Source organism: Genypterus blacodes, unplaced genomic scaffold (assembly GCF_046128005.1).
Source record: "Genypterus blacodes isolate CSIRO-AG114 ecotype Tasmania unplaced genomic scaffold, CSIRO-AGI_Gbla_v1 ptg000108l_1, whole genome shotgun sequence".
Lineage (NCBI taxonomy): Eukaryota > Metazoa > Chordata > Actinopteri > Ophidiiformes > Ophidiidae > Genypterus > Genypterus blacodes.
In genome coordinates, this window is record NW_027466912.1 from 962501 (window position 1) to 1097500 (window position 135000).

The 135000-nt window shown below is 44.9% G+C and overlaps 6 protein-coding genes across 6 annotated transcripts; 3 read left to right on the forward strand and 3 right to left on the reverse strand.

Annotated features, from left to right (window-relative positions):
- Nucleotides 1-5929: 5929 nt before the first annotated feature.
- Nucleotides 5930-9649, reverse strand: zfp36l2 (zinc finger protein 36, C3H type-like 2). Its single transcript, XM_076160879.1, has 2 exons — nucleotides 9274-9649; nucleotides 5930-9085 (listed from the first exon to the last, which is right to left on the reverse strand). The coding sequence occupies exons 1-2, from the start codon at nucleotides 9361-9363 to the stop codon at nucleotides 7880-7882; spliced, it is 1296 nt and encodes a 431-aa protein (XP_076016994.1). The 5' UTR covers nucleotides 9364-9649; the 3' UTR covers nucleotides 5930-7879.
- Nucleotides 9650-12032: 2383 nt separating this feature from the next.
- thada (THADA armadillo repeat containing) lies at nucleotides 12033-70183 on the reverse strand. The gene is made up of 38 exons (XM_076160878.1): nucleotides 70076-70183; nucleotides 69657-69738; nucleotides 69400-69509; nucleotides 69151-69281; nucleotides 68878-69026; nucleotides 68681-68713; nucleotides 68536-68584; nucleotides 68165-68358; nucleotides 67637-67731; nucleotides 67245-67468; nucleotides 66273-66997; nucleotides 65853-66007; nucleotides 65572-65727; nucleotides 65243-65350; nucleotides 65021-65144; nucleotides 64752-64897; nucleotides 64388-64619; nucleotides 64089-64224; nucleotides 63717-63853; nucleotides 63490-63636; nucleotides 62837-62991; nucleotides 57554-57663; nucleotides 56868-57000; nucleotides 55201-55323; nucleotides 54685-54807; nucleotides 54110-54201; nucleotides 49464-49553; nucleotides 46637-46768; nucleotides 40887-41055; nucleotides 34866-34969; nucleotides 32453-32535; nucleotides 27181-27548; nucleotides 23895-24019; nucleotides 22701-22773; nucleotides 22399-22549; nucleotides 22154-22276; nucleotides 13223-13398; nucleotides 12033-12814 (listed from the first exon to the last, which is right to left on the reverse strand). The coding sequence occupies exons 2-38, from the start codon at nucleotides 69727-69729 to the stop codon at nucleotides 12500-12502; spliced, it is 5769 nt and encodes a 1922-aa protein (XP_076016993.1). The 5' UTR covers nucleotides 69730-69738; nucleotides 70076-70183; the 3' UTR covers nucleotides 12033-12499.
- A 696-nt stretch (nucleotides 70184-70879) lies between these two features.
- Nucleotides 70880-91448, forward strand: plekhh2 (pleckstrin homology domain containing, family H (with MyTH4 domain) member 2). The gene is made up of 30 exons (XM_076160967.1): nucleotides 70880-71038; nucleotides 73504-73632; nucleotides 79915-79977; nucleotides 80096-80245; nucleotides 80342-80425; nucleotides 80505-80586; nucleotides 80834-81028; nucleotides 81112-82010; nucleotides 82366-82441; nucleotides 82534-82628; nucleotides 82711-82870; nucleotides 83148-83284; nucleotides 83442-83555; nucleotides 83760-83846; nucleotides 83962-84120; nucleotides 84275-84355; nucleotides 84452-84631; nucleotides 84880-84988; nucleotides 85098-85210; nucleotides 85372-85551; nucleotides 85982-86079; nucleotides 86695-86872; nucleotides 87454-87609; nucleotides 87692-87789; nucleotides 87953-88094; nucleotides 88306-88442; nucleotides 88721-88850; nucleotides 89033-89119; nucleotides 89352-89501; nucleotides 89651-91448. The coding sequence occupies exons 1-30, from the start codon at nucleotides 71009-71011 to the stop codon at nucleotides 89834-89836; spliced, it is 4485 nt and encodes a 1494-aa protein (XP_076017082.1). The 5' UTR covers nucleotides 70880-71008; the 3' UTR covers nucleotides 89837-91448.
- Nucleotides 91449-92823: 1375 nt separating this feature from the next.
- On the reverse strand, nucleotides 92824-95765 carry epcam (epithelial cell adhesion molecule). The gene is made up of 9 exons (XM_076160964.1): nucleotides 95393-95765; nucleotides 94658-94759; nucleotides 94310-94565; nucleotides 94153-94218; nucleotides 93994-94060; nucleotides 93785-93883; nucleotides 93486-93683; nucleotides 93329-93373; nucleotides 92824-93221 (listed from the first exon to the last, which is right to left on the reverse strand). Exons 1-9 carry the CDS (start codon nucleotides 95451-95453, stop codon nucleotides 93198-93200), a joined length of 918 nt encoding a protein of 305 aa, XP_076017079.1. The 5' UTR covers nucleotides 95454-95765; the 3' UTR covers nucleotides 92824-93197.
- Nucleotides 95766-119050: 23285 nt separating this feature from the next.
- calm2a (calmodulin 2a (phosphorylase kinase, delta)) lies at nucleotides 119051-122844 on the forward strand. Its single transcript, XM_076160924.1, has 6 exons — nucleotides 119051-119190; nucleotides 120123-120153; nucleotides 121523-121666; nucleotides 121758-121864; nucleotides 121946-122081; nucleotides 122177-122844. The coding sequence occupies exons 1-6, from the start codon at nucleotides 119188-119190 to the stop codon at nucleotides 122203-122205; spliced, it is 450 nt and encodes a 149-aa protein (XP_076017039.1). The 5' UTR covers nucleotides 119051-119187; the 3' UTR covers nucleotides 122206-122844.
- Nucleotides 122845-124407: 1563 nt separating this feature from the next.
- On the forward strand, nucleotides 124408-128401 carry stpg4 (sperm-tail PG-rich repeat containing 4). Its single transcript, XM_076160966.1, has 7 exons — nucleotides 124408-124482; nucleotides 124625-124681; nucleotides 124823-125077; nucleotides 125228-125292; nucleotides 125570-125615; nucleotides 127924-128028; nucleotides 128196-128401. Exons 1-7 carry the CDS (start codon nucleotides 124453-124455, stop codon nucleotides 128304-128306), a joined length of 669 nt encoding a protein of 222 aa, XP_076017081.1. The 5' UTR covers nucleotides 124408-124452; the 3' UTR covers nucleotides 128307-128401.
- The last annotated feature ends 6599 nt before the right edge of the window (nucleotides 128402-135000 follow it).

The following is a 135000-nucleotide window of genomic DNA, read 5'->3' on the forward strand; positions in this document are numbered from 1 at the left end:
TTTGCATAGAGGCACCAGTCAAACAGTGAGTCATATTTAATTAGATCAATGGTGGTGACTGGAATTATGGATCGTTAGGGATAGAAATAAATTCCCTGTAACAATCTCTGACAGATATGAACGGCCATTATGTTCCCTGATAGATGATCCATACAGTGTAAACACAGTATGGATATATGGTCCAGCGTGTTCGTGGTCTCCCTGTAGCTGCACAACAATCCCAGCCCTGGCCTTGAGCCTGGCTAATCATGGAGTGGCCGGGCTCATTCACAAAGCCGGGCTCTACCCGTCCCACACAGCCACTCACTCAGCATAGTTATGCTATTTGTACAGTATAAACATTTTGGATGATTATATGTAATTACCCAGTGAAGCACGGGTGCATGGACATTCGCACCGACTCGCAAGCACACACGGATGGATGGACATACCTGCACACACTGACCTCAGGGATTCTCTTCCCGGCTGGAAAGTGTTTACTGAGTAATAAGGCAAATGAAAGAAGTCAGGGACACGATCGCTGCCAACAGCCTCTGCAAATAAACACCTCCATTAAAGGTTTTCAACTCACTTATTGCCATACTCCATAATCTCTCTCTCTCTCTCCCTCTCTACCTCTCTCACTCTCTCTCTCTCAAACCACAGCGGTGACCATGAAGTTTCATTCATCGCGACTCGACTCTCCTGTGTGGCTCTCTTTGTCTTTAACGCCATCGCTTCCAAAAAGTGCAAGTAGGCCAAACGCTCACCATCCCAACGCACACGCCCAGCATTCACTCCTGGCACTCTCGCCTCACAGATCCTTCCTTATCGCCCTCCAAGGCTGCCAGGCTGCCAATCACATGTTACGGGACCACGCCCGGGCTAAGTAAAGCCCCCTTACTGAACTGGATAGGACATGTCAAATTTTACAGCTGCTTCTCTCAGGCCTGAAACTTTTACGCCTGCCCTCCCTCTCTTCTTCACCCTGTGTGAGTTTCAAACAACCATCATGTCGCTCTCCAAAAGCTACACGGGTTTAGAGTGACACATGAATATTGCCGTTAAAGCATGAAGAAACTAATGAATCATTTCATCAATAAAGCCACGTGGCAAAACTGCTACACCTGAATGCACCACTGGTATGAAGGTGGTGGCTGTTGGCCTGGCACCATTTCAACTGTATAACAGAACACGGTATTCATCCTACCACTTCCTTACTCTATGAGATATGTATATGTACTCTCTACATAGTGGCAGCAAAGACTGCATCACATAAACAGACAGACATGATGTCTTTTCACCATTTAATTTTAATACATTTATTTTTATTTATTTATTTTTATGTATTAATGTATTTTTAATTTATATATTTTATTTTATTTTATTTTATTTTATTTTATTTTATTTTATTTTATTTTATTTTATTTTAGCAGACATTCAAATTCAGCTTGTGTTCACTTTTTTTTTTTTTTTTTTACAATTTTGAAAGCTTGCAATAATTCTTAGTCTTAGTGTATACGGAAGTGCCAAAGGTTAAAGGTTACTGAGCTGTATTTTATTCCTTCCCTGGCTCCCCTGGGTCCTTACCTGAACTCTGACCTTGGCTTCACAGCCCTGAGTGCATTTCTCACCTATAGGTTGAGGTCTTTAATCTTGTAATGGCAATTTATTGTGGTCTTTCCAGTAGATTAAAGGAGCGACACAAATATTTTGACCCCTTAAATAAGGCAGCCAGAGACGGATCAGGTCAGGTCAGAATGTGTCTGTGCTTCATTAACTTACACCACAGCGAAGCTTCCACTCACGCACTCAGCATCCCACTTAAACCAGAGTACACGAGTCTGGAAAGCTCCTTATAGAGAGCCGCTAGCCTAAAAACAGCCCGGGCCCTTGATGGTATTTACACCCTCTGCATTATTTACATTCTGAGAGGAGTAAAGAAAAAATGTTTTATGAGAATATTCCACCCGCAAAGACGTGATGTCAGAGCCACAGCTTCATATGCAGGGTGGGGCGAGGTGAACAAACACTTCGCCCATCTCTCTCTCTCTCTCTCTCTCTCTGTCTCTCTCTCTGTCATTTGCAGGGGTCACAGAGGGTAAGCAGGGGTACAACCGCAATGCTGCTGCTCGCCGACAGTTGCTGTTGATTCATAGTTCAGGTCGCAGCTCAGAGCAGGAGGCCTGAACAAGAGCCAAGGGCCACTGTTAGTAAACTGTGGAGAGACCGAGGGAAGTACCTCATCCGACACACACACACACACACACACACACTGCACGGTTTACCCTGCGTCAGGGACTGAGAGAAGCATCTCATCTGCGCTGCATGTATACACACACACACATTGAGGAGTGGCAAGCATCGGCGGTAAACACTCAGCCCTCTCACAAGACGCTCTGTAAATATTTACAGCTCGGCAGACGGCGAAGGAAGAGGAACATGGCGGACCAGGCAGCGGGTCAAACGTGACCCGCTTCAACCAAAACCCTCTTCCTCTGTCCCTCCGGCACCCTTCACGGGCTGACAGTCACTGCATTTCAGAATCCACCCACCAAACAGCATTTCCTTATTCAGCATCTCCGCGCCATGGCTTACGTTGGCTTACAACCGTGGCAGCCGGGGGGTCTGCTGAGCTGAGCGTGTGCCCAAAGGTTGAGTCCATGTTTTGAGCTGTGGATTATACGATACAGTATGCAGAGGTAAACAGGAAAGTGGGTTAACTCCTGGCAGCGCTCATCTTGACGTAAATGGTTTTGAATGCATCCCAGTACGTTTTCTTTTCAATTGACTATCAAAGGAGTTTTAATACTTTGCTGTGACACTGAAAAGATGCATTCGAAGTTTGTTTGTGCATCATGTTCGGCAAATATTTTGACGTTTCAGGAGTCGAACAGCGACGCATTAAGGACTCCGTCTACTCCACGCGTCAGATTCAGTTCGTTAGCAATGAGGAGTAGCACTGTTCCACATGTGAGAACAACCAGCTGTGCAAAATCAGGGAAAGTGATCCTTATGACGACACAAGATTACTTCCTGCGTGTGACTAAAAACATGAATGCGCAATTAGAGAGCCACTCCCAGAGGTCGCACAGGGATTTAATTTACCATTTCATTCATTCCAAGAGTGCCTTTTGTAGCCTTTAAGTGCATTAGGGTTTGTTTTCAGGGTGCAGCACTGACAGGAAGTAACCTCAGTGTTAGAAAGGTCAGCTTCCCTGACTTTGAACACCTTTACACAGTTGTTTCCACATGCTGAATAGTGATCCCCAAGGCCATTAAGCTGAGTTTGATGTTTAAAAATGGTGAAATGTCCCTTTAAGCCACTGAACATAACATTAAATCTTACTTTTATTGAATCGTAGACACAAATGCTATCAGTGTGGCATGCTAGCAGTATTGAAAAACAAGAACTTTGAGGGAAAAATATGATCAAATGAGAAACTAAGGCTCTTGTGTGAGTAAAAAAAGTAAAGGTTTGTGACAGAATAATGATTAATAAGCTTCAGTCTACTCTCTGTTTGACAAACCACCGGTCATCTAGCATCCAAACTAAATACTAAAGTATGCAGCATTACTACTTGACCCCAGGTCGGCTGTTGCCACGCCAAAACAATACCAGGACGAGCCAGGCTTCCCAGTGCAGCGCGGTTGAACACAAATAGTAACTTCTAGAAGCCGTCAGCCGCCACTACAGAGGAGAGAGGAAACTGAAGGAAGAGGAAAAACAGCAGGACAGAGAAGAGGTGGAAATGGGTGGCGGCCAGGAACTGGGGCTCTTCCTGCCCTAATCACAAGTCAGAGTATTTCCTTTCATTGTAGGAGCTCCAGACCCATTAACTAACAAGAACCCTGAACACACACACACACACACACACACACACACACACACACACACACACACACACACACACACACACACACACATACGCATACAGAAATGAACACACACATCCTTACATTAAAAAACAAATCTTTCATAGACATAACAGGTGGAATTTTATACAATATTGTATCTGGATTTATTGATAGACAAGTCAAACACTCCCATAATCTCTCTCTCTCCCACACACACACACACACACACACAGACACAGGTACATACAGTAGATCCTTCTTGGCAGGGCTCGGGTGCATTGTGCAGTTCTTTGGCTCTGCTGTGATAAACACTTCATTATGAAATCCTGAGGACACGGTAAATATTTGCCGGCTTCTTATCAAGCCGTCTTATCTAGGTGCGAACTCGACGCACCGCATGGCTCCTTGGACTTTTATTTTCTTAATGCCTTTGCTGCTGCTGATAACTCACACAGAATAGCACCCTTGGAAACCTGTAAACGGCTCTTTGAGAGGGAAAACAAGCAGCAGAGGTTCAGAGCTGCACCGCTGAGCTCGTCAGCCCAGGGTGGATTGCGATATTGGGTGGGTTGGGGTTCAGAAGGATTGAGGATTGGAACACAGCAGCTGATTCTACCATTCTGTGACTTTTCTGACCTTCTCAACTGTCCCACTGTCCCCTCTACCCCTATGTACAATCACTCTGGCCTTAGACCGGCTGCTTTCCAGTCTTGCCATTGACTTGACCTGACTAGATGATGTCACAATCACTCACCCAAGCCTGCTGAAGCAAAATGTAGGCCAACACATTTATTTGTTCAAGATGTGACAGATATCAGCCTCTAATCAGGGCAGGGAACTCAGTCATTTTACCCACTGTAGGCTGACTGAATTGCAAATTGTAGCGCTGTCCCTATTTTATTGGTTGAAGTCACTGATAAAGCAGGAATAAATACAGCGACAAAGTTAATCAGTTACGGGATGATGGCTGATGTTTGGTTTACAGTTTGACCATCCATCTAGGCCCTGTCTGACATCAACACACAATAACATCACTCACAATAACACGTTTTGATGGATTACACTGAAAGATTCATTAGTGAAACAGCATATAGGATCATTCAGATGTGATTTAAGCCGCGGGACATTGATTTGTCACGCTGGTGAACAATCAGCCCAGCTGTGAGCTTGTGTAACTCACAGCTCAGTGTTACATGATTCAGTCCCTTCATCTGAACAGGAGTTGAACTGAGGTTTTGCTGAGTGCCAGTGAACATTATGTCAGGCAATAAGGGTCATAATGCAAGACTTATTAAGAGATTAACATTTTATTCTCATGGCAAACATCCAGTCCGATGTACAGCCTCACCCACCTGATTATAAACTGGCTTCCTGTGCCTCTTGTGCACGTCTCTGGACTCCTACACATTTTCCATTTTAAAATTCCAGACCTCCTTTCTCACACGGTACAGACGCATCGCTCATGGCTCTGTGTTTAAGTGCAGAATATTACAGATTATGTAATATCACATGCACATACATAGCCAGGTCTGGCTGTTCCAGTGGTTGCATTGCTTTTCCGAGTTTGGTTATTCTAACCTGTAGCACAGTGTGTCTGAACTTTCCTTGTTTTTCCATTCTTGAATAGAAGATGAGAAGCAAACCTCCCAGTGCTTTGACTAAATGCAGAGGATAGGGGGCCCATGCATGATACACAAGGCCACCCCAGGGCCCTAAGCTAAACAGTGTTAGAGGGCAGCTGGGGCCCTGTTGTGGTCAGCAGCAGTCTTTGGCGGTACCGAGGGCAGAGATGCAAGAGCACACACACATACACACACACACACGCACACTCCTGCCTCCAGGCTTTTTCCACTGCAGGAGGAAGACTATTTGCTGTAACCTCTAATGTGTTTATGTGAGCAACACTAGAAGCAGACCTGTAACACTTCAGGAAGAAGAGAGACAGCTTCAGCTCTTTTTCTTCAACCATTGTTTTCCATCAGTTTGTCTGTTTGGACTTTTAGACGTGACATCTGTTGCACAAGAGTGAATCTTGAATGGAGATGAGATCATGGCGATATTCCAATTTCATAGGAAACCAGAACAATCGGAATCATTTCAAAATGATTTTATTGGGAGAACTACAAAAAATGTACAGTACAAAGTTAACAGTCTCACACTCAATTTGTAGTGAACTGACTCCCCAAAAAATATTACAACTCTCGTTGTCTTTTTGTCCGTTTTTGTTACATTCAAAAAGCTTTACTTCTGATAAAGTAGTCAAAAGTACATAGTGCGCATCCCCTGTACCTACTATGTACAAACCAAATGTGTTCAACCACTTTCCCCTCCAGCAAACTCAAAGACTCAAGACTAGATTCAACCTCAAAAACGAAAAACAAAGCAAAAAAGGTAATAAAAAATAGAAATAAGTGTAGAGGAATGGGGATTTAGAAAGATTACGGTTGTTTTGCCAGAGTGTTTGAGTGGTAACAACCTTCAAAAAAAAGTTATCATTTCAGAATCCAACACTACATTCAGTTCAACTTATGTATAAAAGATGCCATGTAGGAAAAATACTTTATTTGGTTAATCTTAAGGCATGTCAAGATGGTGAACCCCATAGGCACTATATAATAATAATACTGGGGCACAAGGGATTGCTACATTCTTTAGCACGTGGCTGGAATCACAGTGTGACCTCGTGCAAAACGGAAAGAAAACAAAAATACTTTTTGGTTAATTTATTGACTTGGGTTCTTTGTCATTGAAGTCTGATCTAGATAAACAAAACGAAAAAAAAAGAAGTACGTTTTGGACGGTCTGTACAACCACACTGTTTATACATTCTACACAAACAAACTAAACAGGGATCCTCAAAAAATGCCTTCCACAGCACTGACAAACCTCAGGAGCAAAACAGCAATCACGCAAACTTTTTTTTTTAATAAACGTAAACAAAGGAAACAAAATTAATGAAATAAATATCACATACGTTCTTCTTAAATTAAGATTTTTTTTTTTACTCATTTACAATAAAAATAACCGAGTGAAGTTACAAAAAAAAAAAAAGGAGAAAAAACAAAATATATATATTACTGTGAAAAGAACATACACTCCACTTTATGCAGATTAATAATGGCGATCATAATTTAAACATAAAAGAATATAGATCTATTGCTTCATCATACTTGATAAATACAGTATGGACACAAATTACCAATGTAGTCTATACTTTTTCACAAGATAATAAATAAGTTAAATAGTCCATAGCCAGTTATGCACCGCTATGTAAATCACTCAAACAGCTAAAAAAATATATATTCGACCATCAGCAGTGATTTCCCCAAACAAACCCAACTCAAGAGTGCTTTTTTAACCAAGCAACAAACTAGACTAACCAAACTAACCACTGAGTGGCGCTGTGAAAAGACAGAATACAGATCTGGAATGGAAGTTGAAGCTTTCAGAGAGGAGAAGGAGAAAAAAACAAAAACACGCTTTGAAAAAAAAAAAACAACTGTTACTTTTGAGTCAAGGCATATTCTTGGCGGGATGGGAGGAAATCTGAAACCGCTTTACAGTCTCTTCTTCTTGTCAAGTCATGTTACATGTCTAATCCCAGGAAAAGTGTGGCTTGCCTGATCGAGCAAAGAGAAAAAAGGGGGGGGAGGGGGGCTGCCGTGAGCCCTTGGGCAAGGCACTGATGGAATGCCTTCTGTTTTCTATCTACCTTTAATACAGCTACCATATTACATACAAAGAAAAAGAACTTAACTAATGCCAGGTCAAGGACACTTTAGACTGTATGACGCTTGCTTGATCCCTGTAGGGGGAAATTCTCTTCTCTTCTCTTGCCCCCTTCCAGGGAGGTCAAAGCAGGATGAGCAACCCATGGAGAGGGGCTGCAAGATCATCTATGTCTTGCTCAAAGACACTGGGGTAGAGGGAGAAGGAGGGATTGGGGGTTGAACACGGATCCCCTTGCTTGAAAGTCTACCTCACTCTTTATACACTCTCCTTCACCCTTCCATAATCCATTGAAAACAAAAAAAAAACATGTTTAATCATCTGAAATCGACAGCCTGCTGAAGATTGGCAAACGTCTTCCAGCGTCCAGACTCGGGGACTCCGAACCGCTGAGGCTCCCGGAAGAGCTGAGGGACCCGCTCGCATAGCTCTCCCGGTCAGAGAGGGAGTCGGGCGGGCTGGGAGGAGGCTCGAACACCGGCGAGTCGTTGAGGCGGCGCAGCGCCTGCAAGTGGCTCATGTTGTATGAAGGAGGCGAGGGAGGGCACATGCCGCCCTGCATGTTCCCGTAGTAGGCACCGGTAGAGTGGTTGTTGGAGTAGCCGCCGGGGGTGTGCACGACCAGGGGGGCGAGTAAGGCTTTTAAGTCCTGCCCGGGGAATGAGAAGGCACTGTTGATGCACGACACCGAGTTAGGCGACAGGACCTCCTCGTAGAAGCTGGAGACGGAGGTGCAGGAGGAGGTGGGCGGCGGCGGGGTGCGGGACGTGGGGCTGTCGAGCAGCGGGGAATCCAGTCCGTGGTGGGTGGAGAAGCCGGAGAAGCTTAGGCTGTGGTGAAGCTTTGGTCTGATCCGCTGGGAGTAGCCGATCTGCTGCTGCTGCTGCTGTGACGGAGGCAGGACGTCCCTCTGGCCGTAGCCGCACATCTCCCGGGCGGACCTGGGCTCGGTCGCCTGCATGTTAGCGTTGGCGGGAGCGGGTCGTCGCTCGTCGGCGTTGTGGATAAAGTGACACCGGGGGCCGTACGGGCAGAAACCGATGGTGTGGAAAGTACGGCAGGGCTCAGTTTTGTACTTAGGGTGGCGAGACAAGCTCCTCAACTCGTGGTAGCCGTGAGCGAACTGGCATTTCTCTCCGTATTTGCACGACCCGTTCTCCTCGAAGGGCCGGCACAGCTCGGTCTTGTAGCGGGTAGAGTTGATCTGAGAGCCGGGCTTCTGCTGTAGGACGCCCCGGTCACCGTTATCGCTGTAAGCGCGGTCGCGGAACTTGTTCTCCTTATTCATGAGGGCGGTGGTGGTGTTGCTGCTCGGAATGTTCTCCTTTAAACTGTTATAGGAACTCAGGGAGAACTTGTTGCCGTTGTTCATCGCCTCCATGTTGCTGGTTGAGTTTCTGCGGAAAAATCCCGGCGAGAAGGGGCCGCCAGAGCCCGGAGACGTGACCGGAGCCCCGACCGCCTTCTTATCCAGCATGCTGTTGATGTGGAGGGCGTTGATGTTCATGCTTTTATCTTGCTGTTGGGAGAAAAAGGAGACGTTAGTTTCTTTTCGATGCACAAACATGCGACTTGTCAGACCACATGTGCTGCGTTCAAGTGCTAAACTTCCCGGTACAAACACGTCAACAAATCAACAGGTTGGAGAATATTCAGCCTCGCTTTCTCGCTATAGTTAAAGTAAGTAAGTAAAATGTCAAATGTTACCTTGTAAAGCATGTCCATGTCGTAGAAAGCGGACAAGACAGTCGCAGACATCTCGTTTCCCCAAGTTTGTTGCCGCACTCCGTCTTTCATGGAGGACCGACCAGGATCCTTGAATGCGACGAGCGGTAGTTTGTGCCACGACTGGTTTTGGTTGTGAGGGGAAGAAGTTTGGAAAAGTTTCTTTCGGAGTCAAAAAAAAGTTTCTTTCTGCAGGATAATCCAGGAGAAGAAGAAGAAGGGGAAAAAAAGGGGGAAGTAAATTTGTATTGTTGAGTTGTAAGGTGGTTCGTGTTTCCTCCCCTGTAGAAGCGCTGAGCCAGAGTGCTTCGCTGTGCGCTCGCTGGTGTTCGCATGGGTATAAATGCCTGCCGGTGGCCAGGGAGGAGCGAAGCGAAGTCGGAGCAAACTTTCGCAAGGAGCCGCCTCCTCTCCTCCTCTACGAGCAAACTTCCATTCACTGGTTGGCCGCCTATTCTTTAACACCACGCCTTGAAATCCAACCCCGGCGCGCCCCCCTCCTCCCCCCCCATTCTCCACACTGCGCTCAAAAACTTTTTTCTTTTAATCACACAACCAATTTTGTGGAAGTTGGTTTTGGGTCGAAGAAAAAAGAAAGAAAGAAAAAAAAGAATGTAGTACCGTATAATATTTTGATTCATCATGGGAGCACATTTATCATGCATGACCTTTATGCACACATCTACTCTTACTCTTTACAGAAGCAATGTATTATAGGCCAAAGAGCTCATGTGCCTTGCTCATGAGCTCCTTGGCCTATACCTGTTGCTGAGAGAGAGGGTTTTTTGGATACACAGTTCTCGGGGTTTGAACCAGCCACCTACAAGTGACTAGGCCACCCCTTGTGTCCCTAGGTTACCACACTTGGAAGCTGACAAATGTATTTGTAATGGAAGGAAACTCTGCCTCTCTCCCTTTCTCTGTGGATGGGGCGAGACCACAAGTATGAGCGCAGAGGAGTCCAGGCAGAGTGCAGCACAATTTTTAGAATCCACCGGTTGCATAATCAACTTCCACCAGTGCAACAGCAGACTATTCCAGTCAGCTATGCATGGAAAAAACATTTAATTCCATTTGTGTTCACTAACCTACTTTTCCATGCTGCCCAAACTAAACTTCACAACAACACAGTGTTGATCCGAGTTTGTGACTCTGTGAATCCTAATGTGAAATCAAGACAAATACAAAAGAACATTTACTTTGATTGAATCTTTACAAGCCACTCTTCTTCAAATCTGTTAGACTTGTTTTTCTCAATCTGAGCCCAGACTGCAGGAATGTGGTTTCTTTGAGACAACAGAGCAACACTGCCCCCATGAGAGCAAAAACTTTACTGATTTTGCAGACTCGGGTGCCATCTGCTGGCCACAGTCGGTAATGGTTTCAATGACGTTCATGCCAGTTTGGCGAAAAATAAAATGACACTTGGATCCCTGTAAGGAAATGATCTTTTCTCTTTAACCGTCCAGACTGAGGAGAAGGGGACAGTGTCTGAGATAGAACATTAAATATGACAAGGACGTCTGAAGTCAGCGCCGCTTTGGGCAAAACACCGACCCCACTGCTCCCAGTTTAATAACCTTAAAAAGCCAACCAATTGCCAATCACTCCTTTGAGAAGTCAAACAGTGCAAAGTGATTGCAATAAGCTTCCCCATCTCAGCATGATGTAACCCTCCCAGGATGGCAGAATGTTCACTTGAAAATGTCAAACAACTCCGAGTCCTGGTGTAATGTCAAGTTTTAAAAACCACAATGGAAAGATTGCAGAGTTGGCAGTGAAGGACGGGACTCTATATCAGGGCCCCGAAAGAAGAAGGCAGAGATTTTGGTCAGGAGGGTGTAAAAACGTTGTGCAACACATATCATAATAAATTGCCGGTTTCTGTGACACCGACCATCAAGTCTTTTCCATATAGAATCCTAATTGGACGAGCGGTTATACAATTTGATTTTTCTTCCTGTGACATGATTCGATATTCTCTCTCTTGTTGAATGGCTGAAGGGTTGGAGAAGCAGGGGGAAAAATAGCAACAGGCGAAAAACAAGTGACATAAGAGCTTGGAATCTACTACTAACAACCCTAAAATTAGGCTGAGGGCTGCCCCGGGACTATTTGCGCTTTGCAGTTGTGATAAATAGTTTAATGTGAAGGACAGACATGGGACGAGGCTTGTCTCCTGAGAAAATCCCTCGAACGCGTCCTCGTCTGCAGAAACCGCTTTCCCATCACGCGGCTCTTGTTTTTATTGGGGGGGGATGACGAGCTGTTCCAAAACATTACATCAGCTTTACTGTAAGAGGGAACATGGCTACCAGGGAAGGGAGAAGGGTCCAGCTGTACCAGAGGGCAGCATGAAGCCACACACACACACACACACACACATTTACACACGTGTCCACACACAGAGGGACAGAAGCCCATTGTGCTGTCCTCCTAATTATATAACCAGCTAAACTAGAGGGAAGCATAAAACCCTGTCCAAAGGGAAGAATCCTGCAGTAAATGAAATATCACAGGAAAATAACACCTCGTATAAACATACAGTACAAGTCAAGTCGTATACTGAAATACAACTATGGTGACGTGACAGCAAACAAACTTGCTTTCACAACCCCAAGCCGCGGCCATAAAGCTCCTCTTTATGCACAATTGCACCGTGGAAGTTTTTGCTTGAAGCTGACCGCCTTGGTTCGCAAAAAAAAAAAAAAAAAAAATCATATTCCCCTTGAGCGTCTATAAATCAGAACGATCTGTGTACAAGTCTGCTAATTCAACACAAATACTGCTGAAGGTTTCCATGTGACACAACTGATAAGAGCGCTTTATCAAACGTTTAAAGAGACGATTAACTCTGTCTCTGCCTGTAGAAAAATAAAGGATTGGAATGGAAATGTGCAAGAAATCTAGTTTCTCTTTAAATCTTATTTAATACAAAAACAAAGAAAGCATGATCGACACATTTAAAACCACTGTGGATCTTTGAGAGCGCAGCGTCACACGAGGCATGCCAGTCCACAAATCAGATTCTTCCCTTATTCCCTTATAGGATAATATTAAAAAGACTTTCCCACAAAGCTCGTCTGCAGTCTTGTGTGTTTGTTCATTGTTTTAAACGTTTTGCACTTTCATTCACCAACACTGAAGGTGACAGGAAGTGATGCTATCTAAAGGATTTTGCTTCTCACAGTACCGATTCCGAAGGCTTCTACCTCAGCCTCCCCAACACATCCAGAGCCAGACTGGCCCTCTGGTGTCGCAGCATCAGGCGGCCGTGCTCCATCGCGCAGCAGAACTGGGGCAGGCCCGGGAGGCTGTCTAGGGTCCGCCGGGAGCCCAAGGCCTGGGCCTCGGCCAGGGCTGACAGTCTGCGCAGCTGGGCCTCATCCAGATCTCCATCTCCCGGGTCCCGCTTGAGAGTCTGCGTAAGGTGGAGGAGGCGTGTGTGGAGCAGCTTTACCCACTGGACGGGCTCGGCCCACAGATTCAGATCTCCCTTCTCAAACAGGAAGTCCTCGTCCTCCTAGGAGAGAGGAGAGTCGGAGAACATTTTGCAATAAGCAACTTGAGACTTTATTTATCGGGTTGTCTCACTTCCCGGTGTTCTGCAGATGTTTGTCCTTCCCTTGCTGCTCCTCGTCTCCTGCTGTCTGCATTGGACTTCATCAGTAATTTGTTGGAACATACAGGAAATCATCATTGAGACTAACAAAACATCAGTCCACCTCACCTCACCTCACCTCAGTTACTCTGCACTGTGTGTGTGTGTGTGTGTGTGTGTCTGACATTCTCGTTCGATAGCGTAACAATGCTTCTTGTCAGTACGCATCTGCATCAAGGACACTAAGACGTATTTCTGGATTAGTCGTATTCAGCAGCTTGTTATTCTGATCCCATATGACAAACAACACGTTCCATGCCGCGTACTGACCAGACTGGAGGCGTCCTCTAACTGTAGCTCATTGTTTCCTTCTTCCTCTCCCAGCAGCCACTCTATCAGAGCGAGGATGCCTGCTGGTGCCTGACCCCACAGCTCAAACAAGCGGCACAGCAGCTTGACGGCCGAGTCCAGGGCTACCGGAGGACACACAGATACGCCGGCCACATCTGAGGACGACAGAGACCGCAAATGTGTATAAGCGGCACGTTCCTAAAGCGGGCTGTGCATTGAGTTTGACAGTTAAGACCGACAAAACACAGGAAACTGTTTACAAAAACAACCACAGGCATCCTGTAGGAATTACAAGACGACTTGAAAGAAGTGGATACGTGAAAATGAAAGCTGGTGGAACAATAAAAAGAGAAAATAGTTCAAATCAGGCACTTGGGTGTTGTTGGATCTGTGTCATGAATGCTTTTATCACTCCACTGAAGTCACACTCTTACCCAAACCCCACATAGCATAAATGCATGTGATTATGTTTCTTGACCCCGCTTCAATCTGACAACTTGAACGCCAATGGCGAGTCATGACCGATGTCAGCTGAGCAGCAGCTGAAATGATGTCACACTACACTTTGACTGAACCGCAAAGAGCACAAGTGGAACGTTTAATGGAGACCCTGGGGGAAGGCCAGCGATCAGACAAACAAACACTCATAAAAAAAAAATCATATTGGTCTGTGTGTTGTAAATGTATGAATCTGGAGACATTTGATGGGTATTGTGTAAGACTTATTGAGGTTGTGGGCGAGTAAATGTGTCAAGATTCTGCATTTTACACTGATAATAGATTTCACAATGACATACAGATTACTAGTAGATGTGAGGTGAATGTGTTTCATAGTGAACTCAATAAAAGTAGCTTAAGTTGTTATCCTGGTCTTATAAAGGGACTATAAAGGCACACACACACGTCTCCTAGACTTCCCTCTCCTCGCACCTTTGAGGGTTTAGAACAACAGGTGTTGACAGAGAGTGTGTATGGGCTCAAACAGTCCAGGGTGAGGAAACCTGCACCCGAGCTGCTGCTGTCTGAGTCTGGATCGACGTGGACGTTAGACGTTTGAGTGATGCCTGGGTGAGACTGTTCCAGACTCTGTGTGTGTGTGTGTGTGTGTGTGTGTGTGTGTGTGTGTGTGTGTGTGTGTGAGTGTGAGTGTGAGTGTGAGTGCGAGTGTTTCTTCTCTAGTGTCTGTGCTCCTTCCCTTCTCGGAAACAGAACTATAACTCATGTAACCGTCCGCCCCTGAGGCTGCGTATGAGTGTGTGAGTGTGTGTGCCAGAACACTAACAGGCATATACATCTGAGCTGGAATCCTCCACATGGTAATGAATTCTTTAGTAGTTGCTTTACTTGCTGCCTGTAATCTTCTACCAATGAAGCTGTGGATACGGTCCAGTTAAACGGAATGTTCACATGTAAACATATGTGACCGCAAAAACCCATGCTCACTTGTGGAATACGGGGCGTGGAGGAAGTGTGAGTGTGAAGAAACACACTTCAGAGGGAAAGACATGAAGGTATGACTTCAATTACCGACTCCAGTTGTCCATGCAGCAACTATCTGACACAACAACATGCTGTGTTGTTTGTGTGTGTGTGTGTGTGTGTGCCGAGTGTTGTTCTCCCGCCCCGGCCGTCCTCGCTACAGCTGACACCCAGATAACACCACGGACTTCAAAAGGCTTTGAGTGCCGCTAGCCCAAACACGACTACTATAGGAAGAGAGGAGGGGACGGTAAGCAGTATATAGACCCCCATCAGCACACACATAAACCACACACACACACAGACACAGGGTTGGGACCTCAGATTGTTTTTCCCCCTCTTCAGATAGCAGGCGTAAAATCGGAACAGAGCCTGAAGTCTGAGCGGCGTGGGGAAAGCCAGTCTGAACATTAGAGGCGGCTGATTGTGCCGTATTAGAGGCGATTTAACCGTTCGGGAGCTTGAGTGACAAATTCCTTTCTTCAGCGAGAAGCCGCCTCTCTCCGGGACGGCCCTTGCCTCTGATGTCAGTGGGGAAGCGGGCCCTTTTACAGTCCCCACCCCAACAACATTAAGGGGACATAATAGGAAATTTTAGCTGCATTCAATTTATCTACCTTCCCTTTTTTTCTTCTTCCTCTCGGAGGTTTCACACATCACTTAACACGATTTCCCCTCTCAAGCTTTTTGGAGCGCACCACTCTGTTTCTCAAGGGGATTGTCTTTCACGCTGTTATTGGCTGTGTAATATGCGAGTGCGAGTGCGAGTGCTGGCATGAGTTCGCTCCTAAGTGGGCATTGTTTGAGGATGAATGGCCGGGCGGGTGTGTTGCCAGACCGTCTTGTCTTTGCAAATGAAAATATCAACGGTTCGTTGAATAGGGTTGGGTGACACGGGGTGAGGCCGTGTGTGTGTGTGTGTGGGTGTGTGGGTGTGTGGGTGTGTGGGTGTGTGTGTGTGTGTGTGGTGCGCAGTTGGCACACACAGCATCCATTGGCACCATTAGAGTACATTTGAGCTGGGCAGGGCAGGAGTGTGAGAGGGGAAAAAGTTAATTTTGTGCCACTTGTGTCAGACAGTTGTACCATTCTCAGCATCTTTAGCCTTTTGAAAAAAAAAAAAAAAAAGGTCCTTTGGCTGCACCCTGAGGCAAAACTGTTTTTAGAAAGTGCTTTATGTGTAAATCTACTGGAACGGTTACAAACCCTTCACCAGGCATACATCATCGTCTTTCCCGAAGCGTCGTGCACAACGGTATGAGAAGTAGCCCCGGCTTCCAAAGATGATCTCATTCAGAGACCGACCGCAACATCCAAACAGATCCAAATCGAAAGAAATGCCTTTTCACCCTATTCGCATTTTCCCTCAGAGAGTCGAGACAAAGATCCAAGAGTTTGCGACGGGTGAGAGATGTTTCTGCTCTGAAACGGAGGCCAGAATCAGGCGGGAAATGCAGACGGCTAATTCTCCCCATCAATCTGCATTAAGACTCCTGCCTGGAACTGCTTTCAGACCTTTCTGGAAACGGGGAGAGATCTCACTGTGCGCCGTCTCAAACCGTCTCATCACATTTCTCCTCTTTTCACTCCAATCTCTCCGAATGCGTTCAGAGTTACGATTACGTGATGAAGCGGTTTTCAATCAGATAGACAGCAGTGTGTTCATGTTTATCAGACGCGGAGACGAGTTTAATACATGTAAACAGAGACAGAGGACGCAATTATGTCTCAGTTTTAAGGGAATGTTTCGTATCTTATCGATGACGTATTGATTGAATCGTGGACGTGCCAAATCCCGTTCAGAGTCAAACAATACGGCGGGTTTGAACTGTTTGCTCGGCTTTTGAACGTTCCCCTCCTGCACTGTACTGCAGCCACACTGTCTCTGATCAACAGTCATGCCATTAAAGTCACCGAATTAAATTAAGAGCGAGTGAAGAGAGCTTTGCTGTTCACTAAATCCTTTCTTGAGCCTCTGCAGCTGGGGGGGTGTCAGATGTCCCATTGAGCGAAGGAGGGAGGGAGGAAGGAAAAGAGGGTGGGGTGGGGGTGGAGGGGTTTCGGCGGGCTGTCAGGATAGTGAAACGAGAGAATTCCCAAACACTCCTCCCGCCCCTTCCCTGCTCCGCACTCTCCCACTGGCCGGTGTCATCATGTTCACTGTAGTGGGAGCTCGCCCGGCCGTGAGCCCATTCCTCTGCTCAGCCACCCACATCTAAGGGATTTGTGTTAAAAGCCCCCACACCCCCTCAAATGGCCCCGCTTCAACTATACCGATCCCTACCTGGGGGGCTGTAACCTGTGGAACGAACCACCGTACGGGCCCCCGCCACTACACCTGCCACGTCCCACAGTTAAGCCTTTATTCCGTGCGGGCCGGACAAAGGCGGCCTGTCCGAGGGCCGTAAAGATCTTTATGTCCAGGATTTAATCTGCGATTGTGTGAGCGGTGGAGGGTGGAAGGGGAGGGGAGGGGAGGCGTCTGCGTAAGATCAGAGGATTCCGTATCCATAGGGGCTCGGAAAATGTCTGGATTTCTTATGCTAATAAAAAGAAACGCCGGGAGAGACAAACTGAAAACAAGACTGTTTATCTCATTCCGAGAAATGTAGACAACATTCCGATCAAGCGATCTTCACGCAAGACTCAAAAGAAACAGCCATTGTCCCTCAGCCCAGTGGAGAGACGCTAGAGTGGAGCCGGGAGACCAGGAAGCTTAGGTGTGAAATAGAGAGGTGTGTGTGTGTGTGTGTGTGTGTGCATGAGGTGTGAAATAAAAACACACACTTTTACAGCCCTGACTTCCTCCGCTGGTTGACGAGAACCGGGGCAGGGTGGACATCCAAGACCAAACGGGCAACATCAACAGGAAACATTACCATGAAAAGGCTGCCGGCAAAGCGAATCCCGAGGTCAAACCTGGCAGCGGCGACCATTACCATAAAGATAACGGATCAACGCTACAGCAGCAGTCAAGCTCAATGCAGCAGCATTTGTCACGGAGGCCAAACTGGGGCAGGTTTGAGTGGATGACTACAATACTGTACATGAGAATAGGCAGGCACAGCAGGGGGGGAGGGGGGCGGGGAGCAGGCAGAGGCAGAGGCTCCTCTCAGTCTTCATCTGTTACTGCGTGAATCGGGTCTCAATAACACTGGGAAAGGTCTGGAACAAGGACTGCGACTGATACCTGTGGACATTTCACACCTGTGCGTGTATCGGAGAAAGAGTCAAAGAGCGTTTACGAGGTTAATTGCCGATGTTTTAGGCTCTGGGAGATGTTCTGCACAACAAAGCAGTTTTCTGAAGCTGTGTGTATCGTTGGAGCGACTCACTGGGGTTTGACAAAGTGCAGGATTCAAGCAATGTCAGCGAATTTCACATGTCAAGTTGATTTTGTGTCTCCGAGACTGAAAACTGAGAACGTATGGTTTGTTTAACACGTTGTTTGTCCCAATAAGAGCCCAAGTGTGTGTGGAGTTTACGACTTAAACCACAAACAACTAAATAACAATAGTAACAGGAATTATTAAACTTCACATATTTCATCTCTTTCCTCTAATTTTCTACAGATTATGTTCAAAATGAATGCCAATCAACCCGGAAGGGAGATCTTTTCAAATACAAACCCTTCATTCGGCCTTCGGTTGACAATGTGTGCCACACCGCCGACATTCACCCTGGTTTAATGGTTAAGGGAACGCTGTGCTAAAAGGGAACACAGCCTGTTTAATGAGTGTCCTTCAACTCTGTCAGGTCATTAACCTCCATTCAGCTGCATCATCCACTGTAAATGAATCAAAGATGAGGGGGGGGGGGGGGGGGGGGGGGGCGAGGGGGGGAAGGGCACGTGAATGACATGTTTGTGTCCACAGTAAGTTAAGGTAAGTAGGTTACTCCGGGACAGTTGATGGTGCACTGACCAAGGCCTGGAAAATGTGTGCGTGTCAGCATAGTTTTTGTGAGGTCGCTGCTAAACATCTGAGGAGAGAAGAAGGGAAGCTGAGGTGACACTTTGCTCTTCATCTTCATCCAGAGCGGTGGCTGAAACGGATTCCGGAATGAAACGTTCCATTTGTACGAAAAGGGCAAAATGGTTTTGGCAGGGTCGGCCGTTTGGTGATGTTAGCAAAGACATTTTGTGTGCACTTGTACATGTTGCCACCTTTAAATGTGCAGTTTCCGGGATGCGCAACTTCATCTTCTCCCGGATTACTGCGTGACTCCATCCCGCCTCGCCACTTTGTGCCTCTAATCACGTTTTCTAAATCAATGCTCCCTTAATACACTGTTGTCCGACCCAAATCCCTGGGTGCTCTACGTATATAACGTGATCCCCCTGTTCCTGCTCCTATGGCACAATACTGGAGGTCCGGCTAGGGAACGTGGAGTTTGATTTCAGACCCAATTAGTCTGGAGTTATTTGGGTGGTGGCGACGCTGGGGGATGGAGTTACATTAGATTTTGCTCTTCCCATCCAGGACAATGGTGCCACTGTGGTTCACAACTCTGGGAAGAAGGACAGAACTAATGCAGCCCCTGTGTGATCGGGATTCATCATCAATACTCAAACATAACATTACAGGGCTCAGGTGCTGAACATTAACTTCATCTTGGTGTTGATTATTGTATTGTTTGCTCTCTTATGTTGGTTTTTACAGCAGATTTCAAACTCGCCTCACCTTTTTACGACGTAACTTTTTCTTTCATTTATAAATAAAGGTGTTGCATTTGTGTGTGTGTGTGTGTGTGTGTGTGTGTGTGTGTGTGTGTGTGTGTCGCCCTCTCCGTTCCCACATATCTGCCTCTCCTCCATATCAAAGGCCAGGAGTCGTCGCCTCCATCTGAAGCAGCTAACACCTCAGATACTTGACTTTGCGATGGCAGGTCATAAAACACACACGCGTCACACTTCTGGCAGACTCAGTGGCTGGCCCGAACGGGAGAGGAGAGATACACGAACGCACACACACACACACACACACACACACACACTCAAGAGATCTGCACGCGCAACACACACTAAGGTTGTTTTTTCCACTGGCACAATGTTGCCCCCTTACAGCCTTGGAGTGGAACGTTAAACGTCTATTTCCATGACATCTTCACAGCAGGAGGTGACTGTGCTGACCTGTGATGTAATGCATTGAGCAAATGTCACAAATAAACTAATTTGGGAACAACTGAGAGGCTTCTACTGTGAAGAATATTTGATTAATCTAAAGGACCAACTAACACTTTCTTGATTGATAAGCTGGGTTATTCTGCGTGTTTTGGCAGCTTTAAGAGGCAAATTGGACAGGAAGAGAAGAAGGAGAGAGCTCAAGCCTCAATCGTGAAATGGCCTTCGTCTGCTGAGCACAATGGATCCAACATCAAGGCTGAAAATGTTTGTATCCAATCACAATTACTGAAGAACGAGATACGTGAGCACAAAGACAACGGCAGTGCAACATTGTAACTGTGTGCAAAATGCAACAACAGTAACAGAAGAGGGAGATTTCAGGATGTTTCAATGTGGAAAATTCAGGATCACACAGGTCATAGGTTCAAACTCTGCACTCTGCACATTCAGACAGGCTTAAAGATAGATTTGGTATTTACAATTGATTTTGTCCGGGCCGGCTTTCTCTTGATGCTCTGAAAGCCAACATGCAAACACTGAGCTGGGAGGAAAAGTCCGGATTGGGAGCCGCTGTAGTCAAGAAGCAACACCTTATAAGGAAGGCCCGGGCATAAAAGTGAAAGCCTTCACATTTTCCCAGTTGAAGGGTTTTGTCTCGGTCAGGCTGTTTTGTTTTTTTTCCAGCCGTTTTTCATTTACTTGAGGAATCCAGGTTATCTGCTACATATCACTTTCGTTTACAATATTACCAATTTACTGCCTCTTCTTCATCTCTCTGCGTTATTCATTACATTCTTCGTACGGTGCGTAACACCCGTTAAGCCGCACGAAGGGATCCAAAGCAATTTTCACGAGGATCCTGGAGGTTGTGGGAGCTTTTTTTTCGGCGGCTTGGCACAGAAGTGACGAGTCGCACAAAAGAATGGAGACAAACACACAGTCATTTCCCGCAGTGGAGACGTGTGTCCAGGAGGAAATGTAAGCTGACTAACGGTAAGTAGCAGAGTCGCTAACTGTCACGTACACACACACACGTACACACACACAAGGTTAAATCTCGCAATGAGCAAGCGCAGCAGTAAATGGATGGACAGAAGGGGAAACCCCAGCCACCCTGCTTCACACACTCTCACACACACACTCTCACACACACACACACACACACACAGTCTGTAATTATGCCTATTGTATTTTCTTCCTGCTGTGGAGAGAGCGTCTCCATCTTAGTCATGCTGCTGTTGCTCTATCTGATGTTCATCTTATCTCCTCATCTGAACTTCTCTGGCCGTATGTAGGCGTACGTCTAAACATATGGAATGCACCCAAGAATGCGCACACACACACACACACACACACACACAATTAGCATTTAAAAAGACTTCACTTCTCATGAATATTAAAATAGAGTTTCAGGCCTCTGGTTCTTTTTGTTCGCCCTGGGCTTATATGAACAGGAAATGAAACGTGAGCCTCCTTTACCAAAACAGCGGCGCGCCAATCTTAAGACTTCAACGACAATCAAGTTTGAGTCGTGAGCTGAGCGGCCCCCCCTCCCCCCCCCCTATCAGTGCCCCTCCATCCATGAATGGCACCAACGAACGTGGCTGGAGACCTTAGAGGAGATGTTATGCTATCTTGTGTTATGTTATGAGATGGTATCAGGGGCGACAGACACAATAAGGGTGGCTCCTGCAGGAGTGCTGGAAAAATACAGGAAGTGGGCGCTGCGAGGACAGGAAGTTGTACTCTAGTTTTTGTGAGGGGCCATGTGAAAGATTGCAGATGTGAGCCCTCAAGTAATAAGTGTGTGTGTGTGAGAGGGAGAGAGCCAGAACTGTAAAGGTGTTTCAGGGGTTATTTGTGGGAGGGGGGGGAACTATTTTTGTATTTATGAGTAAAAGCTCTCATAAAATCCTGAAATACTAAGAACATCAAACATTCTGACAACAATGACGCATAACTGCACATACACACAGACACACACACACTTACAGCTCAACTGCCAGACTAGAATTAGCACCCTTCATTCCAGGAACGCTCCCCTAGCCCACTGGCACGAAATGACATCATCGATCCTCTATAACTTCAACATGTGTTTGTGTGGTGATGTTTGCTACGTATGTGTGTGGGAGTCTGTTTACAGGTGTGAATGTGTGTGATTCAAATATACTTTAGGTGTGGGCATGTGTGTGCATGAGCTATCAGACGCTCTTTATTGATGTAAAGTGATGTAAATATTGTTTACGTATTATGTCAGAAGCTGTTGGAAGTGTTGACGCAAACACTTTGTCATCTTGAGTGTGTACCTGTACTGAGCATCTGTGGAGGCACGTTAGAGGTGAAATCAGACGCCGAATCGCGGACTTCCTGGTCCTCGTCTTGTAGTAGCGTGACCAGACATCTCCACAAAGACACTGTGGTGGTCAGACCTGTATGTAAACAGAAGCAGAGGTCCTTTATTGTTTCTTCAGCAGCTCCCGTGTCTCAGCTGTCCAACGCAGGAGCTGGGGGGCAGGATTTGACAACTTCGGTGTCTTTCATTCACACTCACCTAACGGCAGGGCCGGGTTGGTGAGGACAGTGGCTGTGCAGCTCACCAGCACCTTGGCGGCCATCAGCTTCACCTCCGCCGGCTGCTCCTCGCCGCAGCACGAGCACACTAGCGCTCCCCACTGAGCTAAGCAAGGAACTGCAGCGACACCCTGGAGAGGGAGGTGTGACCAGGAAATGAACAATCGCACAGGAAAATTAAAACAATAACACAAAGCTCACAACATTTTATGGGTTTATTGTTTGAACGCCACATGAGAGATGATTGAAGCCTATTATGATATTTGAAGTTAAGGTTTTTACCTTGGGGTCAGACTGAACCAGTTGACCCAGGAGTTGAGAGAGGAGGGTCAGAGCAGCACAATGTAGCTCCACACTGAAACACACAACGGCCTTAACATTAACAACACCTTAATCGTAAATAGATCTATTTTTCCAGGATGCTGTCAGGGTGTGAAAATGACAAACGGTAGCTCTGTGAAACCATTACGAGCGCGCGCGACACCTCGACGCCCCTTCGCGTTCGACCCGCGCATCACTCAACTGTATTGACTTACGGAAACCACAAAAGAAGTGTGCGGGTACTCGCCATTACATTACGTCGCACAATAGCCCCGAATGCCATTCAATCGCATGCGGGACAAGGGCCGGCCGGCAACCCAATCCGGTTCTTCCCCGGGCTCTAATCATAACCCTGGGGCGGCTCAAAAGGGAAAGCAGATCCCCGGGCCCAGAGATTGTGGTCACGGCCGAAGCTTTACTGGTCCAAAAAGCCTTTGTAATCCAATCCGTATTCATGCCTGTATTCTCTTGTTAGGGTGAGAAAAGTACAGGAGAGGCCTGTCAAAGGTGTGTGTGTGTGCGCCTGTCGAGGGATGTCAAAAGACACACACACATACACATACACACACAGAGGTACGTGCAAAATCAGTTTGTCGTTCTCACCACTGTGCAGCTCCATTAAGCACAAAGAAACACAGCAGTTGTTTGGGGCGGAAACAGGTGTGTGTCATCTTATATAAGACTTAAGTTCTAAATGTTACACAGTACCTAGTAGCTTCTTGGAATTACTTAAACACGGCAAGCACCCCTACGCAACCAGCTACAATACGCATCCCCCCGCCCCACCTGCACCCACAGACCCTCAGCCGTAGAGAGAAAAGGCGGGCGGTTGCACAGCGGTTGTCCAGGTGCAGGGTGAAGGTGCAGCCAGTGAACCAACATGTCCCCTCCTCCATGGACTGTGGCTCTGAATGCAGCACTGAGAAGCGGCCTGCCACAGCAGCGTCAACGCCGTTTCACAACACCAAATGAAGGGGGGAAAGGGAAACAGAGGAGCAGGGGTGTGCGGTTACATCTCAGCCTGTAGTACATTCACCTCTGCTCCATCCATCACAGTCGGGTTGGGATTGCTTAGGAAGTCATGAGAGATTTTTGCTATATTCTAGTATATTCTTGAACTCCCACATGTGTTTGTATGCATCTGTGTTCTCTGACCTGTGAACAGAGTTCTCCGCCAAAGTGAGGAGATGGCGGAGGACTTCCTCTTGGGACAAAACCAGAACGCCGTCTTTCCACTGAAGCTCGCCGCCGGAGCTCAACACACACAACACCTGGAGGACCTGGGAGCGGGGAGGAGAGGGGAGGAGAGGAGGAGAGGGAGTGAGAGAAACAGAAGGGGATAAAGGAGAAAGGTGAGTGAAGTGCAACATCAGAGGGACGCGTCTCTTCCTCACCTCCATTTCGCTCTCACTCTCACACACGCACTCACACACTCAAAGTGGCTGGTGAGGAAAGTTGCTCAGGCTCGTCCATCAACACAGCTTTGGTGTCCTCTCTGCTGTGCGGCTGGCAGGTTGCCCTGGGGGTATTTTTACCGTGCCAGTCAGTCCTCCCTACACACACACACACACCCTAACCACCGACACACAGCTGCCTCCATCTCTCTCTCTCGTACACACTCTCACACCGGTACGTCGATGTCTACGGATGGATGCGCATCGGTCGAAGAGACTTGCTTAATCACAGCAACGTTGTTCCTGTCAGTCATCGCTCTCATTCCATCAAGTAGCATCGTTTCCTTAGTGATGGGTGGAAGCAAAACACAGGTAAGACGAGATCGGAAACGACTGGAAAGGAATCCGATTTAGAGAGAAGTAGCGGAGAGAACGTGACGTGTATTGAAAAGTTAAGTGTAAATGTATTTAAGACAAATTTCATCTCAACACAATGGATGATAACGTAAAGGGCGGCTTAGTTCCACCTAACCACATTCATCCAGAGTCCACAGCTCTGTGTTCTTCACCATTTCTATTCACTTAATTTTCTCCTTCCTTCACCCCTGACTGCCCCCCTCCTCCTCCTCCTCCCTCCTCCTCCCTTTCCTCTCTTTTTGATGCTGTTTTCTTTGCCCGGTCACTCCTCCGTAGCAGCAGGGAGGGAAGGATACGGCCGACTGGCACTAAGGAGGAAAGGCCTTGTTTTCCACCAACACGAGACCCCCGTTCAAACACACAGACCCCCGCGCCCGGGAAAGACATGTTGACATTCCTTCTGCATATCTCAATGATTATTATTTCTTTTCAAGGTCTCAACCTGTTATTAGAGCTTGAAAATAAAGCCGGCTCTATGGGATCTGTGTGGGCGGAGGAGCGGGGCGAGAGTGCACATGCAGTGTCTGGTGTGTAAACATCTGGGTGTGACGGTGGATTTGTGTATGTGAGCGGGGGGGAAAAGCCAGTAAGTCAAGTCAATCTCCTACCAGTGCTATAATAGAACATGGGATCGATCTGTGTTTACGTCAAACTATTACGGAATTTTAAGTCATTCCTTGAGTAATCATGTGTATTAGCGAGCCGCTGAAGCTACAGAGTTCCCAATTTTCCTCCCAAAGTCCGGACTACAAGATGATAACACACAGCTGCAGTCGGATGTGTAATGTGAACGGGTGCAGCAGTTCTTTTCACACATCTGGGAGGTTGTGGACAGATGTTTTGCGCACAAGATTACATAAAGTGATTTATTTCATTTGGCCATTGTCGCCAAGTGTCCTTAATATGGCAAATGCATTTCTTGGCTGACTTTTCTCCCTCTCTTGCAATTTCCAGTAGGTTTTTATGAGGAATTGTCGCTCCTATTCTATAGATTTATCCATCGGTAACACCAGAATACTTTTTAATCGTCCTGCGCTTATCCACTGTTCATCTGCCTCCTGTCTGTCTGTCAGCCAGGTATTCAAATGGAAGCTGTAGCTCCAGCTGGCCGGACCGTTACTGCCGTTTCTGACTTTTACAACCCTGCTTTTTAATGAGCTCCCATCTTGCACACACTCGCCTGTGCACACACACATACTCAAATATACACGGTCACATGAAAACATGCCAACTCAGGCATAGACGGGCAGACTTTCTGAAGTGTAAAATGCAAATAAACAGGCGCCCACCCTGCATGGACACACACACACACACACACACACTTAACAAATATAAAACTCAAAGTTAGTCGACACAGCATGTGCTGCCACGCTGTTCATTCCAAATTCTTTCTGTCTTCCAACCTTCAGCTTCATGCTGTTGCTGCTTTGCATACGGACGTCAAAAATGGTAATGAAGCCAATCCTTAAAATACCTTGCAAGGTGAAAGAAAACTTCTTCTCACTGGAAATGGATCGTTCTCTTTATGCCATGTTTGTTAGAGGTGGGGTCTGGATTATTCTCAGAAAAGTTTCATTAGGTTTCTTTCAAGACTAAGAACAATACTCAACAGTATCTATTCAGACAGTCCACTTGTCAGAGTGTATATATCAGTGATAGTTCTGACCGTTCAGGCCTCCATCTTTCTGGTCGTTGTCCTGGTTGAGCAGTTTAATGCAGCAGATTCTTTCCACACATGTATATTAAATCAAGACTGATGATGAGGAGATTGTTTCCTACAGACTTTGAAAGCATCATTATCAAGCAGAATAGCAGACCATGACAGCGTCCTTGGCCTACCGCTGCTCCTGCTACTCTCCCAGAATGCCTCAGTGGAGTCCAGGGTGAGCTATGGCAACTGGCCTGTTGGATGTTGCCGTGTCCTTGGCACAGGGGAGGTTCCACTCTACGGGGCCGGCACTTTAAACATTAACGGCTGGGCAGTAAAGCGGCGCTTTTCGAAGAATGCACATCCAAACAGACGTACATATAAAACACACACACGTGTGCGTACACGCAAATGTGGAAACACATTTTGTACAGCCAGTCCCGTCAGGTCTGGAGGAGTGTTAATGACCGGAGTAACGCGGCAGAGCAGAGAAGCTCTGCTCCTTGGCTGTCCTCGCATTATGAACGCACAGAAATATGACCTCCTGTCCCCAAACAGGAAATAGACCTGACTTTTACCTTCAAAAACTTGCTAGAGTGGAAACTCTTGTGTGTGTAGAAGTGTGTGAAAGACTGGACGAGTAAGCAAGGCCCTGCCAAAGAGCTTGGCATGTCCCCCTGCAGCTGATTAGCCTCTCACGCAACCCTCTGCAAGATGGATTTTGGCTTTGAATCAACATGCAGCAATTGTCACTGTGGTTCAGTGTGACTGTGAAGAAGAGGACAAACACATTCATCTGAGGAAGGTTCTTCACTGTGTGATGAGAGGACAGGGAGATTATGGCATGTACAATATGTATCGTGACTCGGATGGTAGAGCAAATGGCATCGGTCACAGTTTGGTCTGTCGATACACTCGCACACAGACACAACAAACAGATGCACCTCCTCTAATGTCTGTGTGTAGGCGTGTGTGGTCCCACCTTGGCCAGACACTGGGGGTGCGTCTCATGCAGAGCCAGGCTGGTCAGGTTGGACAGGGTGGTCTCGTGGAGCCTCGTCCAGTCTTCCTCTTCCTCATCCCCGAGCCTCCTCAGGATCCCCTCCAGTGCCAGCTCCCTCACCTCATACTGCGGGCACTGCAGCAGACACGTCAGGAGCTGGGTTGTGAGCTGCGGGCCCCTCCAGAGCTCCGGGGCCTCCACAGCAGCACTCAGGGCCACCCGGGCCAGGCTGAGCAGGTACTGGGTGCTGCCGGGCCCCAGTGAGGTGGACGAGTTCGTGGACAGGACCAGCTCAGAGGCCATGAGGACGTCCAGCGCCTCCTTACGAAGCTCACCAACTTCAGAATCTGACAAACAACATGAAATTTGATTTTAGATTTAGAATGAGGTCACCACACTATAATCCTGTGTCCACTGCCACGTCTTTTAAAGGTTAGAAGAAACAATAACAAGCTGAATGACAAAATAAGGACGATTCTGCATTATGTGGATAATTAAAGTTTACCTTTGGCTTAACTGTGTGTTGTTTTTAGAAGTATTTAACCAAACCAAAAAGACATTTGACTCTATAATGATTAACCCAGTGACAAGCTTTACTCAAGCCTTCAAATAGATCCAATCATTGTTTTCTTAAAGTGAAACAAACCCACACACATGGTCCCTTTGAGAGGCCAACAGATGCGAACAACAACAGTCCAGACTGAAGAAGCCTGTGGACTGCTTCTTTCTATTTTCACTTTTATAGGAAAGGCTGCGTCAGTGTCTGTTTGGAAATGCCCACGGCTCTGCCAAGCCAGCCACCTGTGAATTTATGCTCTGGGACGCGGGGGCGCACCCGTACGAGCACTCGCCCAGGGAACGGGAACGCGCGCACGCACACACGCACACACGCACACACAAACACATGCTTCCTCTGAAATATAAGCATAATCCAGAGGCAGGGGAGCTATAATGTAACCCGATGCCATTCTAAAGCTGTGCTCCTCCCTACAGTATTGCTCCAAGACTCCACACAAACCCTGCTTTGACAGCCAACTCAATTAGTTTAACATACACGCGCACACACACACAGACACACACACACACACACACAAAGCTTATGAAACCAAGTGCAACTCAATCTGGTCCTGCAGCGCCACTCAAAACAGGGCCTGACAAAAGAGCGGGAAATGCAGCATTCCTCCGCAGATGGGCCAGGTTACCTTGGAGACAGGCCAGGTTACTATGGAACCTGATCCTCAAAGGGGGGTTCCGGGGGCCACATAAGCACACCCTAATGGTTATAATGGTGGTGGGGGCACAGTAATGACACTGATGATGAAGGGAGAAGAGGAGACGCGGACGAGGACAAGGACGAGCGGAGGAGAATTTGAGTGTGTCAAAGAGAAAACTGCTGTCCGTCATGGTGGAATTGAGAGGAGCATGGAAAAGGAGTGTTTTGTGTGTTTGTGTGTGTGTCAATGTACGGTGTGTGTGTGTGTGTGTGTGTGTGTGTGTGTGTGTGTGTGTGTGTGTGTGTGTGTGTGTGTGTGTGTGTGTGTGTGTGCGCGCGTGGGTGTGTGCATCGACTGACAACAAAAAGACTTCTCTTTCAAAAAATCTCAATAAAAGAAAGAAAGAACTGAGAAAGTGGGTGAAGAAACACGGCGAGAAAGAGGAAAAACATCATTAGTCAGGGATGCAGAGTTGTTTTTATGATGGCATTCATTAAAATAGAGTCTGCGCAGGAGGGGAGAACAGTCGTTCCTTTAGGAAATGAAAGGCATTCCTGGGAGGGAGTCATGCTGGGTTTCACTTGTCATTTCAATTAGTTTTTTTGACGTGTAATCATAAATAGCAGATGCGGTGGCCTTCGATTCAACACTGTGCCTCTTATGTACAAAAACAAGCTGTAGAGATGCTTTGAGACGCCTTCAAACCCCTCCAGACCTGTGTGTGTTAATACATGCTGGTGTTAATGGAGACTTGTAACGAACTGTGGCGTCTGGTTGCAATATTAAGAGGGTTATTATTAGTGGATCACTGGGATCTAAACACAAAAAGAAATCAGGCTAAAATCCATTTCAGCCGCTCTTCCGCTGGATTCTATTCCTGCGAAGGTTCCGCAGAGACACAGAGTCAATACTGTATGTGCACCGGCATCTAGAGAAGAATAATCCCCATCTACACCTATTCAAACACACGCTTATTACTATTCTGTCATTATTGGCATGTGCGTGTAGCTGCCCCGTACTGAAGAAAAGCAAAGCCTTCGAGAACCAGACGTTCCAATCAACTGTGTGTGCGAGCGAGCGAGCGAGCGGGCGAGCGAGGGGATACACGTGCTGTACCAACAATACAGTACAAATATTTTAACGAAATGTAATCCGCGACATCTGTTTTAAATAAACCCTGGCTGCCTGACAGTTGGTGGTTCGGGTCAAGGCGGGCACAGAGGGTGGGCATACTGGCACCGAGGGGTCAATCGCCATCCAAACCAAACGGTAAAAGGTCCAACTCCGGTCCCACACCGCCGCCATTTCCTGCATTTGAAGGACACGGGTAGAGAAAGTTGGAGATGCTCTGCCGTGTACCTGAATGGACTCGCCTTCCGACTCGGCTCACCACAGAAAACCTGCGCTGGATGTGTTGGCGTGTGTGTTTACGTCTGCGTTTGCCAGCAACTCGCTCTCTAATGGGACTACCTGCATCCGAGTGCGACCGTAGCTCACTCGAAAGTTGGCGGTAAAGGCGCTTTGCTGTGTCAGGCGAAGGACGGGCAACACACACACACTCTCTGCATGCAACCACACAGCTGGGTTTTACATCAACTTCCACAATCATTACCCAAACTGTGAAAAACAAACCCCAGACGCGACGTGTGTGTGTGTGTGTGTGTGTGTGTGTGTGCCTGTGTGTGTGTCTGACATTGTAGCAAATGTGAGACCTGACCTCTTTCCCATGATGATGGAGCTTTACAATTTGCTGGGGCCCCTCCCTCTAATTACCTTCAAAGTGTGTGTGCATGTGTGTGTGTTTGGGTTGCTAGTTGTTTTTTAAGTGTCTGCTACAAAGAACAACAAATTGAAAGCTGACCTTGTTCCCCTACTACGTTCATTAGATGTGTTGTTTGTCTTGCTTGCTGTCTTGCTAAGGGTAGAAGGCTTTAGTCCTTAAAGAGAACAGAAACACTTGAGCTACGCTTGTTTACGACTAATATACGAGCCCTGAATGATTGATGTTTTACCGTGAGGATGTGCCTTCACACTGATGGAAACTGGGTGAACGTGCGTTTGATTCCCTCGTCTGCGTCTCTCTGCATTCTTTTGCTTCTCCCTCACTTCTAACTTCAAACTTTTTGGCTGTTTTACTGGCGTGGCAGGAGAGCAGAGAGAAGTCTGGTGGAGGTAGAGATGAAGCAATGAACGAGGGAGGGGGTGGGGGGGGTGGAGGAGGGGGTGGGGGTTTATGAGTCTGTGTGGATCAAAAGGGCTGCACCACAGAAATGCGCACACACACAGAGCTGAGAGGAACTGGCCAGTAAAGGCAACGTTTCTACTTAGTGCGCAGTGGCCATTTAAAAAGGAGGAGAAAAAAAAGAAAAGCAATATTGAGGGGGATTGTTCACCTCCTTTACTCCGGGTGCCCAGCAGTCTTAAGACCCTGCTGGCTTCCTTTGGACTCCCACCCAACCTGTGCATTTTAACTCGTGGTCTGATTTGTCTGAAGCTGAAATCGCACGGCAGGAGAGGGGGAGAGGAAAGGAGGCTGAGGAAGAGGAGGAAAGAGCAATACACACAGGCACGGACCGAACGCGGGACTCAGAAAGCCCATATGGGGAATAAGCAGGGGGAGGGGGGGAGAGAGAGAGAGATGTTATCGCAGAGAGACAGATTTAGAAACGATGATACAAATAGACAAGAGTTATGAAGTGTGTGAGCTGGGAAGAGACGGTGCTTAGTTTGTTATGTAAGGGGGCGAAGTCGGGTCGGACCGGGCTGAGTCCTGAATCTACAGGCTTGTTGTGAGAAATTCCCGGTATTTCCACTGTCAAGGAGAACATGTGTTCAGCACATGGCCATCCAAAAACACAAATGCCCCACAGCCCCCTCCCCTCCCCTCCCCTGCTCCCTGTACAACACTCCCCCTTAAACTGGGTCATAGGCACAATCCCACCATCTGTCAGAGATCACTCGCCTTTGGTTTCAACATTCCTGCAGTGTGGAGACCCCACCGGCCTGCGCACATGTGCCCACAAGCTCACGTCGAGATACACACAGTACAGATACACACACACACACACACACACACACACACACACACACACACACACACACACACACACACACACACACACACACACACACACACACACACACACACACACACACACACACAGAAGCACAGGGCTTGTCTGAACTATCCAAGACATGAAGCCCACTTCTGTCAACAGTCGGTCTAAATGGAGCGCGGTGGGGACGGGCTCGCTAACAAAATACTCAAAGTCAAATGCACGGCAAACGCAGGAGCACAGCTGATGCCTGGTGAGCCGATCGATTCACACGGCAACTGGTGAACAGGGGTTTTGGAGGGAAATCCGCCGGAAGAACAAGAGAAGAACAACATTTAAAAGAAAGTTTGAGACAATAGAAAAAATTCAACTTAACTAAACTCCTCAAAACATTAAACCCACCGATTCTGAATTTAATAGTCTATTAAGGTAAAAAAGAAAATGTTGATGTCGATGATGTTAGGCTGCATGTTTTTGAACTTTCAGGGAGGTTATTCCATAGTTTACACACACAATGTATACTGTTTGTTTGTGAACATCGCATTCCATCCACTCTGAGTATTTTTGCTTTAAAAATAGAAACACTAACACTAAAATCTCACATTCAGTAATTGATACATCAACAGTTTAACAGTGAACCTGTGTGGTTCTGTTCAGGCTGTGAGATCCACTCCCCCCCCCCCCGCCCTTTCAATAACATGAGACGGACGTGCAAATACTTTTCCTCCATCCAGCTCTGTGTGGTCCTCATGTCATCCAGGGAAGCGTTCTGCTGAGCATGCATGTCCTTTTGCCCCGACGGGCTACGTGCACGATCTTGCACGCCATCCAGTAAAAAACCGCAATATTCAATGACCTCAGAATTGTGAAGGTTTGAGCAAATATTGCTACATGTTCGGGGGATCACAGTCGTGGGAACGTTCTCCGACAGTGCTGTGATCGTCGTGACTAATATAAGCGACTTGTTCTCGCTCTACTCACCATCAAGAAGACTGATTTTAGGTCCGCACAGGCAGACCAGCACATCCAGGAAGGCCCCTCTGGTCACCACACAGCTATTCTGTCTGAGAAAAGTAAGAAAGCTTCAATTAGGATCGTCGCAGTTTGAGTTTGCTGGAGTAAAACAAATTGTGTGCTCAGCTTTTCCACATTTCCGAATTACAAAGTCAACACCATAACACAGTAAATAAGTTAAAAGCGGTAAAAGTATAATATTCCAAAATGTTCGCTCCGCTGTATCATCGACAGTGGTTTACTTTCACAGCTGTGTTCCATTATCCACCGCCATCTTTACGATCTTGTTGGTGCGTCTGACTTTGACACTGTGCACGGCTGGCCCCGATCCACATTGCGTAGACATCAGACTCAAAATGTGGGTCTGACCGACACAGGAGATGTGGTCTGGCTCATCACGGTGCTACACAAGACAAGACGGATTAGGGGAGCATCCAGACGTTCGAGCTGGTGCTTGCGGTCGTGACTGGATGGCGGATGAGACGATCGGGTAACTAAAGCTTGTCATGTGTCCTGGGAGTCGTGTAAGTGTAGGCGGCCTGAAACAAAACTGTTACTGTTTGGACTTGGCCGACAGCTCTGCAGGATAGCGATGTGTGTTCGTCTGTGTTTTGATTTGTGGTGAACTCGTCAATAGCCAAGATAGTGGGACGGTCACATGAGACGGCCTCAGGTTCACTATTATGGATTAAGTAAAGAAAGAGAGAAAGACTGGGAACACAACTTCTGAATCCACAATAAACTACTTGTTTGCCAAAGTGAACAACAGTGTACACTTCGTTTACAAATGTCCAGCCCTCCAGTACTAACATGTATTTATTGATTTATGTTTATTATGTTCATTTGTATGCAATGTTCTTAGAAACCGTAATCTGCTGGAAAGATCTGTTGAACTGGCAGTAGAATCAAACGCTGTATGACAAATGAGTCTGTCATCTTTGTGGTGGTGTTGGCTGGGTTGGGGGTGGCCCAATTTCAAAGGCTGCTCTGGGCCCCCAAATGCTGGAGCTGGCCCTGCATAACTTACAAATACGCTCTGTTGCCATTTCTCTCCGATTTATTAAACGTATCACATGTTCCCTACTAAGGACAACCATGTAGAATCAAACATACCTAAGTGCGAGTGTTTGCCAGTGTGTGTTTATGTGTGCGAGTAAAGCAGCCTGTGTGGGCAATGGGAAGTGTGTGTGTGTGTGTGTTCAGTTTACATGTGTGCTCAAACAAGGGTATGACCACAGTGCTGTGAGAGCCCACAAGCAAGTGTGTGAGAACAAGGGGGACAGTGTGTTACCTTGACGTCAGTTTTTCATCACTCAGTTATTAATAACACACGCACACCGGCACAAATCCTTTACACACTTCACACACACACACACACACACACACTACGCATAATGGAGCATGGGAAGAGGAGTGGGGCGAGTGTATTTGGATTAAGTGAGAACAGATTTGGATGTGGACGTCTTCTGTCAAGTGGGCAGTATATGTGCTTTCAAGTGTGAATGTGTGTGAATATGAGGTAACGTTGTAAAATAAACCTCGAAAAGTTCAATCCTCAGTTCGCAATCCAAACAATACACCAGAGATGTCCTAATAAATTGGTAATGACCTGCGGTTTCACGTCGAGCCAAAGACAACAGTGATCTCCACCAGCATGTGCAGACGTTGTGAAAGCGCGGACACACTCTGGGAGACGGGAAAAGTCAACAATGAACACAAAACAGAAATGCTGCGAGGCCAAAACGCAGCGCTGACTCACAATAGACCGAAACAATGCATTCCATCGTTTTGAGACAGTGGCTACTTCAAATTAGATGTGTCTAAGGAGGAAGAAAAGGCTTCTTATCCCAGAAAAGCAGATAGTGATCCTGTGACCTTTGTCGTCCTTAGATCTGGGCAGCGGGCTCGTCGGTGCCGGATGATCAAACGGGCAGAAGGTGGGCACGCTCCGGTAAGCAAGAATTCACCTCGTCATCTTAATAAAGGCTCATCAGTGTAACCAAGCAGAGCTAGCGGGACTAGCGTTTGCTAACCTAACGACCCCGGCGTTATCTGCTTTAGGCCGCGGACCCATGGCTGACCCGACGTAGGCAGGAGGAGCCGGAGGAGTAATCTCTGCCCCATCTCGGGGGCCTCCATCATGCGCGAGGGGGGCCGGGGATAGAGGGGGAAGGTGGACGGTGGGAGGTCCGGGGATGGGACGGCAGGCGGTCCCTTTGAAATGAAAGCCTGGGCAGGACATGAAGCGGACACGGACAGGGAGGGGACGGACGATGAGACAAGGAGCTATTCTTCTGGTGAGGGAGGTAGAGGAGAGGAGGGCTGCTTATCTCTCCTGCTGTGTGTGTGTGTATGTGTGGGTGTGTGTGTCTAGGATTACCGAGAGGCGAGCCACATGCACTGATGGAGAGCACTGCTGATACCACATCCTGGTGGCAGGGGTCTGTGTGAGTCAGTCTGGTAGGACCGCAGAAGAAACAGCACCTGTATATACAGACAGACAGACAGAGAGACGACACAAACACTAATTAAGTTCAAAATGGATTAATATAGTAGAGGAGTTTATTGAGTTTACACATTTCCTAAATCAAAGGACAGACATAGAGACCACTGGACAGATACGTCCACTTTTCCCTAAATAAAGAAGAGAAAAATCCATCTGATTGAGCGTACACAGGAAGTGTTTCCGGATTTGGAGATCAAATCATTCTTTTCATCGCAGCTGATGTGAAAATGTGTTGCTGAGCCAGTGTGTAGCAGGTGGACTGGTGGTTGGGAGTGTTCAGAGGCCAGGGACACAGGCTGGCTGGCTGGGGTGTGTATTCTGGGCCTTGGTAAGTATACTCTTTAAGCCCGGGCCATGGCCACAGACCAGTAGGAAGCCATTCATTATACTGTACAGGGAAGGCAACGTGGGGAAAAACCAGGCCGACCACGTAGCACCAAGCCTGGCCACCGAGTCCTGGCCTGCCCCTTCCCTTCTCCTGCAGCCTCCACGCCCAGGCGACGCCCACTGTCTCACACACAAACAGCTTCCACACCCCTGACTATTTCTTCTTCTCTCTGTCTTTCTCCGGCAGCTTTTCCATCAACAGTGGGGCAGGGATGGAGACGATTCCCTGAACACAAATGTTAAACAGTGGTTCTAATCTCTTAAACTTGGCGATGTAGAACAAATGAACACAATGCCGTAGTCGGGGCAATGTCATCGTGTAAAGCCAGCCTGGTTCCTAAGCAACCAGCAGCATCATGAGAATTTACTTGAGGAAAAATATGGGGAACTATAATTTAGTGGCTCATTTAAAACACTATGGCTCGTCAATGGACCACTGATAAATTGGGAAGTTTGCGAGGGAACAATAATATACGGGAGTAGAGGCAGAAAGGAGTGTGTAACTTTGCATCTGCTGACCATAGAGGCCATAGAAACCAAGTTTGTCGTTAAGTCGCGTTTCCCTAAGTGAGCATCCAGTTCCAAAACACAGGCCCAGTATTGGTTTGGTTTCAGTCTGCTGGAGGAGTCATTACCTCTCCTCTCCTCTCCTTCCCTCTGCACTTCCCCGTTACACCTCACAGTCCCCGGGTTGGGAAGTCCCTGCTCTGGAGGCTCAACCGGCTCAATCCAGCCCCGGCGTGGCGGAAACCGGAATATTTATAGAAAACGCTGCTTCTATGTTCCTACTTCCAAGGAACTACACCCCGTGTGGGAGGAGATGCTGGGATTGGACCAAAGCTCAAATGAATGGGAGACGATAAGACAGCAGCACGGAGTCCTCGTCATAAAAAATGGCTTTATACGACCCGTTTGCCTCAGTATCTAAATTTGAATTTTTTATGATCAGATCTTCTGCACCGTGCCCTGATTTGCTACAACTGACACTAGAAGAGAACTGAACCCCTGAACTACTATGTAATCAGGATGCCTGCAGTGTAATCAAAAGTAAAAATTTCCCAAGAAGCCAAGTTTCAATTTGACAAGTTGGGAAATTCAAATAAAACCCAGAATCTGAGACCAAATTGAAACTGAACCAGCACAGACCTGATATCTTAAGACATTTAAAAGTGAAATGAATATAGGCCTTGAACTTGGCCGATATTATTTAGGAGGTACGTTAGACAGTTCATCTTCTAAACCAAAGCAAAATATTCCAAATACTATATCAATCAGACCGTATCAGCACATTTAAACCCCTTGAAGAACTTCAGCAATTCAACTTCATGGAACAAAGGTCTTGTGGCTGTGGCAGCGCTGCGAAATACGGAAGAAAATAAAATGTTTTCTATTGAGGCACTTGCCTGGCTGTGTGTGTGTCTGTGTGTGTGTGTGTGTACGTCTGTGTGCGCATCGTCTGTGTTGCAACAAGCCTCAATCATCTTTTGGGCTCGGTAAAAATAGTGGTGGTGTATGTGAGGTCCCGGCAGACTCTGTTATCAGCCTGCTCTGCCGCCCCGCCCACTGCCACAACCACAGCGCTGTGCACTGCGCAGACACACACACACACACACACACACACACACACATACAGACACATACACACAATACAACTACAAGTCCAATTAATGTGCATGGCAATTCATAGCTCAGTCCAGTAAAACGCACGCACAAAGACATGGAGGTTAGGAACACTGGCCTCTTGAAAGAATCGACCAATTAGGCTAAAAGGGATCCCAATAAAGAAGCTCTAAATATAAAAAGGAACAAACAAAATCACTCCATATAGATGTTCTCTTCTCTTCTCTCTTGCACACGTGCAAAGCACACGTACACAACAACACAAACTCCTTCACATATGCAGTGTTCCATAGTGTGTCATCTGGGTAGAACGCCTGCAGAAATGATTTGAATTATGTCCATACCATAGAGGGTATACATATATATGTGTATATTGTTTTGTTTGTGTGTGTGCGTGTGTGTATGTAGTAGTGTGACATGCTGTACAATACACACAGAGTATTACATTCCCCAATTTCAAGGTCCTTAACCAGCGATCCATAATTCCCTGGGGCTTCACGGAACTACAAAATTCACAGAATTTACGATCACTTTCACAGATTGCCCCTTACTCAAGTGTCAAACCTCTCCATCGGATGAAATATTTATATTTATCACTGTAGCATGTGTATTGATTGGCCAGCACCATTTCACAACCGCCCACTGTTATTACCAGACCTCATCGACCACATCGGCGGCAGGATCGCTACTTGATCCCTTTGATTTCTTCGCATCGAACGTTCCTCCACTCGCACGCACAAAGTGGAGGACCAGAATGAAATGAGATCAGTGCTCACGTTATAACATTACAAAAATATTATGGTGGCTCCCTCAGAGTTATGTCAGAAGAGAAGGTGCATGACATCAAACTGCTGCGAGGCTAGTTGCTCAGGTAGCTAAACTAAAGCACAAACCTGCTCAAAGAGACAGACTGATGCCTCAGGATTCCCCCTGAGATGGATACATCCCACATGAAGTTAGGACTAGAGGACTGGACTGGACTTTGAGGCCCACACATTCCTCTGTTGGTACAACTCGGATTTTTTTCCCAGAAAAAGTCCAGGCAAACCACCAGGCCAAAGACAGCAGATGGAAGAGCAGACCAACAAAGGTTTATTGGAACATGGAAGGAAAGACCCCAGGCATTTACAAAATCAACGCCCAGCGAAGAAGAAAAAAGAGACAAAGATCATCTGGACTCCTCCTCCAGCCTCTCTGTCCCATTTAGCCTCGCACTTGTGGGCATACACAAAAGGATTACATCCGTCAAGTCGGCCCTCCTCTTTGACACCGCAGGCCACAGCTTCAGTAACGCTGGCCTGTGCCAGGCATCGTGGGGCAGTGCTGTTCCTGGCGTGTGTCGGGAGAGGAGCCCGGTGTCAGGTTGGGTTAGTGCCACTCTGTCCAACGGGCTTGTTAAGATCGCTTCAGAGTTTTGTCAGTAAAGTGTTTGTTAAGTGTGAGCGTGGATAAAACGATCACTGTTTCTAACTTCCACGACAGTCTTTACTGTTAACAAAAAGGGAGAGTCTTTGATGATCTAAACAACAACAGAACAGAACAGAAACCTTGTTGGTATCCGCAATGACCTAAACCGACTGCAAGAGCATAAACATTATCATTTCCAGATCAATAATACTACGTGGATCAAACTGTGCAGAGGGTGGGACATTTTTTGTGTGTTTGGGTTGTCTGACATCTTGCGTGTGTGTGTGTGTGTGTGTGTGTGTGTGTGTGTGTGTGTGTGTGTGTGTGTGTGAGAATCAGCAGGGTGGTACAGCCTGCCTCGGTAGCTGTGATGGTTCCCAGCTCCACACTTAGCCCACTCACAGTTGTTCTTTGGGAATAACAGAGGAAGTCATTTCTCCCTGGAGCAAAAACATCTGCTACCTTTTATACATACACGCACATACACACACACACACACAGTGTTAATGTACATTAGACATTCCCTTTGGCTAAACACAATGTCCTCATCAGCTTTAGCAGGCCTTAAACAGAGCTTCATTGTGTGTTGTCCATACGTACACACACACACATATACTTTATAAGTTGCAAATTACTTTCATAACTCTAAACATCCTAGCTCCTCATCATACACAGGCGCACACATACCACATTCCTCCCTCCCCCTGTGTGTGTGTGTGTGTGTGTGTGTGTGTGTGTGTGTGTGTGTGTGTGTGTGTGTGTGTGATGCCCCATTCCACACGTATACTGCAGACTTCTGTGTGTTTCTACCTGCATATCCATCGCTGTCCTCAGCCAACCCCCTCAGCTAAACACATCTCCCATATCTGCCTCCATCATCTCCATAACGCACCCACCCACCTACACACACACACGACTATCTATAGCCCGGTCACAGATAGGCCTCGTCACTGCAGATAGGCATGGAAAAATAAGGGCCCGTACAGAATACAACTTAAGGGTAAGAGTTAGTGGATAGTGGATTATAGGTCAACGCAGATCTCAAGAAGAGTTTAAAACAGACTTACTGACAATCTATAAATGTTATCTATAAGCACATTTAAAACAAATTAGACAGCTTCTTGGTCAGGTAAAGGTATATAGACTATACAAGTATCGGTCTTGTCCAGGTTGTACCCGTTTTATTGTGAATTATCTGTTCTTTTATTCCAATTCTACCGCCCTTAGTGTGTCCTGTGTTGTGGCTCCTGTCTCTTCCTATAATAGAGCGATCAAGAGTAAAGTATAAGCACACAAACGGAGCGATGCGGAGATTGCCAGAGACGAGACACATTAGGAGAAGAAAATCGAAAAGGGAGGAGAGTGCAAGAGAAGCACGAATGAACTGCGCTAATGAACTGAGATGGAGGTGGATGGAAAAAGAAACAGATGAGGAGGAGACATCTGGCGAAGCTCCGCACGTGGCGGCCATGACAGGAAAGTGAGCTAAAATCCACCCTGCTCCTGAATCTTCTCTAAGCCTTTAAGAGGCCCCGTCTCCCCCTCCTCCTCCTTCCCTATCGTCCTTGCCTCCATCTTGGAGAGGACCTCCCTGCAGCCCAGACTTGCTATCACACCGTAAACTGTAAGCTCTCCATCACGGCGAAAGGGAAAAATCCTAAAGAAATGGGAGTCATCCATTCATGGCGTTGACCCCTCCCACGCTGAACGCTATCAGTGTCGCTCAAAAAGACCTGGGCTACTCCCTCTCCCCTCTCTCCCTCTCCCCTGCGTGTGTTAATATTACCGGCAGATTGTTTGGTTGTGTTTGTCAGAGTGTGATGACAGAACGGAACACTGGTATTTACCGTGCGATAACCACCGTGTCTGGACAGGCTCTGTGTAGAGGCTGAGTGAGCCGGACCAGGATAGAATATACAGTATGCATGTGTGTGTGTGCGTGTGTGTGTGTGTGCGTGCGTGCGTGCGTGTGTGTGTGTGCGCGCTGAGGGTTAGATGTACAAGCTGATCTTATGCTATTTGATTAACTGCAGTATCTTCATATAAATATTTTACTTGACTCAGTTCGGTATTCAAATTTTGACTTTCCAACTAATGTATGAACGCTAAAATGATTCATGACAGTAAACAAATGTGGAGGAAGTTAAATACTTTCTGAAACCTTGTGTATGGTATACTGTGCATGCGAGTGTGTACAGGGAGAGACGCTACACCTGTGACCTCTTATCTGCATGCAAACAAACTCTAACTTATGGAAACCACTTAAGTGTGTGTGTGTGTGTGTGTGTGTGTGTGTGTGTGTGTGTGTGTGTGTGTGTGTGTGTGTGTGTGTGTGTGTGTGTGTGTGTGTGTGCGCCTGTCTCAGCACAACATATTGTTAAAGGTTTCTTCAGCACCAACTATGTACTTACGGCGTGGTGACGTCTGATGTGTCAGAGTGTATGAATGCTCAGTTTGATGTATGTGTGTGTGTGTGCAGACCTGTAATAGAGTCCCGTGGATTTGGTTCTGCTGGGTTTGGGCTCCCGGCTTTGGCGGAAGCTCCTGCAGCAAAGCCCGGACGGTGGATGGGACTTGGGTGACGAGCACAAAGGGGACGAGGGCCCTAGCCGCCATTTCTCTGGTCCGATACACAGCCGAGCGGCCGCATCTGGAAAACACACACAACAGCAACATTAGCGCAATGGAACACTGTATATTTGTGGTTTTGGAGGAAGTAAGGCAAGGTTACAGTTATAGTAAGTGAACTTGTAGGTTCCATTCATTGCAGACTTAACTTCACTAAGATAAAAGTCAAACACCTTCTGAGCTGCACTCCTGGTCATTCACCGAAATAGCCCCACACACACACACACACACACACACACACACACACACACACACACACACACACACACACACACACACACACACACACACACACACACACACACACACACACACACACACACACACACACACACACACACACACACACACACACACACACACACACACACACACACCAGTTCTCTCTGTTAACACCCTAAGGTGGCAAGGACAGAGCTGATGTATTACTTTATTGATGTTGAACTTGTTTGCAATCATGTTTTTGTCTTCAATTACAAGCCGTGTCAAAGCAAAAAAGCTTCTCGCCTCTTCATCAGCCCAGCAGAGGACAAACAGTTAATTATATATTTTGCCCACACAGATATTTCCCGCTCGCAGTGTCCCCTTCTCTCTCTCACATGGTCATTAACAGTATGCGCTGGCAAAGGAGAATATGGCCAGTCACCCTGAGTGCGGGCTAAAATTAACCTTGTTTACAAGCTGATAGTCTTTCCTTCTCCAGTGTCATAACACTGTCACAGCCGACACGAGGGAAGGACATGACCAAGGCTCGGATGAGATGAGAGAGAGAGAGGGGGAGAGAGACAGAGATGGAAAGAGGAAGAGAAAATGTGTCTCACGCTGAGGAGAGCTTTGGAAGTTTCGGCAATCTCAAATATTTACAGTGTTACAATAAACCGCCAGTTCATTATCAATTCCTTTAAATGACAGGCAAATTGACAGAACTCATCGGTTTTGTCCGCAGGTTTTATATTTTGTTAGGAATTTTTTTGGGATACTTGCTTTACTACATGACCTCACATTTTGTCAACATCAGAACGAATTGTATTTCCCCTAAATTGATGGTAACCATGCTTTCAAAGATTAAATAATTATATGCAACAAGAGATCCCGTCATAGTTTTCTGCTTGGTTCTCAATACGTTATAGAATATCTTTTTAAAGTGCTTGTAAAGAAGGACACTTCTATGAACATCTTTCATTTGGCACACCTAATTGGCAGCGGTGGGTTACATTCAACAGACGCCGCTGACTAAAGCGAGTGCCCTTAACACCCTCGTGGCAAAGCTGTCAAGTGATGCAGATTGTGATTGCGATCTTCAAACTGACTGAGTAGGATCACTAAACATCTTCACCGCTTTGTACCGTGTGGGAATTCATTTCCCTGATAACTGCGGCGTGTCATTCAGCCCCCAGTGGCCTCTTGTGTCGTGCAAGCGGAGTCACTTGGCCAATTGCGATGAAACAGAGCCCTCATTAGGTTTGTTAGTTATGTTTTCCTGTTATGAGAAGTCAAAACATGTGCCATGACGACGGCCTATTCAGGGCCACAGCGGGGAATATACGGTATATACCGAGGATTAGAATGAAACTAGTGTGTTGTCCGCCGTTTGCGTGGTCTTAGGTGGAGTTAACGGAGGGCATTTCAGGAGGGCAGAAGCCAAGGAAACAGCTCGGCTCCACTGTGGAAAATTCAGTGGAAGGTTCCAGAGCAACATGAACATCTATCCATCACCTCCACGGTATGCGGAGATGAAACTAAAGCTCGCTTTTTTGGCCTTGGCGTGAGAGGGAGGGGCGATGTGTTTATTCACACACACACACACACACACACACACACACACACACACACACACACACACACACACACACAGCTGTGCATGAGCAGTGTGGAGAGGAAACGGTAAATACAGAATGTTATATTGTGTATGAGAGAGAGGAGAGAAACCTGTTTATACATTTTGCAATCCTCAATGAGTATCAATATGAGTTCAGACCTTAGAGGACCAACCAGTCACCTGTTTAACAAAAGCTTTTCCATCCCCCTTGCATGGGTGCACGCACACGCGCACACACACACACACACACACACAGAGGCTGAGAAAAGCCCATGTATCAAACACAGACAACACTTTGCATTCCTGAGCTCACACACGCCTGCACAACTGTGTGCACAACTGTTTCTTGTGCATCCACACACACACACACACACGTCTCTCATGACCAATTCTATGCGTCGTCTTCTCTTTCCGCCCGCCGCCCCTCCCCCCTGCCCTCTCCATTTGGGGCCCATGTGTTACCTATCTGTGCTAATTTTTCCCATTAAAACTCTTTTGCAAAGGAAATGACAGTTTGGAAGGGTGTAATTTTAGAAACGGCGCTGTCCCCTGCGGGGTCAGGAGGCAGACTTTGACTGGCATGGACAAGGCTCATCTGGGCCTCATTTTGGAGGGCTGCCAGTGCCGTTTCCGCCATGCTGACGGTCGCACGCCGACTTAACAAGCCTGACTCCCAAACGGTCTCTGAGAGAATACTTGCAAGTCTGCAAAGTGGGAGCACAAAGAAATTTCAGGTCAAACTGTTACATTCACACTCCAGATACCTTCACAACAATAAAGTCAGGTAATTATGGCAAATGTAAAGAGTTTGAGTAAGGAAAAAAGAGGATTCTTTCCCTCTGAAGGCTCAGTCTTGTTTACAGGCCTTTTCGTGCTATTCCAAAGAAATGAGATACGAGACAGTGAGAACTGGAGAGGAAAGGAGGGAAGGGAAAAAGGAGAGGGAGTGAAGCCCGGTCCTGACAGCGCCGGACGTAAATCACCATCCCAGCACTCTGAGGCTGTGCCAAGAAGGCCACAAGGAGAAAGAAATAAAGCTGAAAGCAAAAAAAAGAGAGGAAAAAGGGAAAAGAAAGAGCGAGGCAGATAAGAAAGTGTTCACCTGATGGGGAGCTGGAGTGAAGCAGCCGTCCATAAATCTAACAAATATGTCCGTTCATGGCCATCCTCCTCCTCTTTGTCGTCATCATCATCATTTTAATTGCCATTATCTATGCGAGTGTGACGCATGCAGAGGCCAAACGGCGAAAGAATGCGAGGAGTCAGAGAGGGGATGGGGAGATATGAAGATGAAATGGCGTATGGCGTGACGGAGGGATGCAGGGGAGGACAAAGAAGCGGGGATTATCCGCGAAGCTCAGAACCTGTCAATGTAAGAGCGGTTAAGCTGCATCTAAACCATGGAGGTGGAGGGTCAGATATGGAGAGGGGGAATACGAAGAGGAGGGGAGGGAGATGGGGGGGTTGACAGTCATCAACCTCCCCAGACACGTCCACACACGCCTGGGGAAGATGGGTTGGAGGGGTTGGAGAGAAACGAGCCTGGAGCCAAGCGAAGTTAGAGCGGAGCTATATTTAACATCTCCAACATGTGGGCTTCATTTGGGGTGGATGTTTGGACTGCATACCTCCTCTGACAGCAACAGCCAGACAGGCAGACAGACAGGCAGACAGACAGGCAGGCAGGCAGGCAGGCAGGCAGGCAGGCTGTGCTACGAGTCTGCAGAATACACCCCGATAAACAGCTCAGTGAGGACTCTCCGGAAGATTCTCAGTTGGAGAAGTTTGCAAATTAATGATGTTACCCCAAATATTTCAGAAATGATTGTAAAGCAGCTAGAGTTGTGACCTAGAGGAGTCAAAGCAGACAGAGCAGTCACCCTGTCCCTTTTCTATGTACCATTCTTTAAGCAAAATAAAGGAACCATTAGAATATACTTGTGGAAATGACATCTCTAAAATACTCTTGTGTCTAACATCTTGTATTTAATAGATGCTTTGGCCTTTAAAGTCAACAACACCGCAAAACTAACACACAAGAAATCAACTGGGACATGATATGGGGAAATGTCACTCAACAGAGATCTTGTCAGCGTGACCATTGTTGATGGTGTCACTCTTCTACTCCCATTAGAAATAATCAAAACAAAAACATTTCCATGGTGTGAGGCATCTTGCTGATATCGTGTTGTTTGTTAAACAACTTCCTCTCTTCTGCATTAAGGGAAAACGATATGGGGCTTTGCTTTGTGAAGCTTCAAATCATTTGAAGAAAATGGGCAAATGCGGTGAGATATCATAACTGAAAGGCTGCTGGGACAAACGGGGACAACATAAGATCAGGTAAGATAAAGAGCTTTGTTTTTTTTTATAGAATTCTGTTTTTAGTTACGCCTTTTATACAAAACCTCTCCGTTTGTGCTGGAGAAGCTTCCGGAAGATGGCAAATCAACAACATTAAACTGCTGTTATATCAGAGTAAAAACAAAATTGTACCAATCATTGACAACGGCCTTATGTGTTTGTGTGTGTGTGTGTGTTTGAGTGTACGTTCTTCAACTTCTCTGTGTGTGAATCAACCCTGGTCCAACACAGTGAGGACATTTTGACTGCTCTTCCCTGCTTCAAGGCCGGTGCAAGGTTAGACTTAAAGAAGAGGCCACGCAATAGCTCCTCAATACAATGTCTCTTTGTGTATGTGTGTGTTTGTGTGTGTGTTTGAGTGTACGTTCTTCAACTTCTCTGTGTGTGAATCAACCCTGGTCCAACACAGTGAGGACATTTTGACTGCTCTTCCCTGCTTCAAGGCCGGTGCTGGGTTAGACTTAAAGAAGAGGCTACGCAATAGCTCCTCAATACAATGTCTCTTTGTGTATGTGTGTGTGTGTATGTGTGTGTGTGTGTGTGTGTGTGTGTGTGTGTGTGTGTGTGTGTGTGTGTGTGTGTGTGTGTGTTCATGTAGGAGTGTGCTTGTGGTTTCTATTTGCAGGTGCGCCGCATGAACGTGTTCCAATAATATTTATAGATGTGTCCATCTCGGGTATGTCAAAAATGAAGGCTACCACCACATTTTCCCATTCGCCTGTCGTGTTTACTTCCCAGCAAACAGCGGCGATAAAGCCGGTCCGTATCTAATCCGGCGCGGTGACACAGACAAGACGAAACCACAACAGAAGCACAAACGCAGACGAGAGAGCTGAAACAAAACGAAACGGGAGGGGAGAGAGAATCCCGAGGCGTTTCTTCTTGCTTTCCAGCAACTCTGATGTGCGTGTGATGTCAATACAAGCACACAAAAACAACACAACAGACACAACAGGGTTAGATATCGGATGCAAAAACACTGGTGCAAAGAAACAGTCTGACCCAAAATATCAGCGCCCACCACACACACACACACACACACACACACTGCTTCGACTAAAGATTACAGGTGTTTTGACTTGGTGATTGTAACCGTTCTATACTTAGTAGAGGTAAATTTCAGAGAAAGCTTGAGATGTTTGCATTCGCTGTGTGAGCAGGTGTGTGACCCTCGTGTACTTGGTAAAACGTTTCCCAGACTGATCTTTCGTTTCATTTTATTCACCATTTATCTTGGTAAATATATCTGGAGGTGAGCTGGAAAGAGACACATTCTCATCAACAACACAAGATTACAGCCGTTCATTTACTTTAGTAGCAATAAACGTGTCGCTACACTGTGTGTAAGCTGTGTGTGACGAACACAAACGTTTGTTTATTTGCTTGTGTGTGTGTGTGTGTGTGTGTGTGTGGCACTCGCCTGATGATGAAGGGCATGAAAGGGGCCAGTCCCAGCGGTGAAGAGGAGCCATCCATCGGAGAGGGGTAGAGTCGGCTGAGCACGAGCAGCAGCAGGAACAAACTGGGATGCAGCTTCACCTGGCCACTGTCGCTGCACACACACACACAAACACACAAGCAAAATGTCAGCGCAGGTGGTAATACAGGTCGCTTTCCTTTTCCTTTTGGTTCTGCGTTCCATTTTCCCCCATTTCTTCATCAGCTCAGAGAGTTTGGAGAGTTGCTTTATGGGCCGGATGAGGCCAGATGAGCCCGCTGAGGCGCTGCCTAAGATACAAAATCAAAACAAACTTGACGTGTGTGTGTGGTCTAATTAGTCGATAAGGTTAAGAGGGCAAAATAAAATTGTAGTCCCTAAACTCACTTATCAAAGGCAAGTGAAACAAATGTCAACAATTATCTGTGAGAAACGATATGAAACAGTTTTGTATGAGCAGTAAAAGCAGCGTTGTGCGATCAAGAGGCCGACTTCATCATCATTATCAGCATCACTATTAAAGCATTTCTACAGACTTGCATGTAAGTATTTCATTCTCATCACAGCTTCAACAACTGTATACCAGTCTTTGCTCATTTGTCTGTGCATGAGAGTGTGTGTGTGTGTGTGTGTGTGTGTGTGTGTGTGTGTGTGTGTGAGCAGCGGTGTCCCTCCAGGCCTTTCATTAGTCATGAGGATCTCATAAACCAGAGACAGAACAACAGACCCCCTGCGAAAACAAGTTGTGCTTTTCATTACTTCGCCCTGCAACACAGGCAAATACACATACAGTCATGTGCACACACGCTCACACACACACACAAAGACCCGCTGGGACCATATGATCGGCAAGATGGGAAATGTAAGAGCTGCACAATAAGTAAGTGGACTAATGTGTTCAGTGTTGCAGGTCAGTGAAGCACAGCGGGACAGGATGTGATGTCACCACACCGCAAAGAGGTGGGGTGGGGGGTGGGGGGGCGGGGGGTCCTGCTCCTTCTTGGGACACAGCGGGGGGGGGGGGGGGGGGGGGGGGGGGGGGACGGGATGAAGACCAGTCCGTAGCGTTTCACTGGTTTTCTCAAATTCCAAGTTGAGGTGTGTTGTGGTTTTGTTTCCCCTCTCCCTCCACTCCTCCATCATCTTTAGTGCTTTGGTACTTGTTGCGAGGATTATTTTTATTTTACATATTTTAAGAGTTGAAACAGAACACTGACCTTTCGTGTGTTTACTCATTTACAAATCAGTGAAAAAGTGCAAAAAAAAAGTGGAGGGAGACAGGAAAGAAATATGAACTTGTACCTGCTTTAAAGTCGAGCGATTCTTCAGCCTGCCATCTGTCTGTCGGGCCAAATGTCAAATACATTTAACATGTGGAGCGCAAACACATTAATCTACTACTATGTGAATCATTGGAAAAATAATCATAAATACCGAACGAATCTGTGTATCTTTCAGTTACTCTCCCATCTTAGGGAACGCTCTCAGGAGCAACTGGAGTCAGAGTTGTCGACTTAAGCGAGACGGCTGGAGTCAAAGGATCTCCATGGAAAGTTATCGGGTATTTCGGAGTGGAGATGTTCGGGGTGCGCTCAACTCCATGTCTGGGCGGTGGATTCAGATTCTTATAATTGGGCGCGTTCATTCCATGCCTGTGAGGTTTGCCAGGATCGCCGGCTGTTCGGCTTTGAGATTTTCCAATGTCTCCAGTTTACCCCCCCTCTTTCAAACGAGCACCTGCCTGTTATCCTGCCCAAACCATTTCGATAGGAATAACGCACTGATTCAAACGGTAGGCGATGTTAAATGTGCAATATGTTGCCTGGACGATATAAGGACGAAACTATGTTATTTGTTTATCACAAATGAAAAAGTCTAGCCTGAATTTTCCTCCATGAACGAAAATGATCCTGTTTACTCAGCTTGTTTTGTCTTTTATAACATCTTTGTTTGAGCCTCTGACAACATGGCAAATATTCAAAAACAGGAGAAATCAGGAAGGAGGGGGGGGTGCAACTCCTTTTACACAGCCCTGTTTCTCCAGTATTCCCCACAGCCTGGTGCGGTTGGTCTATTTGGGTGGCATATTACACTGATGATGTGGGAAGTCGAGACAGCCGCGATCTGGAACTGTGGGAATTTTTTGCGAAGGTTTTAACAGGGGTCAGAGGGAGTTAGGGGAATTGTGAAATAGCCCGTCTGAAAGTGCATTCAATTAATTGGATCCATATTAAGATTAAGATAAGAGAGCGGCTCGGGAGCTGTTGGGCAACTCGAGTGCTTTTAAAGAAGGGAGTTGGGGCTTAGCTGACAGAGATAAGGCCAACAAAACCTCAGTGGACTCCTCACTCCCCACCCGTAACAGAATCTAAACAGGACATTTAGTTCTGTATATCTTATGGTTCAAGCAAGGGCAGTAAGAATTTTACACGCGAGTCCAGATTATTGCATAAAAGCAATGGAACATGACGCCAATACTCAGATCTCAGGCAGTTGCGACCAGTCTAGTCCGGCCTGAGCCCTGATTCCAGCCCAGACACCCCTACTCTTGGGTAATGAATATGAAATAACAAAGCGCCGACGAGACCGGATAACAGATTTAAAAGGTTTCTCCTCTTCCTCTGCAACAGTTCAGCCTTTTGTAGGAAAGAAGCTTAAGAAAACAAAAACAAGCATGTCTCCTTTTTTGCGGAAACGCCTCGAGAGAATTGCATGGACTGGATCAGGAGCATGTGTGTGTGTGTGTGTGTGTGTGTACGTGTGTGTGTGTGTGTGTGTGTGTGTGTGTGTGTGGACCAAAGAGTGTCACCTTTCTACTGTGGCAGCAGCCTCTTCTAGCTGGCTCAGGAGGAATGGATAGAGGGCTGGAAATCGCGTGAAGAACTCACGGCCCGTCATCCTGAAGGTGGGAGACACAAAAGAGATTATATAAGCACGGCAAGGGCACGGAGTGTGTGCAGAAACTGGAAAACACATACGTACAAACAGCTGGGTCACGGCTGGGTGGCAGAAACAACAGCAATTGTGTTTAATATGACTTCTTCTACACACTACATCAGTTTCAAAGATATTAGATAACTAAATTCACCCTGCAGGGAATGGAGTTTCCTTGCATCCTAGTGTCTTTGAGGTCACAAGGTGTTCACTCTAACAGGTAACATGGTGACACGGATCAAAATCATGTTGTAAATGTGGCTTTAGTTATCTCCTCCTGCATTTCCTCACCTGGCCTACCTCCACTCATACACTGATTAAGACAGATGAAGGGAAAGTGTCATAACAAGACAGGAAGAGGGGCACAAATCATGGAAAGAACGGGTTTCGTACTACAGTCAAATAATGTGCCACTATTTTGAAGCACTCATAAGGAGAACGTCAACTAGACTATATGAAAGAGTCAAGCCACATTTGTGTATATTATGATGTGAGTACATGTCTGCGTGTGTGCATAAACTCCGCGCGCCACAGCCGAGTGTTTTTGCTTACGTCTTGACTCGTTATACACACACACACCCGTCAATAAAATGCCAAGCTTTATTTTTAACCCCGGCGGTCTCGCTTGCTGCAGCCACCATTCAGCCTCAGGGTCAATAAAAAGGTTTTATTTAACTCCGCCCGTCTAAATCGAGTCCGTCCTAAAGGGAAAAGGTCTGATCTGCCGAGCGCATGATCCCAACACTGGAGGGTTCGCATTCCGCTTCTGTAGCCACCACCGTTCATTCTTGACTTACACACACACACTGGACCTGGTTCAAGTTAGCTGCAGGCTGTGACATGGTGGTGAAACGAGCTTGTGTGTGTGTGTGTGTGTGTGTACGTTCCTTGCTCGATTCATGTGTTGTGGAATTTTTATATCTATTATCACATGCATGTCTGGATGCGTGATGCACTCGTGTATTATATAAGAACCTATGCATACCGCACTTCCTATCCTCTTTCTCTCTCTCTCTAATGAGTCTTGAGTTTGACAGGACTCTGCTGCCCGGAGGACAAAGGTCAGAGGTTGTGTTGGAGCAGATTAGACAGGGTAAAAAGGGGTAAAGGTCAGAGGAGGAGAGAGGAGAGAGAGGAGGTGTAAGTGAAGGACTGGTTACGTTTGGAGACTCAGACTCACAGTGAAGAGACGACTGAGAGACATTGAGCAAAGCACCGATCTTGTTCTGCACCTGATCCCATCTTGAGCCGATTGCGCACTCAACATTCTGTTTTTTGCTGCTGTTTATACTCGCACTACTTTTGCTCACAGGCACATCAGCGACGCGGATTTGGAAGGAAACAGAAATATTCTGCAAGTGTAACAGCAGGCAGTGAAAAATGAAGCGTTGACGCGGGCTGGAGATAAGGCCGGAGAGACTGTGGGGCTTTGGTTTGGAATGCAGACCAATCTTCACTCTGTCAACTCTGTTTACATTTTGCAGTTATCACAATGATATTGGAGCAACATCAAGCAGAGCCACGGAGAGGAGAAGCCAAAGTCTGTGCTGGTGGAAGGGACGATCCATAAGGAAACAATATGCCGGAATCCCGCTAAGCTCGTGAAAAGCATCACAAACAGACCGTAGACGGCAACAGGCGGGAGTCTTTCCGAACGCGCAAACATCTGTAACTGCACTGGTTTGTGTGGGAATTGCGTATGCATGCTGTAGCTCCAGTGGACCAAGAGACCCTTACCACATACACAAACCCAGATATTAGAGTGGACAAGCTGTCACAACGCGTTTACCACAGCCAGAGCTCACAACCGTGTAATCACCGTAGTAACGCACACCAGGACGGCGTAAAAAACACAATTGCAGAATTGCACCTTGTATGCTCGTATATCCGGACACACGCACACGCACACGCACACACACACGCACACACACACGCACACACACACACACACACACACACACACACACACACACACACACACACACACACACACACACTCAATGTCCATTCACTTGTTTTCTTCCTCTCTCTACCGGATGGATATAAGAACTCGAAATCATAATCATGCTAAACAAAAGAGCACAAAAGAGATAGCAGAACGATACAGAGACACACAGCAGAAAACAGCTGAGTGAAAACAGAACAGATACAGGCTAAATGGGGGCAGCCTTGGCTTCGGGGTCGAGAGTATTCAAATGTCTTCTTTGTATCAGCCAATAGAAATACAGGAAAAACGGGTTAACCCTTATACAGCGAGGCCCTGTAACACTCTACCTGTCAAACCCAGAGCCTGACAAAGCACACCTGAGCTCAGTATGGACCCCCAATACTAATATAGTATTGCTCATTTGTCGTTTAATACCAGAAGAGAGGTTCCAGTAGTGGCAGGTAAGCTGTCAATCACGATGGATTAACAGAAGGAGGTTAACATCTGTACAAGGTAAAGTACCAGGTCTTAACACTGATATTTTCATACCTTTAAACTGTGTGATGGCTGTGAACGCATCACAGAGGAAGGAAAAACGTTTAATTACTTGCGCAGCTTTCCCAGAATCCGCACTTACTCCTGAATGTTTGGGTGGCAGTTTGAAATTAAGCTTTGATTCTAGATTCGCACCAATTATTTCAACTGGCTAAAAGAAGCAACTGTGGGTCCGACAGACTTCTCTGTTTCTGTTCCAATGACATCATCAGATAATACAGATGGAGTTTGACAGAGAAAAGCTCTGCCTTCCACAACTTCAGGTATTTTCCAGTGAGAATGATTTGTCTAAAACTTGCTGTAGCTTCCAAAGTTCCAAACTCCACTCAACCCACATGTAGGCCAAATAAAGCAAACCATAAAATATACATGTGGAGACGCATATTGACCCAGATCTGCCACTACATTTACATGCACACCACACGCCAATTGTTTGTCTGTACTGCAATTAATAGTATTCACAGCATTTCATAGTTCGCTAAATATACACGACGTGTTACGTAATCGGAGTGTGAGGAAAGTCTGCCCGTTGAGGAAATTCATGCGGAGGCGCGGATGTCTAAATGGCTTCATAAATTCATTCACATCACATAATTTAGGTCTTTAAGCCGAGTAAGCATACTCACATTTCAAACACATGATGATGATGATGTGTAATGCTTAAAAAATGGTTTTATTTCCTTAATCAGTGTGGTGTCAAAAGGTCCATGACAACCTATTAAGGTCCATGACAACCTATTTACTTTCAATATGGAGGCTGCCCTGAGATCAAGGCCCTTCACAATCAGATTACATTTTCCAAAACAGACTTTGGCATAATTTACTGCCGAAGCTGATTGTTCAAAGCAGGACTAACAAATGTTACTTGCCAAGGGAAATAAGTAAATCAGAAAAGTTATATCCCTTGACTGATCCAGCGCAATTAGCATATATCAGATTCATTTAGATTATTTTGTAATCCACCGACTAACACGTACTCCGTTAAAATGATCAGTGGCCATAATGGTTTGGCTTGAGGTCGATCCAATATCATTTGTGTTGATGACATAACGCCCTGTAATGCAGCTGCTGGGGGGGGATAGAGGAAATCACTCAGGTCAATCAGGTCAGTAACGCTTAGTAATGTAATCTCTACACACAAAAAGAACACAGGTACACAAACAGGCATACGTACGCAGACACACACACACACACACACACACACACACACACACACACACACACACAGACAGTGACGTGTTGCCATGGCCACACATCCTTCTCCTTTCTGTTTTTATAGAATCACAAGCTGTCAAGTGTCACCTGTATTAATAGATTTCACACTGAGATAACGTTCATGTCCTTTGTGGAGACTTCTACTTTAATAATCTCTGGTGGTGCATCAGCAGCACAGAGGGGTCAGGCAAAAAAAAAGTATTTGGCTCCAAGGAGACCTCGGTTTCAGCCGGACTGGTGTTACTACAGTGACCCCCAGTGGTGAAAAGCCGTCACTGATTGTAGACACAGTAGTTCCTTTACCTTCAGTTTAATTCATTTTTGGTTTTATGTTTCAATCTTTCTTTCAAGTTATTAGATTGTAAATAAGTGGTAGTGGCTCATGCCTCCCTGAATAATGTCAATAAGCGTGTCTGGATGACCTCAGTTAGTTTGCATTGAAATGGATGGGGGCGATATACAGGATTTAAAGACTGTAAAGAATTGTGCGCGTGTTTTCATAGTGCTGACTGAAGATGTTGCACTACAATGACTGAAGTCGATACGTCTGATACAACATTCTCCAGTTATTTCTTGAGCAATGATTCAATTCTAACCAACCAAACGGGTGATTTCACAAGCTAATTTCCTCTCTGACTAATAGTCGGCCTATTAAAATGGTTGGAAACAAAACCTGCACACTCCTTGGGACCTTATAGCACATAGCTGAGAACCACTGGTCTGGAGAAACTATGTGCAAATGTCAACACGTCACGCTGTGCTTATGCACGAGACGATGACTCTGAAGTGCTAAGACGAGCACTGGAGAGGTAGAAGGGGCAGACCTGTTCTTCTTCGAGTGTTCGTCCTTCCCTTTCTTCACTCCAAATATCCGCGTGATCAATGTGCTGAAGAGAAGAGTGGAGGAGTTCCTCACCTGGGAATGGACAAAAGAGGGAACGTGGCTCATAAAAGTGACATCCTTGCAAATGCATATACTACAGGAAGCAAGGCAGAGAGAAGTGCCTTAACACCCTGCATCACACACACAAACACACACAGCTGCACACTTTCACACCAGGGAGCTCAACTGAAGTCTCCTGCTGTTGATTACTGAGCTTATTTCTTAAAAAGTAGTTTGTTTTCTTATACAAAAAGTTTATTATTGCCTCCAGTGGCGCAGTTGTTCATCAATGTTCTGGCCCATGTTACCTCAGACGTGGGGGCTGAGAAACAAAGAGTTTTAAATCACTCCAATCAGATTTTGCAGATCAGGGGAGCCGAGATCTAGATCTAGATTAAATACCAGAAAACCAATTATGCCTTATAAAAAAAGAACACGTACAAAACAAACACAGACAAAAGTTGTGTAAGGTTTAGAAAGTGAATGTTGATAGAAGAGAAGAAATGTGAGACTCACTGCCCAGACGGGAGAGGTGAAGCCCAGTACAGCAGCCTGCATGCCGTCTGAGACGAAGGGGATTATGTTTTCCCCCAGACGAGTGTCCCTGTACAGCGCCCGCAGGATGTTCAGAGCGTGGACCTGGGGTAAAGTCAACAAATAGCATTTTATTTATCATTTGCATCTCACCAAATTGCTATAAATCAATCAAAATGGCTGGTGCTGTAAACATTATTTCTAAAGCAGGACTCATATTAGCTAAGTTATGAATAGATTCTGTCTTTTCTGTGTCATCAAGGAGTTGATCAATTCTACCCTTGTTGCCTAAAGCCTTCATAAACAATTTAATTGAACTTATATGCAATTTGATTACAGAACAAGCAACATAAAAGTTAAATTGTTTGAGCATATTTAGGTCTAGCACAAACAAGCCCAAGCAAATATCAAAGTTAATTTCAATCTTTGAACAGACAGGCTGCCTCATGTGACACAGACAAGATGGAAGTGATGGAGGCAGATGCTGTGTGTTTGTACCTGAGGCACAGTGGAGCGGTCAGTGTTTCTGTCAGCAGAAGGCATGGCCAGGGCAATCAGCTCTTTCATGGTCATCTTCAACAGACTGCAACTGGAAGACTTTGGCTCAGAGGAGAGAAGAGCCTGGAGAGGAAAATGTATTTGTAACATCATACAAATACTTCTACTGTCCTAAGCTTAAACCAGCACCACATACTTTACAAAGTCACATGTTACATAAACCAAATGCTTTACGATTACATAAGTTTTGTCTGTAACAATAGTTTCATTGAGTGACATCATGTGCGCGAGCTGAGTGGGTGGGGTGTGTGTGACAGCAATTGGCTGCTGTGAGAGAAAGGAGTTATCCTGCTGGGGGAGCTGATGGGAGCCAGCCGTGTGTCTGGCCTGGGTTACGGTTTTGAGTCAGGCCTGGGAGCAATGGACAGATGGAGGACAGAGGCGGACAGGGCGGAGGAGGAGAGAAGGCAGCACAGTCTGACTCCTATGAACTCTTAAGGGGGGAGGTGAGGAGGACTAGTCTGGCGCATGTCTGTCCTATATCGCATGAGCGGCAGCATGAGGCGGGCAAGTCTCTCCGGATCTGACTCTCGTCTTCCTGAAGGAACGCAGCCTGAAGACTTCAACTTCTCCCCAGACTTCCTCCGCTCTCTTGACTCTCACTCCTCCCCATCTCATCCATCTCTCTCTGTATCTCTCTCCTTCATCCCCTCATCGTAAGTCATCCATCCTTCTCCCCTATCTGCGTCATTACTCTCCACGTCCCACATGTCTGCCTTTGCTGTGGCTCCACCAGTACTGTGATCCTCTAATACATAAGATCAGTACAGCCAGAGAACAAAAGTGATCACAGCTAAAATGTGGATAATCCTCATGACTAATCACAGATCAATGTGTCACTGCTGTGCACGTCAATAAACAAGGCTTGGTCAAAGATTTCAGATGTTGCGATACCTGACTGTACACACACACACACTCACACAAAAGGCAATCAAAGCCAGCAGTATTTGGAGAGACTGAGTGATGCTAGTACTGCAGCCCTCTGTCTCACTCAAAACCACAACAATGAGCGCCCACTCGTGAATTACTGCTATGATAAAACGCGAACTCTGTCATGTCTGCTTCTAATATCTGTGGCGCGCTGTAATCAGAGGGAAGTGTACAGAGGCAAGCTGTGGGTGAATAACAGAGTGAGTCAGTCAAGCGTCCGGGTAGCTTGAGGTGTGTGGGACTGGTGACTTCACAGACGGGTCAACCAAAGGACAGTGTGTGTGGGACTGTGCTTCCAGGCATTATGTGTGTCAGTGAGGACAAAACAAAACAGGACTGCTGATCGCACCATTTTTAGGAGTAAACTGTTCACACACTTAAATATTCATTACCAACACATTACATATCATAATCTTAAATTTGACCTTATTTTGATTCAAACACCCTAAACAAAATAGCTGTTCTGCCATCACGTCTCAGCACCTTATCATTTGTTATACAAATGATAATATATACTTTCCCTTTTGATATCAAGCAGCTTCATATTTAGCTTATTATTATTAGAATGACATCATTCTTTAACCATGGTAAGTATCGTATATTCACAGTGGTTCCGTGACACTTTTGTGATGGTTTATGAGCACCTTCAATTAAACCTGTAATCTGAGAACACACACCTGGATGTAAAAGGGGATTCCAGCACTGCGTCGTGTGGCACAGAGTTTGGACGACGGGTCACTGGATTTGACCTCTTCGAGCACTTCAGACAGCCAGCGGGCAGGAAGCTGCTGCAGGGCCTGGCTGCCACTCCTTAAGCGGGCACACACACACGCACCAAACAGAGAGAAGGAAAAGTTGAGGGGAAGACACAACAACACAACATTGTGAAAGAAAGAAAGAGGTTAAGAATGAGGACGAGGGAGTGAGAGTGAGGGAAGAGCGAACTACAAACTAAAGCCAGAGACTGATGTGTGGCATCAAAAGGCTGTGGTTGAACACCCCACAATCAACACCCTATAACCCAGCGCACGGCCCGCATACCATCTACACACTGCACTTTCCAGGCCAGTGCCCCCCTTTACACACAAACCACTAGAATGTCACCCTCATTACACAACACGCTCGCCATCTTCCAAGGGACTGGGTTTTGTACGGGACAAAACAAGTGAGTTTTGTTTAAAACAGCTCGGGCACTGGGCGGCTCAAAGACAACATGGCTGCGGCAGGTTTGCGGTTCATCTTCTACATCCTACCAGCGACAAATACGAGAGAGGGAGAAGTTCTTTCACATCAATGCAAATAAGGGTGAGACATTTCATTTGGCTCAGGTCTCTGTAAACCTTCTGAACACACACACACCTACCTGCACAGCATCTCGGTGAGTCGCACAAAGCCCACATAAGCCAGTTCAAAGGCACCTCGATGGCGAGACTGCAGTAGCTGCTGACGGAAGTACAGGCCAACACCTTCCACCTGTAAGAGAGACAGAGCGACGAATCAATGACAATCACAAAAGGACTACAATTATCTACTTCTATCATTTGAGGTTTCAAGATATAGCTTTACAGTTCAGCCACTTGTTAAGCCATTTTGTTTTGCATTTTATTATATGTTACTGGGAGAAATGAAGTTAGGGGCAGGGAAGCAGATGCAATGATAGCATCGTGGTTATCTTCAGATTCTTAACATAACTTAAGAACCAAGACCGGCAGTTTAGTTTACAGGCGTCTTAAATTCAGTTTCAGTGAAGTGACACTTGTTTTTCTCGTTCAGTCATTTGCAGCACTCTGACTCATGGCGCAGAGACTGAACAGGACACCAGAGAACACACAGTTTTTCCCCCCCGGACTATATACTTGTGTTTGATTTTTTACAAATAGACCACAGTTGAGCCGTGGCAACATTTATTTTCGTTTCAGTTTCTGTCTGACTTTGTATTTAATTACATTGGCGAGAACAAAGCGTAGCGACGACGAGTGGTGACGCATACCTGGGCCTTTATTGAGAGCACATAAATACATTTCTGTGTATATATGCCGATGATCAATTTCTTCAGCAGAGATGTGTGGGCCAGGCTATTAAATGCATCACTTTATTTTCCATTGCCCTCTCATGCTCTGTCATAAACAACATATCCAAGCAAGAACAAACTGTGCCTTTTTTGATTGATCTAAATTCACTTCAATGCTGTTTTAAATGGTACAAAATGGCACATTACAGTTTGTGGGATAATGAGGGATCCACAGTTCCAAGCAGCATTTTGAACTCTGAAACAGGCTTTGTCAACCCACTATGATGTCAAGAAAAAGCTGATTTTGGAAGATCGGCCTCCTGATAAGGACTGGTTCAGTCTCCCAACAAATACAACCGACAGCACAGCAGCTGACTGCAGTTTAAATGGTTCCTCATTGGTCGGGTCGAGTGCATCCGCAACTGATTCAAATTTAGAGCACTTTGTGTATCTGGAAAGCAGAGTGAAACACCAACACTCGCCACGCCGGCTCTTGTTTTAGAGACACCGCTTGGTTTCGGCGAGTGAGCGCAGTGCATGTGGAGCGTGAGAGAGGCATGTCAGTAGCGTGACAAGTGTGTTCAAATAAGGATGCTGAGACATCCACATAATGGCCACTGTCAGTAAAACCATCCAGTTAGTAACAGTGTTAGTAACACTATTCTAACTATACACACACACACACACACACTTGAACACAAAGTGAATGCCGTTTCTGTGGCAGAGAGTAAACTGGTGAGTGTGTTGCAGGTGAGGCGGCAGGGCGAGGCGGACGCAGAGCTGCAGCGGCCTGTCATTAAAGCTGTGGTATCACCGCTGCCACAGAGCCGGCCTGGGCCCCGGCTTAGTCAGGGGTGGCACGGAGGGCACAGGGAGGGGTGGCAGAGCCCGGGCAGAAGAAGAAAAAAAACACACAAACACAGCCCAGGCCCCTGAGGGGATGTGGGGTTAGACACAACATCTTAACAAACACAGACGCAGACCCGCAGATGGACGGGTGCTCCGCCAGTCAATGAAAGCTTCAGCAGTAATCCCTCTCACAGAAGCAAAGCCACAGAGGCCTGCGCTCCATTTCTGATGCAAGTTTACACCAAGACGATATACATGTTTGATGGCACAGAATAAAACACAAAATCAAGTAAGGCAGAATAAAAGATTGTCAATATTATTATGGAATGTTCAGTGACAAAATATGTAAACATAAAAAAAAATTCTGGCCACAAAACTGGTCAATAAACTGAGCTGACCCATCGGCCCTAAAGTGGACGGACTGAGTCGACCACAGTGTCGCCAAGCCCAGTGACTTATCACATTGGTGACCAGAGTGGACTCCTGGTACAGGCCTGACCTCACCGGGTTAAAAATGGCAAAGACAGTCACTGTTAGAGGCCCACGGCTGCCGGGCCCAGACCGCTGCGGTGCTGAGCTGGGCCGAGCCGGGCCGCGGCTTCGCCTATTTAAAGGCACCCTCCCAAAGGTTCCCGTCTGTGTAACTGTTTAAAGGGCCTTGCACACTTCCTGCGCCGGGACTGGGGGGGGGGGGGGGGGGGGGGGGAGGGGAGGGGAGAAGGGGACTTTATTTAGATGTCAACTTCCTGTTTGCAAATGCGCCCGTTTCCCAGAAAAAAACCTCCGTGTGCGGAGAGAGAAGTTTCCCAAGTCTAATTACACGTATGGCTCGTGGGGCCGTGACGGCGACCCAAATAGCCCGCTTCTCCCCTGACGGCCGCGGGTTAGTGCTCTGATAATGTTTGTTGTTGTGGCTGTTCAATCTAATTGCTACAAACTGGAGGGGGCAATTATGAAGGCCTGATTTAGAAATGGTAACAAAGCAATGGAAAGCCACAGAGTTATGTCAGACTGTGTACTCATTATTATATCCTATTATTTCCCTGTATTATTCTTCGATTATCTCTCAAATCTGCCTCTGTGAAATCTACATCTGGACCAGTTATTGTTGACATTGTCTGACTCTGCTGTAGTGATGCTGTGTGTGTTTGTCCAGCCACATATTACAAACACAAAGAGGAGAGAATACTACAAACACACCTCACTTATATACACAATCCAACACTACAACACCGAAGCCGTGGTGGTGACAGGACAAATGACTGGATAAATACATCCCTCGTATTGCGTAATAATAAGCAAAGTGTGGATAAGTTTCTCACTTAGCTACAGAGGCAAAAACAAACGGTCTGTCCACTCGGTGTAACCAGGGCTCCGGTCCATCCAGATCCTGCCATGCTAAATAAACATCAGAGCTGTCGAACTCCAGAGGGCCCGCTACTTCGGTGGTCTGTCACACACGTCGTGCCCTTTGAAGATGTTATAGCTTTTATTCCATCCGTCTTTCTCCATTTCAATTTTGCCTTCTCGCTGCCCCCGTTAATTCATCAGGAATAAGAGAAAAAAGACGGTACCACTCATCACCAATGCCACATGTTAAAGCTGCTGCTGCTGCCTGAAATCATCACCATCATTGTACAACAACAACAGCTGCCGTTACCATGGCGCCACATGGAGACAGTAACATCTGCAAACGCGGCCAGGCCAAAGGAGATGTAACACAGGATGTTGGCCCGGGAGGCTGGGAGGCGTTTCGCTGGAAAAGAGATGCGCTTTGGTCTTGGCCCGTCAATGTCATCGCTGTGGCAGGGCAGAGTGACTTTGTCCTCTCGCTGAACGCCAAGACAGATCCCAACATTTCCAAACACTAGTGGAATCGCCCCATGGAGCGTTAAGGCGAACAGACACACTGTTTGCGTAACGTCTCGCACACACTCGGAATACATGGAACTGATGACAAAGAAACAGAGAGGGTGAATTGGACTTTTCTTCTCGCTCCACGTGGTCCGGTACAACTTTTCTTAACTCACTGCTTATGTAATGGTGCCCTGTTACCATAGAGACACGCAGGGAACAACACAGCATCATTGACCTCACCGTCAATTATCTCTTCATGGCACTGTGGCGGTGACGTCATTAAGAGTGCCGTAGTGATAGTTAAACACACCGAAGAACTGTTGGATAAAATCTATGCTACATGGATCCAAGAAACTCTTTTATAACCCGAAAGGAGTGTAACAGCTGTAAATGTGCATCTCCCAATTTCATACAGAATGTGGTCAAATGGGTTTTATCCGGCTATAAAAGGCACAGTTGACTCTGTAGTATACATTAATACACTTAAGTGAATTGCTGACATCAATGCAATGTCTCATTCAAGTTTTCTCAAAAAAAGAATCTATTTAAAAACACTAGAAGTCATGAAATCCAGTTGTTAATGATGTAAACAAAATGTGCACATATACATAATGTGCTTCCAAATTTGCAGCTGTAAGCACCCTCCGTACACACAACACATAGTGTGATACTTCCTACTTTCACTACAGACACTTCCTCTCCTAGGGGGAGAAATACACGGCCAACAGGCAAACAAAAACACACACAAATGAACACACAGCCATTACCCCCTACACAGACAAACACAGCCTATGTCTGGTACCTTTGTTATTATGGACCGTAACATGCTGAACCACTCAGACAACTATTCCTGCGTGTGTGTGTGTGTGTGTGCGTGCGTGTGTGTGTGTTGTGTTGCCATGCTCAGTGTTTTCCTGCTGGTGGTGGAAGTGATTTGGAAAGAATGCAGTGGAAAAGGAGGGGCGTTGCGGCCGTTAAACCAGCAGGGCTGTGCCTCAAATGAAAGCGCGACGCTAACAAGGGTGGATGCTAATTGAAGAGCCTCCCTGCATGGTGTCACAAACACACACACACACATTCACAACATTCCCCACTACAGTGTGCAGACACACACAGGAGAGTTTTTCACATGGAAGTCACGCTGGGGCAACTATGACCCTGTGTTGTGTGTGTGTGAGAGGACGGCGATGTAGAATTCTACAGCTGTGCCCAGACACTGTGTGAGTTGCGTGTTGCACACTCACTTGCAATGTTCTGTTATGAAAATAAAATACTAGGGGCGGCACAGCTCTGGATGATAGAGTGGTCGTCTAGGGATTGGAGGGTTACTGATTCCATTCAAGGCTCCTCCTAAGTGCTGTTGAGCAAGACACTGAACCTCTTAACTGCTCCTGATGTGCAGGCAGGCTCCTCACGTTGTGTGTCCCTGCCTGTCAGTGTATGAATGGGTGAATGGTAGGTTATTGAAGAGCGCTATATGAGATAAAGGCACTATAGAAGTGCGGTCCATATAATCCCTTCAAACTTTACCGGATCTAAATAAAGACCGCTGGTTTAAATGTCAAATGTGAATGTAAACACCTGATCTTGTTTCCAACACTTGACTGACATCCATCAGGGGGCAGCAAGACTACGGTGCAAATATACCAACTCCACAAGTACATTCTAGTGCCTTGGTCAAGGGCAATGGCAGGAGTAATTAACCTCGCACACATTTTTGACGGTAGGGGGAAACCTCACAGCCTCTTGTTGTATGGCAACAATGCTACCCTTTAAGCCTTTAGACCTAATAAGCTTTTGATTATTGACATTACATATGCAATCAAATAAATGGTGCTAAATTCATCATGTTGGAAATGCAAAACACCAAGTGTCAAGGGATTTAGGACGCGGGTATGCGTGTCTGTCTTTTGCGCATTGAGGTCTCACCTGTTCTTCCGTGATGAGCCCGGGGTGTGTGTCGTCGTTGGTGCAGTGCAGAGGCAGGCTCTGACACAGCTGTCCCAGCAGCATGGACACTTCCTTCATGCTCCGCCAGCAACATACCAGCACCATCTGGGCTGTCACCCTGTAGCCCTCACCGCCTGGAACAAAGACACACACACGTTCAATATCGCAGGAGATTCAAACGTTCAACAATGTAAACAAATAAATGAGTGACTTTATAGATTTGTCTGAAATGCAAAAGAGGTTACTACGCCTGCTTGTATAGCCTTTTTTTCTTGTTTTTGTCTGTTGGTTCAAGTTAAGCCGATCAGTAATAAAGACACTGTATCTCCAGGTGGCAGGCTATGCATTGTGTCTATACATCTCACACAGAATGGACAGTAGGTCAAACACTGCCCCCAACAGGCAGATAAAAGGATTACAACAGAAAATACTTTCTAGAAAACAAATCACTCTTAAATCTTAATCTTATATCTTACTATTGATATTTAAACATCCTCTATCAAAGGGCAGATTGGGATTACATACTCAGTTAATTAAGCAAACTGAAGACATTTTTTACATAAGCTATTAGGATAAATTCACAAATGGAAGCAAGCTCTCTCTAATTAAAATAAATGAAAACTATAGCCAACCTGTGTCTAGTGATGGTGTATGTGTGCTCTGGCCTTGTGTGTGATCTTCCCCCTGGTGTGTGTCCAGCTCCCTGGGGCTAGTGAAGAAGTCATTGGTGTCCCTGGGTTGGATCTCCTGCAGGATTTTCTGTAAACCTGCCGATGTGTCTGTCAAAACAAACACAGGAAACGTGTTATAGTCTAAGTTTTCTCCACGCCATATTTGCACGTGAAACAAGAGAGAATACCCGAGTCAGTATCCATGGGAATGAGTCCTTCTGGAGAGGAGCTCTGGACTACTGGGGAAACCACATCAGACACACTGTAGCACACAGTGATCAGCTCGGACACCAAACTTCTCCACTGCTCAGTCTGGCTTAAACTCCTAAAACACACAGAAATGCATTTATAGCATAAAAGCACCAAAAGTTCTATGGTCATGGCTGAATTCAAAACTCGCAAAGTTGTACTGTAACATGACGTACAGTGCGAACCAATCAGTGAATCTAACTTAAGTCCAAAACCATTCAAGAAAAAAGCAAATAGCAAAGAAAGCTGAACTGCCATTGTCATGTGGCGACATGTGTGTGTGTGTGTGTTGTTGCAGTTCTTGTCCTTACCCAATGTTCAGGCCCTGCAGGACGGCAGTGATGCAGTGGGCTCTGCCATAGAGAGGAAAGGAAGCAGCTGCCTGCAAGAGAGACGACTGGGCCCTCAACACCTCCAACTGCAGACACTGCAGCAGGAACTGAACCACTGAGAACAAAGAAACAATCCATGAATTTAAAACATGATGATTCTCCATATCTTATGCTGTTGTATCTTAGTATACTTCTCCTTGTATCTTAGTCTTTGCATGTTGTCAAATACTGTATGTCACCTATCATGATTTGATTGTACAGTAGCTGCCAGATCTTACCGGTTAGCGTGTTGAGCTCCAGGATGAGGGCTTCAGAAGCCTGGGGTTGTGGTGAGGAGGGAGGCTGGAAAGTGAGGTGCTGCTCCTCGGCACAGTGCAGCAGTGCCAGGCTCAGGTCCGGCAGTCGGAGCAGCAGGTTGAGGAGGTGGGCTGCTGAAACACTGTCGAAAGGCTTGGTGCTGGTGCTGAGGTCCAAAGCAGCTTTAAGGACACAACGCATTCTCTCTGGAATCTAATAAAACAAAGACAAAACAAAGGTGTAATTAACCAAATATTACTCAAATGAGAGCTATTCATTTATTTCTTTTGCTGAAAATAGAAGGCTTATTGTTGCTTAGCCACTAGTCTTGGCCATCATACTAACATGAAGCTCCACAGCAGACGGAGGAAGCTGCTGTAGTAATGTTGAAGCCAGCTGCTTGACTTCCAGGAAGTTGCTGGCAACAGAGTGTAGGACATTCTGAGCGTGGGCAGAGGTTATGACTTCACCAAGGGCAAACACATCAGGTCCTGCGGACAAGAGAGCAAGGGGTGAGGAAAGAAGGGGCATGTTTATATGTATCAACACAACTCACTGCATTATTTTCCCATCATAGGTTCTGTAGTAGCTGTGCATGTGAACAGATGGTGTACCTGTGGTGAAGGTGAACAGATCGCCCACTTGAACCAACAGGTGAAGGGACGTAAGGCACTTGGAGAAGGAAGCTCCAGGAAGCAAAACCTCCAACAGCTTCAGACAGAGACAACATAGGAACTCCTACACACACGCAAAACACATACAGAGTGAAAAATAAATCAAGAACAGAACTGAGTGATCATCCCCTGCTGAACCTCATTAACATCAAGGGTGTGTACCTTATACTTGTCCAGTGTCCGCTGGTCTCTGTCTCTCTGCTCCTGGCGTCTCTCTTGGCTCAGTCTCTTCTGCAGCAGCTGACTGCTATCCTTCACTCTACATAACAACTGCACAGAAATCAACATGCATTATACTTATGTCTGCTATAACTCAATAATGTTCGACTGACACATCTGAATTGGAACAGGGGAGAGCTGAAACGTTACAAATCTATTAGTGTTTTGGATGAACTGATATATAAAATCAAGTATTTCATAAATTCAGCATTCCTGTGTTTGAAACATGGAGGTGTCTCTTAAACAGTGCGACTGCTGAGGGGGCTACTGACCTTCTTCAGTGAGCTGACTGTCTGCTGTCTGACACCGGGTGACTGACTGTTGAGGTTAAACAGCAGGAAGTGGTGGATTAAGTCCATTTCCTGTGAGGTTAGAACCTCAGTGCTGCGGTGGCTCTCGCACACCAAGCCCAGAGCATCCATCCTTACCTAGACAGTAAGATTGATGACACACAAATATAATGGAAATTAAGGAGACATTCCACATAATGAATGATGAATTAGACAAATATAGGCATAGAGTACTTAAAAGTCGAGAATAAAGACAAACTCACTTGATCGTGTTTGTGTACGAGCACTTGTTGAAGCAGGGAGACGGGCACCAGTCCTCCCCACAGACCCTCCTCTGAGCAAGGTAGGACACCCTGGGCCCTGGCCGCACGCAGGCAAGTCATCAGAGCGCCGACAGCACCTCTGCTGCCTGGAGGAGCTGACGAGACAATTCCACATGTTTTTCAAACTTGGATTGCACTGTAAAAGGGTGGTGTGACAATGATGTGGGAAAGAAATGGCAGATATGGAAAAGAAGCCAGCATTGCACCTGAAACCTTTCATACACAGCAACAACAACCGGACTGAATTGAGAAATTAGACAGGATTTAGCAGAATATCTAGGCATCCTGATATGTTAATGTGATCTAGGGGACATCAGTGCATCTGTTTATGTGTAGGCTTAAGTGTATTAGTGCCTTTACCTTGGCTACAGGGCGGTGTGTTCTGCAAAGCCTGCACCATGTGTGACAGACTGGAGGGACTGCAGCGGAGCAGCTTGGGTAGGAAATAGTCCAGGATGTAAGTGGTCTGATCCAATCTGGCTCGACACAGCACCTGTAGCAAGGGGCTCACCCACGTCTGGTGCCAAGGCTGCATCCAGTCCTCTGTGTCGATCTTGCCCCCCGCACTGGCCTCAGCAGCCAGCTGCCCCTTGTGACTGACGAACAGCTTCTCTAAGAGGTCGCTGGCATGAGGAGCCAAGGTCTGGTCACCCATCAAGCCCAGAAGACAGGCGGGCAGCTGGGCCTCTATATCAAGTAGGTACTCTGCCCCATAGAGATCCACAAGACAACTTAAGGAGCCATACTTTCCTTTCATGTGCCACTCCAGCCCCAGCAGACTTTGAGTGAGGTCTGTGATGTAGGGGTCTTTGGTTGGGTCAGAGATGGAGGGGTTGGTGTGCTGATGGAGAAGGAGGAGGTTGTGGAACAGGGTGCGGGTCTGGTGGCGTACCCCATCTAGAGGATGCTCCCAGTGAGAGTAGATGTGCTCTAGGAGGCACTGATGTAGCTCTGATCCTCCACTGAAGCACTGCTGGAGACCAGCAGGACAGGGCTGTGTCTCCCCCTGCAGGCACTCCAAGGCAGCTGCACTCCACAGAGTCAGCACCCGAGCCACCACCATAGCTGTACTGGACTCCTTTATGCTTGAGTCAGACAGACAAACAGAGAGATTTAAACACTTATCTAACTCAGACAACCAATGTTTGCTATGGGCCTAAATAATAAAGAAATCAGAAAATGATTAAAAAAGCTTTGAAGAGCCCTAGAATAACTTTTTAGAAGCTACACATTTTAGTTCAAGACACTCTTTTGAGATCACAACTGCGATCTTCATTTCCTGACAACTTGGCTTACAAAGTCGTGTATTAAATGCTGACTAGGTAGACCTACCTGACATCTAATTCCAGCAGGGTTTTGGGGATCAACAGAAGCAGTTGTTCCCACTGCGGCCCTGGCAGAGCGCTCTTCCAGCTCAACATGGCGAGGGCCCCGTGACACAGATATAGGGAGACACCCGGAGGTCGATCACAGGCTAACAGACCCTCGCAGCCCTGCTTCAGCCAGTGAGGGACCGGATGCAAACCCTGCACTGACCTACACAGCAGACTGCACACCTGCAACACAAAGACATGTGTGTTTAAAAAAGAAGAGTTTAAAGAGAATGAATGAAACAGTCTGCAAAATCCATTTTAGATACAAACTTCAGGAGAAATGCACAGGCAATGAGTTGAGATGTAGAATTTAGTTTAAAACAAAGCTGTGGGTTAATCAGAAGTACTCACCACAGAGGCAACATCACCTCCAGCACCCATCACAGACCTGATTAACAACACCACAGCCATGCCTGCTGTGCTCTGGACTGCCTGGATAAATTCCTCTAGAGACACAAAAGAGAAAGAGAGGAGGAAAGAGGAAGCAGTCTTTGGTATCCATGGTTATCTATATGCTTGAATGGCCATCATCATTTGATTAGATTAAGAAACATGATTCTTTCTGAAACGGACTGTCATCATTGTGCTTTGAGCAAGGCAACTACGCTCTGAATACACTGATGAACTTGGCTTAATATAATAATGAATCAATGATGTTGCTACATTCTATTTTGAGCAAATGTGTGGTTTGGGACTCCCCATGCAACCCTTGGCTCATTAATGTGTCTGATGTGTCTAAATCTGATGAAAGGAGCTGATGATTGGTTTGCCAACACAACATTCTTGGCTTTTTGTAACATCCTTATGAATCTGTGCATCTGTTACGAGTTTGTTTAAGCAGACACATTCAGACGCACAGATTCTACGCCTGTTTCTTACCATCAGTGAGGATGTGTATGTAGCAGCCAAAGAGGCTGCTTAGTGTGTTCTGCAGTGTGCGGTGATCCGGGTCAGCATGCAGCGCAGCACCGACGAGCTCCTGGGATCTCTGTACCACCAGCATGGAGGTCTTCACCGCAGCTAGACAGGAATACATCAGCTGGGCCTGAGCGATGTGACGGCCGACTAGACCACTTTGGCAATAGCAGGGAGGAACACACACCTGGGTCAAAATTCAATTTCTAGGTCTACAAATACAGAAACATCTGTGGTTTTGCAAAGGACACATTTTCACATTATATTACTTGCATGTGCTGTTTTACAAAAAGCACCTTTAAAAAAAACAGGAAACACAACATAAGCCTCTATACCTGTTCTGATGAAGATAGTCACTCAGTGTTTTTTGAAGGAACTGCAACACTGCACACAGAGAGAAGGTCAACAAGGTTAAGGCTTTTCTAAAAGATCAGCAAGAGCTTTTGAGAAAATGTTCAATGATCAAATAAGGACACTAACCTTCTGGCAGCAGCTTGTGAATGCAGCTCTCACCTGGAAACAAAATATCACAAAGCAATTTGTCTTGGAACTACACAACAGAAAAGAAGAGTCGACTCATATTACAAGGAATCAAAAGTCGTGTAAATCCCTGAACTGCACATTGGAACCTAAATGCAAAAGTCTGGGCAGTTATTATTGATCGATCGCACACCCACCGATAGGGAAGCCATCCAGGCAGGCACTGATGGTGTCTATGATGTGCTGATGCTTGTCTGAAGCTGGATTAGACATACAGTCAGACAGGCAGGCAGACAGAGACTCTACTGTTTCCTCCTTTAGCCAGGCAGGCACTGAACCCAAGGCACTGTGAAGGAAGACACAAGGAGGTGTTTACTTTACAAAGAAGCCACGAATAACTGTATGCATACTGTTGGTGAAGAAGTAACACAGTGACCTCATGTCATAGTAACACTCAAATAAGCCTGTACCTGGCAATAGCCCGACGTAGGGGGTTTTTGGCCTGGAGGGAGGTGTAGGTGAGAGCCAGGGTGTGCAGACAGGCTTGCAGAAGAGCTCCACAAGGCTGATTTTCACTCAACGCCTCCAACAGGGACCCCGCCTAATGCCACAAACAAGCATACACATTACTTAACTGGTGCTCACAATGGTGTTGTATTGTGTTCTGATTTATAACACGTTTAAGGTGCTCTGCAGTTCTATTTCTGTCTCGTACTAACCTTCTTAACCAGCTGGATCTGTTGCACTGGTTCTTTGAGCTTTAAACAAGCTTGCAGAGTCTCTGCAACCTCCCTGACTCCATCCAATCCGTCATCCAAAGAGAGGGACGCTGAGCAGAACACAAACACACAGAAAGAGACACAGACACACGTTTACCATATAGTAACACAGTTTGTCACTTTACCATGCACGATTATTTGTATTTACCACAAAATCACAAATGAATTGACTTAGAATTGGCTCAGATATGATTTACCTATAAGCTTGTGCAGTTGTTCCTGGTCCAGCACCACCGCTTCAACTTTGGCCGTCTTCTTCTTTACAACCATGACTCAGTCCTGTATGAAGAGCACCACTTTAAGTCCAGCATACAACAAAATAGGTGGCTTGGTTGTGGCACTTCACACTTTTAGCTATTAGCTGCGAGGTCAGAGTTTCAAATTCCACAAATGTCTGACAGCAAGACTGAGCCTCTCCGTTCATTTATTTACTGGCAATAGCAGATCATCTTCTTTCTCTGTGAACATCACCGCCCACCTGAGACTTCCCTACCTTGGCTAGCTTTAGTCCTGCTAGCTAAGGTAGCATGCCGGCTATCTGACACTGACTACAAACAAACTCATACACAATGACAGACAGAATCAGTTAAGTTCAAACAAATAACGAAACACTCACTAAATGCAGAATGAGTTCAGAAGAGTGGAGCGGAAAATTGTTGTTATATTGTCCACGTCGATTGCACATGTGGGTAGTTTGGACTTCAATGTTAGCAACAAGCGTCAAGCGTACAAAAAAGCGCGTAACTTCCGGTAAATTTATCTTTCAACATAAAATACAATTGAGCTGACACACACACTATAACACAAAATCTACCAATGCCGGCTTAAAACTGTAATTTAATTGTTATTAAGTGTTGTTTCACAATAACTGCTGTTGTACACATCAAGCGGGCTTACTTGTATCCCGTGTCTCTTTTTGATTTGAAGCAAAAATCTTTTACCCGTTAATAATATTTCAGCTAAATTGAAATCAGCCAGGGTTACATGTGATACGTAATTTCCGTCAACTTTGATGGCCCTCCCTCCAGCCACACGAAAAAGCGCTCCTCGTTTCTATTGGTCAGAGGATACGTCAATCATAGAGCAAATCTGTTCTTTTTCTCCCTTAAAATCCTCTTATTCTACGTTGCTATTCAAATGAGCTGTATCGTTGATATGAATCTCAGCGGGCTATTAATCCATGTTGGAACTTATTTTTCCATAACTTAAATGTCTCATGCAATTCACCACACCGAGTCTTAATTCAACCAATCACATAGTGGTATTTTGGGTCCTTCTCAATGAATATTCATGAGATGCCCACTTTTCGCCTATGATCCTTGACGTTTGGATAGACACGCCCGCTGCATACCGAACAAGTTGATTGGACGGATCACAACAGAGTCACGCCCCCGAAATCCATCCCAAGTCCAACTTTTGCCCGAGTGCTGAAATGAAAAACTCTGAGCGCGACAGAAATCCATCATTTTACAAATGAATTCGGATTTTTTTCCAAGGTTTAATTTGAGATATACGGCTGCTGGAGTCGACATGGCGTGAAGTCCCGCGTATGGTTTCCTTGCAACAAACATTCCCAAAGGTAAGTTGAGAAACTAAGATGAAAATTGACGGTTGTCATTAAAAGGTAACGGAAGAGGGATTTGTATCCAAACGAGGCTGTTTTCGTTTTCTTCTTAAACTTTATACGTTTCTCTCCATTTACTGTTATTTAGTATTGTCGCGATGTGAAAATGTCGATTTTATGGAGGATGAATGGCTGTGAAAAAGTTCGAAATTTTCAGTTTTTGTATTCCGTTTTCTAATTAAACGAAACTAGAGCCCCATAAAAGTGTATAGAGTGGTATTTGAGGTGAATTATGAGTATATATGGGATTGTTGTGGTGTCAGAAGTTAACAAAATAAAGTTGAATATGGTCTCTAGATGTGTACAACTGCTTCGTAGACAAATGTTATATGTTATAGCAAGTTATTATAAAACAAAAGATAATTGTTGAGAGCCACAAAAACATACTTTTATACAGTTATCTTCTCATAAATATAAACAGTAAACAATATGGCTTAAATGGCTCTTTGTTTTACTACATCACTGGTACAGCGAGCAGTCAGACACACACTGTGGCATGCTGTCTGTGTACACTGACATTAGTTAACAGGAAGTAAGTGGGAGAAAGAAGGAGACAGGCAGGCAGACAGACAGAGAGACAGGTAGACAGAGGGCCATGGTTTAGGTGTTAAACGGCCTAAAATGTTCTCCACCCACCACTTCGTCATCACTGTGGAGTGATGACGAAGGAATGTAAGTGGACAGGGAATGATTTAGGGGGCAGAAAATGAACCAAATCATATCTAGAATCTAGAAAATGGACTGAAAGTCTCATAGGATTTTATTGAATGGTGCCAAAAATGTACTTACATGGAAGTTCAGGGGGAGTGGAACTTCCACTGAAATGCCACAACAAATACAATGAGGTAACTGAGCATAGAACTGAATACACCAGAGACACCACAAGACCCATAATAATAAATTGATTTTATCACATACAACAGAGCATAAAGTCTTAAACTCTTGCCAAAGTCTAAAGCCAATTAAACTTTGTTGCATAGTTTTAACAAAAAACTGGGTTAAGTCTGTCTGAGCTCTAAGGTCATTGTAAAATGTGATTGTTTTTATAATTAATTGGAGGGATTATGTTTAGATTAGATCAATTATCCAACTGTAGCGCCAATCAAAACCTACAGTGTGTAACTTAAAAACAAAAGTAAAATTTTTCCATGTTAGGATGCCACACATTCTTATTGGTAACTTAATGGAGCAGGTATGAGATCTTATTCTTAACACACAGCTTTGTATAACTGTGCTGTAATATACATGAACTTAATTTCTGAAAGTCACTCATGTTGTTATGTTTTGTGGGGGGACAGCAGTTCTTTTTTTAAAAAACCTTAGTCAGTGTTTACCACAGCAAACAAGCAACAGAAATAAGCCCGCAGAGACTTCTTTATGGCCTTTCCCCACATATGTTTGCAGTCTCATTGTGCAGAGGCCAGGCGGGTAATGAGAGGTTATTACAGTGGAAGAGAAACCCAGACTTTCTACTATCTTCCTCCTCTTCCTCCTCCTCCTCCTTCTCTCCCCCTACCAGATTCCCATCTCTTTCTCTTTCACTCAATCTATCTTTCTCTGTCTACATCTGTTTTCTCTGGAAAGCGTGATGTAAGTCCGTCCCATGTGAATAGCAAGGGTGTCGAGGTGTTTTGGAGCAACAGCCCTGTTTTTCTGTTTGGACAGCACTTAGCGATACGCCCACTGCCCACATTGGTCCAGCTGGGCTCAACTCTGGAATATTTCAGGTGTCAGCTACTGGCAAAACTCCTGCACAACAACAGGCATCTCCTTTCCTGTCACTCCAATAGACAAATATTGCCGCATTATGATGAGAGAGGACTGTATGTAGGTTTGTCAGTCATTTGCCATTTATTTAACATCAGATGTGGTGCAGTCACTGTCATGTAGCTCCGATAAGATGACTATAATTATACTGCGATGGTCCCTGCTGCAAAGTCCCTGTCCTGAACACATTCTCAGATTATTTTCCAATTTTCTTGAGAGTCTCAATTCAGTGATTTCAGTGATTTGAAACTTAATACCAGGAGTTTTTCTGGCATGGCAATGACTAAACAATACCTGCACAAAAATTAAAGGTATTTCAAAGGTAATCAGTCAGTTTGAACTCAAACGTAATATAAGCAACCATCCATCCTGCCCTAGTGTCCTTGAGCAGGACATTGAAAACCCTGCCTTCATTAGTGCTCCTTTCTCACTTATAGTGGAAGAGAAAAGGATTTTATTCTATGTATACCTATGTATCCGTTTAGCTTACTGACCATCTCTCTAACTACAATGGACAAACAAAGTCTTATACTCATTAATCTTAATAGCTGCACACTCACAATATATTTGATCACATTAATAATTCCCAATGCAATGGAACGCACTGAAGAAAGGGTTTCTGATGTGTGTGTGTGTGTGTGTGTGTTCTATAGGGTTTTATGGCAGAAGGAGAGGAGACCATGGGCCAGGAGGACTGGAAGGAGAAGTGTATGGTCCTGGAGGCTCTGCTCATGAAATTCAGAGTGCAGATCATCAAGATACGAGAGCTCACAGCTGACAAGGTGAGCTAAAGCAAAGTTAATCCTGTAAATCAGTGTTATTGTTCATCTGCGACACATTAACTTTGAGCAGCAAATAGTCGCACATTCGCTTCTGGGCCTGGGACACTGCTGGTTTACTCTCTGTCAGCTCACACACATGATTTCAAAGTAGTTCCTGATGAGACAACAGGAATGAGAGTCACTGGTGTATCAAAACAAAACAAGCCTTGTCCGGCTTCCTGTATCACAAAGCAGATTTCCTTTTGCTGTGTCCTCTGCGCTGTTATCAAGCTTCATGCTGCTTCATGTCACAGCGGACAACTTCACTCAATCAGCATCCATTCAAACCGGCGGAGGAGTTTGTGACATCATTTTAGATCAGATGTAGCAGAGAGTGTGAGAAAGGTTACATTCTATTACTTTTCAGACGATACTTGTTAAGTTATTATCAAGCAGAGCAACAACTAAGAGGGATTTAACAAACAACCATAGTGGAATTCTCAAACCAGTAGTTACCAATTTTAGCTGCCTCACTGGATTAAATTGGCAATTAATTAGTAAAACACCAGTTATTTGTCTGAAATGTGATCCCATACCACTTTCCTAGTCTTAACCTGTATCTTATTCCAATCCTAACCTTAAAATGATTGCTGGGTATTACTGCATTTATCCAAATATGTCCTGGTGTTGGATTGTGTAGTTTTCATTTGGATAGTAGAGTAGAGTTGATCGTTCCTGGGAGAATAGCAATACAAAAATAGCAACGCTGCCTTAATGTTTTACTCAAGATGCTGGCAATTGTTTAAAATGACCGAACATTTAGTCTTCACAAGACCAGAAGTAGAGTAAACCAAACTCACACTCAGGCAGAGGTTCCTGGTGTGTCTAGTGGGCACAGAGCCGCTTTTCCCGCCCTGTTGGCCCCGCACTGGACCGGCCCATACTGTTCGGTGGCCTAGATCTGAGGCTGCTCTCCAGGGAGGCTGATTAGAGCTCAAATGTAAACAGCAGCCTGACCACAGGGCTCCACCACGAACTGCATGATGGGATTGACCCAGCTCCAGTCAATTACAGAGTCAGAGTGAGCTCAGCTGGACAGCAAAACAAACTCTGAGAAACTTGGAAGAGAAATTGTCTTTGGTGGGTTTTCTGCAGCACATGTGAAAGAGTTTCTGCATCATATTCTCAGACCGATCCGCCCTTTTGGCCAGGTTGAATTTAAACTACATTTAAAATAGTTTTACAGTCGACAACATACAACTCACTACATAAACTCAGAATAACACACAATGTGCCTCTGTGAAGCCACTGCTAAAGTATGTTGTGTTGAAATTCACCACAGCTTTTACTGTTTACTGTCTGTGTTTAGTTCACAAACCAAACTGCCTTGGGTGCAAAGTATAAACTGAATGAATATCACATAACATTTATTGAAATCACTGTAAAATTCTGTAAGATAATTATATTATAAGATCATTTGGCGTTGGAATACTGCAAATTAATTCTACAATGACCTCAGAACTGAACTGCATTCTATTGTTTTTATTGGAAAGATTTTTTTTTTTTGTTGTTTAATTTGTTCTTTTAATATCAAAGTATGCACACTACCCATGACTCCCTCTTACGGAATTACCATGTAGTTATTTTACTCGTGTAGGGTTGTTGCAGAATGACCCATGACCTTATGCGGGCTGACCTCCTGATGCAGTGAGATCATCGTGTTAACATTCAGACCCCTGCTGATGTTGTTTCTCTGCTCTGTGGCTCCCAGCGCCTCAGTCAGAGCTTGTTGTTTTAAAGCTGTGCGGGGGCACATGTACGTCACAACAAAATCCCCCTAATGTCTCACAGCGGGGACGGGCCTATAAATGGTCAGAGAGACATAATAAGACTGAATGGTGATTCACTCAGTTGTCTAGGCTGGCGTCCATTCATTGAAGCACGGCAACTTGTAGGTTCTGTTGTACTTGCACAGGTATACAGTAATTGCATGAGATGTCCAGGTAATATCATAAGAGTGTGTTGCTGTCTTTTCTTAAGTGTTGGACATAGTGGTGAACACCAGTACGGAAGAATTCTCTGGAAGAAATCAAAAGAATTGACCTCTATCAAGTCAATGGTGAACCCATCTAAAACTGCAACTGCAACTCAACAAAAAGTGTGTGCGGTCAAATAAATCAGTTTCTAAAACATCTTGGAAATGAATTAACTCAAACTTTGGTCGACTTGGCAAATTGCTGAAATCTTAGAAAGCCTTTGGTGGACATAAAAGAGAGAGCCGAGAGAAATGTAAAGAGAGAGAGAGAGGAGGAGGAAAAAATTGAAGCTTTGTGTAAAGATTGACCTGCCCTGGGGAGGAAATTCCCGGGTTAGTTAACTGTTAATGTGTGTGTGTGTGTGTGTGTGTGTGTGTGTGTGTGTGTGTGTGTGTGTGTGTGTGTTGCACAGGAAGTGAGCTTGCAAGCTTAAGCAGTCAGTCAGTCTCTGTGTGTGTGCACATGTTTGCATTCACGCGAAGTCATAATTAATTCCTAAAGCATTTTGACTCACAGATTGTGCTTAGAAGACGGATGTGTCTGTGTGTGTGTGTGTATGTGTGTGTCTGTGTGCAGGTATTTGGGAGTGGCGTTAGATTTGGCAAGAGGCCCCCCAGCTGTAACAGTAGGCCATGCATCTCACGGTGCCGACAAAGAGGCCATGTGTGTTAGATTTTCTCTGTCAGTTTACCGTTTTAACCTGGGATACTCACTGTCTCTCTCTAATCTGTCTGTCTGTCTGCCTAGGGAAAAGTCACCATTCTATATCCTATTAGTAAAGATTTTTATGACATAATTGTATCAACATGGATAATTTTCAACCTTCCGCTCTGGCACAGAAGAGATATTTAGAATTTATCCAGTGAAAAGATGGAGAAAATTCATTTTTAAAGACGAAATATAACAAGGAACATGCACACACATTCACATACACACACTCCCGCTTTCATGCATACCTACACACACACGCACGCTCACACACACACACACACACGCACACACGCACACATAAACCGCAAGGGGTGGAGTGGCATATTCTGGTTTGGCCTTCCACTCTGATTGATTCCACATTTGGAAAGAAACAAAATAGCCTCCCTACGGTGGCAGACAGGGTTTATGCACCATATGGACCAATCATGTAGCAGTTAATCTAGCTATCATTGAGGTATTCTACCTTTTCATGACTCTTAAAACGATGATGTGGTGAGTCCATCATCCTTCCCTGTGTGAACTGAAATCACAGCATAAAAGCATAAAACCCTTATCATGTTTTAGTTACAGTTCTCATTGACATTTGGCTATGAATAAATCTTAACTATAGTGGTTAGGGTGATGCTTGAGAGGATATCCTGTGGAAAATGGATCTAGCTTTAGTGTCTCTGCATCAAAGTAGGATTTTTGTACACAAACCTGCTGTTGAAGCAAAGTAAGAGAGTGAAGCACCGAGGGCCTCAGCAGTTATAGAAAGAGGCTTTGTGAGCTGGCGGCCTGGCTGTGGATGGAGCGGTGATGGGGGAGGGATGGAGTGAGAGAGAGAGAGAGAGTGGGAGAGAAAGAGAGAGAGGGAGGGAGAGAGAGAGGGGGGGAGAGAGCATGGGGAAGTTGGCCACATAGAGTCAGTTGTGGAATTCCAGGAATGGAAGTTGAACTGGAGTTTGCAGCGAATGACTGCAGAGGTAATAGGGCATTTTTCTGAGGTTATGAGGGCAGAGGTCTTTAATTCTAACTCCCAGCCTATTTCCAATATCATCTGTGATTTCTTTCTATGCCTCTAATTCCATTTTAAATAGCATTATGGCGCAACAGCACCCATCAACAGCAAGAAAATTATTATGATCAATGCCACATTTGAACACTTTCTCACTTTTCCACTGTGAACACAAAAAAAATCATAACCGATTAAGAATAATACGTTGGTTTTGTGAGCAAACTGCCACACACCCCACGAGTCCTCACCCTATATAAATTCACACAATGATCAGAACAGATGCGCAGACACGGCATGCACAGTCTCATCCACAGTCTCATCCACAGGAGAATATCATCAGACAGTGTGTGTTTATGGCTTTTTATATATTTTTATATATATATCCAGCGTGTGTGTGTGTGTATGTCGTCTCCAGCTGTAGCCTACAGGATACGTGCCCTGTAATTAACATGCTGCTCTCTGCCAGATGATATATCTTATTGAGAGAGGTACATGTGGTTTGTTGTTTGCGGGTACAGGGTTGGATCTATATAGAGAAGGCACTGAAAGTAAAGGGAGCGTGTGTGTGTGTGTGTTCCTGTCTGTGTGTGTGCTTTTGAGAGATACATTAGTCTTTTTTATATCTGTTTTGATCAGATAAGTAGGTTTTATTGGCAAAACAAATGTGTGTGCTGTGGGTACTTTTAAATTAAATGAAAATTATAAAATCACATCAGAAGTCGAATACAAAAACAAATGAATCATCTGGAAGCTAAAAAGTATTTTGGAATTTTGGATACAACACTATCTTCAGAGATTGAGTTGGAAGTGATCCGGTCCAAATGTGCAAAGGAAAGAGAGAATACACACACAGTCAGCATCATTTTCAGGCCAGCTCTTCCAAAACCCCTTTTAGAATCAGATTCTCCAAATTCTCTTTGAAATGAATGAATCAACCACACAGAAGCCTCGCAGCAAAGTGACTTACAGTGGAAACAGTGAGCGCCTCTTGTTGGGTGTGGCTGCTTTTGGACTGAGCTGGTTCCAGTTCTTCTGGTCCCTGGAACTTCACATGGGCAACAGGGGGAAACCTGGAGCGCCGCCATGCCAGTTTCCATTGGCTAAATTCACACAGCAGCTGAATGCAGTTTTCACTCTTCATAGCAAGGTTGAATTCTGTTCAAATTCACTCTTTGTTGGTTATGAAACACGGCAGCAGTCACACAAACTAATCTCAGTGTTGCACTCTACGTGATTTTTTACGAGCGGGCCCAAGATCAAAACTCAGACTCGTCACCATGCCAACCTTTCATCTGAGCAGAGGACTAATCAAATTAAGTGAAAACACCTGTGTGAGCATGTCGGCCCCTATTGGCCACTACGCTTTGCAATAAAATGTGATGTCATTATCCGAACACCTTATCTGGATATTGACAGTCAACCTTGCATTAATATTGATCCTTGTTTTACTTTTTCATTTATATTATCCCTAAAAATGTATTTCAACAGTCACAGATCTAGATTGCGAAGACTTTACAGTGGTGGTTATACTGTATAATTGCTCCGCAGACATTCCTACATATTTCCCTCCAAAAAGCTGCTGAGGTTTTCAAGAGTTTCCCCTAAAAGACACTGATTTTCCTGCTCTTCCTCGCGCTGTGGAATTTCAGAGGAATGTTGCTCATGAAGTCATCTCTCTCCCATTCCCACAGGGAGTAGCCTCACTGGGTCTATTTCAATTGTTACACCGGTGAACGTGTCGTGGTCTATTTGTGTATGCGTATGTGTGTGTGTGTGTGTGTGTGTGGTTGTGTATACGTGTGCTTTAGTCAACGTGTGACATCTGTGTGACCTGTAGGTGTGACTGTGGTTTTAACACTCTCATACCAGGTTCCAAATGATCTCTCTGATCTTCGTACACAAAGAGCTGCCTGTATCTTTATAGATATGACACCTCATCATCATCAACACCATCATGTAACTGATGATGGCGCAGGTGTTTTATGGAGCTTAAAACAGTTCAGAGGTGTTGTAAATGAACTAATGTAGCCTTTTCTGGCCAACAAAGTCCGTGCTGCATTTTGTATAGTTACTGCCGATATGTGGAACTTGAAATAGTTTAATGAATCAGATTTTTTGCCCATGTTGCACATAATTCAATAATCAGGTATAGTTCCATTATGCACTTTGAATATCTTCACTTTGGAGTCACAAAATATTAAGAATCTGTAAGAGCAGACAGAAAGCATGCAGTGTTATCTGGAGTGGCCTGTTTCATTTCTAGCATGCAGCACTTTCAGTCTTTATTTGGTGCTGTTGTTTCTGGCTTTAGACTGAATTGGATTTCATATTTCACCTCTTGTGGGTACAAAAACATTCAGGATGGAAGAGCTGCAGGGAAACTGCTTTCAGATCCCACAGCCCAGGTGAAGTAATAGGATGTGTCACTGTATATCTCATTTATGGATGGGCATATATCGTATTATTATGAGTTAGAATAGCAAGAAATACACAAATGAGAAGGAATAAGAAGGGAGAAAAACAGGTGATCAAATCAAATCAAATCTCCATCTCTCCTAGATTCAGCAGCTGGAGACACAGGTGATCGATGCAGAAAAACGAGCTTTCACCGCACACCAGCAGGTAAAGACCCAAACAGCAGCACAGTTCACTCAGTGCCGCTTTCTGAGATACACCTGTACAATCCAATACAATCTAACCTGCCATATATTTTTGTCTATGCTCATGCATTTTGGTTTAGGTGCAATGGATGGAGGAGAAGCTGAAGGCACCAGATGGACAATCCGGGGACTCAGAGGTGTGTTTGTTTCAACAGTGCCAGGACCTGCAAAATCTGTTGCAGGAGAAGGAGGAGGTCATTGCTCTGCTGGAGCAGCAAGTGGAGGAGCAGGTAAACACACCATCATACTCAGTCAATTCCATCTCTCTGAATATTCTTTGTTATGTCGTCTAAAGAAACACCTCCCCCTTTGTCTTCATCCTCCAGAAACAGATCCGTATTCAGGATGCTAAAACTGTGGAGGAGAAAGCAGCTAAGATCAAAGAATGGGTGATGATGAAGCTGTCAGAGGTACATGAATTATGACATTAATTATCCATGAAACGGATCTCTTTTGATGAATGTTTTTTGAATCATGATTACTCCTCAGTTTGAGGTGGAGAATGCTGCAATGAGAGAAACCAACAAGCAACAGGACGCTCAGATTGTGGAGCTGCAGAAACAAATAGAAGGTGAAGTCCTTTTGAGGCCTAAATCATGCATGACATCATCATTCATGTACATCTTTGATACAATTTGGTGGAACTGATATTGAAATGTAGATCAAGAGATCAAATTGGGAAACGGGAAATTACTTAGAAATTGTATTATGTTATCATCAAAGCACGCAGACAAAGAGATACATGCAAGCATAAACGTATCCATATGCCCTCTGATACTGTTACAGTGTGGGTAAGTGGGTGTTTGTGTGTGTTCCAGCCTTGGAGCAGAAGACTGGTGCTGCTGGAGGAGGACTTCTGTCCAGGCCAGGGGAGGCTCAGCGTCTCAGCAGTCTGACCTTTGGCTGTTTCCAGGTTAGGGGAAAGAGCCCTCAGGTGCTCACCGGTCCAGCACCCTCACAGAGGACCCTGAGCACACAGCCTGAGGGAGAGACAGAGGGCAGAGAGAACACTGGTAAGACCTTAGGGACACTTAGCTCCAAAGCTATGGGGTTAAACCTTATTGGATATTGATTGTGACTTGTTTTTCTTTAACAGAGAGGAGTAGTAAGCGGACAGCAGCACCCTCGGGGACAGACGCTGATATCCAGACTGGACTTCCGAGCATTTCCCTGGAGGATGACAGTGCATCTGAAAGTATTGGCGAGCACACATGTGGACGTGAGTCTCGTGGTGTCTCCTCTGTGCTCTCCAGTGCTGCATCAGAGGGGGAGGGAGGAGTAGTGTGTGAGGGTGTAGGAGTGGGTGAAGTGTGCACTCTCCAATTCAGCCGCCCCGGCAGCGAGGCCTACCTGACAGCGTCTGATGACAGTAGCTCCCTATTTGATGACGACATGCAGCGTGCAGAGCGCCCTGCATTCAGCCACTTAGGGTTGATCGACGGGCTGCTGGGAGGTGGTAAGGAGGAGGAGGGGACACAAGGGTCCAAGCTGGCAGACTGCACCTCAGAGGAGCTAAACAAACGTTTCCAATCACAGAGTCTTGACTCCTCCTCATCCTCGAGTGAACCTAACACCCCCAGCCCCATCCTCACACTAGCCCTCACCCCTAAACGGCCCAACCCGCCCCAGGACCCCAGGGACAACCCTGCCTCACCCAAACATCCCAGGCTTCGGACCCCAACTGGGTTTGGGTTGACTGTTGCTGTGGCCAAGAAGCACCTGAGCCAGCCGCCAATCAGCACTGAGGCAGCTCATGGAAAAACACGTAACGCCCTCAGCATGTTGCGCCCCCTTCGGCCACAGGAAACTGACCTAGACCAGGAAACGGGCAGGGAAACGCCTCCTCGTTTCCCTCCCAGTTCACAAACTTTACCCACCTTCCCGCCCTTGCCAGCCTTACCTGCTCCAGCTGAAACTGGTGCGGAGCCAGACTGTGACAGCTCTGTACCCGGCAACAAGCCCCCAACTCCCCCTCTGCACAGACTCCCTTCCTGGGTAAGAATGTCCAGTGTGTACTATAATTTGAGACTGGTATGCATGATAAAAGAACAACATCCGTGTTAGTGGACTGAACCGCCTGACGTCAATATACGTAGTTTCTTGACCTTTCTTGACCTTTAACTGATTATTTAACTAATTTCTTTCATGCTTTTCATTCCATACACATCACGTCAGAAATGAATGGCCTAATGTTCCGATTTCTAGCAATCGCAATGCCATCTGCTGCTGAGGTGCCCATCCTCAACAGCATTCACATACTCTTAATATGCTTCCATGATTTTCATAACGTTCCAGCAAACATAAGATTAAAATGTAGTAATTCGGCTGATTAATTGAAGTTTTTCTGCAGGAAAGTCGTATCTATGCGGTGGCCAAATCAGGAATCAGACTGTCTGAGACGTCCTGCTCCGACCCTGCCAGCAAAGGTAATACAGTGGTAAAAGGAGGAAACTGAGAACCACTGGCAGGTTGCAAGTACAGAGGAGTTTAAATGTCTAACTGCACTGTCATGTTCCAGATCTCTCTCTCCAGTCCTCCTACCCTGCCTTTGTGCTTTACACCTCCCTCATCTATAAAAACATGACGACTCCAGTTTACTCCACACTGAAGGGGGTAAGCAGAGCGTATGTGTTTGTGTGTGTTGGTGAATACTGTACAGATTGTGCATTTACCCCTGACCTCACCTTTGTTACAGAAAGCCACTCTTTTGAGTAGCAGTCCATTGTCAGATGAATCGTCCAGCTCCGAGGAGTCTTCAAGCTCAGGAGAGGAAGACGGCTCTTTCTGCAGCTCCCATACCTCCTCCAACTCCCACAAGGACAGCAACCCGGGCAGTCCGCGTTCCCTTAAGAGAGGTACAGCAAACACATAAGTGATCAGTCTGGATTCTCACAACATTAAAAGGGAAATATGTTCTTGCATGTTAGAGCTGATGAATGAGATTATGTTATTTAATTATAAGAGTTAGAGTTAGAGTTTTTTGTTTTATTCTAAAGGTACCAACATTTCCTGACACAATTTTTTGCTATGACATACACACACACACACACACACACACACACACACACACACATCCTGATGCTGAACAAAGCCCATTGTTGTGTAAACCCTTTTTTACCACTTTTTCCCCAGCTGTGTCCATGTCATCCATGACATCAGAGAGCGACTATGCCATTCCTCCCGATGCCTACTCCACTGACACAGAGTGCTCTGAGCCGGAGCAGAAACTCCCCAAGACCTGCTCTTCAGCCAGCGACAACGGCAAGAGTGTAAGGCTGCTCAGTCTCTCAGTCTACACGGATGCACAGATGTGTGAGGAGACATGACTGGTCATACACAGCCAGAGCGTGTGGCCTGACACGTAAATCTCCGAAATTGAAAATCTGTATGAGATCTACACAGAATGACCTGTGTTTTATTTTGAAGGAGCCAATGGAGAAGTCAGGCTACCTATTAAAGATGATAAAGACTTGGAAGAAAACCTGGAAGAGACGTTGGTTTGTCCTTAAAGATGGAGAACTACTTTACTACAAGTCACCTGTGAGTTATAATTCCTAATTTTATATGTAGCTGCTTTTTTTACAGGTTTTTAAAATGTTGCTTTTGAATGATTTTGAATTATGAGCATATTACAAACGTAAATCCAGTAATCAAGCTTTACTCCATAGATGCAGGAGTCTATAAATGTAAGATTATCAGACCTGTTTCCTTGTTTATATTGAATCTTTATCCATTCTGCGGCAGAGCGATGTGATCAGGAGACCTCAGGGTCAGATCGAGGTCAATGCCACCAGCAGCATCACCCGTGGAGATGGGAAACAGGTTCTGCAGGTATTCAACCCTGCTTTGATTTAAGATGTTCAGACCAACATTAGACGTCTGCCATCATTGAAAATAAGATCTTCCCTTTTACCTGCTGCTTTTTTTCCTTTGTGCCTGTGTGTAGATAGTGACAGGGAAGCGGGTTTACCACCTGAAGGCTGACTCTCCCAACCTGCTGGAGGAGTGGCTGAGGGTCCTACAGAGTGTCCTGCGGGTGAAGGCTGCCAGTCCTCTCTTTACTCAGCCAGATATTCGCCCCGGCATGAAGGGACTGCTCATCAAGGTCCCACAGTCACATTATCCTTAGCAGTGTATCTTTAATAACAAACACAAGCTAAGCAAACATCCCCATATCCCCACTTGTGCATATCATACTGTACGTACTCACTACTCATTTCACTACAGTTACTGAATATTGTACTCTCTTTGTATGGTAGGTCAAACATGGCTACTCCAAGAGGGTTTGGTGTGCTCTGATAGGCAAAACACTGTACTACTTCCGCAGCCAAGAAGACAAGGTAAAATTCAACTGCACTGTAATGCTCCCAGTCTTCAAACCAGAGGAAAGAATTTACAGAATGTGTGTGTCTGTGTGTGTGTGTTTCCCTTTTCAGTTCCCACTGGGCCAGATTAAACTGTGGGAGGCCAGAGTGGAGGAGGTGGACAAATCCCACGATTCTGACGAGGACCTGAAGGCGTGTGGGTGGGGCTCACAGGTCGCCCCCTTCACCATCACTATCCATCCACAGGAGCAAGGACCCACCTACCTACTCATTGAATCCCGCCACGAAAAGGTCAGAGGTCAAATTGAGGCAGGAGGCGGACAGTATTAGTGCACGACTTTCCCTCGTGCTGGTTCAGCATTTGTCATATTGTAAAAGTATTATCATGGCAAATAATCCAATATATTGCGAAATCTTTCTGTACAGCCAAACATTGTGATCAGAAATGGATGGGGAAGATCTAAGTTTGATGTTTGTTGGTTCTGTGTTTGTTTTGTCTACCTTTGTGATCACTGATGTTAATATGTGTGACTTTATAGGATGCATGGCTGTATCATCTAGCTGTGGCAGCGGGCACCACAGTGGGTAAAGTGGGTACTGAGTTTGAACAGCTGGTGGGGAAACTTTTCCACCTGGATGGAGATCCGAGTGAGTACCATTGTCATGACAACATCCTCGTGGCTTGAGAGGCAAAAAAACAGTATCTTGTAGTTAGTCTCTCTCTCTCTTTCTCTCTCTCTCTCTCTCTCTCTCTCAGACTCTCAGATTTGGAGACACCCTGTATTGTGTTTCAGCAAGGAGGCTCTGTCATCTCCTCTCACCACTCTACCTTCACAGGCCCTGCAGACAGAGGCTGTTAAACTCTTTAAGGTACAAACACATGCACACCCATACAGTAGATCCATCTGTACAAACATCAGCATCAAAATCAATTATAGTAACATCTCCAACTGCTAGGCTCAGAATTGACCAGTCAAGCCAAGTTCCTAACCTTTTAACCTTTTAACCGGTCAACAATCATCTATCCTCAGACCTGTCAGCTGTTCATCAATGTAGCCATTGATGCCCCGGCCATTGACTACCACGTTTCACTGGCCCAGAGCGCCTTACAGGTGTGTCTGGCTCATCCTGAGCTTCAGAACGAGTTCTTCTGCCAGCTCATCAAGCAGACCCGCAGGAGGCAGCCACATGGTCATCCAGGGCCCTTGCAGGTACATGCTCTCACCACACGGTGGCAGCAGTTGTATTTGCTATTAGTTGGAACGCTGACATTTTGAAGTGGAACTACAGGTCCGTCTGAATCTTCTAGACGTACAGAGTAAATGGGTATAATAACTACTCATTTACTTGACTTAAGCTAAGATATAGGACGTATGTCAACAACTGCAATTAGGAGTCCTTGCTCTCTTTTTAACACCACATCACAGGTTTTACATAAAACAAAAGCACACCACCTGACCATCTGATGCTTAAAGTCCTCATCAAATAAATGAATTCAAATCCTCTCCTGCAGTACAAACACAATACAACAGAGGGCAGACATGCAGCCAACCGCCCAAATCAAAGCTGATTATAGTTTTTGTAGATTGTTCTGTTTGTAATGAGATAGGTAACAATGTGTGTGTGTGGGTCATTCTATAGGGCTGGCAGTTCCTGGCCTTGTGTGTCGGCCTGTTTCTCCCTCAGCATCCATTTCTCTGGCTGCTCCAGGTTCATCTCAAAAGACATGGAGACTCCAGGTGAGGAAGGAAGTACGAGGTGCCCTGAACTTAACTAAAACTTCACAGTCACAATTCAACATGTCAGCTAAAACCACTGCAACAATATAAATCACATCATGTCAGGAACTCTTGTAATCTTGCATTGGGACTACAAATGTATGCAGCTTTTTGTGTAGTCAGCGTTAAAGCATACACATAATAGATTCAAGGATAAGCCTCGATCTATATTCCCCTGAGTTGACTTAAAACTATTTAGAACTCTTTAGTGTTTTCTGGAAAGCCACACTTCGTCAGCGATATGGTTGAGTGACGAAACAGACATTTCATTATCAAAGAAGTGTAGTTATTGCTCCGCACATCATTTGTCTGCGTGTCTTTTTCCCTTTTCCATACACAAATGTAATGCAAATACCTTGAATATTTGAATAGGGTTTGGCTTATATTTCCAGCACTTCCATCAAGGGCTACATGTAGGATGGATGAATTCATTTTAAGCAATGTAGTGAAATGTATAATTTACCCATCCAAGCATAATTCCAATGTCCCAAATCTGACAAAACTATGTGATAGACTTTTGTGATTTAATTCCAATTGTTATGTTGTTAAGTTGTCACTGTATCATGGCGCCCCCAGGACAGAGGTGGGTAAGTACGCCATCTACTGCCAGCGTTCTCTGGAGCGGAAGCAGCAGAAGGGTGAGAGGCAGGCCAGGCCATCCCGTATGGAAATCCTGTCCATCCTACTTAGGAATCCCTACCACCATTCACTTCCCTTCAGCGTCCCCGTTCACTTCCTCAATAACACGTACCAGGTATACCGCCACATCACACACATCTTTAATCTGCCGTGCACATGTTCACTCTCTGCTCAACTGCACCACATAGCAAACACAGCTGCCACAGCCATTGCTGCAGCTGCACTGGTTGCAGGTACGATCACCGTTCTAGCGTGTCGTCAGATTGACCTCAACCCAGAATCACTGTGCGGAACTTTGTCACTCCCTGCATTTATTAATACCATAAATCGGTGGCAAATACTGTAAATGCAGAACAGATACTACAATTGTTTCTTTGTGTGTAAAGAAAGAAAAGGGAAGTGACTGCAAAGGACACAAAACACAAAGTGCCAGTCGATGCTTATACTGTTTATGTCATGTACTGGAAATGTCGATAACTTAACTACTTATAGTTTCACATACATGATCACAGGTGTTTTCCATGGATGCGGCACATGGTTTCCAGGTTAAACTCTTGAAACGAAAGCATAACCTAACGAAAGCATAACTCTAACCAAACACACAAAGATTCTGGCACAAACGTCTCAATACGTTCCCAAACACATGAAGCAGGAATCGACATCGCTCTCCTGAACTCACACAGGTTCTTTCCACAGGTTGTGAGCTTCGATGCGTCGACCACAGTCGATGAGTTCCAGTGTCGCCTCAACCAGGACACCGGCATCAGAAAAACAGGGCAGTCTGGGTTCAGCTTGTTCACTGATGACCCGACTGGACGAGAGCTGGAACACTGCCTGCTAGGAGGCATCAAGGTGGTGCATCTCTTATTCACGATGATCAATCACTGGTTGATTTCAAGTCCTACGCCTTCAACTTCTCTTATACCATCCACAGATTTGTGACATCATCTCCAAATGGGAGCAAGCCTCGAAGGAGCAGCACACTGGCAAGTCTGAGAACACCCGGACCGTTAGACTTACCTACAAGAGCAGGTAGAGGATGGAACCAACTGTTTCCTCACATCTTGTTTTTTACTTTTTGTTCGTGTATTTATGTGTGTGTTGTATTTGTATTCCCCCATCTGGTCTGTCCCTTATCCCCTCCTTCTATTTCTCTTTGTCTATCTTTTTCTCTTGCACCTCGCCACCCCCCCAGGCTGTATTTCTCTCTCCAGGTGAGAGGGGAGTCGGAGAGGGAGAGGTTGCTGCTGGCCTATCAGACCAATGAGGCCATCGTAGTGGGACACTTTCCTGTCAACAAGGAACTGGCTATGGAAATGGCTGCCCTGCTAGCTCAGGTCCAGGCTTCATTTCATCTCAATCTCAGTTCAACTAAGCGATGAATTAATGCATTTGATATATTTTGATGCCTGTAAAAAATAGTAAAAAAAAGAAATTACATTGGTTTCTGCAATTATCAATTCATTATTTAAAAAAGAAAAAAAGAAAATGAAACCAAAGTACACTGGACAGTTTCATTTTGACTGAAGTGCATGTAATACTCATCAGGTAGAGTTTGGGGATTTCGAGCGTCCGTTCTCTGCTCCTGGATCAGCCCAGACCAAGTCTAACCAAACCCTGAAGCAGGTTCTGGAGAGATTCTATCCTAAACATTACCGCAGGACTACATCTGAGGACCAACGCAGGTACTGCAACACGCCAGCAGCTGTACGTCCAATTCCTAGTATGCATGAATTGGCTCATTTCCTCCCAAACAAACAGTAACTCCATCTGTTCATATAGTAATAGTTAAATATGCCAGGAAGGTTTTTATACTGTATATCTAATCGGCTCAAACTCTGTAAAGTGAAGGAATAAACAACAGCAAACTTCACCCAGGTGTCCAATATCTGTCTACAAAGTAACACCGCTGATATACTGAGACAAGCAATTCACATAATGGCCTTTCCCATATCTCGCTCAGACAACTAGTACAACGTCTCTCCGCACGCTGGGCTTCACTCAGGGGGCGAAGTCCGTCTGAGTGTGTAAGGATCTACCTGACCGTGGCCAGGAAGTGGACGTTCTTTGGCGCCAAACTGCTGGAGGCCGAGGTGAGCTGTAATCTCTTAAAGCTGTATGAATCTTATCAGCCCGAGAACAAATGAACGAACAAAGTTTGCTCAGAAATAGAACACGACCTAACATAAACAACAAATACATTCAGTTTGATTCCATCAAAATTTGATCCAAACTGATCATTTCCTCCTTTTCTTGTTTGTCTCTGTGATTTTAGTCCATCACCCCCTCTCCAGAGCAGGGTGTTCGTGTCTGGTTGGCGGTGCATGAAGACGGTATCAGCGTGTTGGAGCACAGTTCTATCGTAAGCATCTGCAATCTGCTTCTCTCTTTGTCTTCTCATTAGTTTGCCCTGTTGACTTGCAAACATTGCAGTTCAATTAAATGAGAAATCACTGGTGTTTAGACACCATGCAACCCTAAGTTAAGAAGCTTGCGTATGCCCAACTGTTTAAATACCTTGGTGTTTGAATTTAAATGTAATGACAATGTTGCTCCATGATACATTACATATAAAGCCATGTGTGTCTCTGCAGAAGCCTCTAGTGTCCCACCCTTACAAGAACCTGATGACGTTTGGAGGCTGCAATCAAGATTTCATGCTTGTGGTGGGACAGAGCATCGGGACCAACGCCACCAAGGACAAACCTACAGAGAAGCACCTGTTTGCTATGGACCCCTCCAAGGTTAGAGGAGGGAGCTACATGATGCTTAATGTCACTAATTATACATTCTGATTTATGAAAACAAGTCAAGGCACTTCAGTCAAACCCGAGTGTCAACAAGGTGAGTATAATTAAATCCCAATTAATACTTTGGTTTGTTTGCTTGACAGATCAGGGAGGTCACCCTGCTCATCTCCAGTTACATCAACAGCGCTCATCAGCAGAAGGCCGCCGCCCACCACCTCTCTGCCCCGGCTCTAATGGTGGCTCAGCCTGTCAGTCTGAAGAGTAAAGAGCTGAGAAGCAAATCCCCACCAGTAACGGGCCGTCCCAGCAAAGCCCCCACGCTCCTGTGAATGAATGAAAACGGCAAAACATGATTTATTTAGATCTCATCGAGCTGCCCTTTTATCTTATTTGACTTTGGAATGTTTATTGCTGCACTAGGCAAGATTTTATAGAAATCCCACCTCTCCGATCAATCTGAGGCCCTGTAAATTCACTTTATTTGTCCGAGGCTAATCTACGTAATGGACATTCCCCTGCTTACTGTTACTGTGTCTTTAACCTGTAAGCTGTTAACCTCCTTCAATGTTACCTAGTGCAGCATTAAGTGTGTTTCTCGCAGAGAAAATGTTCAAGTTCCGAGAGATTTTTAAAAAGGTACAACGATGTTAACAGCTCAGATTTATTTTACGAACTCTAACGACATTTTTTATCTTTCAAGTGTATTTTGTGTGTTGACACCAAAAGAAAAGTCAACATTATTTATTGACAGACTGAGATGGTGTTGTGAAATGACTAATTAATCTTTGCTGTCTGGTACTTTTCCTTTTGTAAAGGTGCAGTTTGAGGATTTGTAGAAGAATGTCGTACGCTTAAGTAAGAACTAATTTAGAGAACATTCAACTTTTAATGCCTTTTCATAGAAACACGTAATATCAGGAAAGAAAATGACGTTTTTATATACCTGCAGAATATAGTAACATCCGAAATTGAAGAACACTGTTAAAGAATCTAAAATATAGCTCTTCTGATATTGATTATTGTGTTTGTAAATGTGATCGATGTGCTGTAAATGAGGCAAGTTGGATCTACTGGCAAAGACTATAAAGGAAAACTTTGTTGCACCCTACTTCTTTAGTAAATGAATAGCCAGGAGAGCTGTGAAACGTTAATCGTGTTGAAATACTTCCTCTCGGTGGGACAATATCCAATATAGCTAGGAGATTCCGCTTTACTGTGTGGTATCAGTTTGTTTCAGGAAGCACAGTGTTTCGATTTGGTTGATGATACTAAGAGGATGTGATCAATGAGGAAAGAAAGGGTTGGTGGAAGTGTGTGCACGTTTTTGAAATGGTTTAAGAGGAAAAGGATGTTCTCTCTGTTCCGAGTGTTGTTTTTTTTACGTAATACAGAATCTGCCAGTGTGATCTGATAGGTTCAGATATTCTTACACAATTACAACAAACATAAACTGGAAAAACAGGAATCATTTTGTCTTCATACTAGGAACGATAAAAGAGTACAACTGTTTTAGTATTACTGTAAATCTACACACAGCAATTGTTTGAAGTAGAGTAAAGCATTATATTTATTTGTCATCTGGAATACTTTTTATTTAAAACATCCTTATAATTATTGTAATTATTGTGCAAGCCTGACGCTTAAATAAACAACCATGGAAAACAAGTTATAGTTTCCTCTGAAGTTATAAATACTCCCTGAGAGAATCTTCTCAGCCATTCAAAACAATAATCCATGCATTATGTGAAACTATCATTAAGATGGGGATTTCACAATCTATCCCACAGAAACTATTACACACACAGAGACCCACACACAAAACCAGTGACACAGTTGTTCCTCGTTTCTCCTCCCCCGTGTCCTCATTGGTGCACATGTGACTGACGTGCTGATACCTGCAATAGGTGCCTGTCAGGAACTCACACACCCTCATTCCAAAAGTCCTCCATAGAATAGGGAGGGGGGGAGGGCGTTATATGACACCCAACCTGTCTGAACTAGTTAGAGACATGCTTTTGTGTGTATCGCCATGGAGAGGAAGGACAGGAGAGGAAGGGCTGGGTGAGGTAAAAGGGAACAAAAACAAACAAAATCGCCCATGTTTGCATTATAAAAATACAATATGTGTATTCATACTGTACATATAGTATATATACATACTATGTTTATACTGAACTTATACATTTCACCATCAATTATTGGTTTACATTTGTGTAGATTTGTAAAGGTGTGTTAAATATTGTTATTAAAGAGTCTGTCCTTTTTTTACCAGGGACTGCCAGCTCCACCACTCAACCATGTTGTGACAGGACAGCCAAAGTTACACTGCTTTGCCCTAAGGTTCCACACATTGCAACACACACGCACCATTCTTTACAGTTGGATTCCAATTCTCAAAAAAAAACATTTTTCTCTAGACCTACTTTTGACAAAGCTGGAGTTTCACCTGATTTCACTGTGCTTGCCGGTGAGTTATGGTTTAGTTGTGAAACAGGTCCCTGCCCAGTCCCTTCAGTATTTGTTGTGAACATACAGCACGATTCATGAGTGCAGTCCTGACAGACAGGTTTGACATGATGCTGCACAGTTTCACAGAGAAAGACAGAAATGACTTGCCGCCTTACTCTACACAAACAGGTGTTGACTTTAGTATCTACATACAGCAACACCGTCTCCGTCATCAGTATCACCAACACATAGTTCAGATTACACACATACACTTGCTGTCTCAGCTGTTTACACATTACATAAACATGACGAGATCTAATTATGCTATTCCTTCTTGATCATCCAAGGTCACAAATTGTTGGCCATTTGTGTATTTGAAAATACTTCCAAATGTTTTAAACGTGACCGATGTAACGCAGGGATCACAGCCGTTTCGAGGGCAAATAAGGTAGCAACACATGCGACACGCGGCTGCCACACCCATTCTGACTCACCTGGGAGGACGAAAGACACCAACACAACAGCCATGTAGACAAGAGGCAGTTTAACCCTCCATTTTCCTCCACATCAAAGCAGCCATCTTATAGCATTTGAAAGGAAGGGACAGCACCCTTTTCAATGGCAAGGATTTCAATAGGAGGTTTTGTGATTTTGACTTTTATAGTTGGGAATCCTGTTAATTTAAATTTGTCACAAGTGAAGAATTGTTTCAGAGCTACCAACATGCAAAATAGGTTCCCATAGAACGCCACCTCACACAACCCCCCTCCCCCAAACTACCTGCAGTACTTTTCCACAGTGGGAAGAGCACCTGGTCCATAAACAGAACAGCCAACAACAACAAACCCAATGTCAAGCAAACACACAGTTAGACATTGAAATCACTTTTATTAAAAACAGTTCAACAATACACACATCAGTAAGAAACTGTACAATCTACGACATGGTATTAAATCAACTCCAAACAAACATTAAAATTCGGCATATGTGGGGCGTGTTTTTTTTTTAAAAAGCCCAGATCTTTATGGCATATAGATGGGGATGATGCTCAGGACTTTACAATTTATAAATAAAATGATTGTTCCAATAGTGCCGACAACACACAAAAAAAAAAAAAAAGTTGATTGTTCCTTTACAATCTGCATCCGTCAAGTAAAATGTAGAAAATGGCACACTCCCACAGTAAATAAGTTCATCCAGATACCAGGCTGACCCCTCTGACTCCCCACGGTGATGAAGGCTTTACATGGCATCCAGCTCTCTGGGCTGAAATTGAAGATAAAGACAGAAAGAGTCAAATACTTTAGAATCCAAAGCAGCCATTTCAACAGAGAGCAATTCATACAATTTGAGAAAATTCCACATTAACTCACCTCTGCCTTGGCATACTGCTGCTGCTGTCTCCTCCTGGCAAAGAACTAAGGACACAAGGAAATAATAATTAGGATTAATGTGTAGAACAAATGCTACTCACACAGCTATGATCATGGTTATCGTGCTAAATGTGTAAGAACAAAGAGAAGCACTCACCAGGATCAGCAGGCCAGCAACCACAGCCAGCACCACCACCACAATGACAGCAATGATTCCACCAGTCAGGGCCTTCATGGTGAATGTTGGGGGCACCTCATCCACATAGTACACCAGGATATTCTCCATCTCCAGCTTCTGGCTGTCCACAACGGGCTCGAATTTGGCCTGCTCGTTGAACAGGGGCAGAATCTTCACCTACAGGAGAAGATGACACAAAAAGGACACGGTTGTGTGAGTGGGACTCTCTTTCGAACCTTCCAACCATAGAATGATGAGTGAAAAATGCTTGGACATACATCTTTCTCCATGTAGTAGGCCAAATGAGTCAGGTCACTCTTGCGCTCTCCCATTGGCTTCTTCACATCCACCACAATCAGGCGGGCATCAGCGTCATACTGCAGAATGGCAGATAGGTTAGTATTCATCCAAAAGGGGTACTTTCTTTTCATGTATTTCTCTAAAATGCAACAATGACAAGTCTTGAATAAGCCACGCCCTCACTCACCTCGATGTCCTTGACCAGGTCCTTGTTAAAGTTTTGATAGCGGGTGTGGATGGCATCTGCAATGGCCCTGCACAAAGGAAAGGGGCAGTCATTATATTAAACAGAAATTCTGACAATGACAAAGGTTTTAGACTGTAAACAGCCTGTAAATATGCTTACTGCTTCAGCTTGCCAACATCCACTGGCTTTGACACTGCTTTGTGTGTCAGCTGCAGCCGAATCCAGCTAGAAAAGGAAACAAGATAGTAAAGATTTAACTGTTGTACACCATTCACCCACACTCTAGCATTGTACTTTAATGAAATAAAACACTTACTAGGTCTCCACATGCTCGCACTTGACGCTTGAGTCACCTTTGTCAGAACGACGAACACCGGCACTGTTGACACACCAGCATTCAGTGCCATTGCACTGCTTGGCCCTGAATTTGCCGTCATTTTCACACTCTGGGTCATAGATGCCGTCGTTGTCAACAAAAGCAGTCTCCACTGGCTTTCCTCCAAGTGTACGGGTGTCCAGACCCTTGGAAGCTCTGTACATCTCAGCCTTCATCAAGTAGCACTTGGGAACCACTAGGGATGGGGAAGAGGCTTGTTAAACTCAAGAACAACACCCCACTACAAAGTGAAGGGTTTCTTAAGTCAAATAAACATCTTGTACTTACATTTTTTGCAGTCCACATTTTGTTTCATATTGGCGCCAATCAGAAGGGTACATTGGCACGGAGGACCTTCACAGGTGCCCCACTTCATAGTGTCACATTTACCTGTACAGAAAACACATAACATGTTACTATTAATGAATGAATTCGATTTCCAAACCAAAAAGCTAAACAAAGCATATACTCCCATCACCAGCCCCTTTAAGTGCGTTTTAAAATGAGGCTTACACAATCACAACCGCATAAATCGTTGAAAACATCAAATTGTTCCTCTTTAATATATTCAGTCATTGTGTTCGCACTGACGACATGGAACTCCCTCATAATATTGGGAAATATTGCTTAAGTACGTTTTGCTGTTAGATAACCATGTCACATTAATAATAAGCTTAATAATGCTCTGTTCAATGTGTTAGATTAAGCTTTGTCTCCTAGCCCTATAAACATAAGAGGGCCAAGTCCAACAGGTGGTGCAGCAGGTTTGCTCACTGCTGGGCGTTGGTTTCAGGTATCATCGAGGTCCCTTGAAAGCGGGACTAAACCCTCCCAACCCCCACTCTGCACCGAAACCCACTGCGTTTACGAGCTGAACTGCTTCTAATCTCACTTTGGACACACACTCCCACTAAATATATAATATACACTTTTAATTAAACAGTTTTAATTAAATTCACCAAAGTTGAACCCCACCCCGCCAAAGGTTAAATCTACAAACCGTGTTTAAATCAAACTACTTACAGCTTTGAGCTGAGGCTCCTACAGCCAGGGTGGCGAGGAGGAGAGCGATCCACATTTTCATGTTCAACGAAGAAATATAAGCCTTAAATGAGGAAATATGCAGGTTTCCCTTGTTGGCTTTGTATCCGTCCGTCGTCTACAAAGCTCAGAGCCGGAGTAAAAGTAGAATGCAGGCGCACAGACTTCCTTTTCTTCCCGCAGGTGTGTCCCGGTCAAACCTGTTTGTTGAGAAACGTAACCACTGCCGTTCACCAGGTAAACAAAGAAGCACTACTAATCACCAAAATTATTAATAGGAAGTAATTTAGTTTATAAAGCGAACTAAATGTTATTCCCGTTTGGTTGTTGCTGCCTAACTGATAGAGAGACGTTTGCTACTAAATTTATAAGATTTCCAGTCTCATGACGTCAGTCTAATTTTAATACGGAAGGCGGAGTTGGAGGTGAACGCACCTTATTTCCGTTGTGTCCATATTTGGTTTCTGTTCTCGCTCTTGCCTTTTTGATTTTATTAAACTTTCAGTCGTTAATGATTGTGTCTTCTCCACGAATGTATATCGTCCCTTTGAGTGAATAATCATAATAAAGTTACTCCAATGTTCAGATATCCTTGAGATCTTGATTATTTCTATAATGTTCTGCCAAGAGTTTGTGATACAAACCTTTTTATTCTTAAAGGTGTACATAAGAATGCTTAATATATACATTTTATTGAATCATATATTTGGACATACATCTACATTCATCAGCTATTAAACTTCATCTACATTAACGCTTGTGGCTTTGCAGGGTTGTAAACTCTTATTTTATATCATACTGTTAAAATGTCTTATGTACAACGTGGTGATACAAATACACCCAAAACAACCAATGTGATGTAAATATGGCAAGCATCTTACAAGACTGAAACCAGAGGTTGTGAAAACAGAACATGTCTCAGGTATGTGAGTCACACATGGCTGGATGACACACCTGAGTCACAGCTTCAGGCCTCGTGATCATCCTCTGTCAGCTAAATATAAAATACACTACTGCACTGGAAGGCAAATCAAATCAAATATATTTCCTTCTTTCTTTCTTTCTTTCTTTCTTTCTTTCTTTCTTTCTTTCTTTCTTTCTTTCTTTCTTTCTTTCTTTCTTTCTTCTTCCTTCCTTTCTTTCTTTCTTTCTTTCTTTCTTTCTTTCTACATTCACAAGATTGTTATCTAGAGCATCAACATGGCGAAAACACTGTTAAGTTCAATTATTGTCAGTTGCTCACTGGCTCAGAGGCAGCATGTCTAATGAATGAGGACCTGACCACAGGAGGATCCAGATGGCATTTCCTGGAAAGGCATTATTTAATCTGTCTCTCTTAGTCTATTTTATTTGATGTCATTTCAAAAGGCCAGGAAGTGAAGACATGGATGGAAAGATCAATAGAAAGCACAAGGTTCTCTGAGTGCCTTTTACTTCAGAATCAGAATAGTTGAATTCTCTTGAACTCTTTTTTTTGTCTCTCATCATCTCTGTGTAGGTCACAATTTGACTTAAATGTCAAGTTTAACAAAGATAAACAGGTATACATACTCATCTTATTAGCTCTTTACACTTTATGACACCTGTCTAGGTTTTCTCATCTATGAATGGAGCAAAGCCGCCCAGTACCTGTGGTGACCGTATTGTTCAAGTAGTTCCTGCGAGGATTGATTACAGTGTCTGTTACTGCGCTGTACACAGGGCTGACTCCATCTTGAGACTGAACGAAAACCCTCCTAGATCTAAATCTAAAATAAAATGTTATGATTGTATTTTGGGATAACGCAGGAACTGATCTAAATGTATTTATTTGTGTAAATCTGATGTATTTTGTCACATACTGTACATAAGGCAGCATAATGAGTAAAAGTCATTAAATCAATCAGTTCATTATTAACTCAGCTGAAATAGTGTAGGTTGTTATAGTAGCTACACATAGGGTATAATGTGTAATATTTGATTGAGCAGTTAATTCTACATCCTTGATACTATCTTAAAAATTCACCTTTTAGCCTCCATGCCCCTTTCTGCCTGGATATGAAGGGGATAAAAGTCTATTTGGTGTCTTTTTTTCTTTTCCACAGTGAGTAGGACAAACACAGGCCTTGGGGGACTGAACCAGGTATTGTGTGAGAGCTGCCACATAACAGAGCAATATGGGCGTTCCCCTTCTCAGAGGTTTAAGATATCAGGGAATTGTTTGGGATGGTGATGATGACCATTGTCCCAGCTCTGGTGGGTGGAGGAAACAAGACAGAGGTGGAGGAGGAAGAGGCTGTGCGATGACAGAGGTTCCAATTCCACGGACAAGACATAGAGGACGGGACACAAGGAAGTAGCAGGTCCAGTGGAGGGGAGTCTGTACTCTCTCACCCCAACAGGGGATAAGAAAATATGCGGTGAGTAAAGATTTGAGTCTTTTGCTGTGTATATTAGAGTTGAAACTTTAAAAATTTAGTTGAAACTTCATTTCCAGTTAACTTTTAAGTTACTTCTAAGTTTTAGCTGAAATATATTCATATCCAGTTGTACTTGCTGTCATTTTGCCACATCATCATTATTTCCTTCCACAATATTGATATATGATGATTATGATTGGATTGTTGAGCTTTTCCTTCAAATCTTTTGGTTTTCTTTCAAAAGTGAGATCTTAGCCAGATTCATTCATTTTACATTTAATTCAATTTATTTTTTATTTTGTTTACCAAGTCAAATTTAATCTATAACCATCTTCATCTTTATAACTGTTCACAAATCTGTGCTATGTTAGTCAGATTACATCCATTGTCCTTTTCCAAGAAGAGATTTAGCTGCAGATTATAAATCAAAAAAAGCCACAAAAACTGAATAAATAATTTCTTAATGTAAATAACAGTTACATATTTAAGAAGATCGAGAGTCCACAAGCTTTAACATTTCCTCGTTTCACATCTTTTTACGGCTACTTGGTGATCATGCAGCTTTCCGATGCATCTCAGTTCCTGTTTCTGTCCCTTAAGGATGATTGATATGATTTACAATAGAAAGTTCTGTATTTATGTAACAGGAGTCTGCCTCATGGTCTTCCTGTCTACCAGTGTACAGCCTTCCCCAGAGACACAGACAACAGCCGGCCATATCCTAAAGGGGAGATTAGCATTTAAATGGTAACCCAAGCGTAACAAACTGGGATTAGTTTAGTCATATTTCCCCTTCACTTCAGTTATTTCCTCGAGCTATTGTCTATCAAATTATTGGAATGACAGATAAACATGCTCTGAGTATGGCATTGTTAACACTAAATTCGCCCATCATTTTATCATGTGTGGGGTCACAGGGGGTTGTAGTCCATTTTAGCAATCATTGGACATGAGGCAGGTTGCCAGTCAATCAGATTGGATATCCACAATTCTCTAAAAGATTTATTTACAGTTCTTCACTTAAATTTGATAGATCCGCATTATTTCAGTTTAAGAGTCCAGATTAATTTATGGAAGAACTGAACAAAATCTTGAAGTGTTGTTATTTAGGAATCTACAATACATTTTCTTTTGCTGTCTCATTCAAATGTTAAAACAAGACACATCATGTTAATTACCTAATAGGAATCTGTTATGTAACATAATAAAGGACCAGGTGACACTAACAGCTCAATGACCTCAGCAGGTGATAATACGTCTCAGTGCGTGCATTTGGCCCATAGTAACAATAGATACCAGACCATTGTTTAGTGGTTTGAAAGTAGGTTAGAAACAGAAAGTAAGAGGGGTAACATATACTCTGTAGAACCTATTTTATCTGCCATCCAGGACAGGAGCAAAGCTGGATGGTACAAAGCTTAAGAGGTTGTTTAGATGTATGTGTTGTTGCTAATGACTTCTGGAGCAAACACACATTTTACCAAATCCACCACATAGATGGTAGATAGATTTGCAAAGATGGAGTCCTGGTACAGTGTTTAAATTGACCTCTCTTTATGAAAAACAAAAGACTTTCCATTTTAAATTCTAACATAATTGTTTTTTTTGCCCCCATAGGTTTCCACTGCTGTGGCTGATAAGTCTATGCACAGTGCTGGAATACTGTTGTGCAGGTGAGTCATGGAATTTAAACACAATCCACATATTCAACACATTTTTATTTTAAGAGCACATATTCAATATGTCTCTTTCCTCTGTCCTTCTCAGGTATTGATCCAGCGATCTGCAGGGCAGAAGGATTTGAGTGCCACGCCGAGGCTGAGTGTCTGAGGAAAAATGGTGTCAGCTGTAAATGTCGCAATGGCTTCTCAGGCGATGGGCTAAATTGCACTGACATTGATGAGTGTACAACAGGCTTGAATGGCTGCCATTTAAAAGCCCGCTGCAACAACACCATGGGCAGCTTCAGCTGTGAATGTATCAGTGGATATTCTGGGGATGGCACCAAATGCGAGGACATTAACGAGTGCAAGACAGACAATGGGGGATGCCACGCCAACGCCCTATGTAGAAACACGGAGGGTTGGCGCAGCTGCAGATGTGGAGTCGGCTTCAATGGCGATGGGTTTCAATGCGTGGATATTAATGAATGCATAAACCGAAATATTTGCCATTGGAATGCCACCTGCACCAACAGTCCTGGAGCCTATGTGTGTGACTGTAATAAAGGCTATAAAGGCAATGGAAACTACCTGTGTCTTGATATAGATGAATGTTCAGAGACTCCTCAAGTGTGTTCTTCCTCACTTGGTTATAAAGGCTGTAAAAATCTGCCTGGCACCTACCAGTGCACCTGCAACAATGGCTTTGAAAGCAATGGGAGAAACTGTGTGGACATTGATGAATGTGCATCCAATATCTGCAATCAGTATGCAACTTGTTCTAACACCCAGGGGTCATACCTGTGCACATGCAAAACAGGTTTAAGAGGAAACGGACTGAGATGTCAGGACATAAATGAATGCAATGAAGAAAATCTATGTGACCAAAATGCAATTTGTAGCAATAGCCTGGGAAGCTACGAGTGCTCTTGTCTGGGAGGTTTTGAAGGAGATGGACAGATATGTTTGGACATTGATGAGTGTCAAACAACCTCCGTCTGTCCCTCCACCACAAACTGCGTTAACGTTGATGGATCATTCTACTGTGACTGTGGCATAGGCTTCTACTTCAATAACTCTGAGTGTAATGACCAGGATGAGTGCGCTGCAGGACAGTGCAGCACCGACGCCACCTGTACCAATTCACCAGGCTCTTTCTCTTGCAAATGTAAAGCTGGGTACAATGGCAACGGCATTACTTGTGTGGATGAGGATGAATGCTTGCTGATCACTCGGTGCCACATTGATGCCAATTGCACTAACGTACCTGGCAACTTCATCTGCACCTGCAAGATGGGCTACTTTGGAGACGGGACCCAGTGCAACGACGTGAATGAGTGTCTTGGGAATAATGGCGGGTGCGGGAATAGGGCAAGATGTGACAACAACCAGGGCTCCTTCACATGCACGTGCGAAAGCGGCTTTAAGATGGTCAATGAAACCATTTGTGACGATGTAGATGAGTGCGAAGAACAGGACAATCTATGTGATGAGAATGAACAGTGCACCAACAACGAAGGTTCATACACGTGCCCCTGCAAGGTCGGTTATTATCGTCCAGCCAGAAACATGGGCTGTGAGGATATGGATGAGTGTAGAGGCGACCCTTGCCATGTCAATGCCACATGCCGCAACACGATTGGGTCCCACACTTGCACCTGTAAGAGAGGTTTCACAGGAAATGGCACCGAATGTGAGGACACAGATGAGTGTTCCCTTGGCTCGTGCCACACACGTGCGCAGTGCACCAATTACATAGGAGGCTTTGCTTGTTCCTGTCAAAAAGGTTTCGAAGGTGATGGCTTCTCTTGCGAGGACAACGATGAGTGCACCATCTCTGAGACCATCTGCCCCATTTTCTCACAGTGTGTCAACTCCCCCGGTGCTTATGTCTGTTCCTGTTTGAACGGCACAGTGGCCTCCAATGACTCCTGCCGCCTACCCAGTATGTTGTGTGACCCACCCTGCGATCAACACGGGCTGTGCCACCCTTCACCCACCGGTTACCAGTGTGTGTGTGACCGGGGATATGCGGGCAATGGAATGATTTGCTCTGACATAGATGAGTGCCAAATCGACAACATTTGCCCAGGAATTGAAACTGGGCAAAACGAGAAGTGTGTGAATTCTCCCGGATCGTTTTCCTGCGTCTGCGAACAGGGCTACACACGGAATGGAACAGAGTGTGTCGGTAAAACGCTGCTCTTCTTTTTCAATAAATGATACTACTTAATTGAATTTGTAGTAATCAATGAACTGTAGCAAGTGTATGAAATATGATGTACCATTATTCTGAGTAAACAGATGACTGATGATAGAAACCCAGATATAAGCTTTTATCCCTCAAATTAAATCTATCCAAATATTACTTATGAAATCAATGTTGATGGCTCTCTGAGTTAGAGTGGTTGTTGTGGGTGACAGTTAATCCATTCTCAGTATCGCTCTTCCTCATTCTAAGTCCAATTCCAACACATTTTACTATGAAATGAGAGGACCAGAGAAATAGAGCTGCTATTTTCTGAGATTTTGACACGTTAGCATATATTTGGCCAACAAATATGGATTAATGAATGTGTTGGTGAACTTTCGCAGGCTTAATTTCTGTCCTGTCTTCCTCCCTGTTGCCCTAACCCACTGTCATCACCTTTCTAGATGTGAATGAATGTGATACAGAGCAACACGAGTGCAGTGACTTTGCCAACTGTGTCAACACCATAGGGAGCCATCTCTGCTCCTGTCTCAGTGGCTTCACAGGAGATGGGAAGAACTGTTCTGGTAAGCATCATCCCCTTATTCTAATCATACTATACTACTTTGTTCGTGTGACCTCATAAGTGGACTCTCTTTTGAGGTTTCATCTGGGGCTGTTCTCCTGACGCTGTCCTGTTTTGGATAAATTGTAGACATTGATGAGTGCCAAGTCCAAAATGGAGGCTGCCATCCGGTAGCCATCTGCATTAACACGCCTGGATCTTACTACTGTACTTGCCCCCCTGGCACAGATGGCACTGGCCTTGACTGCCAGGATGTGAATGAGTGCGAACTGAACTCGACCCAACTACACAACTGCAGTACAGAAGCTTTGTGCCGCAACACAGAAGGGTCCTACCTCTGCCAGTGCCAGGACGGGTACTGGGGAGATGGGTTTGTTTGTGAGGATGTGGATGAATGTCAAATAGCCACACCCTGTAGTAGGAACATGTCTTGTGGCAATACTATCGGTTCGTACACCTGTTCCTGTGTCTTGGGTCTGGTGTATGATCAGGGCACATGTATGAGTGAAAACCACTGCCTGAATGCAAGTCGTGCCTGCCATCCACTTGCTAGGTGCTACTTGGACCTCGGTTCCTTCTACTGCCAGTGTGACAAAGGTTACACGGGCAATGGCACTGAATGCTGGGATGTGGACGAGTGCGACGTATCACCGCTCGATATCTGCCCTGAATTCTCCAATTGCTCAAACACCAACGGATCCTACAGCTGTGACTGCTGGAAAGGTTATCAACATAATGGCACACACTGCCAGGACGTGGATGAGTGTGTCACAGGGAACTTTACATGCCCCGATAATAGTACCTGTGCTAATGTAGAGGGGAGCTACCAATGTCCATGTAACACAGGTTTCTCAGCTAATAGCTCCTTGTGTTTGGATGTGGACGAGTGCTCCCTTGGCCTAATCCGGTGTCCGAATGCCTCTGACTGCCTAAACACACTGGGATCTTTTACCTGTGATTGCTGGGAAGGTTATCAGGGGAACTATACCGGCTGTGAGGATATTGATGAGTGCCTAGTCAACTCCACTTGTCCAGAACATAGCATGTGCATCAACAACAATGGCAGCTATGTGTGTCTTTGTGACAATGGATTTTCCAGGGTACATGATCTGTGTGTGGATATTGATGAATGCAATGAGACTAAGACAGGAGAGCTTTGTATCAATGGGATTTGTAAGAACATTATGAGCTCATATTACTGTGAATGCCTCCAAGGATTCGGGAATAATGGAAGTGTTTGTGTTGATCTGGATGAGTGTTCAGACTCCTTCAACTTCTCAGTGTGTCAGGCAAATTCTACATGCGTCAATATTCACGGGTCCTACCTCTGCCCCTGTGACAATGGATTCATTCTGAATGGTACAGAGTGCCAGGATTTAGATGAGTGTAACACGACAGATATCAGCCCTTGCCCTGAGCATTCCTTGTGCAATAACACAATAGGGTCCTTTCTGTGTCCATGTGAACCCGGGTATGCTCCCACTAGCCAGGGCTGTGAGGATATAGACGAATGCATAGGTAACACCGCCTGCCGCTTGGACCAGGTGTGTACCAACCTGCCCGGAGCATACCACTGCTCATGTCCACCGGGATATCGTGAGGAGGGGCAAGTGTGCGCGGACATCAATGAATGTGAGAATTCATCATGTGACCCCTTGGCACGGTGCTGGAACTTCCCAGGCTCATTTTCGTGTCATTGTCCTCTGGGATATGCTGGAGATGGCAAGAGGTGCAATGACTTGGATGAGTGTGTTGTCCTGACCGAGGCGTGCCACCCTCTCGCTCAGTGCCTTAACACCCCTGGATCATTCGTATGTTTGTGTAGGCCAGGGTTTATTAGTATTGGGCCTCTGTGTGTAGACGTTAATGAGTGTCAACAGGAGAATGGTCAGTGTCACTCTGCTGCCACCTGCTTCAACCACGTAGGAGGATACAAGTGCCTGTGTAAACATGGCTGGAATGCAACCAAAGACAATGGACACGGAGAGGGAGGATGTGTAGATTTCAATGAGTGTGCATTACCCACGGTCTGCTCTGAGCAATCATCCTGCACCAACCTGCAGGGGTCTTTCACATGTTCCTGTCCCCAAACCAACACAGTGTGCAGACAAGAGATCAGAGTTATGAAGGGTACCAGAATTTGTTAATCATATAAGACTAGTACTTTATTGCAAACAGGCGTTTTAGTTCTAAGACTGTCGTTGAGTGAAAGCGAAAAAGATCTAGGGTAGTTTATTTGTCGTCCCACCCTGACAGCTGCGACAAAATCAAAGTCACAGTAATCAGCTTAAACTGAATCACCTGTGTGGGTGTTCCAGAGTTGTGCAGGGAACTTTAATTGGCCAAGAAAAACAGCCTTGGGTATGAGCTGAAAACTATACATAATTACGTATAGAAATGGTGGAATTTCCTCTATCACTTGCAGTGAAACATGGAAACTCACCAAAATGGGACTGATAAGCTTTTCAGTCACCCCCATCCATCTGCCAGACGATGGGGCTATATGCTAATCGTGCTTGACATATAGATACTGTACATCTAATCAGTTTAAATGAAGTCATGCGGTTGTAGCATTAGTGAATATATATTAAACTTTCCTTACTGGTGCCACTGGTTCACCAACTATTTTTTGCCCAATAGAGAGTGACCTGTACCCGTTTGGAGCAGGAGTTGGTGACAAAGGAGTAAAGATGGACACAGAAGATGGAAACTCCCCTTACATCATACCACCAACAGGCTTCCCCTTTATGGGGAAATTATATCACAGGCTTTATGTAAGTTCAGATGCTGATGATGATTTACAATACAGCAGACTACAACAGGGAGATTGAATCAGGGTTTCAGTCTTGAGCACTCAGGAAACTTTGTGATTATGGTTACATATTACAATTACAGTACACACAAGATTACCATGTACAGTCTATAAAATGTGATAATGCGATAATATATGATTGCTGCACAGTATTAATCACAAGCAAATGTGCTGCTTATATGCCACAATGGAGGAAATATTACCATAGACCAATGTGACATTTTAGTACAACAGTTTTTATTTGACTATTTTTATTTGTCTTTTTTTATGTGACTAGTCACGATATGGCTATGACTCATACAATACAGTCAATAATTGATTCAATATTACCAAATTGATCTCTCTCTCTGTCTCTCTGTCTCTCTCTCCATCTCTCAGTTTTCTGATAATGGCCTTGTCCAGTTTCAGCCTGTCACTACAAATCAGCGTTTTTTGTTCCCCAATCCTTTCCCTTCTGGTTTTGTGGGTAAGGAGAATTTAATAATGTTGGCAGTGTTTTGGGATGATGTGGACCTCACCATCGGGGATGGACAGCTTTTCTATCAGGTTAGAGGTCATCAGGGATTGGGTCACAACAAGTTATATTTTATTATTGAAAGGGTTTCATCCTATCTTCATACACTTTTTTTTTAATCTCTCAGGAATACCATGAACTGGATATGTCAGATATCTACTCCCAGGTTGTGTTTAATCGTACAGCAAACGATGTCACAGAGTTTGAGAAGCAGAATGACAGACCTGGTTTTACCCCTGCCTGGATCCTAAAAATCACCTGGGACCGGGTGATGCCTGTCTCTTACCAGAAGGTCAACCACACAGAGGTAAAGAGGGGGAGATTGGGTCACAAATTATCAAGGAATATCTGTTTTTGCGGTGGAAGATGAGTGACAGGGGAACAGTAGCAGCATATGCTAGTGACATGGAGGTGAACATGAGGTAAGGCTCATAGATTTTGAGAGTATGTCCCAGGTCTCCAACAAAATTAGTTAAATGTCCGTAGCAATCATTTTATAACCTGACTTAGCACCAGATGAGTTTACTGCAAAGGAGTACTTTGGATTTGGATATCTCAAATAATATATCTACATAATTATTGCCTGTGAGATACAGTAGTATTCTAAAATAACATTTGGAACATGTCTCAGTGAAATGTATCACACTAGACTGTATGACTTATAAAAGTGGGTTAGTGTAAGGTGGATATGTGTGTTACTGGTTGCTTGCAAGGTTGTCCTACTTTATTTGCCATTGTTATGTGCAATGTGAGCCTCTCTACTGTCAGCTCAGAATGTCAATTTTCAGTCCTTTCTCTTGTTAAGTGTTTTTGAACTTTAGTGCCCCCTAATGGTGGCTCAGGAAAGTATAGTTATGCAGTGTCACTTGTCCTGGTTAATGCCTTCATCCAATTCCCTTTCTGCAATGTGTATTACATCTGGTCCTGTATTTGTAAGTGTTTAATGTAATATCAATGAAATATTAGCAGTTTGAGTTCACATAGTCTTTCACTCTGCTCGATAACTGACTTTGTTCTGATTTTTGTTATCTTTAGACCAACACTTTCCAGTGTATCCTCACCACGGATGGAGAGCGCTCCTTCGCTCTCCTGCGCTACGGGGACATGCGCTGGGGTCCTGGACAGAGGCTCTACCACAATGCACTCATTGGCTACACAGACGGAGGAGAGCACTTCCACAATGAGGCCACTACCCCGCCGGAAAATCTTTTTGGCCCCAAGGGTAGATACAGGCCCCAGCAGGTGAAATGGAATATGAAGAAACTAGGTCAGCTGGTATATCCTTTAACAGGGTCAACAGAGGCAGACTCAGATCCACACATCAAGTGTCAGTCATGGGCAATGAGAGAGCCTGACCCTGAAGAGTGGGCAAAAGAGCTGCCCCCCTGTCCCTGTACCCTCACCCAGGCGGAGGCAGACTTATTGTTCGGGCCAGAGATGCTGCCCAGTGATCATGCTTCCATTGTGCATGAGCTGATAGGTCAGCGTTTGGGGGATGGCAGGGGACACACCCTCCAGCCCATCCTGTCCAACAGGCATGGGTCAGGGAAGAGGTGTGTGTATGATCCTGATGGCCCTCTGCTGGCGGGGTACAGTGAACGCTACCTGTCTGGACACAGCACGCAGCAGCATATTGGTAAAGAATACTTCATGTTGTGCAAAACAGGCCTATAACTAAACACTAATCACAATATTAAACAAAAGCTTTCTCTTTAGATGGGGATCTACTGCCATTCAAGTGGTGTTGTGTTCAAAGTCCCCTGTGCCACCTTTACGTCAAAAAGAGACCCCTGGATCGTTGCCAAGGTTACAGCGCGACCAGTTCTGACCAAAGTAACCCAGCTAAGGCGGCACAGGGTGTCGGTGAGCAGCTACAACTGTAGTCATTGTTGAAATAGAAAAGAAATTGGCAAATACGTTTTTTTGCTCAGATGCCATGTTGTGTCCATGTTGTCCTTGCAGCAATGGTGTACGGCAGCCTTCATTTTGTCACATTCGACGGGACAAAGTATTCCTTCAAGGCCCTGGGAGAGTTTGTGATAGTGCGGCTCTCTTTGGCCACCGGCTCGAATATCTTTACCCTGCAAGGACAGACTGAGAGGCTACAAAGCGACGCACAGACGACCAAAGAAGTCCCGGTGGTGGTGCGCATGGCTGCCTTCCACCAGGGCATTGGCAAGGTCAGGATGTTTGTGCCTATGTGTGTGTGTGTGTGTGTGTGTGTGTGTGAGAGAGAGAGAGAGAGAGAAAGAGAGAGACAGACAGAACGAGAGATTCAGTTTAGACAACCAATAAATGTCCAACATACTGTATTTCTTTGTGATTTCACTACTTAAATTACATTATTGCAAGTGTTAATATTAATGTTTTACTTTCAGGTTGAATGGAGACTTGCAGAGGAAGCAAATGGACTGGAGGTTTTTGTTGATGGTGTTCAGGTTTCAGTCAGTATTGGTAATGATAATCACACACTTCAAACATACAATCAAACAGTTGTGCAAATACAGTATGTAAACATTGATGAGTTCATCACCAATCCCTGCCTCTCACCGCCATTACTTGCTGATGTTTCAGGTGTTGTGTACACGAGTATGGATGGCTTTGCTGTGCGCTGTACCTTGTTGAGTTCCTGCGCCGTGGTGTACGTTGATGGTCTCCATGTGACGGTGTGGCGCGTGAGGGGCGGCAATCAGCTATCAGCCATTGTGGAAGTTCCTCAGAAGTTCCACAACCGTACCGTGGGTCTGCTGGGTCTTTGGAGTGGCAGCCGCTTTGACGATTTCCTCACGTCCGACAACAGGATCCTCACCACCACCGAGCTCAACCCCCCCTCAGAGGAGAGCCTGCATGATTTTGGAATGTCCTGTGGGTGAAGTGCAAGTGCATTCCATTACCTCCCTCAAATCAATTCACCATCATTCATTATTTATTTCAGCTCTTTCTATATCCGTCCTTTACCCTTTCTTCAGTCTTCCTTGCTTCCTTCTGCCCTCATTCCTTCCTTCTTCATCCGATCTGAAATCAGCATACAGTTTTAATCCTATTTTGTGTTTATGTTGTTCTTATTTAAGTACCCTACTATTATTTTGCACGTTTACGTTCATGCAGCACTGTTGAGCAATTGTTCCTCCTCATCCATTGCCATTGTTATATGTGAATCTGTGTGTGTGTGTCCTTAGGGGCAGTCCCAGTCCCAGAGAGCCTGTTGTTCTCTCCACCTCCATCAGCTCCACTGGTTCGTCAATCCACCAAGGACGTGCTGGAAAGAGAGAGTCCTGATAAATTGGCGGAGCTGGGGAGAACCTGCCGAGGCAGCGTGGCGTGTGTTCACGACACTCTAGTGTCCAACAGCTCTGACCTGGGACAGCAAACTGATGAAGCTGAAAAGCAATTAGAGAAACTAACCTTGACCTATGGTAAGATGGCCACACTATTCTGGTACGATATTTTCTTTTGTTAGGTGTGTGATAGTGTTATGATAGAAAGCCCGGACAGTGGATAATTGTATTGGATCAAATTATAATGTTCCTGTTGAATGTATTGTGCATTATAGGAAAAACACCATATGAATGTCACTGCACTCAGCTGAACCAAAACTATTGACAGGCTGTATTTTAGTGATTGACCTTTTAGTTTTTGTCCATCTGATTTAATAATGCCACATATTGCGCCTCAAATCATTTAGAAACACACACAGCAAGATTTTGTATGACAAAGGTATGGGCTTCTTTCCTCTAAGAGCGTCTGTTGTTTGCAGGTCGCATGCCGCCCATTGTGACGGAGCCCACGGTGATCCGCAATAAGGTCGACTCTACTGTCAAAATACAGCTCGTCGCTCAGGATGCCAACAGCGATCCAATCACCTACTCACTCCTCTTTCCCAGGCCTTCGCTGACTTCCCTCCACAGGGGTGAGACACACATAGATACAGTTGTTCCTTTTGCCTCAATCCTTGGTAGCAAAAACTCTCTTTACAATTGAATTACTGCAGTCAGTAGCTGTCTAGACTCTGGTCTTTCATCAGATGGGATAGAAAGCTGAGTCATAAATGCTGCAGAATACACAAAAGAGTGACAAAACGTAAAAAACACATTTGCTTTTGATTTATTATTTTTCTTTGGGCAACTGTAACATTTGCTTTTGAGCTTGCCACATTTTAGAAAGTTAAAAATGAACTTTTTACCTTTTGGATTAAGATGATGGCCTCCTGAAATGGACGCCCCTCAACATTGAACCTGTCCCCATGATGATCAAAGTCAGTGACGCCGACGAAAGCTCCTTGTTCATCCCCGCCCTGCAAGTCTGCAACTGTTTGAATGGAGGAACGTGCCAATATGACAGCATCGCAGAAACCCATGTGCAGGGAAAGTTCCAGGTGCATTTGTTGTTTTGTTTAGATGCTGATGCGTTTACATACCAAAACATTGTAGTAATTCCTGGTGCTTGTGGGAAAGTAAGAAACTCTTTTCGTTGTATTTCCATCTTTCATTTTTTTTCAGGTGGTGGCGTGTCTGTGTCCAAAGGAATTCAGAGGGAAGTTCTGTGAGGACGCTGCAGATGTTTGTCTCGGGCAGCCCTGTTTCCCCGAGGTGGAGTGTCAGAGCGACTCGGGGCCAGACGGGTTCACCTGTGGAGAATGTCCTGATGATATGTTCTACGTGGAAAAAAAGGGATACAAGTGCTTTGATAAAGGTCCAAAGATCGCCTCAGATTGCTGTCGATCAAAATGACAAGTAAAGATTTGATGTTTATGTGCAGGATTTTGACGCTTCTTACCGTGATTGTATTCTTGTTTCTCTTAGATCATTGCATGCCGCCTTTTCCCTTCCCGTGCAATCCCTTGGCGTACTGCAACAGCACCAAAGTCAACTACACTTGCACATGTCATCACGGCTTTTCCGGAGATGGACACAACTGCACAGGTACGGCACACACAGCTTATTGCCGTCAACATGTTCACTCTTTACGATGCTTGAACTTCACAGATGTGGGTCTTTGTTCATATTGCAGATATAGACGAGTGTCAGGAGCTCTCAACTTGTCCCAATGCCAAGTTTCAGTGTGAGAACACGCCGGGTTCTTTCCACTGTTCCTGTAGATACAAGAACGCCAAGGAGTCTGATGGCTGTGGTACGTACACAACCATGCATGTCCACTGTCATTCAGCCAGCAATGCACGAGTCCTACACTTGTACCTGTAGTCAATATTGTTTAACAGTTTTCACGACACATTTACATACCAGAACGATGTTAGTCAGTATGACACCAGTGTGTTTCAGTACAACTCTCAGTAACGTGTGTCTCTACAGGTGAATCTGCCAATCCTCCAGGTAAGATCCCACATGGTTTCTACTGTGGCTTCATTGATGTTTTCATAGCTACCACCTTTCATAGTTACCATGGTGAACATGTCCATATGTGGGAAGAGGAAGCCATTCTACAGTTGTTTTTGCTACGTTGTGTCTGCAGGGTTTAATTTGTTCAACGTCTCCATAGACTGGACGAAAACAATGTCCAGAGAAGAGGGACTCAGACAGGTGTGTGTGTGTGTGTGTGCATGTTATTGTCAAATGAATTGGTACCTCTATGACAGGGACATTGTCATATTAGATATTGCATATAATCAATTATTATTTGTTTTATTGTTTCTCTGCCTTTCTCAGGTGGTGAAAATTCTGTCAACGGGATTCCAGAACAAATTCTACAATGCCAGTGTGAAGGATGGACAGGGTTCTACTCTTAATCAGCAGGACTATCGCATCAATGTTTCCAGTGACACACCTCACTGGTACATCAGAGACTACCTGAACAGCGTCCGCAACCACTTTAACATCAGGGCTGCAGAGGTCGGAGGTAAACATTTTGCGCCTGTCGCCATTTTGATTGATTTTTGTATTTTTGTTGGAAATGAAGGTTTACAGGTTTAATATACCACTGGCAACTCTATACACAATAATTAGACAATGACACAGTTTTCAGTTGTGTAACAGCATTGTGCTCTCTGCTACTCCCTGCTGGACTGAATGAACCTACAGATCTGGATGAGTGTGCGATGGGGGAAGCAGAGTGCATCCACCCTGCAACGTGCACCAACACCTACGGTGGTTACAGGTGTCTTTGCAACGGCACGACCGAAGTGGTAAAAATGCAGTCGTGTGTTTTCGGTGAGGCAAATAGATGAACTTACAAATCACCAAACAATTCCTAAGTTCTAGTTCCAGTAATTAAAGCTGTATTCAGACTCTGACTGTTTCAATGGGAAGAGTTCATTAATATTCTTGTTGTGACATGATTGGTCTAGACAGGGAGAAGGTGAGTGAGGTGAAGCTGGACCTGGTTCTGGGTCTGGTTCTGGGCATCGGCATCCCTCTTCTCCTGCTGCTCCTCCTGGCTGCACTGGCCTGCTTCTGTTGCTGCAACAGGACCATTACTGGAGAGTAGGTGTCAGTAGAAGTGCATGGATTAACATTTACACCAGCCTTACAGACTTACAGACAACTTAAGAACATTTCATGACTATTTCAGCAGGTTACAAGGATTCATGTTTCCTCCACTGACACAGCTCACATACCAACCATGATTGAATGGTATAATAACCGTGCATGTCTGCTTGAACACAACACTACAGTTCCTAGGGTTTTAAGCAGAGTCTTCTCTCGTGCTGTATCACTGTTTTTCTTTTCTTCAACTTAGCTCAGTTGGAGGATGGACTGCCCACTCTCTTACTATATTAAACAAAAAACTCTACCCCCAGTTTATGTCCAAGTTATGAAACTGAACTTGGGTGTCAGTAGATGTAATCTTCAGCACGGACAGTATAGTAATCCAGACTAATGGTGCTACAATTCTGCAGGGTAAGATGGCTGGAACTTCTCAGATATCATTTTGTTAATGTGAATCAATTGCATTGTCCAAAGAATTGAAACATTTAATCATACTCTCACATATAAACATCTTAGATCACTTCAGGATTTTCCGCATAGACTGAAAATCCCCTTCAGCCCTATAAAGTACATCTGCTGTGTCCATGTGCATGTCATTGCGTGTGAACATGCACGGTAGTATTCACGAGTAGAGCATTATCTCGTGCATGTGTCCTTGGGGCCAGTGTGTGTGTGCAGATGTGTGGCATCTGGGCCAGGTGTTTGTGGGCCACAGAGACTCATAATCCCCCTGAGGTCTGCCCTGCTTTTTTTGCTATCTGTAAACTAAACCCTATGGATATAATGGCCTGGATTGGCAGCACTATTGTAGGATTAGGAAGTTAAGATTAGATGGAGTAAGCAAAAGCCAGCAATGAGGCTATGCTGTTGTCTCTGTGCAAAACAGCTGAGGCATACTACTGTACTGTATAGGGTGCAACATTATAATACTTATGTTCCCAGATATGAGATATGATGCATCAGCTGTGGTTTCATTTAATTTCCCCTGTAGTCTCTATTTAACTTCCTACAAAGTAGCTTTAAAGTTAAGTAACACCTTTCCCCACTCTTCTTTAATATCATCACGTATTTACTGTGTATCTGCTTGTTTCATCGCTGTGATTAATGCACACTACACCTTGTTTACATTGATTAGAACACTCTAATCCATACTGTTTGTAATTTCTCAACAATTTCCCTTTAATTCATCCTGACATATTTGCTTACTTGGGATATTGTGGGCCTCTGAATCAAAGTTCTTTAAGTTTTTGTGTCTACACATCATCCTAAATTGTAAACATGATCAAACAAAAGGTTCACAGGGTTGCAAAGGATAAGTATAATCCTCACAGGCACTGGATCAAAAACATTAAAGAATTCTTCATGCTGCCTGCGCCTCGTTATGAGAGAGGAGACATACAGGATATGTGCACAGTGACAAACCCCAATAGTATTCAATCAAAAAACATCTGAACTCCAAACCAGACAACAGCAAGTCTGGAGAAGCATTTTAGATAGTCAGTTGGATGTTCAGTTTTAATAATTGATTCCAGCTTATTTAACATTCAAAATATCTAGGCTAGAGCCCCGATGAATATTCATGACCTGCTGATGATTCCACAACTGCTACCCATCCATAGCATCTCCATAAATTCCTTAAATTATTGCCTGTTTAGTATTATTGAAAGCTGCTAAAGATACAAAAAAAATTACAGAAACGTCTCTCCTGACTTTGATGCATTCTGATGATTAGATATCAGTACAATGCAAGGACAGTATGAAGCCGCATGGATGGTGCTTATTACTGCACGGTCATCACTTGAGAGCGACCTGTGATAAGGACGATGCTGATTGCTGTGTTTCCTGTTGGTTGATTTGTTTAGTTTTGCATTCTGACCGGGTTTGGCCTTTTCTTCCAGGCTGCCACGCACGGTGCCAGAATACATGCAGGAGTACACACCTCCGCCCTTCAACTACACCGACCCAGCCCTGCAGTACATCACCCACAGCAGCCCAAGAATCATAGACACCATCACACCCAAGCAACACCTCAGATAGTACACACTGAAAGTACACACACGTGCACACAGATGGTGAAAACACTTAAAGCATTCATTTTAGCGAATGAATAATTAAACGTGACTGACTTTTAAAGTTAGTTATTTTTAATTGCCTAATGCTGGGCGATGGACCTGCCAAATCAAAGCTGCAAGTTTTTTTTCGCCCGGACCACATTTTGTGCTCCAGAGTCTGACCCAGCAGAAACTCAACAAGCTGTTGGCTTGAGATGTTGATGAAAAGTGAACCACTGCAGAGGTCTTTATGTTCCAGCTGATGCAAGGCCAGCAGCCTGCCTAATAGCAACATTATCATCCTGCAGAATACCTGGCCTTGATCTCACACACTGAATTCAAATCAGTGTGTGTGGGGAAAAAAAGAAAAAGAATTCTGAGTAATTATAGTTTCACCTGTTTGAAAAACAATAAATCTGTCTGATTTATAAGCTGACTGACATACTGTAGTCCAGTTGATCCAGTTTGTGTTCATTGCCCACATGTCAGAATGTCCTCCTTGTTTTTCCTTTTTATTTAGTTAAACTCTAATTTGTTGCACATTGCTGGAAGCTGCTGACGGTTGTGTATCAGGACTCTATCTGTCTGTAAATATGATCATGCCAAAAATATAGTCTTGGCAGGGTTGAAAAGTTGCCACAAATCTGAATCAGGGAGCCAAATTAAGGACACAATATACACTTCATACACATCAACTCAGACAATCAACGCAGGGTTTATCAATAATTTAAATCAAGGTCAACACATTAGTTGATAGATGGTTCCATATATCAAATCATTCCAGCTCTTGCCAGTTACTGGCAATTTCTTATTTGGTCACCAGGTGTCATCACTGAGTCGTCTACACAGGATAGATCAATCACATTGGTTTCTGAGTCTGTTTTATGCAGAAGTGCACACACAGCCACACAGACACACAGACACACACACACACACACACACACACACACACACACACATACACACACACACACTGACAACTAGACACCTGCTCTGCAGCCTTCATCTGGAAGTGGCCGCAGCATGCTGCCCCCCTGCAGAATGAGATCATCTGAGAGGGAATGGAGTGAGCAGCCCTGCAGGTCCCTGCCACTGCAGAGACTAGATCTGGCCTATGCTACAACTCAGGTCAAGGACAGGACGCTGCTAAACACTCCTCCTCTGCGACTTCCTTACTGTGGTTGTACACTCTCACACACAAACACACACACAACTTCCCCTGCATAACCTCTGCAGTGCCTCTTTATCCATCTAGTTTCTGCTTCTATGGGATAGATAGAGAGTAAACCTAGATGAAACCAATACACCAGATAAAGAACTAAGAGGTAAAGTTCTAGAAATACTTCAGTTTTACAGCACTAAGAATCCTGGCACCTGTGATGAGTAAGCCACAGCTGATGGTAAGTGAAAAACAGCAAGTGAGGTTAAAATCACCTTGGAGAAAACGCTTTGTAGTGCCACACTTCTGGAAGGTTCCAAGGAGCACAGCTTCATGTGCCAATGAAGGCTGCAGTGTTTGAACTTCAGTTCCACACTGACTGCAGCAGACAACCTGGAGGCAAGCCAGTGAGGGAAAAGGGGAGGAAGGGAGAGGGACAGAGATAGAAAGAGACAGAGAAATGAAAAGCCAGAGAGCAAAGATCAACAGCAGGGATTTTATTTGACGGTTAGTAAGTGGTTTTGTCCCTCAGATCCCTTCAAATAAAAGGGCTGAAATGCAGGTTTAGAGACAGTTGGATATCTTAGTGCCAGGCTAAACAAATACAAAACGTTAGGGGGATAGAAAACTAAGTGCGTGCTTAACACTATATCCATTTCATCACAGCATGATTGGAGTAGGCAGGGAATAATGGGCCTGACCAAATCCTCTTATCTGATTTGAGGCCATTAATCATTTCTACCTCATGATGTAATTATGGAAAATGAGTCATTTCTCAGGTAGGCCAACGTGCTGATGGGATTGGAGCATGTGCACCTTGCCTGTTGATTGACCTTTTATAGATAATGACCTAACCGCATGGCTATAAAACCATTCACGCTCACTAGGAGTTGACTGCTCTAGGCCGTCAACTTTGACCATTGACTGAGGAAGACCTTTGACCAGCTTCTGCCAAGAAAACATTAATGGCAATAAGGAATTCTCCAAGGGGGCCTGGTCAGATCTTGCTGAAATTGCCTTCGGGTCATAAAAAATACATGCATGCATGAACACAACCCTTCCCCGTCGTATTTACCATCAATATGCAAGTGCACACACAGCGGCACATGCATGCAGGCGGAAGCTCGATAATAATTTCATATGCATCGAAATATTCAAACACAGAACTGAAAGCAGACGGTCTTCGGCACACAAACGCGCTCGGAACACAAACCTCTTTTCACTTATAGTAGCTTCACATCCATGACGCACAAACAACAGCCATTCTCTCCCATGAAAGGTGATCCACTGCTTTGGCATGGAACCAGCAGGTGCATTACAAAGCCTCATCCATTAATAATGGCGTCCACGTCTTTCTGTTACACAGGTAAACATCTCATATTTGTCACCAGCCTTTATTCCTCAAAGTGCGGCAAATTATCCTAGTTTGCAAGCCGCGTTTATCTATTTTCTTAAAAGAGTAAAATAAGGACCAGTCACAGAACATTTAACCGACACACACAAGGTAGCTGTGTCTGCCAAGGGGACAATGTTAACTATCAACACTATCAGCAGGAGGAGGAGTATATGTTCATGTTCAACCTCGACCCTCCTACGCCTATGAGACATTTGACCTCTGTGGCACGGAAATAAAAGCAGGTATTTGATAAATAAATAAATAAAAAAAATTCTGGGCTGGGCAGAAGCAGATAAGGATTCATTATGTGAGGCGGTTATATATTCACAGGGACTGATAAGAGGAGGGGAGTTAAGTATTCTTCTAAGGTGAATGTATGTACAGTATGTGCACAAGCTTACACACACATATGAGATGAACAAAACCCTAGTACTAAGTTAATAGTGATCATCCATAATGCAAATTCACTGACACTGAAACACAAACTATTATCTATTGAGTTGAGCGCAAGTCATGCTTGGCTGCTATCAAAGGGATTGGTTTCATGTTTGATAGAGCATGAAGTCAATTTCTTCTGGGTTTCCAATATGCTCTCTTCATATTAACCTCTAACCTATATATCACCTTTGACCTGGAAGAGTTCCTTTGAGATGTGAGGATCATTGTAGATCACTGAGAGCATCAACCAGCCAAACAGCTGAGGCTTTACACTGGAGGTATTTATGGTTATAAAGAGCGTGTTGAAGGACAAACTGCAATGTCCTGCTGATTCTGTAGCCATTTATGAGCCATTTATGTACACTGAACCATTGTCTCTGATCAGAACTCTTATCAGAGCGATTCGGCACAGGCATTGCGTAAGAACATAAACAGTAAAGTGTGTGAACGCTATAAAGAAATGGGCTTACGCTCTCAAAGATAAGGCCAGATGTAGGTAATTATGTACATTCACATATAGAGTAGGGGCTGACCTGAGATAAACACATACACTCCACACAAACTCATTAGCACATGAACCAGCTTATCTGCTTCTTGTGACAGATTTAGGCCTTTGTGCCGTTTCCCTTGGTGTTACATAATCTGCACAGTGACAAAAAAAAAAAACAGACAGCAGAAAAACAGATTTAAATGAAAGACTCTAATGTGCTCCAGATTAGGTATGTGTGTGTGGGGGGGGGAAAAGCCTGGTGGATTCTGAGGCTGCTCAGCAATTCACATGGCAAAGGCAGCATCACCTCTGCAAAGAACAGAGATGGGAATGGGAAACACTCTGATACCTCATTTCTTCAATCTGTACCTTAGATATTGAGCTTTTCACAACTACATGCTCTCTGCTTATGATATGACCCCATGTCTAATAATAAGAGCGGCAGTGGGAGTTGGGAGGGCTGTTTTGGGACATGTTAAGGAGATTCTAGTACATTCTCTGAATGATTCTTCGAATCCTTCTCCTCTAACCGTCTCTCTACCCTCCTCCACCTCCTCCTCCTCTTCAGCATCTCCCATGGGACGAGGGCAGAGACAGGTGGCCACTGGGAGACAGGGGAGCAGTCAGGCATAAGCAATCAGGCTATCAGATACTCCCATCCACACCAGCAGCGCAATTAAACCTGAGAATCCACAGCCATCTGACAGCAACATGGCTGTAGCCACATATCACACATCTGAGTCTAAGTAAGTAAGTAAGCATGCACACACAAAGTTTCACTCAGCGTTACAAACTAATACAAAACCCTTGGCTGTGACAAGGCACCTCATAAACCAGACTCTTTACAAAGATAAAGGTCACAAAACCATTGGACTCTATAACAACTTGTGTGCTCTTGTAAGGATTAATTTGAAATATGTAAATAAAAAGAACAAGTAATTTATTCAGAAATGAGCATAGAGCAGCACTGGGGAGTGGAGATACTAAAGCAAAGCAAAAGTGGGTCAGTAATATCCCCCGTTCCAAATAATAACCATTTCTCCTTGTAACTAATTGCTTATCAAAATTATCTTCATAGAGCGTCCCTGAAGACGAAGATGCCCATATGTATCAACAGAATGCAACAAGCTTGTCTGCTACGCCTGTGGCAGTGACTGGATGTCTATGGACAGGATGCAGCGGCAGCGCAGACCATGGGAGTGACGCATTGCAGGTACAAACAAACCAATCAGAGCGCGTTATTTCATTCCGCTACGTCTTGTGCCCCATCACGCTGTAGCAGAAAGTATTCATACACTGTTGAATAGATCGTCAACTATACGTTACTTGGTCTGTATTATTTACATTTACGCCTACACAGCAATGATACACGGGTAGGATATGTATCTGTTGTATTTTTGGCGTTGGTAAAAATGTATATGAACGTGTTTTTAATTAATCTCGTAAGTGAAGAGACGGGAAGTCGGCGGAGGGATATGAAAAGAGGCGGAGTCAGAGGAGAGCGGTTAAAGGCGCGTCCAGTTGCTTCTTTCTCAGTATATTCATAGAGAGATCCCTTCCGTCTCAGAGGCTCTATACACCGACGTTGGTTTTTTTTGCGGATTTTGTGGCGAAACAGGCACTGCAACTAAATCGAAATGGTAAGAAAAACAATGATTCATTTCGTTGATGTGTAAAAGACTAAACACGGGTCGCTTCGCACGCAGCGGGGTTTGAATTATTTGTAATAATTGTAAAGGGAAACGTAGCAGGCAAAGCTGAAGCTGTAACCCGGAGCTTACCAACCAAGCTGGTGGGTTATTGGGGGTTTACTACGTAACCTAATTTAAGTAAAAGCTATCGTGTTCAGCCTTTATTCAACTAAAATGTAAGCCAACCGAAATTTTCACAATTTATCGTTTTTTAATATTGCTTTTCGAAGCGAGTTGACAGTGTTCCCAGCTAGCTACATTGACCGGGGGGGACCAAACCCTCCATTATGTTCTCCCCTCCTCTGATTAACGTTGGTATGAAATGGTGCGACTACTTATCTGCTTCCTGGCTTATAACGACGTACGCGGAGTGTTTAACCCGTCCTTATGCTCCGTGTGGACCGCTGAATTACGCTAAAACGTCGGTGTCCGTTTCCTCGTCGCCCGGTAGCTAGCTAACGCTTCATTTCCAGGGCTACCATTTACCGCCAAAAAAATGCGAATCAGTCATTGCAGCAAAAAAAGCGGCCCGGTTGAATCGAAGCAGATCTACTCGAGCATATTCTATGTTGATGTATGCCTCAGATGTATCATTCCTGATTGATTTATTTGTAGGTTTTAGGTCGAAATATTGTAATTTCTCTGCAGTTATCTAGCTACTGCACCGTCATAGCCACTGATTTGTAATCTTCTGGTATAGATCCAGCCATCGGCTTGTTTCGATGGATGTGGAATTTCGGTTAAAGATTCTTCGCTTTGGTGCCATGATTTTTTTAAAACGTACCGTCACTGTTTCACCGGTTATGAGCGAGAATGGCGTTTGATCGTTTCAGATTGTCATGTACACTGCTTAATTGCCTCCATTTCCTTGCTCTCCACAGGCAGATCAGCTGACAGAGGAGCAGATTGCTGGTAAGACAACCGCTGCATTGATCTACTACTGGCAATAAGGATCCGGGCAGCTCGATGCGTTTGGATTTATAATTTTGCCTTTTAAGGCCTTCCAGCATGACCGGCCCACTGGTCATAAAATAGGAATGAATGAAACTGCTGTTGGCTTATGGCACTCAGAGACCAGAAGGACTCCCTCATGGAAAGCTTTTTCGTTTTCCTGGTTGCTATGTAATAAATGATGTAGTGTTGGAAGTGCAGTGTTTGTTGGAGGAGGAGGGGGGGAGGGGGACATCTTTAACATGCTGTTTCCTTTTGCTCTTGGCGTGTTCGCTCAGTATGGAATGCACTGAGATCAACAGAGGAAGTGGCAGTAGTTGAAGAATGGGCGTAGCAGCGTATGGCTCGACCGAAGATGCAGGATTCATGTTCTGCAGATTGGGCAGGAGGATCTCCCCAGAGATTAATTCTGCTCAGCGATTAGTCTAGTTGTGTGTGTAATGTTTCGCCTCAACGTTATGCAGTGGAAGTGGTTTACCCAGTTAGAGCTTCCAGATTTGACAGAAGCTTCCTTCCACTATAATGGTCTTGCGTCTTTTTGCTGGTAATGGCTTTCAGTTGGTAAATATTTAATGGTTTGACTAGGAATGAGATTAAAAATACTTCACAATTCGTTTAAGAGGAATTCTTAGCAGTTTCGAGCCCCTCAATCATCTGTTATAGTGATATCTGGACCTGTAAGGGCCACTGTTGAAGAGATTGCTCTCAGCCACATCTGCACATGATGTCGGCTGTCTTATCATGCACCTCTCCCATAACAGGAAAGGTGTTACTTAATGCGTTTGCTCCTGCAGTGCTGGTGGTGGTTTTCATGCCGACGAGCTGCAGTAACCCCCTGCACGCTGCCCATGGGCCTCATCACACTGGATAAGTGTGCCATCATTTTTCCAATTATCAGCGTACCAAACCTCACAGCCTGCCACATGCTGGTAACACAGCCTGACTCATCTGCTGCCTGGTCTCATGGTCACTGTCCTTGTTTAGGCACAAACCACTGTTGAAACTGAAAACAGGCCGGCTCCATAACCAGTTTGTCACTAGTTTGTAACAGAAACACGTGACGTAATGGCCTTTTGGATCACAAGCCAATTCAGGTTTGGGCTCAATGTGGGAAGTAGACCTGGGGGTAGAACACAGAGATGGGCTGACAGTTTAAGCCTTTTTGCTGAGTTGGTACACGTGAAGGTTAAACCATGTTCTTTGCCTGCAGGCCTCATCTAACAGTTTCCACTTCTGCTTATGCATATGTATCTCTTGTTGGCCTGTATAGCTCTTTGTTCCGCACCGTGACTAATGACATCCAATTGTGTTTTGTTTTTCTCCTGTCCAGAGTTCAAGGAGGCTTTCTCGCTCTTCGACAAGGACGGCGATGGCACCATCACCACCAAAGAGCTGGGCACAGTCATGCGCTCCCTGGGCCAGAACCCCACAGAGGCCGAGCTGCAGGACATGATCAACGAGGTGGACGCCGACGGTGAGGGGCCGGGCTCGCTCTCCACGCCGACATGTCCGCGCTCATGACGCACAGGAAGGAATCTCCTCATCGCTCTCTTTTTGCCTTCCAGGTAACGGAACGATAGACTTCCCAGAGTTCCTCACCATGATGGCCAGGAAGATGAAGGACACAGATAGCGAGGAGGAGATCAGAGAAGCATTCCGTGTCTTTGACAAGGTAACTGTTGTCTTCGCTCCTCCACACACACGTGCGCACATTACGATAGACGACGTGCCGACTAACTGATCCCATTTTCAGGATGGCAACGGATACATCAGTGCTGCTGAGTTGCGCCATGTGATGACAAACCTGGGAGAGAAGCTGACTGATGAGGAGGTGGATGAGATGATCAGAGAAGCAGACATTGATGGAGATGGGCAGGTCAACTATGAAGGTGTGGACTCGTTATACTTTATTTATTTTAAAGAATTAAGCTCTGGTTGTTAACTAGGTCTCAAGTAACGATGTACTTTTCTTCTCTCTCTGCAGAGTTCGTACAAATGATGACGGCGAAGTGAAGGCCTTGTACAGATTTCTTATATAAATAATTTGCCTTTTTTCTTTGTGTAATTTATCTGTAAAATCTTAATAGCCCCCTTCGTCCCTGCCCCCTCTGCTGTCCAAAGGAACTGCATGTAAACTGCATAGGCTCTTGTCCCCATGTCCCTTTCTTTTGCTGTCATGGTGTTTTTGGAGTGACGGAGCGGTCATACAACCAGACGCCCCCGGAGGCCCCTGGGAGCCGGAGAACTTCGAATCTTCCTTCTTGTGTGCTCGGGGCCCCTCCGCGGCATGGCGACATTGGAAACCTTGTCAGCTGGTGTGTGTCACTTGGCAACACTGTTGGCATGGAAACAATGTAGAGGAGTTTAAACTCTGCATGGACTACGGACAAAGTATATATGGAAAATCTCTCAGCATTGCACTACTGCAAAAAAAATGACACGGGTGTATCTCCTAGGTACTCGTACAAACTCTTTTTGTATCTGCTGTTCTGTATACCAGAAAAACAACTAATCTTACCATGCTTTTTAATGTTTTACTCACTACTTTTACTTTTCTTTTTTTCTTTTTTAAATGGCCTCTGGTCATGCCTCAAAAAATCCATTCCAAGTTGTATATTTTTGTTTTCCAATAAAATTTACAATCTACCCGGATTTGAAAATTGTCTTGTTTTCTCAGTTAACAATGGATCCTTGAGTTTGTATATCCTGTAATAATTCCCATTTTGTATTGAGGGCAGGATGCTCCCTTTTTGATAGATCTGTTTTTTTTTTCTTTTGTTGCTTATAATACACATGAAATGTTTACTATTTTAAATATAAAGTAACCCCTGTTATTTCCCCCTCCAAAGCACTGAGGAGCATCAGCCAATGCCTCTTAATGTTCAGATTTAAGCTCAGATCGAATCTGTATTGTCATTGAAATGATAACACTGAGTGGGATCAAAGGCTTCTGTTTTGAAGTGCACACAATGATACTCCACATTAGATTAGCCCTGTTTGGTCCAGCCCCCTTACTGGCTACATAGGCCATGTGTTGTCTGCTACTGTTGGCATGGCACCATTTAGAAGCTGACTGCCTCATGTCTTACTTGGCGTTTACCCCCCCTTACCCCCCAAATCACGAGGTGCAGGTGACTGAGCATACATCAGAAAACATGGTGTAAATAGAGGTGTACCTGTTTTTGTTTCAATTTCTGATTGAGTTTGTTACAGTAGCTTGCAGAGATGCTAAGTTTGTTATTTTGATGAATGACAAAATAAAGCTCTATTGTGGACCTCTGTCCTGCCTCCTGTGAGATTATTGTGCGGTGGCTGTAAACACGATTTACCGTTAGACCAAGAAGTGCTTGGGCGTAATCAAGGTCAGCTGTTCTTGAACTAGATAAAATAAATAACTTTTATAGGCTTATAATGAAAATGAGCACCGCAACCTACAGAGCAAAGAGCTTTCCTCATTTTGAAACCTTATCACAAGACAAAAGCAAATGTCAAGGAGAGTTATGGCCTACATGCATTATGAAAAACAAATATTGGTCATTCTCACTGCATGGATGCTTTGTGTTAATAGATGGCGAGTGTTCACCTGGGCCTGTTTCAAAGAAGAAGTCCTGCACTGGATCTTTATGCAGCAAAGATATCCAGTGTTTCAGTTACACATCCTCAATCAAGCTCACTAGCTCCTTTCATACCCTAAGTGGGCCTGTGTGGCCTCATGCACCACAAGGTCACATGGGATTCCCTTGAAAATCTGTCTAAACAGGAATTCTTGTCTCATTCAATCATATGTTCCACGTATCTTAGCAACAAAGCCATGTCATGTTGCCTTACATCATTCTCTTGCCACGAGCCATGAATGCAAAAGAGATGATAGAACACAGAGAGAGGAGTAAACAAAAGGTGTTGAGAGGAGCAACACAATGATTAAAATAGTGAAGCAATTGGAGTTTTGATCTGTGAATTCTGTATCATATCAAAATTAAATTAGAACAGCTAAAAAAAAAAGTCACCACATTACTCAGACCATGGTAGCGTGCCATCCAACCATTCTACTCTCCTCAGTCAAATCAGTCGGCGGGTCTAAATTTAGCCCCTCACAGGCCAGCTTGTTGAAAAATTGATCGATAGCGGAGTCGCTGCTATAGTAACAGGCTTAGTTTTAGTAGTGGTCAGGTGTCACCGGATCTCAAGTCAACCAAAACAATGAGCGCAGTGCAGCCTGTGCGCCCACGGCAACACAAAGCCACCTCCGAAGTTGGGTACATGTCCAGACGAGGCAATGGAACAGATAAGGTAAGGAACCTATGAACACAATGGTTGATGTGAAGAAACAGAGGAGGTATAGTGCAGAATGATACACGTGGGAGGTGCAACACATTCTCCCTTGTAGAACCAATCTATTGTTTGGTGCACTATATCCTGTTCTTATCTCCAGGCCAATAACAAAGTGGACCTGTGTGGCAGAGGAAGCTGGTGGCTGGGAGCTCTGAAAGTAGGTGTCTGATATACTGTAAGCTCCTAAAGTTTACTTTCTTATTGTGATTCAGCGTCAGCAATGCATTTACAAGAAGATTATCAGACGATCAAATTGCTTCTTGTTGCTGTTTAGCACTTCTTTTCCCTTCTCCTCTAGGATACTCCCATTCCGGGTCACTATCACGTCCGGGATTTCCTTGAGGAAGCTGAGCTGAACCCAGTGAGGAAGACTTATGGGTTCAAAGGGGAAGGACGAAAAGCCCAGACTCTGGGTGTGTGTAAAGGCGACCTGCTGCTGCCTGGGGCTTATGATTACATGGACTTCATCCAAGAGGTCCAGATGCGCCCTTCCACTTACTCTTTTAAAAGCCGCCCATGGTCTGAAACCCTCACTGTGGGGGTTCAGGACAAGGTAGAGTGGCTGCTAGTTTAAAGCTGCAATGAAACACACATCACATCAGATTTCAATCACAATAATCTGCCATACTTCCTTAAATTATAAACTAGGTTCTCTTTATTTCAAACAAAACAAACCCGTCTTTGTTTTCATTCCCTCTGCCAGGATGTCAACATTTCACCGTGTGCGTACGACGTGACGGCCAAACCAGTGGAGAAGATTCCCTGCAAGTAAGTTCCTGACAAGCAGCCTCTCTCTCTCTCTCTCTCTCTCTCGCTTTCTCTCAGATCGGCATCTCCAATCACAGCCGAGCAGACGACGCTTGAATCATCCCCTGATTGCAGTATCCCTCCTCCCGATTTCACCCCTTCTCACGCTCCCTCTCGTCTTCTCCCCAGTACAAAAGACGAAGGGGTCCGGTCACCTACCAGGCTCTTCTTCTTCTCTACCTCCTTCTTTCTGTTTTCTGACAGCTCCTCTCTCTCTCTCCGTCTCCTCTCCCTTTAGGCATGTGATGTTTCGGTCGGCTGTGCAACGGATCAACTTTCCGCCTGTAAGTATCTGGTCACCAAGACAACTTATTAGGACCAGTGTTTCCATTGCCCACAATCAGGGTCCATTACAATGCACTTTCAATAGGTTTTGGTTACAAGCTACCCCTATGACCTCATGTGTTTATCTGGTATTTGCTGTACACAAGCTGGTTATGACATCCATCATTATTATCACGGTATCATTTGCCCTATCTGAGCTCCAGTTATGGCGCTGCACTGGCTGGAGAGTCAGGTTTGGTTCGTATTGCAGGCCTGGCTGTGCCTCAGTGGTGGTAGCTAATGGATATTTGAGCTCTGCTGGCAGCTGCTGAGCGTTGACAGAGAAGGAAAGGCGCTAAGAAATCCCAAGGGTGTTATTACTGCAGAGTTGGGAGCAGTTTTCTGCTTTAGTCGTGTTGCGGCAGCACCGAGACAAGTTTATTGTCAAAGGTTAAGTGGCTAAACAAATCCCGTAGCGAAGTTACTGAAGGCTGGAGATTGTTCGGATGGCAGATGGACAGATTGGGGAAATAGATCAGAGGGGAGGCGACTTAATCGTTTACATCCGGAATGGGGAGGCACTGGAATGGGAAAAAATGTCCAGTTTCTCACAACCCTGAACTAAAAAGACAAAAAAGATTTCAACAAACACAAACAGAAAATTGAAATGAGACAAAGATTGATCATTTTGCTGATTTTATTCTGATTTGACTTAATTTTAAAAACCTGGGGCCGTTGTTTGTCCTAGATTTCCATGTTTGCTCAGAAGGAACACATCCTCTCTAAATTCTTATGAATAAATGTGTTTTGTACCTCTTATTGCTCTAGGAAAATGGAGATTCAAACAAAACTTGCTAACATTTGCTGTTCTAACTCCCAGTATTTCCTATGAGTGGGTTACAGCTGGCTTACTGCTTTATATGTGTCAACTACAGAGCCATAGCTGACCCATATAAAGCATTAAAAGGGCAAGTGTGTCATCTGGCAGGGGGTGGTTGGCTGTAACAAAAGGTCAAAGTTGAAAGGTTTGCAGACAGTGACAGCCTGTGCCAGTAACCCGTGCTACACAGGAGAGCGTGTGTGTGCCAAAGACAGAAAGTAAGCCAGGTGCCTCGACTCAAACACACATGTGCACGCACACTTGGAGGTTCCATCATGGCAGATACAGTACATCCGTAAGAGACTTTCATTCCTCTCCACTAGTTCCTGTGAAATCCACCTGCATTAGCACCTCGGGGAGCACCGAGCAGCACCGCCGTGCCAGCAGGCCTGTTGCCGAGGATCGAGTGAACTGGCAACCGCGATCGAATGGCGTGTAATGGTAGCAGCCATGTCTCCGAGGAACAGAAGAGAGGAAAAGACACCTTCCTGCCCGCCTCTGTCACGGTCGGAGGGAGAGAGAGAAGGCTGAAAATGAAAGGCTGGTCTCGTGCTCAGGGACAGGGAGACGGTTTTATGTCTAAGGAGGAGGACGGAAAGGGGGGTGATGCTATTTCTGCATGGCACGCCGCTGGTGATGACCACTATGTGTGTTAGTGGGTGAGAAGAAAGGAGAAGTGAAAGGCGAGGAAACAGCAGGATGGAGAGAGAGAGACAGAGAGAGAGAGAGATTAACCCTCGAGAGAAAAAAGATCACAAAGACGGAAAATCATTAAAACGAGTCAATTACAAGTCAAAGATACTAAAGCTATGATTATGGGAGCACAGGACCGGGCCTCTGGTATATTGTTAGTGCATCCTTTAAATGACTAGAGTATCAACATGGTTTAACAATAGATTTTCATGAGCTTAGGTCCAAAGGTGAAGAATGAATCTCTCATTTGGATCTAAAAATGTTAGAGGTCATGATGGACAGAGGGTGAACATAATACTGATGGCATGCACGCACATTCAGGGTTTGGAGGAGACTAGGGGAGGGGGGGGGCATCAAAACAGTAGTGGTCCAGAATCAAAGGCGGCTGGACTTTGTCCTGTGTCTTGTGGATATTTTACTGCTCATCTGTCATTTCTCCGGTGAAGCCTCAGACTGGATGAAAGCTCTCGAATGAGGCGAAATGTCTTCAAGTCAAAAACAGAAAGCTCAGCTGCCTGTGACTGAAATGCTAAATGCTAAAGTTACACGGTGGATTTCACTCCGGCGACCCTGTCTAAATCCCCCATCCTATTGCGATGACAGTTATCCAAAGCTACGTGTCTTCATGTGACAAAAATACAACAATCAAATCCTCCCAGCTCTGACCAGAGACGTTTCCTTGGCCTGTGACATACCAAGGTTTGACTACACAGACCAACAATCCGTGAATAATTTTTCCTCTGACCACCTCACAGAAGGAGGGACCGGCTCCGTGTGACTACAATCCACAGAGCAGACCGGCCAAAGCCATCACTTCCTGCTTCAAATCGACCTTACCACGCCTCCACCGTGTGCCCTCAGTGAGTCCTGCATTCCACAGTCTGTACTACGGTCAATACCACAGAATCCCCCTGCAATGCAGCTCGTACCTGATACCGCACAGCTCACTCTTACAGTTTGACGTCTTGTTCAATTATGTATAACTGTGTGTGTGTCTCTGTGTGTGTGTTTGTGTATGTTTCCACAGAATACTCCAGGTCCAGGGGCTTATGAACCATCTTGGAAGTTGGGTCCTTACAGGGACATGGAGAGCACAATAGGCTCGTCCTTCAGCCTCCTCTTCCGCGACATTCCCTAATGTGGAGCCATCATTCCCCATCATTCTTCCCCTTATTCTGATGCCTGGACGATCACACCATGATCATACATGTCTTATCTCTTAAATAAACATACAAACCGTGGATGTGTGTCTTCTAACTTGAGGACAATGTTTATCTGCATGTCAGGAACGGATTTTGTGGTCTGCTAAAGACCAAATTAACTCAATTTGTTCTGCTCAAATCTTGTTAGAGATGCTGACCAGGGATGCAGAATGATCTTATCTGCAACACAGGGTGCTCCGTTCCTCTTAACTACGTGTTCCGGGTACTGCTCTCTTCCTTCATGTCTTCCTCTCTCTCTCTCCTGCTCTCAGCTTTCTCTCCTCTCTGTTGGCAGTCAGGCTGCGTTGCCTTCCTACTATCTTTGCCCTGCAATGCACTCAGGAGGAGGAATGCTACTCAGCCATGCATCACATGCACATAGCTTAGTGTGGCATGCTGCACACTCAGATAACACATTCAGTTCAGTGTTAGGGGCCAAGGCAGTGGCACACAATAAAACAGCTATTCTTATCGCCGCCCACTCGGCACAGTCGCTCTTTTACAATGAACTGAACACACATGACCAATAACTTGGGGACAGCAGAGAGGACAGCAGCGATAGGAATCTCTATCGTCATCTCCGTGTGGAAAGCAAGGATGGTGTAACACGCAGAGACAAAGAGAAAAGGTGGAGTTGTTATCAGTGGGATCGCTTTTTCAGCATCACATTTACTTTATTTTCACACTAAGACACACTCATGCCTAAGAGCAGCAGTATTTTGTGCCAAGACCAACAGTTGTTGAGGGAGTGGAGAGTTATATTCATCCACTCTGCCCACCCAGATTTTGCCTTCCAATGCAAGGTTGCAAACGTGTACAGTAACATTCTAAGCCTGCTACTTTATACTTTCGTTTTGTTCTATTGATTTAAGCGCTTAGCAGCTATGACTGCTGACTGTGATGGAAGATATGAGCTTACTGCATGATTATCAACAGAGCATCTTACTGTGTTTTACTGTTATATATACAGAAAGAGCTGTTTAACGTCACGCGGGGAGAGATTCTCCTCTATAGGCAGAAAGTAAACCCAGGCTTATCTGAGCAGAGCTAAAGGTGTTTTTGTTCTCTATATGTACTGACATCAGTGTGAAGTGTTTGGGTCAGGACGGAATTCAGGGCTACCATCAAAAGTGTTATCCAAGCATCTACACAGACACTTTAAGAGGTTCAAGAGGTTCAAGAGCCAGGCTCTTATTCCTCCTGTCATTATTCAGGAGACAAAGGAGCGCACACATCTACCCAGGGAGGAAGACAATCTTATTAACACGGGGCTTTGCACGCAGCCTCTGGAGGGCCAGGCATGGGCACTGCTTGTGTGTGGAAGGCGCACAGTGAGGGATGTGTGCGTGTTTGTGTGTGATGAGCAGCGAATTCTGCCTGTGGTCAAGGAATCAAGCCCTCAGTAATCGCTCTTTCTCGCTCTCTCAACCCCGAGTGTACTTCTGTCCCTCTCATCTCAGTGATCTCCACAGTCCAGTGCTGATCTCTGACATATGCCTCATACTGACGACTTAACACCCTTCATATCCCACAGCCTGCCTCAACCACAGGCACGGCCGAACACCCGCTCTTTCACTGTCAATCAAGCTCTCCCTCATTGATGCGCATGCTTCAGAAAATACACACAGAGGTGCACAATGCAATGAATGCACACACATGCATTATGACGCTTAAGAGCCATTGTATTCAAGCACACAGGCGCGCATGCACACACACTTGTTAAAAGCCACAGTTGTATAATATCATTGGTATCACACCTTTTTTATACCAATAAAGCCTCTGATGAAAGATATAATTAGACTATGAATAAACATTCTGCAGAGAAAAATACCAGGCAAAGCTGCACAGCTCCGATCACACACATCCACACACACATCCGCTCAGCTGTTTCCTGTGAAAGGTGTCAACGGGAGGATTTGAGGGTGATTTAAGATAAGAGTTGTGTTGGCACAGTGGAATTAAATCATTTGAAGGTTATAAGAACATCTGATGTCAGAGGAGGTTGAGGACGCAGCCCAAACATTACCGCTAGTCTTCTGGTAGAGCTGAATGACATCCAGCCAACATTCAGAAAGCTGTGTTACATCAGTGGGGTCTGGGTAAGTCTGTTCTTAGCAGCTTAGAGCACGAGCAGGTGGAGCAGCCAAGGATGTGAATCTATCATGAAATTCTGGACATCATGCAGAGAAATGTGACATTCCTCCATTTTAATTTCTTCTTCTAAATGTGAGGTTACTCATGATCCAATTCCGGTGAGGGACAAATGCCAATATCAGAGGCTGAGTCTCAGCTAAAGGTCACCAAACAAACAAACCCTCAAACACAGCGGCCATTGTTCCTTCCTTCATTGACCTTGCACTGAACTAAGATGGCTGCTCGGTGTCACACAACATCCCCAGCTGCACGTCGGCTCTCTCCAGCGCTGTATAACACCAGCGCATTAAGAACCGCCAGCCAACACTAAGAGAGTCAAACAAAGAAAGAAGTTCCAGGTTCAGAGGTGCTGCTCTGTCACGCCTGGGTCACATTCACTCTCATCACCACATCCCTCACCACCGCCACCGATCACTAACGGCCCGAGGAATCTAACGGGGCAGTGTGTCCACGGGAGGGTGACCAGGTATCCATTTACCCCCAAACACACCCCCAACCCCTATCCAAACATGCTGACAGACACATTGGAGTGACATTACGCTTCAATTAAATGGCATCTAAAAGTTTAATCAGTTCCAATGGGCGACTGTTAACAAACAAGGGGGGTCATTGCCTGGGCTGGCATCGGCACTGGCAGCATTTCGGTGTGTGCGGGTGCGGACAGAGAAAGTTGGCGGTTGATCAGGTGAGCAGGTGTGTGATTGATGAGAGGCAATACGAGGGCGGCCAAACTGTCCTTCACCACACTGCTGATACACTGCTGCTTGATATTCTCCAGCTCAATGAGGAACATTGGAATTTGTCCCGAAAAAAAAGACTGATGGCTGTACACAGTGGAAAAAAACTGAATAAATACTATATATATAAATACTAATAGGTTACTGCCTAAACCAACGTTAAGTACTCTGAATGTCCATTTTGTACAAATCTGTCCTACTCGTCTGTTTCAGGGGGTAGTATTGCAATTTTTACGCCACTTAATATATCTGACAGCTATAATTATCAGTTATTAGCAGCGTAACACTTTTAATTCAACATGTCATTTCTGTGGAAACAGTCTGTATCAAAATTATTTCCGCTCAGTCACACAATGAGTTTTATCACCTCAATAGTTTTAAAAGTAAGTTTATTCATTCAGTTTATTCATCTTACACATGAGCAAGAAACCCATCATTTAACCTGAAATATCCCACATTTAAGATATTATGAGTCTATTTTACCGATATATTGTTAAAAAATGTTAATATTCTACTCCAAGAACCAAATTGGATATAGTTCAGTGTGAAAATGTTCATGTAGATAATATATAGTAGAAGTTAAACGTAAATGGGTCAATAATTGAACTCGACTTTCTCATGAATGAAATTTTATTTGATGCGTTTTCTGATACTATTAAATATAATTCACTACTAGTGCTAGAAGTACAAACCTCTACGAAATATATTCCTGGACCATTGTACTCTGCCTTTAGTTGAATGACTTTTCCCGGCCGTCCATTTTGTGTGACGGTGTGACAATAATCCAAGAGTCCCTTAAAACATTGAACAGGGTTAATGGGGACACCGGAGTGTCTTCTGTTATTACTTCCCCACATCCTTCTCCTCATCTGCAACAGTCTCGTATTAAATAAATAATGTACTGTGGGAGTTGTTAGACAGAGAGACACGACGGTTCAATTACGGGCTGACGAGCTAACAGTTGCTAATTCTCCATTTATTCGTTAGCCTAACAACAACACAGTGTAAACAGGAAGAAGAAGACGTACCCCAGTCTGCTAAAACATGCCCGGATGTAAACCGCTAAGGTGCCTGGGAGATGTAGTAAATAAGAATACTACCGTCGAGTGAGTGCACAATGCAGCTATTAACGCGTCTAAATATAAATATAAATGAAATCAATACGGTAGTTTTGATGCTGAAATGTGAATTATCTCTCCCAGAAACAGCAGCTGCATTATTTATCATTTTATTTTATTCTATACTCCAAAATATTATTTAGGTATTTAGGATGTATCAATATAGACAATTTCAACAAGACCACAGTGAATATGCTACAATATTCATAAATAAGGATGTTAACACCTTACACAATATTAACTCTGCATCTTTGGGTCTTTTTAAAAAGCTTTTACAGCATTTAAACACACTCTCAGCTCAGCACTGAAAGTATTAGTTTGCTCTTAATAGGATTTTGGACAGTGAATGACCTCTGACCTCTCCTGGAACACATTTGTCAGTTATAATCTGTGCCGTTTATATCTGAAGTAGCTGTCATTTCATTTATAAATGAGACTATGAACCTTATTCTGACCTCCATCTCACTCTACACCCATCGCTGACTCCACAGGCTCATTATGACACCAACGATGGTTTATGGTTTCGTACTTGGCAGAACCCAACCCATGCCCTCTACATGGCCTGCAGGGTTGGCATAAACATATCTACACACACACATGCCCCGCTCTGACCTGACCTGAGTACCAAGCGCACACACACACACCTTGGTTCAACACGGTCATTACCTTTGACCGGGTCATTTACATATCTGTTGTCCATTAGTGTTTGATGAAGTATGGCTGTTGGTTTCACATTCAGTCAGCCGTGTCCAGCAACACTATGTAGTCTGTATGGTGTGTATGGAAGCTGTGTGTGTGTCTGCAACGCAATTATATATGCAGCTATTGTTAAAAACCTGATACCTGTGCCCCCGAGCATCTACAGAGTGATGCGGTATGTGTAGGTGCACTGACATCATTGACATCATGACGCAGATACACATTCACAACTGGACCTTAAGCATTTTGCTCATTGATCATGTGTGTGTGTGTGTGTGTATGTGCTGACCCTGGGTCAAGTGAATGGAGCCTCATCTGCTTGTTGTCATTCTGAAAGGCTTTGCAGTCCATTTATCTGCCACTTCTACCAGAGCTGTCAAGACTATGGAATGCATGCGTGTGTGTGTGTTATGTGAATTTAAGTATGTGTGTAAGTACCACACAATGTAGTGTGTATGTCTGCACCTTCATAAATGTGTGTGAGTGCGTGCGTGTGTTGTGTGAGAGCTCACCATGTAATATTTCACTCCTTATCCACAGGGATTAGACCATTCATCTCCTCAATCCCCTGTGTAGGTGTCACATACAGCACTAATGAGGAGAGGATGGAACAAGGGCGAGCGAGAGAGAGAGCCAGAAGGGAAAAAAGTAAAAATAGATTTTTTTTTCGGACGGTAGAAAAGATGTGACAGTGATCGATAATTCCGGCATGAATCAAAGTATTGATGGATGAAGGATTTTCATGGCGGGGAAATAAGGGAATGTGTCAGGTTGAGGAGTTTTAAAGTGAGAGAGAGAGGAAGAGATAGAAATCCAGAGAGAGTTATTATTTTTACTTTCCGCCCAACAGGGAGGGAAAGGGTTAAGAAATGTGTGGCTCTGCCGAGAGAAGAGGCAGGGACTTTATCTTCCCATAACACAAATCAATTTACACCAGCCTGAGACATTGATTATAGCGAGCTCATACCTCACATGGTGACAGTGGACATCAAACAGATACTGTCAAGCCTGTAAAACAACACAACGGGGGACATTACCTGCCCCTCTCTCTCTCTCTCTCTCTCACACGCACACTGTGTGTGTCTGCTTGCATTGGTGTGTACATTCTCCCATTAGGTGTCTATGTGGATTTTCGGCAGACAAGACATCTCCCTGCTTCCCCAGTTACTCAAACAAGGGGATGGCTGCTAGGCAACCAAGCCACATCACATCACATCAGGCAGGCAGGCAGAGAGGGAGGGAGGAGGAGGAGGAGGAGGAGGAGGAAGAGGAGGGAGTTTGGAGGCAGAAAACTGTTCTGGCAGTATTACATAAGCTGGCAGCCGAGTCCCACTGCTCGCATTAATGTGGTTAGGCACTCGGAAGTGATGTCCATTAGTCACAAGTGACAAGGCAGGTGAAGAAGTGGCATTCAGCAGTGATTTTAAAAGCCATTGTGTTTATGATGGAGGACATTATGGACCAACGAGCGTAACAACACAACACACGTTATGAGCGGATGAGTCGCCTACTGTACCGCACTGACAGAACAAACGAAGAAGAAGGACTGATAACACCCCTGAGGGATCATTTAAAACAAACACACACGCATGCAGATATATAATGGGTGTACAGTACATGTAAGGACACACACACGCGTGTACACAGTAATGAGAGTAATATGTGAATGCCCCTGGTAGAATGTGTACGATAGAATAATTTTCTCTGTGTGTGTGTGTCTACATAAAAAGATGGAATTCATCGCGATCATCAAAAATACATCAAAATGTGGAATAAGACAAAGATGAAGTGGTGCCGCCAATACACAATATATCAAAATATATCTATGTATTTCCACAACATCTGAAGATGTAACCAGCACATCATTACAGAGCTTTAACTACCATATAAAAACAGCCTCTGTAACCACGGTAATGCTGGAG

Coding starts and splice junctions, on each gene's coding strand:
- zfp36l2 (XM_076160879.1), bottom strand. CDS start 9,363: ATGAAAGACGGAGTGCGGCAACAAACTTGGGGAAACGAGATGTCTGCG. Junction 9,086..9,273: donor ACATGGACATGCTTTACAAG/GTAACATTTGAC, acceptor TTCTCCCAACAG/CAAGATAAAAGCATGAACAT.
- thada (XM_076160878.1), bottom strand. CDS start 69,729: ATGGTTGTAAAGAAGAAGACGGCCAAAGTTGAAGCGGTGGTGCTGGAC. Junction 65,728..65,852: donor TCGTACACAAACACGATCAA/GTGAGTTTGTCT, acceptor CTTACTGTCTAG/GTAAGGATGGATGCTCTGGG. Junction 62,992..63,489: donor TACACCATCACTAGACACAG/GTTGGCTATAGT, acceptor TCTTTGTTCCAG/GCGGTGAGGGCTACAGGGTG.
- plekhh2 (XM_076160967.1), top strand. CDS start 71,009: ATGGTTTCCTTGCAACAAACATTCCCAAAG. Junction 81,029..81,111: donor AGAGGGCAGAGAGAACACTG/GTAAGACCTTAG, acceptor TTTCTTTAACAG/AGAGGAGTAGTAAGCGGACA. Junction 88,443..88,720: donor ACATCTGAGGACCAACGCAG/GTACTGCAACAC, acceptor TATCTCGCTCAG/ACAACTAGTACAACGTCTCT.
- epcam (XM_076160964.1), bottom strand. CDS start 95,453: ATGAAAATGTGGATCGCTCTCCTCCTCGCCACCCTGGCTGTAGGAGCC. Junction 94,760..95,392: donor AGGAGCCTCAGCTCAAAGCT/GTAAGTAGTTTG, acceptor TTTTCTGTACAG/GTAAATGTGACACTATGAAG. Junction 93,374..93,485: donor TTGCTGGCCTGCTGATCCTG/GTGAGTGCTTCT, acceptor TTGTGTCCTTAG/TTCTTTGCCAGGAGGAGACA.
- calm2a (XM_076160924.1), top strand. Junction 121,865..121,945: donor CATTCCGTGTCTTTGACAAG/GTAACTGTTGTC, acceptor TCCCATTTTCAG/GATGGCAACGGATACATCAG. Junction 122,082..122,176: donor TGGGCAGGTCAACTATGAAG/GTGTGGACTCGT, acceptor CTCTCTCTGCAG/AGTTCGTACAAATGATGACG.
- stpg4 (XM_076160966.1), top strand. CDS start 124,453: ATGTCCAGACGAGGCAATGGAACAGATAAG. Junction 124,483..124,624: donor GAGGCAATGGAACAGATAAG/GTAAGGAACCTA, acceptor TCTTATCTCCAG/GCCAATAACAAAGTGGACCT. Junction 125,078..125,227: donor CTGTGGGGGTTCAGGACAAG/GTAGAGTGGCTG, acceptor TCCCTCTGCCAG/GATGTCAACATTTCACCGTG.